Source organism: Halichoerus grypus, chromosome 7 (assembly GCF_964656455.1).
Source record: "Halichoerus grypus chromosome 7, mHalGry1.hap1.1, whole genome shotgun sequence".
Lineage (NCBI taxonomy): Eukaryota > Metazoa > Chordata > Mammalia > Carnivora > Phocidae > Halichoerus > Halichoerus grypus.
Genome location: NC_135718.1, coordinates 132,181,384 through 132,303,279, shown reverse-complemented (window position 1 = coordinate 132,303,279; position 121,896 = coordinate 132,181,384). Strand labels below are relative to the sequence as shown.

The 121,896-nt window shown below is 37.5% G+C and overlaps 2 protein-coding genes and 1 long non-coding RNA gene across 8 annotated transcripts; 2 read left to right on the top strand and 1 right to left on the bottom strand.

Annotated features, from left to right (window-relative positions):
* Positions 1–5,403: 5,403 nt before the first annotated feature.
* Positions 5,404–85,689, top strand: LOC118530846 (complement factor H-like). 4 transcript variants are annotated; one of them, XM_078078332.1, is made up of 16 exons: positions 5,415–5,586; positions 25,039–25,233; positions 25,664–25,840; positions 39,983–40,165; positions 41,801–41,974; positions 51,907–52,083; positions 52,837–53,019; positions 53,127–53,309; positions 55,990–56,163; positions 60,951–61,133; positions 61,608–61,817; positions 70,776–70,952; positions 71,652–71,828; positions 73,053–73,226; positions 77,183–77,365; positions 85,269–85,689. In XM_078078332.1, exons 1-16 carry the CDS (start codon positions 5,529–5,531, stop codon positions 85,466–85,468), a joined length of 2,808 nt encoding a protein of 935 aa, XP_077934458.1. In that variant the 5' UTR covers positions 5,415–5,528; the 3' UTR covers positions 85,469–85,689. The 4 variants fall into 4 exon arrangements, with proteins under 4 accessions (XP_077934459.1, XP_077934461.1, XP_077934462.1 ...); XM_078078333.1 differs by lacking the exon at positions 73,053–73,226 and having other exon boundaries at positions 5,404–5,586; XM_078078335.1 differs by lacking the exons at positions 71,652–71,828; positions 73,053–73,226 and having other exon boundaries at positions 5,404–5,586.
* Positions 85,690–88,959: 3,270 nt separating this feature from the next.
* On the bottom strand, positions 88,960–89,659 carry LOC144382625 (uncharacterized). The gene is made up of 3 exons (XR_013449948.1): positions 89,638–89,659; positions 89,298–89,374; positions 88,960–89,150 (listed from the first exon to the last, which is right to left on the bottom strand). It is a non-coding gene; the product is annotated as an uncharacterized LOC144382625 (long non-coding RNA).
* A 132-nt stretch (positions 89,660–89,791) lies between these two features.
* LOC144382624 (eukaryotic translation initiation factor 2D-like) lies at positions 89,792–106,036 on the top strand. 3 transcript variants are annotated; one of them, XR_013449947.1, is made up of 6 exons: positions 89,792–90,036; positions 91,028–91,166; positions 92,260–92,343; positions 92,858–92,948; positions 101,216–101,363; positions 105,527–106,036. XR_013449947.1 is itself a non-coding variant. In XM_078078340.1 (5 exons), the coding sequence occupies exons 2-5, from the start codon at positions 91,082–91,084 to the stop codon at positions 93,882–93,884; spliced, it is 270 nt and encodes an 89-aa protein (XP_077934466.1). In that variant the 5' UTR covers positions 89,801–90,036; positions 90,978–91,081; the 3' UTR covers positions 93,885–99,755. The 3 variants fall into 3 exon arrangements, 1 of the variants encoding a protein (XP_077934466.1); XR_013449946.1 differs by having other exon boundaries at positions 89,795–90,036; positions 90,978–91,166; XM_078078340.1 differs by lacking the exons at positions 101,216–101,363; positions 105,527–106,036 and adding an exon at positions 93,875–99,755 and having other exon boundaries at positions 89,801–90,036; positions 90,978–91,166.
* The last annotated feature ends 15,860 nt before the right edge of the window (positions 106,037–121,896 follow it).

The window sequence follows — 121,896 nt, the reverse complement described above, 5'->3', positions numbered from 1 at the left end:
TTGGTACTTTTCTTATGTTCTTCTAAATCTCTTTTAAATAAACATTTGTTTTTTTAGAGTATTGATGAAGAATAAAAAGGCAATAATAGCATTCATCAAATGCCTTATCTTTTTTTAAAAGACTTATTTATTTTAGAGAAAGAGTGCAGGATATGGGGTGGGGGGCGGCAGAAGGAGAGGGAGAGAATCTTAAGCAAGACTCCACTCTGAGCTCGGAGCCTGACGCTGGGCTCCATCCCACACCCTGAGATCACAACCTGAACCGAAACCAAGTCAGACATTTAGCCAACTGCACCCGCCCAGACACCCCAATTAATGCCTTATCTATTGATCTTTGAAATCACATCAAAGAGAAAAAAACAGTAAAAATAATGCTTCTGAAAGATATTGTTGAAATTAATTCAATTATTTTCACTTCAATAATGGATTGGCACCTGACATTCAACAGTTGGAGGTAAAATAAAAATTGTATAGTAAAATCACCCCTAAGCATACTTTAAATTCTTCATAAATGTGTGTGTACATTAAAAATCTTTACAGTAATATGCATGTATAATTATAAAATACATAGGTAACTAGGAAGCATACACTAGAATACATATGTAAATATTTTATAGTATTTTTAATTATATAAAGTAGTTATTTACTGACAGCTAAATATATGTAAACTGGGTAGCATCAGAAGCAAATCATTTGAGAGGCAGATCTGCATAAGTTAAAAAGTAAAATTCAGGAGATCATCTCTGGGTTTGATACCTGGTCCTATTGATGTCTTGTGACTTTTACCAAGTTGCTTTAATGTTCTGCAACTCAGTTCACTCATCTATACATTGGAGATAGTAATAGTCTCCTATTTAATTGTATTGTTATAAGTACAGTGTTGCCAAATGTGCTTAGATCTGTGTTTGGTATACAGTTGGAATTCACTAGTGTTAATCATGATAACATTCTAGAGTACTCCCTGAGTGTTAAGTTAGTATTGTTATTAGACAAGAAATACTATTAGAAATTTAAATAAGGCAAGATATTTGGATTCACAGTCAGAGAGATAAAACAAAGGAAAAAATAAAGAAGAAGTTTATGCTGTCAATTTGTGTGCCACCAGTTAAATGAAATTCAACTTCAGAATGATAGCTGAAAATTCATATTTGCTTGATTTTTCACATATACTCCTTTATTCCTTATTTTTCTCAAAACAAAAGACAAGTTTGGTTCTGTGTATCAAATATATTGAATACACAAACAAAAAGAAAAGAAATAAAACAGATATAAAACCATACTGGAAGCAAAATTAAAGGTAAGGAAGGACATTTTATGACAAAATGATCAATACAAAACAAGGATATCACAATTCTAAATACATATGCAAACATCAACATAACTTTAAAATATATAAAAAAAGATTGATAAAACAGAAAAATAGACAAGTCCACAATCACAATAGAATATTTAAAACATCTTTCTAATATCTAATAGAATAAACAGATTAAGACATAGTAAAAATATAAAAGATTTGAACAATAGAATAATAAATTTGACCTACTAATATCATAGAATATTGACCATATAATGGGCCATAAAGAAAATCTCATCACATTTTTTTCATGATTTTTGTAAATTTTTATTTACATACCAGTTAGTTAACATACAGTCTAGTATTAGTTTCAGGTGTAGAATATAGTGATTTAACACTTCCATACAATACCCGGTGCTCATCACAAGTGCACTTCTTAATCCCCATCACCTATTTAACCCATCCCCCTACTCACCTCCTCCTTGGTAACCATCAGTTTGTTCTCTGTATTTAAGAGTCTGTTTCTTGGTTTGCTTCTCTCCCTCTTTTTTTTCCCCTTGGCTTATTTGTTTTGTTTCTTAAATTCCACATTTGAGTGAAATTATACAGTATTTGTCTTTCTCTGACTAACTTATTTCACTTAACGTTATACTCTAGCTCCATCCATATCATTGCAAATGGCAAGATTTCATTCTCAGCCACCTCAGTCAATAGCTGAGTAATATTCTATTGTATATATACCCCACCTTTTCTTTATCTATTCATCAATCAACGGACATTTGGGCTGTTTCCATAATTTGGCTATTGTTGATAATGCTGCTATAAATATTGGGGCGTATGTAACCCTTTGAATTAGCATTTTTACATTCTTCAGGTAAATACCTAGTACAGTTGCTGGATCATAGGGTAGTTCTATTTTTAATTTTTTGAGGAACCTCCATACTGCTTTCCACAGTGGCTGCACCAGTTTGCATTCCCACCAACAGTGTAAGTGGGTTCCTCTTTCTCTACATCCTCACCAACACTTGTTTTTTCTTGTGTTGTTGATTTTAGCCATTCTGACAGATATGAGGTGATATCTCATTGTAGTTTTGATTTGTATTTCCCTGATGATGAGTGATGTTGAGCATCTTTTTAGGTGTCTGGTAGCTATCTGTACATCTTCTTTGGAAAAATGTCTATTCATGTCTTCTGCCCATTTTTTAATTGGATTATTTGTTTTGGGGTGTTGAGTTTGATAAGGTCTTCATATATTTTGGATACTAAACTCATCAAATTTTCAAAGGTTAGATTTATTGAGAGTACATCTTTAGATCACAACAAAATTAAACAAGAAAACAACTTTTTTGAAATTTTTTTTCTTCCAAGTTTTTATTTAAATGCCAGTTAGATAACATACAGTGTAATATTAGTTTCAGGTGTAGGATTTAGTGGTTCATCACTTACATACAACACCCAGTGCTCATCACAACAAGTGCCCTCCTTCATACCCGTCACCCATTTAACCCATCCACCTGCCCACTGCTCCTCCAGCCACTCTCAGTTTGTTCTCTATAGTTACGAGTCTGTTTTATGGTTTTCCTATCTCTTTTCTCCCCCTATGTTCATCTGTTACATTTCTTAAATTCCTCATATAAGTGAAATCATATGGTATTTTTCTTTGTAAGAAATCAATTTAAAAGATAACTAGAAAAACCCCAAGTTCCCAGAAATCGACACTTCCTCAGATTATTTTATTTTAAAAATTAAAGTGGGACTTAAGCTATTTCAGTGTGAATTCACTAAGCTTAGTAGAAGAGATTAAGAGATGGACTCACACATATCCAGTTGCCTGATTTATGACGAAAGTCAGAGTAAAGCAGTACGGTAGGGAAGAGATGGTATTTTCAGTAAACAGTGCCAGAACAGTTGGATTGCGATATTTTAAAAATGTATCTGTTGCCCTTTATTATACCATACACAAAAGTCAAATGCAGTCTTAAATGTGAAAGAGAAAATAATGCTTTTAGAGGAAAGTATCATTGTATCCTAGGAGTAGGCAAGGAATCCTTAAATAGGACACAAAATGCACTAAACCAAGTAGAAAAAAAATTGAAAATTTGTTCCATTTTAAAATTTAAAAAATGTCTTTTCTTTTTTTTTAAGATTTTATTTATTTGACAGAAAGAGACACAGTGAGAGAGAGAACACAAGCAGGGGGAGTGGGAGAGGGGGAAGCAGGCTTCCCGCTGAGCAGGGAGCCCAAAGCGGGGCTCATCCCAGGACCCTGGGATCATGACCTGAGCCAAAGGCAGACGTTTAACAACTGAGCCACCCAGGCGCCCCAAAATGTCTTTTCTTCTTAAGCTCCAAACATTTTCTTTTTTTCCATTGCAATTGTTATATCCTGTGACATTTACAAGGACAGGTTCTGCTTTAGTTAGAGCAATAAACATGCAAGGGGACTTAGTGACCCAGAATTCTTTTCTGCTTAAACATGTCAATGAATTCAGCATGAATTTGTGATTTGAACCCTCTGGAAAAGTGTCCAGCTTCAAAAGCAGGCTACCTTTGTCAGTCAAGAATGTGTTTGAAAAAATGAGAGTCAAGCATAATTATGTAAACAAAACATTTAATTGTTCAATTTAAAATGCAGAAATTCTGCCCATTAAAAAACACTAAGCAAAATAACAACCCACGGACTGAGAGAAGATATTTATAATAAATATGTCCAAGAATGTCTAAAGAATATAAAAAGAATTCCTACAATGAGATAAGTAGAAAACAGATAGCTCAATAGAAAATATATATACACAAAAAGACTTGAATGAAAAATTCACCAAAGAGGGTATCTAAATGACCGATCACTACGTGAAAGTCACTCAACTTCATTTGTCCTCAGGAAAATGCATATTAAAACCCCAGAGAATTACTGCTCTGTGTTCAATAGAATGGCTAAAATTACACAGATTGAAAACATCAAGTGTGTTGAGGATTTGGAGCCATTTATACACTGCTGATGGGAACACCAATTAGCATAATCCTTGCAGAAAACTCTCTGATGCTACCTGTTACACCTAAACATGTTCATCCATTCTGTCCTACCGTTCCACCCCTAGGTATGTACTCCTCAGAAGTGAGGACATGTCTTTGTCAAAAACCTCATAACAGCAGCCCTATTTCTATTGCCTCCTAACTAGAATCTACTCAGATGCCCACTAACAAGCACACAAATAAAATGTGGTATATTCAAATAATTGAATATTACACAGCAATAAGAAATAGTAATCTGTAATTAAACCCAACAGTGCGGTTGAGTAACAAACATAATTTTTAGTGAAAAGCTCTACACACTAAAAAGTAAATATGTTTCAATTTATGTAAAGTACAAAACAGACAAATGGATTCCATGTTCTTAGAGATCAGGACAGTGGTCCCCCTCTGTGTGGTGAGGGAGAGGTTGGGAGGGGCTGACCGAACGGGACAACTGGGGCTTCCGGGAGAACTAGTGCTGTTCAACGTCCTCAGCTTGGCGCAGGATGCATATGTCTCCACCTTCTCAATATTCACCAACCCATTTGCTTATATGCTCTTTATGCATATTATAAATCAATATAAAGTTTAAAAACTCAGGGTTCAAATTTCTTGATTTTTGAATTACTAAACGCATTTATGACCAAGGAGAGTGATCCTGTTGCTTCACACACGTATGTAACAATCCCTTAAAGGAATAATTTCCTGGACTGTGGGAAACGCAGGCCAGCACTACATTCTTGGCAAGGTTTACTCACATTGTCTGGGTCTTGTTTGTGAAAGCACTGACTCACTTCAGGTTCTGTAAATGATTTTTAAAAGAGCTTCTATTATTTTCTCTTTTGAGGGTTTATGAAATCCAGAGGATATCACCAGTTACTGCTTTGCACATTCCGAGAACCTGAACGTGCTCCAGCGGAGGACATGCCTGAGTTTATAAAAACAAATCAAAAGCAGGTCACAGCATTAACATTCAGTGGAAACGCAGGGACAATCAGATCCAAACTTTGGCAATGCTGGGGCTTGAGGTTGATTTTTCTCTTTTACCTTGCAAAAGTTTCTGATGGGCGGAGCATCTAGTAATCCCTTTAATTCCCGAGCTGTGTTTCAATTTCCTTTTGAGCAAGTGCTGTCCTGCACTAATCACATTTTTTAGAGGACGAGAATTTGACATAGTGTGAGCACCGTCAGCTATTAAATGTACTCCTAAAAGATCCTCAAAATGAGATTTCCAGGGGAGATCGTTTGGCTTATATTGTGGCCTGTTTGTGTGGCTGAAGGTAAGAGTAAAAAAAGGAAGCCTTTTTTCTATATTATAAAACATTTGCTAATATGCTTTTCACAGGAATTTGGTCTAGAAAATGTGATTTAATTACTGTTCTGTAGCTTCGTGTGTGAGTGGCTTTAGACATTGTTAAGTTTAAAAAATGTAAGTAGCTTATTTAAATCGTGATTATTTATCATGATTTTATTTAATGAAAAAATTCAAAAACTGTTTTTTTTAAAGATTTTATTTATTCATTTGAGATAGAGAGAAACAGAGAGACAGAGAGAGGACAAGCAGCAGAAGAGGGAGAGGGAGAAGCAGACTCCCTGCTGAGCTGGAGCACCCCCCCCACCTCACCTCCTGGGGCTCCATCCCAGGACCTGGATCTCATGACCTAAACCAAAGGCAGACACTTAACCATCTGAACCACCCAGGTGCCCCTCAAAAAATGTTTTAATAAACATTTTGAAGACTGTAATATATCATAATAATTTCCCTTGAAATTATCATCATTTATATTTTTTTGCTTAGAATTTTCACCAAAATGTTTTGTGTGAAAGTATTAAGAAGCATATGAACATATATGGAACCAGAACAGAAATTACAGAATAAAAGCCTTCAAATCATCTAATGATTGAATTTATTTTAGATATAGATGTTAACTCTCTCTAAAGAAAATTCCATTTATCGTTTACAAATGATATTGCCACAGCCTTAGAAGTCTTGTAGAGAAGCAAACATTACTTGTATCATTAGAATGAAAATATCACATAAATTTGAAAAAATTGAACATGCAATGTTTGTAACATCTAAGTTATTCTAGAAGAGCAGTCTTTAGGAGTAGCAAATATGCATGTATAAGTTTTCTTTCTGGTATCAGTAAGACAATGACTAGATTTATATTAAATTTAATTCTAACCCTACTTCTCAATAAATTAAAAAGTTTCTTTGGAGGAAATGTGGTTTCTAATTCATGATAGGTAACTAGTTATGTGATAATATCTGACTGACATTTTTAAACCAAATCAGTTAGTTACCTATCATTCTTAAATTTCCAAATCTTTTCACTAAGTCAGCAAGTTTTGATTGAATGCTTACTTCATGTCAGCCTCTAAGCACTGAGAAATGTTAGCAAATAACATAAAATCTCTCTCCTTGAGCGTCTCTCAAGCTACAAAATAAAGGTAGATATCTCTTTAACTATATCCTTTAAGGTTTATTCAAATGCATTTAATTTTTTTCTGGGACAGAGCCTTTTTTCAGTTTTGCTTCTAATATGCTACTGCTTGTATTTTAGCTTGGAAACTTCATATCCAGCCACCTTTTAAACTAGGTATTCCGTCATTTCCTTGCACACATAAATATTACAGTTCATATTCAAAAGTAAAATATTATTGTATTGGCAAAGAGTTCCAGAACCCTGTTAATGTTACCAATCATAGCAAACATCTTTTTCTTTCTTTCTTTCTTTCTTTTTTTAGATTTTATTTATTTATTTGACAAACAGAGAGAGAGAGAGAGCACAAGCAGGGGGACCGGCAGAGGGAGAGGGAGAAGCAGACTCCCTGCTAAGCAGGGAGCCCAATGTGGGACTCAGTCCCAGGACCTTGGGATCATGACCTGAGCCAAAGGCAGACGCTTAACCAACTGAGCCTCCCAGGTGCCCTGCAAACATCTTTTTCTTTACATAAGTGTTTTTTGTCTTTTCTTTAAGAGAAATACTTCCAGTGTCTCAAAATTTACATATTGTTTGCTGAGGCTTTATGTAGATATCATTTGTCATGTAAGGAAGATTTGTTTTATTTCTAGATCATGTTTAAAACTCAAGAATTGAGGCTAAGTTTAATTAAACTGTTTAAGTGATTACGAAGTGGAATTTGAATTAAAATTGGGTGCTACAAAGTATGTAATAAAAATTAAATCATAGCGATTTAAACTCCTTATGTAATTGATTCCAGCTGACTCATTTCATCTGTATTTTATATTTCATCAAAATGTGTTTAAACGTAATATCAGTTTCTGCTGGTTGAATACTGGTTTGTATATTTTCACAATCCGCTTTATTCAACCAGGCTTGACGTTGTAGCATTTCATAAATGGTCTCTGCTCTGTTTAAAGTGAACATTCCTCAAAAAATGTTACTCACCACTAAAGAGGAATAACAGCCGATAGGAAGAATTTATTGGCCCAAGTTTCTCGGAGACTAACTAGTACCTTTTTAATGCGATAGGTTCTCTGCATTCCCATTCCATTTGTATAGAAACATGAGTTGCTTCCTTATAAAACATGGTGTTTGCAGGAGTCCCCATAGGCTACTAAGAATCTGGTCAGATTTAGAGGAAAAAGTTGAAAGTAACAGTCCCTCAAACATACCACATGCTCTTTGAAATTAGCGACAGCCCAGAAATTCCTGGCTAAATGTGAATAAATTAAAACCTACTGAAACATGTCCAAGTACACACTAACTATTTTGTGTGGAGAGATATATATGTTATCTAATTCTGGATGTTTAAAGGGCAAAAAAGTTCTTTCAGGACTTAAAATATATATCAAAGCTAGAGAGATTCTCTTCTATCAGAAAGTGGAGGAAAAAAAATTTATATATTGTTTCAAGTACAAGATGGTTCCAGATTTGAGTTAACCCTAAAATGGAAACAATAATTGATATTATAAATCATAAGAATTAATTATAAAATATATTCTTTTATGAGGATATATGTGAATGTAATACATAGTTACCTAATCCAGAAAACTTGAGGTAGTGGTTTTTAATCCAAAATTCTATGTTTCAATTCCAATATCATAAATAAGAATTCTCCTTCTCCCTTCACCCAAACCCCACATTTTCAGAGATAGTTCTGTGGTATTTGCCTATACGTTGCGATTTAAAGTTGTGCAATGACCCAACCGCCTTCAATATCTTCTCTTCTTCAAAAATGTTTTACATGTCGATATCACCAGATTCAACAAACCTGAGGTTAATGTGGAATGACAAATACTCTGAATAAATACTTTAGAAGAGTTAAAGCGAGTATTGTTCACTGCAATTCGCTGTGAATTATTTTAAGTTGATAGCTTCTCTGTAGCCATTTTAGTCAGGAAAGATAGAATGGGATGATGAGGGTGAAGAACTGGACTAAGCAAGTCTGGGACGTGGGGTATTCCTGGGGAGGGGAGGTCCAATGGGGAAGGACGCCGGTGAGCCCCATGAGAAGGGTCAGAGCAGATGCCCCCGGGATGTCATGAGAGGGAGAGGTCTGCCAAAGCAAGCCTTGTTTATTTTAAGTGTAGGCGTATCCGGAGAATGAACATGCTACTCTCTGCCTGCATGTAATGTTCGCCTAGAACTGAATTATTAAGTATTGCTGAAATTATTCTTAGCTAGAAGTAAGTTCCCAATGACCCACAAATTAGTAGAGTCTTCATTTTTGGCCTTTGATTGCTAGGGCTTGAGCCAAAGTCTAAATCGGTCCACTTTTCTTTGTTCAACCCCTGATTGTTCGACAGCCTTTGCACTTTTCCTTCTTCCCAGCAATGCCTCCCCCCTCCTCACCCCACACACCATCCCCCATCTGCCCAAGCCTGTGAGATTCTTGCCAACCAATCTCTCCTGTGCTTACTTTACCCATTTAACTTTAACTAGTTTCAGAATATGGTGCATAAAAAGGACATGAAGTAATTGGGAGGGGGGGAGTGTTAACATTTCAGCTACATTTCAGCTTAAAATTATAAGGAAACATTAGAAAAATGACTCAGAGAAATTAAAGTAATAGGACAGAAAAAATCACAAAAATAACAGAAGGAAAGGGGTAAAAAGATTTGACAGAGCACTCTTCTTTTGACATTTTAACTGAGAGCACCAAGTTTCTCAAACCTTGTTGACCAAAAATGTAATAGACAGAATAGTGGTTACTGAAACATTCACTTCATAGACTTCCAAAAGTTTTTATATTTTGAACTAAACTAAAATGATTCCTGACTTCAAAATTATAATATAAATTCAAACTTCAGATACGTGGACTAGATGTACAATGGAATTACAGATACCAGAGTTTCTTGGGTTCGTGCAATAGAGCTTTAAGATCACGAAACATACTAGATGTACAATGGAATTACAGATATCAGTTTCTTGGGTTCATGCAATAGAGCTTTAAGATCATGGAACATTTGTTCCCAAGTCTTATCTTTTATATTTGCTACCATCCACTATGCTCTTTCCAGAGGTTGCCTATAATCTCCAGATATAATGGAAAGACTCCAGGAGAGTTCCCTAGTCATCCATTCATTTTTTTCATTCATTTCTTTGTTCATCCAATGATAATTTTTTGAGTGATGTTAAGTGCCAGGCCCTATGACTAGCATTTTCCAAAAGGCCATTTAGTGGGGAAAAAAAAGGAATGATTACTATATTTTATGAACATATTGAATTTTATCATATAAAGTACTGTGATGAAGATAAGCAAAAGAGAGACTATAGGATCATTTAGAGGAGGCAAGAAACCCAAATAGGAAGGAGAGGATGGAGTGGGATAGGGTTGAGGAGTTGATTTGTAAGAGCTGGAATGAAGACAGAGAAATAGGTCGGGGTCACGATGGCATCTTGGATAGGCTTTGAAGGTTGAATAGAAGTTAACCAGATAAGGATGACAGGGAGGAGGACATTTAAGACTGAGGAAACATCAATTGGTATACAAAAGACTCTCAGTAGATCGATAAAAATGGAGGTTTGAAATCGGCCCCCACATTTCTCAATCTTCCATCAATGGCATTTCCACAAGTGCTAGAGGTGAAATTGGGTACAGTGTGTGTTGTTTTTCTTCTTTTTCTTGTTTAATTCTTATCCTCAAGATTGTCATGAGAATTATTCAGATGCTAAATCATTCCTGCTACAGAGTTTTTGAAGGTCCTCAATTAAAGTCATCCTCTGACTCAGCTCCTTTTTATAGCAACCAGTCAGTCTATCCTAACAATTTAGGGAGAAGAGGGCAAGATGGCAGAGGAGTGGGGGACTCTGTTTCAACCGGTCCCCTGAATTTAGCTGGATATCTACCAAGCCAGTCTGAACACCCACGAAATCAGCCTGACATGTAAGAGTATAGGTCCTGGATCTCTAGGGAGCAGAGGATCTTCAGTGGAGAAGTACAAAGGATGGAGTTGTGATTGCGGGGACAGATTATCAGAGGATAAACAGAAGGGGGAGGGGGCCATCAGAAGTTAGCCCCTGGAAAGTAATACCCCAGTGCAAAAACATCCTGCACCTAGGGACCAGCCATAGCTTGCAGAGCGGTGGTGATGGGACGGGAAGAGCCTGATAACAGCGCCTGAACAGAATCCAGGAGCTTAAAGGGCAAACCCTGAGACCAGGGCAGCCCCTTGTGCGGACCTGTGCCTGCGGACCTGGGGGGCTGGCCCTCACGCAGCTGTGGCTGCCACAGTAGCCGCCACCCGCACCCGCCCAGACCGGATCGCTTGTGGTTTTGGAGGCACAGAGGGCAGAGTCAAGCAGGGCCTGGGTCAACCGCTGAGAGGATCCCTGGGGACGTGCACCTCCTGTGGGAGGCTGCAGTGAAAGCAGGGCTTACGGAGGGGGAGACTGTGTGTTCTGTAGGGTTCAGAGAGGAGCAGACTGTGGCTTCTCTCCTCCGGGGCAGAGGTCTGGGTGCGGACATTTTCCTTTGCCCTGACCCTCCAAGAAGGTTTGAAAAGGAGCCAGAGAACAAAACCTCCAGAGAACAAAAGCTCAAAAAAACTGGTTTCCATGGAACCCAGCCCCTTCATAGGGGGCAGGGCAACTCCACCCAAGCAGGACTGACTGAAAAACAACACTGCAGGCCCCTCGCCCAGAAGACAAGCTGGAGGAACAAGAGGACAACAACCCTAGGGTCCCCATAAAACTGTGAAACCCCAACACCAGGGGAAAGTTAGTATATTAAGCTCCTGGTGTTGCCTCACGGCTTGTGTATTTCTTAGATACAACTTTTTTATTCTTTCTCATGTTTTTTCTGTTTCTTCCTTTTCCTACTTATCATTTCAACTAGATGTTTAATACAACATATTCCATAACTTTTTAACTCCTGTTTCACACCTATACTTTTTTCTCTTTTTCTTTTTTCTATATATATAGATATAAGCTTCAATGTAGTCCTTTTTTCCCTATTCAATACTACCTGTATATATATATATATATATATATATATATATATATATATATATACCAGTTTCAATTTCCCTGTAATTCTGGGAAGTAGTGTTCTCTAACAAAGAGAACAAAATACACCCAGGAAGAACTGAAATACCCTACCCTGCCCACATTAAGAGATTATAACTCCCCCCTCCTCCCCCCCAGTTTTTTTAATTTAACTTTATAAATCTTATTCATGGGTTTTGGCTGTGTTTTCTTGGTGGTGACTTCCAATCACTCCGAATTTTCCCAGGGTGCATTTTGCCTGGATTGTGGTTGATATTTTCAACTGTACATTCCCTTAACCACTCCTCAACAGAATGTCTAGGAGGAGGAACTCCCAACAAAGAAAAGAACCAGAGACAATGGCCTCTACCGCAGACCTAATGGATATGGATATAAGCAAGATGTCGGAAATAGACTTCAGGGTAACAGTTATGAAGACAATAGCTAGGCTGGAGAAAACTATTAATGGCAGCATAGATTCTCTAAGGGCAGAAATGAGAGCTCATCAGGCCAAACTTAAAAATGCTATCAATGAGATGCAATCTAAACTAGATACTCTAACAGCTAGGGTAAACGAGGCAGAACGAATTAGTGATCTAGAAGACAAATTGATAGAAAGGAAGGAACAGGAGGAGCCTGGAACAAACAGCTTAAAATCCATAAAAACAGAATTAAAGAAATAAGTGATGCCATGAAACTTTCCAATGTCAGAATTGTTGGATCCCTGTGGGGGTGGAGATAGAGAGAGAGGACTAGAAGATATATTTGAACAAATTGTAGCTGAGAACTTCCTTAACGTGGGGAATGAAACAAGCATTCATGTCCTAGAGGCAGAAAGGATCCCTCCCAAGATCAAGGAGAACAGACCAATGCCCCAGCACATAACAGTAAAACTCGAAAATCTTAGAACTAAGGAAACCATCTTAAGGGCAGTTAGGGGGAAGAGATTCCTTACGTACAGAGGGAGGAACATCAGAATAACGTCAGACCTATCCACAGAGACCTGGCAAGCCAGAAAGGCCTGGCAAGACATATTCAGGGTACTAAATGAGAAGAACATGCAGCCAAGAATACTTTATCCGGCAAGGCTTTCATTTAGAACGGATGGAGAGATGCAGAACTTCCACGACCGGCAGAAACTGAAAGAATATGTGACCACCAAGCCGGCCCTGCAAGAAATATTAAGGGGGTTACTATAAAAGGAGAAAGACCCCAAGAGTGATCTACAACAGAAATTTACAGGGACAATATATAAAGACAACGTCTTCACAGGCAACATGATGACAATTAATTCATATCTTTCAATAATCACTCTCAACGTGAAGGGCCTAAATGCTCCCGTAAAACGACACAGGGTTGCAGTTTGGATTAAAAGACAGGACCCATCCATATGCTGCCTACAAGGGACTCATTTTGAACCTAAAGATACATATACTAACAATTTATTTTCAGAAGCTACCATTTTGACTTGAACAATAATTGGCATTAGGTATTAGCGATCCAAACACTACACATTCCAAGAAACTTGATTTCAGTGATGTATTCAAGCTGTATCCTGAGAGTAACTTGTTTCAACCCTAATTATGACATACTTGTATTCTGCCTGGTTTCTTACATCTATTTCCTGTTCTCTCATTTGCTTTTTATAATCCTGGAATTATCTTCATTGTCTTTACACTGTTAAAATTTCAAGAAAAAATTGCATAATCATACTTTAAAATTTTTTAAATATAATTTTATTTCTTGAAATGCTTTAGTAATGCAATATAATCTCTATCTGTTTTTTCTAGAGTTATTTTCTTAAAACTTCATTTCAGGGCACCTGGATGGCTCAGTCAGTTAAGCAACCACCTCTTGATTTCAGCTGAAGTCATGATCTCATGGTCATGGGATCAAGCCTGCATAGGACTCCTCAATTAGCACAGAGTCTGCTTGAGATTCTCTCCACCCTCTGCCCCTTCCCCTACTTGTGTGTGTGCTCACACGCTGGCTTGCTCTCTCTCTCTCTCTTTCAAAATAAATAAATAGGGTGCCTGGGTGGCTCAGTCAGTTAAGCATCTGCCTTTGGCTCGGGCCATGATCCCGGAGACCTGGGATCGAGTCCCGCATCAGGCTCTCTGCCCCCAGGGAGTCTGCTTCTCCCTCTGCCGTTCCCCCTGCTTGTGATCTCTCTCTCTCTCTCTCTCTCAAGCCCTCTCTCTCTCTTTCAAAAAAATAAATAAAATCTTTAAAAATAAATAAATAAATAATAAATAAAATCTTAAAAAATTAAAATAAAAAATAAAATAAAAACTTCATTGCAAGACATATTCAGAGTACTAAATGAGAAGAACACGCATCTAAGAATACTTTATCCAGAATGGATGGAGAGATAAAGAGCTTCCAGGACCAGCAGAAACTGAAAGAATATGTGACCACTAAGCTGACCCTGCAAGAAATATTAAGGGGTAAAAGGAGAAAGACCCCAAGAGTGATATAGAACAGAAATTTACAGAGACAATCTGTAGAAACAAGAACTTCTTTTCTGAGAATGTGGTTTAACTGAACTTGAACACTTTTTTGTCAATTCAGACAAAAGTCATGTTGTAAGATTCGCCTAAATCCTGTTAGAACACAAGATAGTGAATCATTTAAATATTTTGTTATGACATGAGCTGATAATGCTCAGCATATTGAAGATTAGAACCAAAGTAGACAGGAGGTGAATTTGAGGTTAGAGGATCTGAGTATTAGTGAAAATCGGTCCATTCTGTAAAACAGGACGGAGATGGTCGTTATTCTCAGGGAGTTTACATTCTGATGGCAGGATAGATGAAATCTTAGTAAACATAAAAATAATCATGAATCATGAATTGTGTTGGGAAGGAAGTAAAGTAGGGCCTGAGGGAAAATAACAGAGATGGGGTAGTGGGGTACAGAGCCTTTAGCTGGGCTGGTCTTAAGTGGTCACTTTGAGGAAATAATATTTGAGCAGAGCCTGAAAGATGAGACAAAGGCAACCACGAAAAGTCTCTGGTGCAAGTGTTCCAGGAGAGAAAACAACCAAAAGACCTAAAGGAAAAAAATACATTTGAGATGCTCAACAAAACATGAACAAACCAGGGTGGCTTTGGTGCAATGAGTACATGGTAGAGGAGACAAGATGATATCAGAGAGAATGGCAAGAGCCAGATAGGGGTTCCAAGGGCAAGGTAAGGAGTTTGCAATGTCTTACAAGTGAAAGGGAAAGTCATCGAAGAATTTTAAACACAGGAGTGGCATGACCAATTTTACAAAAACTCCTGTGTAGCCCTGTGGAGGATGGAGTCTTGGAGACTAGTTAACAGGCTGTTTCATAGTCAAGGTGGCAAATGGTAACAACAGAACTAAGATTTCGGAGATGGCAGTAGAAAGATGCACAAATGAAGTAGGGGGTGGTGATACCGTTTTCTTATCGTCAACAGATGCTGTTTAAAGTTCATGGAAAAAGTACCAGAATCTTAAGAATTACTTGATGTAAAAAGGGTAATCGATATGAGAACTCATTCTATAGTAAACATATATACACAGTAAATATTGTGAGAAGGTGGTAGGAAGATGATGTCAAAAAGATAGATCCTTGTCTTTTGTATCTGGTTGTTAAAAGCAATTAACTAAATTTGAAAAATCAAGAATTAATGGTATAAATGTATTATCTTGAAATATAACCTAAAAGAAATGCATTTGCCTCAGGCTAGCTAATGGACTGAACGTGTGTGTATGTGTGTGTGTATTGATTACTTTAATGTTTTGTGGATGGATTACTCCTTTGGTAGATTCATTACTTTTTAAAAAATAATTTAGGGGCATCTGGGAGGCCCAGCTGGTTAAGCACCTTAGTCTTGGTTTTGGCTCAGATCATGATCCCAGGGTCCTGAGATCAAGCCCTGTGTGGGGTTCAGAGCTCAGCACAGAGTCAGCTTAAAACTCTCTCTTCCTCTGCCCCCCCATCTCTCCCCTCCTCCCCCATGCAAGGTTGCGCTCCTGTGCTCTTTCTCTCAAATAAATAAATTCTTTAAAAAATATAATAATTTAAATTGAGTAAATTAATTGATAAAAAATACTTTATTACTCTTCCCTTGCATTAACTTAATAGGATAAGAACTAATTCTATCAAAATGTTAATACACTAGTGAAAAACAGTTCTGTATTCACAATATGGCATCTATGTTTGAAATTTTTTTCTTTTCTTTTTTTTTATTATGTTATGTTAATCACCATACATTACATCATTAGTTTTTGATGTAGTGTTCCATGATTCATTGTTTGCATATAACACCCAGTGCTCCATGCAGTACGTGCCCTCTTTAATACCCATCACCAGGCTAACCCATCCTCCCACCCCCCTCCCCTCTGGAACTCTCAGTTTGTTTCTCAGAGTCCATAGTCTCTCATGGTTGAAATTTAACTAATTTATTTTTCCAGGAATCTGAATGCCATGAAGTGGATCTGAATTTCTAAACTGAAAAACACACATATTAGCCTGTAATTAAGCATAAATTTTTCATATGAAAACACGAACACTAAATTTAAAAACTAACAACTACAAAAAAAATCTGGCTTTTGGAGGGGGAGCAGAAATGTGGGGAGATGGGCTTTGTGTTGTTTTATGATAGGGCATCAGCCCCATCTAGTGGAGAAAAAGTATCTTTACTTAAACTCTAAAAATCAAAACTCTACAGTGGAATCATTTATTAAAAGTTCCCTAACATAGGGGCGCCTGGGTGGCTCAGTTGGTTAAGCGACTGCCTTCAGTTCAGGTCATGATCCTGGAGTCCCAGGACCGAGTCCCGCATCGGACTCCCTGCTCAGCGGGGAGTGTGCTTCTCCCTCTGATCCTCCCCCTCTCATGCTCTCTGTCTCCCATTCTCTCTCTCAGATAAATAAATAAAAAATCTTTAAAAAAAAAAAAAAAAAGTTCCCTAACATAGATGTGCTAAAAATTTGCTAAAACTTCAAAGAAAAATTACTGCATATGAAATCCCACACAGGTATTATATACCACACAAAAATATAGTGTTATATGGAGCTTCTAAGAAATGTAAAACATTTTCATGATGGGTATATTCCATGATGGGATTCAGCTCAGGTGATTATTCGCCCCTTGCCTTTTAAAAAGAAATTCTAGAATGGAATGTTAAACCATTGTCATAAAACCAAGTAAAGAAAAGAGTTTAGCAATGAAAGTAAAACTAATAAATATGTATAGTGATAAGTATCTTTGAACTTGTCATTTTTATTTTTTTATTTAAATTCAGTTAGCCAACATATAGTACATCATTAGTTTCAGATGTAGTGTTCAGTGATTCATCAGTTGTGTATAACACCCAGTGCTCATCACATCACATGCCCTCCTTAATGCACATCACCCTGTTGCCCCATCCCCCCACCGACGTCCCCTTCCGCAACCTTCAGTTTGTTTCCCAGAGTCTCTCATGGTTTGTCTCCCTCTCTGATTCCTTCCCATTCAGTTTTCCAGCCTTCCCCTATGATCCTCTGCACTATTTCTTATATTCCACATATGAGTGAAACCATATGATAATTGTCTTTCTCTGATTGACGTTTCACTTAGTGTAATACCCTCCAGTTCCATCCAGGTCTATGTAAATGTTAGGTATTCATCCTTTCTGATGGTTGGGTAATATTCCATTGTTTATGTGAACCACATCTTCTTTATCCATTCATCCAGGACATGTTGGCTCTTGGCTCCTTCCACAGTTTGGCCATTGTGGACATTGTTGCTATGAACATTGGGGTGCATGTGCCCCTTCATTTCACTACATCTGTATTTTGGGGGTAAATGCCCAGTAGTGCAATTGCTGGGTCGTAGGGTAGCTCTATTTTTAACTATATACACACACATATATGCCACTTTTCTTTATGCATTCATCTGTCCATGGATATTTGGGCTTTTTCCATAATTTGACTACTGTTGATAATGCTGCTATAAGTATTGGGGTGCATGTGTCCCTTCAAATCAGTATTTTTATATCCTTTGGGTAAATACCTAGTAGTGCAATGCCGGATTGTAGGGTAGTTCTATTTTTAATTTTTTGAGGAAACTCAATACTGTTTTCCACAGTGGCTGCACCAGTTTGCATTCCCACCAACAGTGCAAAAGGGTTCCCCTTTCTCCACATCTTCACCAACACCTATTGTTTCCCATGTTGTTAATTTTAGCCATTCTGACAGGTTTGAGGTGATATCTCATTGTAGTTTTGATTTGTATTTCCCTGATGATGAGTGATGTTGAGCATCTTTTTCGGTGTCTGGTAGCCATCTGTACATCTTCTAAGGAATAATGTCTATTCATGTCTTCTGCCCATTTCTTAACTAGATTATTCATTTTTTGGGTATTGAATTTGGTAAGTTCTTTATATTTTTTGGATGTTAACTCTTTATCAGATACGTTATTTGCAAATATCTTTTCCCATTCTGAAGGTTGCCTTTTAGTTCTGTTGATCGTTTCCTTCAATGAGCAGAAGCTTTTTATCTTGATGAAGTCCCAATGGTTCATTTTTTCTTTTGTTTCCCTTGTCTCCAGAGATGTGTCTAGTAAGAAGTTCCTAGGTCAAAGAGGTCAAAGAGGTTGCTGCCTGTGTTCTCCTCTAGGATTTTGGTGGTTTCCTGTCTCACATTTAGGTCTTCCATCCATTTTGAATTTATTTTTGTGTATGGTGTAATAAAGTGGTCCAGTTTTATTCTTTTGCTTGTGGCTGTCCAGTTTTCCAAACATCATTTGTTGAAGAGACATTTTTCCATTGGATATTCTTTCCTGCTTTGTCAAAGATTAGTTGGCCATATAGTTGTGGGTCCATTTCTGGGTTTTCTATTTTGTTCCATTGATTGATCTATGTATCTGTTTTTGTACCAGTACTAAACTGTATGGATGACTACAGGTTTGTAATATAGCTTGAAGTCCAGAATCATGATGCCTCTAGCTTTGCTTTTCTTTTTCAACATTCCTTTGGCTTTTTGGGGTCTTTTGTGGTTTTATACAAATTTTAGAATAGTTTGTTCTAGCTCTGTGAAAAATGCTGGTGATATTTTGATAGGGATTGCATTAAGTGTGTAGATTGCTTTGGGTAGTATAGACATCTTAACAATATTTGTTTTTCCAATCCATGAGCATGGAATGTTTTCTCATTTCTTTGTGTCATCTTCAGTTTCTTTCATCAGCATTCTATAGTTTTCAGAGTACAGATCTTTTACCTCTTTGGTTAGGTTTATTCTTAGGTATCAGATGGGTTTTGGTGCAGTTATAGATGGAATTGATTCTTTGATTTCTCTTTCTGCTACTTCATTATTGGTGTATAGAAATGCAACAGATTTCTGTATGTTGATTTTGTATCCTGCAACTTTGCTGAATTGTGTATCAGTTCTAGCAATTTTTTAGTGGAGTTTTAAGGGTTTTCTACATAGAGTATCATGTCATCAGCAAATAGTGAAAGTTGACTTCTTCCTTCCCAATTTGGATGCCTTTTATTACTTTTTGTTGTCTGATTGCTGAGGCTAGGACTTCTAGTACTATGTTGAATAACAATGGTGAGAGTGGACATCTCTGTCTTGTTCCTGATGGTAGAGGAAAAGCTCTCCGTTTTTCCCCATTGAGAATTATAATAGCTGTTGGTGTTTTGTATATGGCCTTTATGATGTTGAGATACTTTCCCTCTGTCCCTACTTTGTTGAGGGTTTTTATCAAGAATGGCTACTGTACTTTGTCAAATGCTTATTCTGCATCAGTTGAGAGAATAATACGGTTCTTATTCTTTCTTTTATCAATGTGGTGTATCATGTTGATTGGTTTGTGAATATTGAACCATCCTTGTAGCCCAGGAATAAATCCCACTTGGTTGCCATTCACATGAAATATCTTTTTCCATTCCTTCACTTTTAGCCTATTGTGTCTTTAAACCTAAAGTGAGTTCTTGTTTTTTACTTATTCAGGTACTGTATTCTTTTTAATAATAAGTTTAATCCATTTACATTTCAAAGAATTATTGATAAGTGAACACTCACTATTCACATTTGCCTAATTGTCTTCTGTTTTGCAATTGTTTTTTCATTCTCTTCCACTTTTGATGACTTCCTTTGCTATTTGATTATGTTTTACAGTTATTTACTTTGATTTTTATCTCCTTATCTTTTGTATGTCTATTATAGGTTTTCCTTCCTACTTTATTGAAGTATAATTGATAAAATTGTATATATAAAGTGTACAATGGGATGACTTGGTACACATATACATTTGGAAATGAAAAAAAAAATCGCATTAATCACCTCACATACTTTTTTTTTTTTTTTTGTAGCTGGAATGCTTAAGATTTACTCTCTTAGCACACTTGAGCTATACAATACATTATTACTAACTACATAATATTACTAACTACATGTACATTAGACCTTCAGAATTATTCATCTTGTAACTGAAGGCTTACAGTCTTGGACCAGCATCTCCTCATTCCCCCCACCTCTGTCTGCAAGCCCCTGATAATTACCATTCTACTCTCTGCTTCTATGAATTTGATCTTTTCTTTTTTTCTCTTTTCATTTTATATACAAGATTAATCATGAAGTGTTTGTCTAACTCTGGCTTATTACATTTAACATAATGTCCTCTAGGTTCAGCAATGTTGTTGTAAATAGCAAGATTTCCTTTTTTCTCATGGTTGAATAATATTCCATTATATATATATATCTCACATCTTCCTTATCCATCAATGGACACTTAGGTTGTTTCTGTATGAATAAAGCTATAATGAACATGAGGGTGCAGATATTTCTTCAAGATACTGATTTCATTTCCTTCAGATATATACCCAGAAATGGGATTGCTGTATCATATAGTTCTATTAACATTTTGAGGAACTTGCATACTGTTTTCCGTATGCCTATAACAAATTACATTCCCACCCAAAGTATACAAGAGTTTCCTTTTTCCACATTCTCACCAACACTTATCTCTTGTCTTTTTGATAAAAGCCATTTTAACAGGTATGAGGTGATAGTTCATTATGGTTTTGATTTGCATATACCTGATGATTAGTGATTTTGAGTACCAATTGGCCATTTGCATGTATTCTTCAGAAAAATGTCTATTCAGATCTTTGCCCATTTTTATTTTTTTTTTTTGATTGGATTTTTTTTTGCTATTGAGTTGTGTGTGTGTGTGTGTGTGTGTGTGTGTGTGTGTGTGTGTGTATACTCAGATCTATGGTTTGCAAATTTTTTCTCCCATTCCATAGGTTGCCTTTTCATTTTGTTGATTTAATGAGTAGAAGCTTTTTCATTTGATATAGTTTTATTTATTTCAGCTTTTACTGTCTGTGCTTTGATGTCATATCCAAAAAATATCATCGCCAAGACCAATGTCAAGAAGATACTTTCCTATGTATCTTCTAGGGCTTCTAGAGTTTAAAGTCATATTTAAGTCATCTAGAGTTAATTTTCATCAGTGGTTTAATATTGTGGTTTCACTTTTTTTTTGCTTGTGCTGAAGACGCTACTGTCCTCATGTGTATACTTGGCACCATTATCTAATTTTAATTAAGGATATATGTGTGACTTTATTTCTGGCTCCCAATTTTATTCCATTGATCTGCCAATATGATATTATTTTCATTTTAATCACTTTATAATATAGTTTGAAATCAGAAAGCATGATGCCTTCAGCTTTGCTCTTCTTTCTCAAGATTGCTTTGGCTCTTTGGGAGTCTTTGTGGTTCCATGTAAATTTTAGGATTGTTTATTCTACTTCTGTGAAAAATGCCAGTGCTATCTTGACAGGAATTGTATCTATTGATCGCTTTGGGTAGTATGCACATTTTAACAATATTAATTCTTCCAATCCATGTATATACATTATCTTTCCATTTATTTATATCTTCTTCAATTTATTTTATCATTGTCTTACTGTTTTTAGGATACAAGCCTTTCATCTCCTTAGATAGATTTATTCCTAGGTATCTTATTATTTTTGATGCTATTGTAAATGGTATTGTTTTTTAAATTTCTCTTTCTGATAGTTCATTATTCATTACACAACAGATTTTTGTGTATTGATATTGTATCCTGCAACTTTACTGACTTCATTTATTAATTCTAACAGTTTTTTTGTTTTGTTTTGTTTTGTTTTTTGTGGAGTCTTAGGGTTTTTTCTATATATGTCATCTACAAACAGAGATAATTTTACTTCTTTATTTTTTATTTGGGTACCTTTTATTTCCCTTTGTTCAACAGTGGTGAAATTGTGTATCCTTGTCTTTTTCCTGACCTTGAGGAAAAGCTGAAAGCTTTTTTATATGATGCTAGTTATAGGCTTCTTATTTATGGCCTTTATTATGTTGAGGTATATTTCTTCAACACCTAACTGTTGAGAGTTTTTATCATAAATGCATAGTGAATTGTGTCAAATGCTTTTTCTCTGTCTATTGGGATGATTATATTATTTTTAACCTTTGTATTGCTAATGGGGTTTATCACATTACTGATTTGCACCTGTTGAAACATCCTTGAGGCCCATGGATAAACCCAACTTCATTATGGTGTATGAATCTTTTAATATGTTGTTGAATTCAGTTTGCTAATATTTTTTTAAAGATTTTATTTATTTATTTGACAGAGAGAGACACAGCGAGAGAACACAAGCAGGGGGAGTGGGAGAGGGAGAAGCAGGCTTCCCGCCGAGCAGGGAGCCCAATGTGGGGCTCGATCCCAAGACCCTGGGATCATGACCTGAGCCGAAGGCAGACGCTTAACGACTGAGCCACCCAGGCGCCCCAATATTTTGCTAAGCATTTCTGATCTATGTTTATCAGTGATACTGGCCTATAAATTTTTTTTTCTTATATTGTCCTTGTCTACCTTTGATCTAATCATGCTGATTTTGTAAAGTGGTATTGGAAGTGTCCCCTGCCCTCAAATTTTTGGAATGGTTTGAGAAGAATTGGTATTAATTCTTCTTTAAATTACAATGAAAACTTCTGGTCCCAGACTTTTCTCTGTAGAGATATTTTAAATTAATGATTCAGTCTTGTTGCTTGTTATTGATTTGTTCAGATTTTCTATTTCTTAATGATTTTGTTTTGGCAAGTTTTGTATTTCCAGGAATTTATCCATTGCTTCTAGGTTATCCAATTTGTTGGTGTGTAATTGTTTATGCTTGTCTCTTATGAACATTTGTATTTCTGTGGCATCAGTCGAATGTCTCCACTTTCATTTCTCATTTTGTTTATTTTATCTTCTCTCTTTTTTCTTAGTTTATCAGTGTTAGGTCTGTCAATTTTGTTTATCTTTTCAAAAAGGTAGGTATTGGGGCGCCTGGGTGGCTCAGTCGTTAAGCGTCTGCCTTCGGCTCAGGTCATGATCCCAGAGTCCTGGGATCGAGCCCCGCATCTGGCTCCCTGCTCGGCGGGAAGCCTGCTTCTCCCTCTCCCACTCCCCCTGCTTGTGTTCCCTCTCTCGCTGTCTCTCTGTCAAATAAATAAACAAGATAAAATTTAAAAAAAAAAAAAGGTAGGTATTAATTTTGTTGATTTTTTTGGTCTTTATTTCACATATTTCTTCTCTGATTTCTGTTATTTCCTTGCTTCTGCTAGTTTTAGGCTTCGTTCTTCCTTATCTAGTTTTTTTGATGTATAAAGTTGATTGTATATTTGAAATCATTTCTTTTTCTTAGTGTAGGCATTTATCACTATAAACACCTCTCATAGAACTGCCTTTGTATGTGAGGCATTTTTTCCTCTCTTGTTGCTTTGAAAATTCTCTTTGTCTTTGGTTTTAGCTAGTTTTATTGTAAGGTGTCTTAGAGATGATTTCTCTGGGTTGAATCTGTTTGGGGACTTATGAGCCTCTTGATTTTGATAGTCCAAAAGTCTTCCTAGATTGATAAATTCTCAGCCATTATTTCTTTAAGTAACTTTCTGCCCCTTTCTCCATCTCTTCTCCTTTTGGGACTCACGCAATGCCTAAAATAGTTCCTCTGATAGTCTTCTGTAATTCATATGGGCTCTCCCTACTCTAAGTCTTCCTTTGTTCTCCTCTGACTAGAAAATTAAATATGACCTCTCTTCTACTTCACAGATTCTTTCTTCTGCTTCATAAAGTCTGCTGTTGATGCTCTTTATTTTTCATTTCATCCATTGTATTCTTCAGTTCCAGAATTTCTGTTTGGTTCCTTTTATGATTTCTATCTCATTGTTTTCCTGATTTCTTTGAATTCTCTTTCTGTGATTTCTTATAGCTCACAGAGCTTCCCTAAAACTACTATTTTGAATTCTTTATCAGGAAAATCATAGATCACAATTTGGGGTAAGTTACTGGAATATTATTGTGTTCCTTCAGTGGTGTCATGTTTCCTTGATTTCTCATGTCCCTTAAAGTCTTGCATTGCTGTCTTCACCTTTGAAGAAGGTCTCACTTTCTCTAGTCTTTTCTGACTAACTTTGGGAGAGAAATACTTTCTGTCACACCTGTTAGGGATTCTGAGGCTTTTTAAAAAACTTTTTAATGGATATATCTGCTCCTTTTGTTTTGCTACCACTTGGGAAGGAATTCTTAGCTTGTATGCCTTCTTTCAACCCTGCAAAGATAGTCAGGGTCCTGATAGCTTCTTGTTTGCTGGGTACAATGTTGAATGCTCAGGTATGTGCTTTCTATCACTGCTATGGAGTCAGTTTGGCTCTCTAGGTATGCTCACTACCCATCTAAAAATTTTTGTGTTTCTCTATATTTCTTACACTATTTACAATAAGTAGAAAAATAAATTAATGAATGTTAATCTACAAAAAAAATCCCACTATCTCCCTACATTGAGTTGGTTTGGGAAGAAAAGGCAGGGCTCTGATTTCTGTTGAGAACAGTAAAGAAAGGAAAAGAAGACAGATGATCTGAGCAATAAAATCCGTACTTTCATCTCTCAACCAAGATGCTCATTTAATCAGCCAGGGCTAAGATATACATACTCAAGGAGAAGTCATTAAATAGGTCTGTACAGTCTTATTCCACAAGAGTTTTCATACATATATATCATATATATCATATGACCCACAAGATATAATTTTAACTTCATTAGCAATAACTTCATCACACTTCATCTGAATTTTATAACTTTTCTTGTCCTAGAAACCCTGTTGCAATGAGCGAAATTATGATAATAAAAGGATGTAATTCACCAATGAAACAATTCATTTCTAATTTGATTTTTTTATTAAGGTAAAACATTATTTATACTGTTTTTGTTTCTTTTGTTTGTATTGCAAGTGAAGCCCTGTGATTTTCCAGAAATAAAACATGGAAGTTTATACCGTGAAAATAGATATAGATCACAATTTCCAGCAGCTATAGGAAAATCTTTTTACTATTCCTGTGATTCCAATTTTGTGACTCCTTCACAAAATGCGTGGGAATACATTACTTGCACACACAAAGGATGGGAACCAGCAGTACCATGCCGCAGTAAGTAAACCTTTTTATAATTGTATATGTGTACATATTTCAAATAGTAGAGGGGGAAAAACACATAAGTGAGTACAATTAAGCCTTGTATGACAAAAATGAGGCCAAGGGATAAGTTTTATGAGCAAAGACCAATATAGGTTTTTCCTTTAATGAGGAGCTTTTCATAAAAATCACATAACAGATAAAGATAGAAGCTTCTCAAAAACACCTATATCATTCATACATATTTTAATTATAAAAACTGAAGATAAATAATATTGAATATTGATTTTTTTCTTCCTACACATTTGGTAGTAGCTTTAGTTTTTCTTAAGTTTTTGGATACTTATGCATTATAGTTTTAATAGTGTACAAACAGTTTTTAACTTACTATTTTGACTGAATTTATGGGTTTTTAAAAATTTTTGTTCATTTTTATGATTTTTAGGACGATGTATTTTCAATTATTTGAAAAATGGAGATTATCCAACGTACGGACAAGCATTTCTCCAAGATGAATCTGTGAGAGTTAAATGTAATTCTGGTTACAGTCTTCCAAATGAGCAGACTATAATGACATGTACAGAGAGTGACTGGTTCCCTCCTCCAGAATGCATTCCTCTCAGTAAGTAAATGGTCTGAGATCCCAGTATATTTATGGTTTTCTAACCCACATCTTTATTAACTGTAGCAAAATTTTATATCAACTTTCTTATTTCTGCCAATGGATATACTTAGCTTTATTTTTTCCAAGTATGTATGAGTGGATATACACATTTCTTGATACATATGCAGCAAAATAAATGTCTACTGATAGGTATTAGTCAAGAAACAGTAAAAGAAACACAAAGAAGAAACCTGTAATAATAGAGTGATACCAGCAGTGGAGGGAAGAAGATGGCAGTGGAGTAGGAGGAACCTAGGCTTGCCTTGCCCCATGAATACACCTACATAACCATCAAATCATCCTAAATACCCCAGAAATCAACCTGAAGACCGGCAGAACAAATTCCACAACTAAAGGTCAGGAAGAGGCCACATTGAAGAAGTAAGATGTACACAGTTTGAGAGAAACGGACTGTGGCCACTGAGGTGGGGAGAGAGCCATGGTCACAGAGAAAGGCAAGGGACAGATTAACACACAAGGGAGCACATGGGAAAAATGAATTACCATAACAATTGTCTTAGAAAGTGAGAGAGGCCAAATTTCATAATTCTTCATAATTCTTATAACCAGTGGTGTTTAAAGCCTGGGGTTTTCAAGTGTCAGTGTGCTTGGCTCTGGGACAGCTCAAACGACATTGGGGCTTGGAGAAAAGGCAACCAAGCAGCCTGTCAACATACAGCCGGAAGAGCAATCTGAAGAGCACACAGGGCACACAGTGAGGAGCGTGTTGTAGAAAGGCAGTTTTGGAAACAAAGGAACTGGCAGGTGCCATTTCCCTCCCCCACCCTTCAGCATAAACACAGAGCCACCTGTGAGAACCAGCACAGGGCCAACACTCACCACCTAACTTGCTTGCACCAAGTCCCACCTCCCTGTGCTCCAGTGGAACCACCCTTCCTGGTCATGCTTGCCTCAGTCCCTGAACAGCCAGCCTCCTCCCCCAGAAGACCAAGCCAAACCCCTGCCCCCACCACATCTCCCAACCTGGGAGTTTTGGGAAGCCTTGATTCCAGCAGTGGTGAGAAGAGGTCTCATTTCACAAGCGGACCATAGCACACCTAAAGTTAAAACTCAACACAGTCAGGCCAGGGACCAAATACTGACCACAACAGTCAAAGAGGGCCTCTGCAGATGACTGGCCTGAAGGATAAAGCAGTCAGGACACAACAGCAGTGTGCATACAGCACACATTGGAGACACTCCTTGAAGTGTCAGGCCCTGGGGGACAGTGGTCACAACACTGCAGAGCACTATAGAACCTCTTCTTCATAAGGCCATTACCCTCAAGAACAGGAGAAGTAGCTGACTTTCTGAACAAAGATGCAGGCATAGAAATTTAGATAAAATGAGAAAACAGAAGAATTTGTCCCAAATGAAAGAATACAGGGCCACAGCCAGAGATGTAAGTAAAATATATATTAGCAATATGCCTGATAGATAATATTACAAAGATACTCACTGGACTTGAGAAAAAAAGTCAAAGACATGAGTGAGACCTTTAACACAGAGATAAAGAATAACATAGCAGAGATCAAGGGCTCAATAAACAAAATGAGAAACACACCTGATGGAGTGAACAGCAGGCTGGAAGAAGCAGAGGAATGGGAATTAATGACCTAGAAGACAAAGTAACAGTAATCATGCTGAACAAAAGAGAGAAAAAAGAATTATGCAAAATGAGAATAGACATAGGGAACTCAGTGACTCCATCAAACATAACAACATTCCTATTATAGGAGTCCCAGAAGAAAAAGAAAAAAAGAGGGGGCAGAAAATTTATTTGAAGAAATAATAGCAGAAAACTTCCCTAATCTGGGGGAGGAAACAGATATCCAGATCCAGGAAGCATAGAGAACCCCCCAAAATCAACAAAAGCAGACCCAAACCAAGACATATTATAATTAAATTGGCAAAACATAGTGATATAGAAAAAAATTTTTAAAGAAGCAAGACAAAAACAAAATAAAGCAAACAAAAAGACAGTAAAATATAAGGGAAAACCCATAAGGCTACCAGGGAATTTTCAGCAGAAATTATCCAAGTCAGAAGAAAGTGGCATGATAACTTCAAAGTGCTGAATGGGAAAAATCTGCAGCCAAGAATATTCTATCCAGAAAGCCTATTATTCAAAATAGAAGAAATGATAAAGAGTTCCCCAGACAAACAAAAATTAATGGAGTTCATGACCACTAAACCAGCCCTGCAAGAAATATTAAAGGGGACTCTGAGTGAAAAGAAGAGACCAAAAGTGACAGTATGAATGTAGGAAACACAAAACAGTAAAAATGAATATTTCTGTAAAAAAATTCAGTCAAGGAATTCACAAAATAAAAGGATGTAAAATTTGACACCATATACCTGGGGAAGAGAGGAATAAGAATGGGTTCAAACTTAATTGACCATCAACTTAATATAGAGTGATATATGCAGAAGATGTTATATAAAAACCTAATGGTAACCACAAGTCAAAACCACTAATAAATATGCAAAGAATAAAGGGAAAGAAAGCCAATATGTCACTAAAGAAAACCAGCAAACCATAAACGAGAGAACGACAAGAAAAGATGAGAAAATCTTCAGAAACAACCACAAAACAGGTAATAAGGTGGCAATAAATACATATCTACCAATAATTCCTTTGAGTGGAAATGGACTAAACTCTCCAATCAAAAGACATAAGTTGACAGAATGGGTAAAACAAACCCATCTATATGCTTCCTACAAAACTCATTTTGGAACAAAAGTCACCTGCAGATGGAAAGTGAGGAGACGGAGAACATTTATCATGCAAATGGGTGTCAAAAGAAAGCTGGGGTAGCAATGCTTATATTGGACAAAATAGACATTAAAACAAAGACTATAACAGAAGACAAAGAAGGACAACATATAATAATAAAGGGGATAATCCAAGAAGAAGATATAACAATGGTAAATATGTAGGCAACCAACATGGGAGCTCCCAAATACATAAAACTGTTAATAACAAACATAAAGGAACTAATCAATAATAACACAATAATAGGGGACTTTAAAACCCCATTTACATCAATGGATGGATCATCTAAACAGAAAATCAACAAGGATACAATGGCTTTGAATGACACACTGAACCAGATGGATTTAGCAGATACATTCAGAACATTCTATCATAAAACAGCAGAATACACACTCTTTTCAAGGGCACATAGAATAGAACACATATTAAGCCACAAAATGAGCCTCAACAGACTCAAAAAGATCAAAGTCATACTATGCATCTTTTCTGACCACAACGCTATAAAACTAGAAGTCAACCACAAGAAAAAAGTCTGAAAGATCACAAATACATGGAGATTAAGTAACATGTTACTAAACAATGAATGGGTCAAGAGGAAATAAAAGAAGAGATTAAAAAGTACATGGAAACAAATGAAAATGAAAACACAGTTCAAAACCTTCGGGATGCAGCAAAAATGGTTCCAAGAGGAAAGTTTATACTATACAGGCCTAGCTCAAGAAGCAAGAAAAATGTCAAATAAACAACCTAACCTTACACGGAAAAGAGCTAGAAAAACAACAAGAAAAAAAAAACTAAAACCAGCAGAAGGAAGGAAATAATAAAGATTAGAGCAGAAGTAAATGATAAACTAGAAAAACAATAGAACAGATAAATGAAACCAGGAGCTGGTTCTTGGAAAAAAATGATAAATTTGATAAACCCCTAGTCAGATTTATCAAAAAGAAAAGGGAACCAAATAAATTAAATCACAAATAAGGGAGGAGAAGTAACAACCAACACCACAAAAACACAAACAATTATAAGAGAATATTCTGAAAAACTGCATGCCCACAAATTGGACAACCAGAAGAAAGGTTAAATTCCTAGAAACATAAACCTACCAAAACCGAAACAGGAAAAAACAGAAAATTTGAACAGACCAATTACAAGCAAAAAAAAAAAAGAATCAGTAATCAAAAAAACCAAATAATCAAAGTCCAAGATCAGATGGCTTCATAGAGGAACTCTACCAAACATTTTTTTAAGATTTATTTATTTATTTTGAGAGAGGGTGGGGATGGAGGGGCAGAGGGAGGGACAGAGGGAGAATCCAAGCAGACTCCCTGCTGAGCGCAGAGCCTGACATAGGGCTGGATCTCATGACCCTGAGATCACAACCTGAGCTGAAATCAAGAGTCGGATTCTTAACTGACCTAGCCACCCAGGCACCCCTCTACCAAACACTTAAGGAAGATTTAATACCTATTCTCAAACTATTCCAAAAAATAGAAAAGGAAGGAAAGCTTCCAAATGCATTTCATGAGGCCCGGCACTACCCTGATACCAAAACCAAATAAAGACACCACAAAAAAGAGAACTACAGGTCAATATTTCTGATGACACAAAAATCCATAATAAAATACTAACAAACTGAATTCAACAATACGTTTAAAAAAAATATTCACCACAATCAAGTGGAATTTATTCCTGGGTTTCAAGAGTGGTTCAATATTCACAGATCAATCAACATGATACATCACATCAGTAAAAGAAAGGATAAGAACTATATGATCATTTCAACAGATGCCAAAAAAGCATTTGACAAAGTACAACAATCATTCATGATAAAAGCCCTCAACAAAGTAGGTTTAGAGGGAACATACCTCAACATAATAAAGGCCACATATGAAAAAGCCACAACTGACATCATCCATTATGGGGAAAAACAGTGCTTTTCCCCTAAGGTCAGGAACAAGACAAGGATGTCTCACCACTTTTATTCAACATAGTACTGGAAGTCCTAGCCACAGCATATAGACAACAAAAAGGAATAAAATGCATTCAAATCAGTAAGGAAGAAGTAAAATTGTTACTATTTGAGATGACATTATATTCTATATAGAAAATCCAAAAGACTCCATCAAAACCTGCTAGAACTGATCAACGAATTCAGTAAAGTTGTAGGTTACAAAATCACAGTACAGAAATCTATTGCCTTTCTATACAGCAATAATGAAGCAGCAGAAAGAAAAATTAAGAAAACTGTCCCGTTTACAATTGCACCAAAAATAATAAAATACCTAAGAATAAACCTAACCAAAGAAGTAAAGGATCTGTACTCTGAAAACTATAAAACACTGATGAAAGAAATTAAAGATGACACAAAGAAATGGAAGACATTCCATGCTCATGGATTGGAAGAACAAATATTGTTAAAATGTCTACACCACTCAAAGCAATCTACACATTCAATGAAATCCCTATCAAAATACCAAGAGCATTTTTCACAGAACTACAATAAGCAATCCTAAAATTTATATGGATCCACAAAAAGACCCTGAATAGCCAAAGCAAGCTTGAAAAAGAAAAACAAAGCTGGAGGCATCACAATTCCAGACTTCAACTTATATTACAAAGCTATAGTGATCAAGGCAATATGATACTGGCACAAAAATAGACACATAGATTGATAGAACAGAATAGAAAACCCAGAAATAAACCCACAATTATATGGTCAAATAATCTTTGGCAAAGCAGGAAAGAAAATCCATTAGGAAAAAGACAGTCTCTTCAACAAATGGTGTTGGGGAAACTGGACAGCAACATGCAAAAGAATGACACTGGACCACGTTCTTATACCATATACAAAAAATATTCAAAATGGATGAAAGACCTAAATGTGAGACCTGAAACCATAAAAATCCTAGAAGAGAGCACAAGCAGTAACTTCTCTGACATCAGCCACAGCAACTTTCTAGATAGATCCCTGAGACAAAGGAAACAAAAGCAAAAACAAAACAAAACAAAAACTATTGGGACTACTTCAAAATAAAACGCTTCTGGGCAGCAAAGGAAACAATCAACAAAACTAAAAGGCAACTTTTGGAATGGGAGAAGACATTTGCAAATGACATGCCTGGTAAGGGGTTAGTATCCAAAATATATAAAGAACTTATAAAACTCAACACTCAAAAACCAAAGTATCCAGTTTAAAAATGGGCAGAAGACATGAACAGACATTTCTCCAAAGAAGACAGACAGATGGCCCACAGACATAAGAAAAGATACTCATTATCACTTATCATCAGGGAAATGCAAATCAAAACTACAGTGCGATATCACCTCACACCTGTCAGAATGGCTAAAATCAACAACACAGGAAACAACAGGCGTTGACAAGGATGTGGAGAAAGGAGAACCCTCTTGCACTGTTGGTGGGAATGCAAACTGGTGCAACCACTCTGGAGAATAGTATGGAGGTTCCTCAAAAAGTCAAAAATAGAATTTCTGTATGACCCATCAATCACACTACTGGGTATTTACTCAAAGAACAAAAACACTAATTCAAAGGGATCCATGCACCCCTATGTTTATAGAAGCATTATATAGAATAGCCAAGATACGGAAGCAGTCTGTCTATTGATTGACAAATGGATAAAGAAGAGGTGGTATATGTATAAAATGGAATATTACTCAGCCATAAAAAAGAATGAAATCTTACCATTTGTAACAACATGGGTGAAGCTAGAGAGTATAATGTTAAGTGAAATAAGTCAGAGAAAGACAAATACCATATGATCTCACTCATATGTGGAATTTAAGAAACAAAACAAATGAGTAAAGGGGGGAAAGTGAGAGAGAGAGATACAAACCAAAAACAAAAAACAAGAAGCAAAAAATGACTCTAACTGTAAAGAACAATGTGATAGTTATCAGAGGGGAGAAAGGTGGCAGGGGGCAAAGGGGTTGGGTGAAATAGGTGATGGGGATTAAGGATTGCACTTGTCATGATGAGTATGTTAACCAACTGGTATTAAAATAAAAACTTAAATGCACACATACATACATACATTCAATCTAAGAAAAAAATAGTGACACCAGCAAGATGGCAGAATACAAGTTTCTATTCTTCCTGTCAAAGAACACCAATTTTGACAATCACCCACAGACAAGAGCATCTTTCTGGGAGTCTGGGAATCTAGCAGAAGTTTCAGCACACCATTAGAGCAAAAAGATCCAACAGTGGGTGCATTGAAGTGGGTGAGAGGAACAGTTTCAATTATCTGAGTCACTCCTTCCACAAAGTGGCACAGTTCAGTGCCAAGAGAGACCCATTCAGCCTGCAACTTCTCCACTGGGGGAAAGAGTGTGTGAGTTAGCATCTGGCTTCCTCAGCTGTGTGGGTCTCTGACCAAAAGGCCCATTTCTTTCTCACCACATCCAGAATTCTGAGGTGATCTTCGTGACTGAAGGGATTGAGGAAAGCTTGGAGCACAGCAATCAGGGCTCAATTCATCAAGGGACAAAGATCCTATTAACCACTTTGCAGACTACATCAGGGAGTACCCTGATGTACCCACTAACCACTGGGGATGACTTGCCTGCAGATCCTCCTCACCTAATGGCACCCCCAACATTCCGCACACCTGCTATCCATTGGCCAGCTCCTTGTGTATGCCCCAAAGGTGGTGAATGCAGCAATTTCTAGATGGCTAGTGAGCATACCTAGAAAGCCAAACTGACTCCATAGGAATGGTAGAAAGCACATACCTGAGCATTCAGCATTGTGTCCAGCAAACAGGAAGCTGTCAGGACCCTGACTATCTTTGCAGGATTGAAAGAAGGCACACAATCTAAGAATTCCATCCCAAGTGGTAGCAAAACATAGGGAGCAGATATATCCATTAAAAAGTTCTTTTAAAAAGCCTCAAAATCCCTAACAGGTGTGACAGAAAGTATTTCTCTCCCAAAGCAGTCAGAAAAGACTAGAGGAAGTGAGAGCTTCTTCAAAGGCGAAGGCAGCAATGCAAGACTTTAAGGGACATGAGAAATCAAGGAAACATGACACCACCGAAAGAACACAATATTATTCCAGTAACTTACCCCCAAATAATGAAGAACTATGATTTTCCTGATAAAGAATTCAAACAGTAGTTTTAAGGAAGCTCCGTGAGCTATAAGAAAACACAGAAAGAGAATTCAAAGAAATCAGGAAAACAATGAGATAGAAATCATAAAAGGAACCAAACAGAAATTCTGGAACTGAAGAATACAATGGATGAAACGAAAAATACAACAAAGAGCATCAACAGCAGATTTATGAAACAGAAGAAAGAATCTGTGAAGTAGAGAGGTCATTTGAAATTTTCTAGTCAGAGGAGAACAAAGGATAAGACTTAAGGAGTAGAGAGAGCCCATATGAATTATAGGCTATCAGAGGAAACATTTTAGGCATTGTGTAAGTCCCAAAAGGAGAAGAGATGGAGAAAGGGGCAGAAAGTAACTTAAAGAAATAATGGCTGAGAATTTATCAAACTAGGAAGAAATATGGACTATCAAAATCAAGAAGCTCATAAGTCCCCAAACAGATTCAACCCAAAGAAATCTTCTCTAAGACATCTTACAATAAAACTAGCTAAAACCAAAGACAAAGAGAGAATTTTGAAAACAGCAAGAGAGAAAAAAAATGCCTCACATACAAAAGCAGTTCTATGAGAGATGTTTATAGTGATAAATGCCTACACTAAGAAAAAGAAATGATTTCAAATATACAACCAACTTTATACATCAAAAAAACTAGAAAAAGAAGAATAAACTAAGCCTAAAATTAGCAGAAGCAAGGAAATAACAGAAATCAGAGAAGAAATATGTGAAATAAAGACCCAAAAAAAATCAACAAAATTAATACCTACCTTTTTGGAAAGATAAACAAAATTGACAAACCTAATGCTTACAAACTAAGAAAAAAGAGAAGATAAAATAAACAAAATGAGAAATGAAAGTGGAGACTTTCGACTGATGCCACAGAAATACAAATGTTCATAAGAGACAAGCATAAACAATTACACACCAACAAATTGGATAACCTAGAAGAAATGGATAAATTCCTAGAAATACAAAACTTGCCAAAACAAAATCATTAAGAAATAGAAAATCTGAACAAATCAATAACAAGCAACAGGACTGAATCATTAATTTAAAATATCTCTACAAAGAAAAGCCTGGGACCAGAAGTTTTCATTGTAATTTAAAGAAGAATTAATACCAATTCTTCTCAAACCATTCCAAAAATTTGAGGGCAGGGGACACTTCCAATACCACTTTACAAGATCAGCATGATTAGATCAAAGCTAGACAAGGACACTACAAGAAAAAAAAATTTATAGGCCAGTATCACTGATAAATGATAGATCAGAAATGCTTAACAAAATATTAGCAAACTGAATTCAACAGCATATTAAAAGATTCATACACCATAATGAAGTTGGGTTTATCCATGGGCCTCAAGGATGGTTCAACAGATGCAAATCAGTAATGTGATAAACTCCATTAGCAATACAAAGGTTAAAAATCATATAATCATCCCAATAGATAGAGAAAAAGCATTTGACACAATTCACAATCCATTTATGATAAAAACTCTCAACAGTTAGGTGTTGAAGAAATATACCTCAACATAATAAAGGCCATAAATAAGAAGCCTATAACTAACATCATATATAATTGTGAAAAGCTGAAAGCTTTTCCTCAAGGTCAGGAAAAAGACAAGGATACACACTTTCACCACTGTTGAACAAAAGGAAATAAAAGGTACCCAAATGAAGAAGTAAAATTATCTCTGTTTGTAGATGACATATATAGAGAAAACCCTAAGACTCCACACACACACACACACACACACACACACACACAAACCTGTTAGAATTAATAAATGAAGTCAGTAAAGTTGCAGGATACAATATCAATACACAAAAATCTGTTGTGTAATGAATAATGAACTATCAGAAAGAGAAATTTAAAAAACAATACCATTTACAATAGCATCAAAAATAATAAGATACCTAGGAATAAATCTATCTAAGGAGATGAAAGGCTTGTATCCTAAAAACAGTAAGACAATGATAAAATAAATTGAAGAAGATATAAATAAATGGAAAGATAATGTATATACATGGATTGGAAGAATTAATATTGTTAAAATGTGCATACTACCCAAAGCGATCAATAGATACAATTCCTGTCAAGATAGCACTGGTATTTTTCACAGAAGTAGAATAAACAATGCTAAAATTTACATGGAACCACAAAGACTCCCAAAGAGCCAAAGCAATCTTGAGAAAGAAGAGCAAAGCTGAAGGCATCATGCTTTCTGATTTCAGCTATATTATAAAGTGATTAAAATGAAAATAATATCATATTGGCAGATCAATGGAATAAAATTGGGAGCCAGAAATAAAGTCACACATATATCCTTAATTAAAATTAGATAATGGTGCCAAGTATACACATGAAGAAAGTAGCGTCTTCAGCACAAGCAAAAAAAATGAAACCACAATATTAAACCACTGATGAAAATTAACTCTAGATGACTTAAATATGACTTTAAACTCTAGAAGTCCTAGAAGATACATAGGAAAATATCTTCTTGACATTGGTCTTGGCGATGATATTTTTTGGATATGACATCAAAACACAGACAGCAAAAGCTGAAGTAAACAAAACTATATCAAATGAAAAAGCTTCTACTCAACAAATCAACAAAATGAAAAGGCAACCTATGGAATGGGAGAAAATATTTGCAAACCATAGATCTGATGCACTATAAGTTGTGATATATATCACAACTTATACAACTCAATAGCAAAAAAAATCCAATCCAATTAAAAATGGGCAAAGATCTGAATAGACATTTTTCTGAAGAATACATGCAAATGGCCAATTGGTACTCAAAATCACTAATCATCAGGCATATGCAAATCAAAACCACAATGAACTATCACCTCATACCTGTTAAAATGGCCTTTATCAAAAAGACAAGAGATAACAAGTGTTGGTGAGAATGTGGAAAAAGGAAACTCTTGTATGCTTAGGGTGGGAATGTAATTTGTTATAGGCCTATGGAAAACAATATGCAAGTTCCTCAAAAATTTAATAGAACTACCATATTATACAGCAATCCCATTTCTGGGTATATATCTGAAGGAAATGAAATCAGTATCTTGAAGAAATATCTGCACCCTCCTGTTCATTGTAGCTTTATTCCCAATAACCAACATATAGAAACAACCTAAGTGTCCATTAATGGATAAGGAAGATGTGAGATTATATCTATATATAATGGAATATTATCCAACCATGAGAAAAAAGAAAATCTTGCTATTTACAACATTGTCGAACCTAGAGGACATTATGTTAAACATAATAAGCCAGAGTTAGACAAACGCTTCATGATTAAACTTGTATATAAAGTCAAAAAAGAAAAAAAGAAAAGGTCAAATTCATAGAAGCAGAGAGTAGAATGGTAATTATCAGGGGCTTGCAGACAGAGGTGGGGGGAATGAGGAGATGCTGGTCCAAGGCTATAAGATGAATAATTCTGAAGATCTAATGTACAGCATGATGACTGCAGTTAGTAATAATGTATTGTATAGCTCAAGTTTGCGGAGAGAGTAGATCGTAAGCATTCCAGCTACAAAAAAAAAGTATGTGAGGTGATTAATGCGATTTTGAAAATCATTTCCAAATGTGTATGTGTACCAAGTCATCTCATTGTACACTTTATATATACAATTTTATCAATTATACTTCAATAAAGTAGGAAGGAAAACCTATAATAGACATACAAAAGATGAGATAAAAATCAAAATAAGTAACTGTAAAACATAATCAAATAGCAAAGAAAGTCATCAAAAGTGGAAGAGATTGAAAAACAATTGCAAAACAGAAGACAATTAGCCAAATGTGAATAGTGAGTGTTCACCTATCAATAATCCCTTTAAATGTAGATGGATTAAGCCTATTAAAAGGAATACAGTACCTGAATAGGTAAAAAACAAGAACTCACTTTAGGTTTAAAGACACAATAGGCTAAAAGTGAAGGAATGGAAAAAGATATTCCATGTGAATGGCAACCAAAGAATGTTGGAGTGGCTATACTTCTATCAGAAAAAGAAATGGACTTTATGTCTAAAACTGTCTCTGGAGACAAAGAAGGTCATTATATAATAATAAAAGAGTCAATTCAACAGGAAGATGTAGCAATTTTCAACATACGTGGATCCAACATTGGAACTCCTAAATATATAAAGCAAATATTGACAGATCTAAAGAGGAGAAATTGACAGCAATACAATAATATTAGGAGACTTCATTACCCCACTTTGAATAATGGATAGAACACCCAGACAGAAATTCAGGAAAGAAGCTCTAGATTTGAACAACAATATAAACAAAATGGACCTAATAGATATATACAGAATTTTCCACCCAACAGTGTACATTCTCCTCGACTGCACATGAAAGATTCTATACAGTATCTTTCTCAACCACAATGGAGTAAAACTAGAAATCAGTAACAGCAAAAAGAATGGGAAAATTCACAAATACATGGAAAGAAAACAGCACACTCTCAAACAATTGGGTCAAAGAAGAAAGCGCAAGAGAATTTTTAAAAATATCTTGAGACAAATGAAAACAAAAACACAATGTAACAAAATTTATAGAAGCTGCAAAAGCAGTGGGAAGAGGGAAGTTTTCAGTGACAAATGCCTACATTAAAATAGAAGATCTTATATAAACAACCTAACTTTTTACCTCAAGGAACTAGAAAAACAGACCAAGCCCGAAGTTAGAAGGGAGGAAATAATAAAGATTAGAACAGAAATAAATCAAATAGAGAATAATAAAACATCCTATTCCACCATCTCACTAACAACAGTCTATTTTTCAAGTTTATGCCCATGTTGGGTTTTCTTTTTCTAATTTCTTAAAGCAAAACAGTGAGGTGATATATAGTCTATTCTTTCTTTTTTTTTTTTAAGGTTTTATTTATTTATTTGACAGAGAGAGACACGGCGAGAGCAGGAACACAAGCAGGGAGAATGGGAGAGGGAGAAGCAGGCTTCCCATGGAGCAGGGAGCCCGATGCAGGGCTCGATCCCAGGACCCCGGGATCATGACCTGAGCTAAAGGCAGACACTTAACGACTGAGCCACCCAGGCGCCCGTATTCTTTTCTATTATATCTATATAATGGTAAAATTTCCCTCTCAGCACTACTTTAGTATCATCTCACAAAATTTTATTTAAAATGTTTTTTATCATTAATTCAAAAGACTTAATATCTTTTTATTTATTTATTTTTTTATTTTTTAAGTAAGCTCCATACCCAGTGTGGAGCCCAACACCAGGCTTGAACTCGCAGCCCTGAGATCGAGACCTGAGCTGAGAACAAAAGTCAGATGCTCAACCGACTGAGCCACCCAGGCGCTGCTTTAATGTCTTTTTTTTCTTTTAAAGATTATATACTTTAATTCCATATCCTGAGTGTTTAATATTCCAAGTATCCCATGTGCAGTCTACTAGGTGCCCCAAGTGAAGGAATAAAATTACCAATTATGAAAAAATATATATTTCATGTTTTCTCCTTTGATTTCTTCTTTATCCATGGGCTAGTCAATAAATAAAGCTGAATTTTGTGAAGAGACCTGGTAACTGACAGAGTCTTCTTTATTGTTTCAAGTTAAGTTATACATAATTTGAGGATCATCATTTTGGTCTTAGAAGATAAATGAATGTAATGTGTTGATCTGTGTCAGATCCATCGAACTCCATGTATCCATATGGTTTTAAACACCCAGTTATGATGACAGACATGTCAAATTCTCAGAGCTGTGGTAGCTATGGTAGCAAACTCTCTGAGATCATCGCCTGATCTGAGATAACCCAATTAGTTAACTGAATGCTGGGGTTGCTAAAGAGATCCTGAGTACACAATATTTAAAACAAGTGCCTGGAAAGGATCCATTGCCAGTATCGTTCTGGCATGCTGTAGGATTCCAGATCCATTAGACAAACAAATTTCTAATAATTTCCAAGAAGGGATTCTGAGCATTCTAAATTTTGCTTCTTCATTCCAAAAAAAAAATTTTAATGAACTATCCTGACTTAATATCTTTGGAAACTCATAGCTTATTTTCTCTGTCACAAGAATTTGGGTGACTTGGATTTTCTGGGTTTTCATTTATAAATGACTCCTTATTTTTTATATTGTTATATTATTTGAGTCTTTATAAAAATGCTTATTTACACGCTTATCTTTTCCTTATACTGTCTCCCTTTCAGAAAGATGTTTAAAATCAGATATAACAATCGAAAATGGATTTTTTTCTGAATCTGAATTTGCATATCCCTTGAATAAAGAAACACAATATCAGTGTAAACCAGGATATGTAACACCAGATGGTAAAACTTCAGGATCAATTACATGTCTGCAAAGTGGATGGTCACCTCAACCCTCATGTATTAGTGAGTAATTTTATGTTCATATTCATTTTCCTCATGATCGTTGTGCAAAAGTTTATTTTAACTTAAATCTTTTCTGGGGGGAGGGGCTGAGGTGGTTCCCATTTGAAAAGATAAATGAAAAAATATATAATTTTTTTTACTATTAAGATTAATCACTTGTAGGGTGGAATATCAGTCTATCTTTCAGTTCAAGTTTTCTTCCACTTTAAAACATCCTGTGATTTAATTAATTAATTAAATAAAATAAAACATTTTGTGATTTGGAAACTAGATAGGGAGACTTATGTGTATTCTCCTATAAACTCATTTATTTTTGGCTGACATCTTTGTGCCTATGTACCTGTTTTTTAGGTGATTAAACTTTTATGTCAGTCTTTTTTCCTAGACATAAAAGTTATGTTTTTAAGTCAAGATCTGGGTCCATAGCGCATAATTTTAATTTAACCTGTAGAATTTACATGTTTGATAATCCAGGGTAGGTCCACTTCTAACAAATCCTCTGCCTTAGGAAATCTTCATAAACATCTAATTAATGGAGACAGAAATGCTTCTAGGCGGTACCAAATGCAGCTGTGTTGAAAGATTTCCCTGTCCCTAGGTATTTATGAAGATTTTCTAAGAACAGTTTGTTCAGTTTATCTTATACTCCAAAGCTACACACTGATATTTTGAACTGATATTTAGCATCACTTTAAGTAAAGTGAATATTTGAATATCCATTTCTACCGTTTTCACTTCCTTATTTTTTTCAATTTCCATGCTTACTATGGGCACCAGCCACAGGAAAAAAATGATAAAAGTTGTTCCCATATCGAACTCATTTTATACTAAATTGTAATCAGTTATCCATTAAAACACTCTTATTATAGAAGAGAACATGTCTGTCTCTTTTTTCACTAGTTAGTTTTGTTTTCTTTTTTAAAGCTTTAAGGTAGCTGGCTACATAACACAGTATAACATTTGAGATGAATTATTTAAACCTTTATTAACATCATTCTAGTATAGTGTTAGCAAAAATTGAGACTTTTAACACTTTACTTCCTTATAACAAATTATAAACAATAGAGTTATCTCTGTGTTCAATCTTGGTAAGTTGAAAAGAATACACAGCCATTAGGAATATATTTGGGTAAAAAAATCAGGATATGAGCTTTAGAAATTATTATGTTGTAGATTTTTATAGAATGTTTAAAACTTTACTTGCATTGTTGGAAACTAATCTTATTCAACTAATCTGGCCCATTTGTCACACTGCTAATGAGTATGTCATCTTAATTCACAAAATGCTATCCAGCTTTGCTAAAAAAAGTATGATACATCTGTAATGGCCTATTTGATTACAAGCACGGGATAAACACATAAGTATAATTGATTGAAAAAAGTGTTCTTAGAATAAATTTTTCACAGTATTTAAGTGATAAGAGAAACACTGTGTAGAAACATATTTTTTCATTTTGAGTAACTTTTTCTAGACAATGATTTATCATTGGTATTCTTAGATTCTTTTAATATGATACATAATTTATTAGTACATACTAATTGATAAAGCTTTTTTTACCTCCTTGGGATGAGACTTAATTACATTGTCCATTAAATAATATTAGAAGTGAAACCTTCGATTGTATTATGCGTTAGAATCTTGTGACGTGCCAGTATTGGAGAATGCCAGAATCAAAAGCCATGGCACATGGTTTAAACTCAATGACAAGTTGGACTATGAATGCCATGATGGATTTGAAAGCAGAGATGGGCGCACAGGTTCCATAGTGTGTGATAACGATGGTTGGTCTCCTGAACCAATATGTTATGGTAAGTGCCGTTTTATCAGGTATTCTTTTTTTCAGGATTGACAAAATTAATAAAATGTGTTTAAAATATTCCATTTTGAACAAATTTGCATTATTTAAAGTCATTTTTAAGAAATAATGACTAAAATCAGGTGTCTCTTGATTTAATGTAAACTGGGAGAACAGGGTGTTTTAAAGCCCAAAGACAATACTCTATCTATCTAATGTACACAGTACATTAATGTTTCCTATGGGCCATATACATGATAGATTTGTAAATAAAGTGTAATTGTGCTTGTTACTCTAAATGCAGGCTTTCATATTATTTAAAACGGGGTTCTTTTAGTGTATGGTGTAAGAAAACCAAAATTAACGTTTCTTACAATTTCCTCAGCTATTTTGCTCCTGAGTTTCTGCTTTTACACCTTCTACCTTGAGTGTTAATTTCTTCAGATCCCAAAAGCTCTTTCTTTTCTGACTCTGACAAGTTCTGTGGACTATTATTACATGAATCTCTTTCACGTTTGGGAATCCACTATTTTCCAGGAAGAGGAGTAGGACTTGAATCTGTGGGAAACTTGAGTGGATTTAGCGTTCCACGCCAAGGGAACAGTATGTGCAAAACTTTGACAACAAAACAATATTTGAGAAATATCAGGGTGAGCGGATTCTACTCAAGGTGTGGGAGAATTTGGGGCGCCTGGGTGGCTCAGTTGGTTAAGCAACTGCCTTCGGCTCAGGTCATGATTCTGGAGTCCGGGGATCGAGTCCCACATCGGGCTCCCCACTCAGCGGGGGGTCTTTCTCCCTCTGACCCTCCCCCCCTCATGCTCTCTGTCTCCCATTCTCTCTCAGATAAATAAATAAATAAAATCTTTAAAAAAAAAAAAGATGTGGGAGAATTTTATGAACTGATGCTGGATAAGAGGCAAAGAAAGGATTATTCAGGTTTTTTCAAGGCGTGTCAGCATTTAGATTAATTTTATGATTGATAAAAAGACATAAAGAAGTCTTAAGGAAAGAAAGAATATAACTGTATCTAGATTTTTTGAAAAGTTTTTTTTTCATATGTTGTGCTTGTGGTGGAGAAGAGAAGATTCAGGAGCTTATGCACGGTGAGTAAGTGTGGGGATTGGGATAGGGTGATGGCTGACGAGATGCAAAGCAGAACAGATTAGAGATCTAGTTTGTTGGTAGAAAACATAGCTGATGTTTACTAAATATTGGATGCAAGAGAGAGTAATAATCAAGGGATTCACATGCTTGTTTTAAATTTTTTTTCATAAGCAAGCAGGTAAATGGCAATGCCTTTTTGTAAGGTGGTGCTGACAGAAGAAAGAGCACTTTGGGAGGAACATCACAACTTTTGACTTGAGCACATTATGGTTGAGTTGCCCATGGACAATCAAAATTGGATATGTAAACTACAGAGTTAAATATATATATCAGAGATATATATTTGGAATTATCACCCAATAAATGATGATATCAAATTGGTTAAGAATACAGAATAGAAAGAGAAGGGAGCTCAAGATTGAGCCCTGAAACATTCCAATGTTTAGGTGTCGGGCAGAAGAGAAATAGGTGGCAAAGTAGATAGAAAAAAGGAGGACCCAGACAACAGGAAGAAGAAAACATTTTGGAATGACTTCTCATAGTGTGGAGAGAAGAAAATGATTAAAGAATAAGGAAGTATAAGTGAATCCTGTGGAGTCAGCCTGGTCAATTCTATCATTTATAAAATTCCAGTTCCATCATTGATTAAACATGTATCTTAGGGCAACAACCAAGCTTATTTGAAGCTTTGTTCACTCTTCTTCATCTGCAAAATGTTTTAATAATTACAAATGCTCTAATATGTCAAAGGATTTGTTTTTTGTTTTAGTATGATTCTAATATTTAAATTCCAGTTTTTAATTTTATAAATTTATTAGCAAGATAGGAGGGTTCCAAATAAGAAAAATGCATTTTTTATAATATTTAGGAATGTCACAAATATCACAAACTTGGCAAATTTGAAGGGATAATTTTACATATTCCTAATTTGAATCAGAATAATCAATAATTTATTAATAGAAGGTATAAATTATAGGTTCAATAAGAATAGATAGTTGTATATTATATAAATATTCAGGACGACTAGAATAAGCCTAGTTATGTGGCCTTGAACATATTTCTTTATTTTGTTTCATGTTTCAGTTTATGATTCAGTTTGATTTCTTTACTAATATAATTAATATGATATACTATGAATTAAGCAATTTTAATAGTTACTTTAAACATTAGAAATGCCTTGTGTGTGTTCTGGTTCTCCAATTATATTTACATTAAACAAAAATACCAATTCTTATTTGAGTGCAATTTTAAAATTGTAGCATCACTTTTTTATTGTTATGTTAATCACCATACATTACATCATTAGTTTTTGATGTAGTGTTCCATGATTCATTTTTTGTGCATAACACCCAGTGCTCCATGCAGAACGTGCCCTCTTTAATACCATCACCGGGCTAACCCATCCTCCCACCCCCCTCCCCTCTAGAACCCTCAGTTTGTTTTTCAGAGTCCATCGTCTCTCATGGTTCTTCTCACCCTCCGATTCCCCCCCTTCATTCTTGCCCTCCTGGTATCTTCTTTTTTGTTTTTTTCTTAATATATATTGCATTATTTGTTTCAGAGGTACAGATCTGTGATCCAACAGTCTTGCACAATTCACAGCGCTCACCATAGCACATACCCTCCCCAGTGTCTATCACCCAGCCACCCCATCCCTCCCACCCCACTGCCAACTCCAGCAACCCTCAGTTTGTTTCCTGAGATTAAGAATTCCTCATATCAGTGAGGTCATATGATACATGTCTTTCCCTGATTGACTTATTTCACTCAGCAGAACACCCTCCAGTTCCATCCATGTTGTTGCAAATGGCAAGATCTCATTCCTTTTGATGGCTGCATAATATTCCATTGTATATATATACCACATCTTTATCCATTCATCTGTCGATGGACATCTTGGCTCTTTCCATAGTTTGGCTATTGTGGACATTGCTGCTATAAACATCGGAGTGCATGTACCCCTTCAGATCCCTACATTTGTATCTTTGGGGTAAATACCCAGTAGTGCAATTGCTGGATCGTGTGGTAGCTCTATTTTCAACTTTTTGAGGAACCCACATACTGTTTTCCAGAGTGGCTGCACCAGCTTGCATTCCCACCAAAAGTGTAGGACGGTTCCCCTTTCTCCGCAACCCGTCAACATCTGTCGTTTCCTGACTTGTTAATTTTAGCCATTCTGACTGGTGTGAGGTGGTATCTCATTGAAGTTTTGATTTGGATTTCCCTGATGCCAAGCGATCTTTCTTTGGAAAAATGTCTGTTCATGTCTTCTGCCCATTTCTTGATTGGATTCTTTGTTCTTTGGGTGTTGAGTTTGATAAGTTCTTTAGAGATTTTGGATACTAGCCCTTTATCTGATATGTCATTTGCAAATATCTTCTCCCATTCTGTCGGTTGTCTTTTGGTTTTGTTGACTGTTTCTTTTGCTGTGCAAAAGCTTTTTATCTTGATGAAGTCCCAATAGTTCATTTTTGCCCTTGCTTCCCTTGCCTTTGGCGATGTTTCTAGGAAGAAGTTGCTGTGGCTGAGGTCGAAGAGGTTGCTGCCTGTGTTCTCCGTTAGGATTTTGATGGACTCCTGTCTCATATTTAGGTCTTTCAACCATTTGGAGTCTATTTTTGTGTGTGGTGTAAGGAAATGGTCCAGTTTCATTCTTCTGCATGTGGCTGTCAATTTTCCCAACACCATTTGTTGAAGAGACTGTCTTTTTTCCAGTGGACATTCTTTCCTGCTTTGTCAAAGATTAGTTGACCATAGAGTTGAGGGTCCATTTCTGGGCTCTCTATTCTGTTCCATTGATCTATGTGTCTGTTTTTGTGCCAGTACCATACAGTCTTGATGATGACAGCTTTGTAATAGAGCTGGAAGTCCGGAATTGTAATGCCGCCAGCTTTGCTTTTCTTTTTCAACATTCCTCTGGCTATTTGGGGTCTTTCCTGGTTCCATACAAATTTTAGGATTATTTGTTCCATTTCTTTGAAAAAAGTGAATGGTATTTTGATGGGGATTGCATTGAATGTGTAGATTGCTCTAGGTAGCATTGACATCTTCACAATATTTGTTCTTCCAATCCATGAGCATGGAATGTTTTTCCATTTCTTTGTGTCTTCCTCAATTTCTTTCATGAGTATTTTATAGTTTTCTGAGTACAGATTCTTTGCCTCTTTGGTTAGATTTGTTCCTAGGTATCTTATGGTTTTGGGTGCAATTGTAAATGGGATTGAATCCTTAATTTCTCTTTCTTCTGTCTTGCTGTTGGTATATAGGAATGCCACTGATTTCTGTGCATTGATTTTATATCCTGCCACTTTACTGAATTCCTGGATGAGTTCTAGGAATTTGGGGTGGAGTCTTTTGGGTTTTCCACATAAAGTACCATATCATCTGCAAAGAGTGAGAGTTTGACTTCTTCTTTGCCAATTTGGTTGCTTTTTATTTCTTTTTGTTTTCTGATTGCTGTGGCTAGGATTTCTAATACTATGTTGAATAGCAGTGGTGATAGTGGACATCCCTGCTGTGTTCCTGACCTTAGGGGGAAAGTTCTCAGTTTTTCCCCATTGAGAATGATATTCGCTGTAGGTTTTTCATAGATGGCTTTTATGATATTGAGGTATGTACCCTCTATGCCTATACTCTGAAGAGTTTTGATCAAGAAAGGATGCTGTACTTTGTCAAATGCTTTTTCTGCATCTATTAAGAGGATCATATGATTCTTGTTCTTTCTTTTGTTAATGTATTGTATCACGTTGATTGATTTGTGGATGTTGAACCAACCTTGCACCCCAGGGATCAATCCCACTTGGTCATGGTGAATAATCCTTTTAATGTACTGTTGGATCCTATTGGCTAGTATTTTGGTGAGAATTTTTGCATCCATGGTCATCAAAGATATTGGTCTGTAATTCTCCTTTTGGATGGGGTCTTTGTCTGGTTTGGGGATCAAGGTAATGGTGGCCTCATAAAATGAGTTTGGAAGTTTTCCTTCCATTTCTATTTTTTGGAACAGTTTCAGAAGAATAGATATTAATTCTTCTTTAAATGTTTGGTAGAATTCCCGTGGGAAGCCATCGGAACCTGTGCTTTGTTTGTTGGGAGATTTTTCATGACTGCTTCAATTTCCTTAGTGGTTATAGGTCTGTTCAGGTTTTCTATTTCTTCCTGGTTCAGTTTTGGTAGTTGATACATCTCTAGGAATGCATCCATTTCTTCCAGATTATCTAATTTGCTGGCATAGAATTGCGCATAATATGTTCTTATAATTGTCTGTATTTCTTTGGTGTTGGTTGTGATCTCTCCTCTTTCATTCATGATTTTGTTGATTTGGGTCATTTCTCTTTTCTTTTTGATAAGTTTGGACAGGGGTTTATCAATCTTGTTAATTGTTTCAAAGAACCAGCTCCTAGTTTCATTGATCTCTTCTACTGTTCTTGTGGTTTCTATTTCATTGATTTCTGCTCTGATCTTAAATATTTCTCTTCTCCTGCTGGGTTTAGGCTTTATTTGCTGTTCTTTCTCTAGCTCCTTTAGGTGTAGGTTTAGGTTGTGTACTTGAGACCTTTCTTGTTTCTTGAGAAAGGCTTGTATTGCTATATACTTTCCTCTTAGGACTGCCTTTGCTGCATCCCAAAGATTTTGAACAGTTGTGTTTTCATTTTCATTGGTTTCCATGAATTTTTTAAATTCTTCTTTAATTTCCTAGTTGACCCATTCATTCTTTAGTAGGATGCTCTTTAGCCTCCATGTATTTGAGTTCTTTCCAACTTTCCTCTTGTGATTGACTTCTAGTTTCAAAGCACTGTGGTCTGAAAATAGGCAGGGAATGATCTCAATCTTTTGGTACCAGCTGAGACCTGATTTGTGACCTAGGATGTGATCTGTTCTGGAGAATGTTCCATGGGCACTAGAGAAGAGTGTGTATTCTGTTGCTTTGGGATGGAATGTTCTGACTATATCTGTGAAGTCCATTTGGTCCAGTGTGTCATATAAAGTCTTCATTTCCTTGTTGATCTTTTGCTTAGATGATCTGTCCATTTCAGTGAGAGGGGTGTTAAAGTCCCCCACTATTATTGTATTGTTGTCAATGTGTTTCTTTGCTTTTGTTATTAATTGGCTTATATAATTGGCTGCTCCCATGTTAGGGGCATAGATACTTACAATTGTTAGATCTTCTTGTTGGATAGACCCTTTAAGTAGGATATAGTGTCCTTCCTCATCTCTTATTACAGTCTTTGGTTTAAAATCTAATTTGTCTGATCTAAGGATTGCCACGCCAGCTTTCTTTGGGTGTCCATTAGCATGGTAAATGGTTTTCCACCCACTCACTTTCAATCTGGGGGTGTCTTTGGGTCTAAAATGAGTCTCTGGCAGACAGCAAATCGATGGGTCTTGTTTTTTAATCCAATCTGATAGCCTGTGTCTTTTGATTGGGGCATTTAGCCCATTTACATTCAGGGTAACTATTGAAAGATATGAATTTAGTGCCATTGTATTGCCTGCAAGGTGACTGTTACTGTATATTGTCTGTGTTCCTTTCTGGTCTATGTTGCTTTTAGGCTCTCTCTTTGCTTAGAGGACCCCTTTCAAGATTTCTTGTAGGGCTGGTTTCGTGTTTGCAAATTCCTTTAGTTTTTGTTTGTCCTGGAAGCTTTTTATCTCTCCTTCTATTTTCAATGACAGCCTAGCTGGATATAGTATTCTTGGCTGCATGTTTTTCTCATTTAGTGCTCTGAATATATCATGCCAGTCCTTTCTGGCCTGCCAGGTCTCTGTGGATAGGTCTGTTGCCAATCTAATGTTTCTACCATTGTAGGTTACAGATCTCTTCTCCCGAGCTGCTTTCAGGATTTTCTCTTTGTCTCTGAGACTCGTAAGTTTTACTATTAGATGTCAGGGTGTTGACCTATTTTTACTGATTTTGAGAGGGGTTCTCTGTGCCTCCTGGATTTTGATGCCTGTTTCCTTCCCCAAATTAGGGAAGTTCTCTGCTATAATTTGCTCCAATATACCTTCCGCCCCTCTCTCTCTTTCTTCTTCTTCTGGGATCCCAATTATTCTAATGCTGTTTCATCTTATGGTATCGTTTATCTCTCGAATTCTGCACTCGTGATCCAGTAGTTGTTTATCTCTCTTTTTCTCAGCTTCTTGATTTTCCATCATTTGGTCTTCTATATCACTGATTCTGTCTTCTGCCTCATTTATCCTAGCAGTTAGCACCCCCATTTTTATTGCACCTCATTAATAGCCTTTTTGATTTCAACTTGGTTAGATTTTAGTTCTATTATTTCTCCAGGAAGGGTTTCTCTAATAACCTCTGTGCTTTTTTCAAGCCCAGCTAGAATCTTTAAAATGATGATTCTGAGCTCTAGATCCGACATCGTACTAATGTCCGTATTGAGTAGGTCCCTGGTAGTCGGTACTACCTCTTGTTCTTTTTTTGAGGTGATATTTTCTGTCTTGTCATTTTGTCCAGAGGAGAATAGAAATGAGAGAACAAAATGCTAACAGGGTAACAACATCCCCAGAAAATACACTCTAAACAAATCAGAAAAGACCTGAAGCTGGGGGAAAAGAAAGGGAAAGAAAGAGAAAAGAAAAGAAAAAAAAGAAAAAGAAAAAGATAAGAACAAACAAAAACAGAACAAAACAAAAAAAACAGAATATGATCAAATATGATCAGGCTGGTGCATAGATCAGTGCCACACACTAGATTTGGGGTGTATTTTGGTCTCTTAGAAGAAAGTGCCTCCCAAAATTTTAAAGAAAGAAAAACTTATATATGTACAAAAATAAGGGTTGATATGATGAAGGGATGGAATATGACTGTAAAGATGAAAATTATAAAAAATTTTATAAAAGGAATTGATAAGAAGTTGTTTGAAAAAAGAAAGAAGAGGATTTTTTAAAAAAGAGAAAAATAAAGGGAGAGAATGTGATCAGGCAGGAGACTAGAACAAAACCATACACTAGAGATTTAAGATATATTTTGGTCTGTTAGAAGAAACTATATCAAAATTTTCAAGAGAACAACTTATATATATATGCCAAAAATAAGGGTAACTACTATGAGGGGATAGAATATGACTCTAAAAATGAAAAATAAAAATGTTTTTTAAAAAAGGGATTGATAAGGGGCCTGGGTGGCTCAGTTGGTTAAGCGACTGCCTTCGGCTCAGGTCATGATCCTAGAGTCCCAGGATCAAGTCCCGCATCAGGCTCCCTGCTCAGCAGGGGGTCTGCTTCTCCCTCTGACCCTCTTCCCTCTTGTGCTCTCTGTCTCTCATTCTCTCTCTCTCAAATAAATAAATAAAATCTTAAAAAAAGGGGGGGGGGATTGGTAAGATGTTGGTTGAAAAAGGGAAAAAGAAAAATTCAAAAAAAAAAAGTTAAAAAAAATGAACTTTGAAAGACTAAAGCATCATGGGAAAAAAGCCATGGACTCTATGTGCAGTATTCCCCTAGCGCTGGAGTTCTACCATTCTCATTGATCAGTAAACTTGGTCTTGGCTGGCTGTTCTTGCTGATCTTCTGGGGGAGGGGCCTGTTGCTGTGGTTCCCAAATGTCTTTGCCGGAGGTGGAATTGCCCCGCCCTTGCCTGCTCCAGGCTAAGTAATCTGCTTGGGTTTGTGCTTAGGAGCTTTTGTTCCCTGCAAGCTTTCCGTACAGCTTTGGAAGATGAGAGTGAAAATGGCGGCCTCCCAATCTCCGCCCCAGAGGAGCCGAGAACTCAGCCCCGCTCCTCAGTGAGCCCCTCAGAGAAAAGCAGTCAGTCACTCCCATCTCCCCTGTCTCCGGCCGCACTCCGTGCTCACCCGGCCTGTGACCGAGCGTTTCTATCTCTGGCACCTGACTCGGTGTGGAGTCTCCAAACCTAGCAGATCCCTGCGGTGCGCTCCCGTGCAGCTCTTCCCAGGGGAGGAAGGGGGGTCTCCCCGGATCTGCCGCTTGTTGGGTCCCTGCTAGAGGAGCAGTGGCCCGACTGTGCCGCGGATCACGGTTTATGGCAACCCCGAGCTGAGAGCCCGCGCCTCGGCTCCGTCTCTGCAGCCTGCTCCGATACCTGGGAGCTCTGCCACACTCAGGCACCCCTGGTCTTTCTGTGACCCCGAGGGTCCTGAGACCACACTGTCCCATGAGGGTTCCACCCCCCGCTTAGCCACTGGAGCGACGTCCCTCAGCGGAGCAGACTTCTAAAAGTTCTGATTTTGTGCTCCGCGGGTCTATCACTTGCCAGAAGCGGCCGACGGAGGCCCCCTCCCCCGCCGTCTATCTTCCCGAATATCGCCTCGGATTCACTTCTCCGCACGTCCTACCTTCCAGAAAGTGGTCACTTTTCTGTTCAGAGAGTTGCTGCTATTCTTTTCTTCAATCTCCTGTTGAGTTTGTAGGTGTTCAGAATGGTTTGTCCCTATCCAGCTGAATTCCTGAGACCAGAGGAAATCCAGGTCTCCTACTCCTCTGCCATCTTGCTCTGCCGCTCTCATAGCATCACTTTTTTTAAGCGAGAGAATACTTTTATGTTTTGAGAGTGCAAAACAATATCACATTGTATTTTATCAATAAATGTCAGTTATAAAATCAGATCCAGTATAAGCAAGTTGACCTTACAAATACATTTTCAGGATACATATATTGCTATTTAATGCCTTAATATTTCTGAGTCCCTATGAATTTAGAAGGTGTGTAATACCTAATATGTAATATTTTTCAAGGAGGATTTATCTGATGCCCCTCTGTATGTGCAGTACCCAGCACCTCATTTTTATAAGACACGTATGAAATTTACTTTAGTGATGATTATATTATATATTCTCACTAAATTATTTGACTCTTTTTTATAGAAATAGAATGCAAGGTTCCAGTAGTAGAAGAATACTTAGTTCCTGAGCCCAGAAAACACAAATATAGAGTTGGAGACCTCTTGAAATTCTCCTGCAGACAAAGACTTAAAAGAGTTGGACCAGACTCAGTTCAGTGTTATCACTTTGGATGGTCCCCTAATCTTCCAACATGTAAAGGTGAATATCTGTCTTACAATTGGTAAAACAAGAATTAGGATTCGGGTATCAACCTTTTTCCCCCCCCTCTTAAATTTCTGTTGGCTTTGAGTGTGTCTATAATCTAGTGCATTAAGCCAGGACATGTGTTGGGGGGTAGATACCTCAGACTTCCTTATTTAAGCAATTAATCTCCAATTGTTTCTTGAAATATGTAGTGGAAGTATGCATAGATACATATATGATGTCTCACACTCTTTTGTTATTATTCCTTTTGCCTGCAGTTCCACCAATAATATTGGACACTTTGTATAGCATGGGCCTTTCCTCAAGTTTTATTGAGTGTCTAAACAATATTCAAGCAACTTATAGTCAGTTCAATCACATGCATGGCTTAATCAAAGTTAAAACATCTTGATCTAATGCTTGCCTCAAACGATGGCATTTTTTCAAACAGTTTTGATAAAATGTTTCCATGGAATATGAATATTGCTATAATTTACACAACCACATTTATTAATTGCTTTGCATACATCTTAGAATACCTAGATTATTAAACATATTTCCTGGGCTTAAATATTTCCAATACACTAGTTCAGTGTAAGTAATAGAACTGGGAAACATGTTTCTGGTGTAAACACCATTGTTTAAGAAGGCTATAATAAATTATATTATAAATTATACAAAGTAATTTTTAAAAACTCTCTACTTTATGGATTTTTAAGTTGTAAAATAGATAATTTAACGATTATTCACACAGTATTTCTCTTGTAGAGCAAACAAAACAGTGTGGGCCACCTCCTCAACTCCCCAATGGGAAAGTTAAAGAAACAGACAAAGAAATCTACGAACACAATGATTTGGTGGAATATGTTTGCAATACTAGATTTCTGATGAAGGGTTTTAATAAAATTCAATGTGTTGATGGACAATGGACAGACTTGCCTATGTGTATTGGTAATGTATAAAAATATTCATATTTAAACATAAGTCAACACTCTTTGTATTCATAAACACATAAATTGCATTTTGTAAATAAACATATTTTTGTGAAATTTTCACAGAGGTGGAGAGTACATGTGGAGATATACCTGAACTTCATTATGGCTCTGTTGTTGAGTCTTCTGTCCCTCCCTATCGCCATGGAGATTCAGTAGAGTTCAATTGCAAAGAAGAATTTACAATGATTGGACACAAGTCAATTACATGTATTAGTGGAATGTGGACCCCACTTCCTCAGTGCATCGGTGAGAAGAAACTTCTCAAATTGACAGTCAATGAGATTTAATATTTTTATGGCAAAAAGTGTATTTGCAAACATATATTTGAAATTTAGGTATATTCTTGAAAATGTCAGGTCTTAGGGGTACCTGGGTGGCTCAGTCGGTAAGCATCCACCTTCTGCTCAGATCATGATCTCAGGGTCCTGGGATTGAGCCCCCACATCAGGCTCCCTGGTCAGCAGGGAGTCTGCTGCTCCCTCTCTCTCTGACCCTCCCCCTGCTCATGCTCTCTCTCACTCTCTCTCTCAAATAAGTAAATAAAATCTTATTTTAAAATGTCAGTTCTTAAATTACAATGAAGGTAGACATTGCTTATAGCTCATTATATGTCTACAAATTAGCAATAGAATTTTATCAGTCTTTCTGTCCCTGATATTAACACTGTTTATAAGTGTGAAGCTAAATTTTATTTATGGTTATTCATATGATTTAAATATGAGTACTAATGACCAAGAAAATAGAACTATATTTGCAAAAAAGACCACTTTTGTTTTTATGTGGCACTCTTGATTTCAGGTCCTGGAAAACAAAGTTACTACCCACTTGTTACGTTCCTATAGGAATCTTGCCTCTCTCAAAGTTTCTAACAATTTCCCAATCTGTTTCAAATGCAACAACAAGTTAATGCGCTGAAGGGTGGGTGGGCTGCAGGCCCTCTCAGTCAGTAGGAGAACTCAGTCAAAGGAGACAGTCAGGGTTAGGCTAGGAAACAAATCTGATGGATGGACTTCCCTCTGACTGATGTATGTAAATCATCCTGACCCTTTGGATAACCAAGTCTTTTATGACTAACATGGAAAACATTGGGGGCCCTTTTCATTTTACCCTCAGAATGAGTTCTTTCCTAGAGTTTTCCTAGGTCTTACATTCAAAGAGAGCCCTGGATGTCCAGTCTTACTTATTCATCAGATTTCTAGGCATTAATTGTTCCAAGGAGAAGGTAGGGCTTGGGCTCACACTCCATGAGAGCAGAGATTTACTCCTATTTTGTTCATGATGTATTCCCAATACACAAAATCTGGCAGACCCACAGCAGACATTAAACAGGAGTTTGTTGAATGAATCATAAGTTTTGTTGCTTATTAATCCTTACATTTTTGCTAAACACATTCCCATTAGAAGTATTGTCAGTCCTTCAAGACCAAAGTTCAATCTTTGTCCTCTTCTATCTCCACAGATGATCTCCCCTTATTTCATATGGGAGGAAAAACCCAAAGTTATAACGGCCATGAAAATTCTCAACTTTTCACTCTTATTCTAAAATATATGCTTCCATTATTACTCTTTTCTGATCTCAGAGTTTGCTTTCCAAAGGTTAATCTTCTACCTATATTCAGCTTAACATAATCCCCTTACAGGTATAATAGACCTTACTCCAATTTTCTCCTCTCAGTGTTTATTTTGTACCTCCAGCTAGTCTAGCTGTTCACTCTTCTCTGAATGTTTATTTTCCCCTCATAAACAAAGAACTTCTTTCAGAAACCAATCAGTCATAGGACAATGACAACCACCACCACCACTCCTTTTGACTATAGATCGTCCTTTAGTTACCACCACCTGAACACCTTGTTTTGTCTCCCTCAACACTGTGGACAAGCCCTAAAAATAGGATAAATTCTTGCCTCTAGTGTCTTTTGAATTAGTCTCCTTTGTTTTATTTTTCAATGTATTACAAAATCATTACTTCTTTGGTTAATCATTAACAAATCATTAACAAAGACCTACATCAACTCATATTTTATTAAATCCAAAAAGTGCTTTAATCTGTATTGAATTTTTGAAATACATAGCTATATAAAAAGTTATATTTAACTCAGAGTCAGCAAAAATTTACTATTATAGCGTTAAAATATTATTGAATTATAGGGTGATCTGATATATAAAATAGCTCTTCAAAGATTGTAAAAGTATAAACAGGAGGGTGCCTGGGTGGCCCAGCTGGTTAAGCGACTGCCTTCGGCTCGGGTCATGATCCCGGAGTCCCAGAATCGAGTCCCGCATCGGGCTCCCTGCTCAGCGGGGAGTCTGCTTCTCCCTCTGACCCTACCCCCTCTTGTGCTCTCTCTTTCTCACTCTCTCTCTCAAATAAATAAAAAAATTTAAAAATAAAAAAAAAGAGTATAAACAGGAAACAGGTTGTGGCTTTAAGCACCCAACTTCTAATTCCAAGAATCTGTTCCTATTTTTTAGTGATCATGCAAAAGATCTACTTAAGGATTTACATTCTGTATACTACATCTTAGATGTACTTTTCTTATTATATTACATTACCTTTATTGAAAAAAATATATTTAAACTAGCAACTTCATATATTCTATTTCCACAGATAAATATGGGACCAAATGTAGTCAGGTGATGACTGCTCAGTATGTAGATCATCCAAAAAAGTGAGCCTCTTACACTTTTCTAATCCCCAGAATGTATTTATGATGGACATTTTCTCTGAAATTTCAAAGACTGGACACAGGACTTATGTTCATACATAAGAGCCCATCTCATGCAATATGGTCAGGAATAAATTGGTTGGTGGGGTTTATGGGCTCAAATTCTAATTTCATTATACTATTGACTCTAAGCTATTTTTTGTAGTAGTTGCTTTGATTCTTATAATTAGTCTTTTCAAGGGAATATTTTCATTTTATAGCAACTGACAAACTTGAGAAGTGTAAATACAGCTTGACTAGACAAGAAGCAAATCTATTAAGTAAGATTGTATTTGATCATAACGAGAAAATAAGTTATAAATGCAGAGGAACAATAAAGCAGAAACATTCAACATGCATAAATGGGCGATGGGATCCCGAACTAAACTGCACAGGTAAGCTCTTGTTTACAATATTTTCAAAAACTTACTCTATTTCTTCCTAATTTATAAAAGTAGTATCTTTGTGGCTTCTAAAAAATTTTACCTATGTATTACTACACAGAAACTAACCAAAACCCTATTTCTAAATACTAATTGCATCAGTGCATTAGTCCGCTATAAAACAAAACACCCAGAAACTTGGTGGTCTTGAATTAACATCCGGCCAGGTATCTTGAAGAATTAGTGTTTGGGTTTTCTTTGAGGCTGAAGAGAGCACAAAGCTGGCATCCCCCCGGTTTCCGTGCCCTGAGAAGCACCTCTGTAGCCTCCAGATGTGTGGCAAATCTGAAGTCTGCCCCTCAAGCGAAAGTTCCAGGACAAGTACATTGGCCTTTTTCACAACAAGACTGAGGGTGTGTTTCAGTCGGCTGTCTGTGTAGTGCCCTGGAGGCGGTGGCCTGCCAAGAAGTGCCTGTCCCACTGATACAGTCCTGCGGGAGCCAGAAAGGCAAGCCCCTGTGGCCACCAGCGCCAGGAGATCGAGGAGCGTCCCCTATGTGGACTGAGCATGTTGCCAGCTTTGGTGAGGCAGCAGGAGAAGGCAGGGCTGGGCCACACCCGCTGGCTTTTATGGGGCCATAGGAGAGCACTGGGCTGGAGTGCACCTGCCGGGGTTCTCAAGGTGGAGGGCGAGTGTAAAAATGGCACCTGCCACACCTCCGTCGTGGAAAGAGTCCCAACAGACCCCTGCTCCTCAGGAGATGCTTTAAGATTAGCAAATGGCTCTCCTTCTCATACGTCTAGGTGTTTCTCAAACTGTTCCGGTCACTTTGGTCCCCTGGGGGTAGTGGGTCTGGGTGCCAGCTCTTTAAGAAAAGTATCTCAGGGGGTGCCTGGGTGGCTCGGTTAGGTGTCCACCTTCCAATCGGGTCATGATCTCAGGGTCCTGGGATCGAGCCCCACATCAGGCTTTCTGCTGAACAGGAAGTCTGCTTCTCCCTCTCCCTCTGCCTGTGCTCTCTCTCTCTCTCTGTCAAATAAATAAATAAAATCTTTAAAAAAAAAAAAAAAAAGTATCTCCGTTCTCTACAGCCCATTGAGTCTCCTGGATATGAGACCCGTTGGTTTTCTTTTTTTTTTTTTTTTTTAAAGATTTTATTTATTTATTCATTAGAGACAGAGAGAGGCAGAGGGAGAAGCAGGCTCCCAAGGAGCAGGGAGCCCGATGCGGGGCTCGATCCCAGGACCCCGAGATCATGACCCGAGCCGAAGGCAGACGCTTAACCATCTGAGCCACCCAGGCACCCCATTGGTTTTCAAAGCCAGGTGTTGGGGGGGCTCATCTTTCTTTTGCAGGTCCCAGAGTTTGGGGTGCTGATGTGGGACACAAACCTCTCTCTCCTCAGGGAGAAGCTCTGGATTTGTGAGATCCCACCTGATTGTGTGTAGCCCTGCCAGGGGTGGGAGTTTTGTCCCTACTGGGTCTCTGACTCTCCTACCCATCTCGATGTGGCCCTTTTACTGTTTGTTGTGAAGGAGCTATTCAGCTAGTTTTCAGGTCTTTTTTAGAGGAAATTGTTCCATATGCACCTGTGTGTCTCTGGGAGGAGATGAGGTCAGTTTCTTCCTATACATTTGTCCTCACACTCGATTTGTGCACATTGATTTTATACTCTGACACTATACTAAGTTGCATTATTCATTTTAGGTATTATGTTGTAGATCTGTGGTAATTTTCTGTAAGCAATTATGTCACTGAAAATACAAGACTTTATTTTTGCCGGTCTTTTTTATTTTTATTTTTTTATCTTATCACACTGACTTGGACCTCCAGTAAACTGTTGAAAGGAAATGATGAGAACATACAACTTTGTCCTATTCCTGATCACTGGGAGAGGATATTCAACATTTTACCACAAGTATAATGTCAATTTAGGATTTTTGTAGATGCCCCTTATCAGTTTAAGGAAATTTCCTTCTATTCTTACTTAACTGAGTGAGAAATTTTATGATCAACCAATGTTGAATGTTTTTAAATGCTTTTTATGTATCTCTCGATATGATAATATGACTTCCTTAATTCTGTTAATACAGTGAATTATATATATAAATTTTTGGATGTTGAACAGATCTCTCCTCCCTAGAGTTAACTCTACTAGGTAGTGACAGGTTATTCTTTCTATATTTTCATGTACTTGATTTGCTGATATATTTTTAAGGGGTTTTACATCTATATTCATGGGGAATATTAATCTATAGTTACTTTTTCTTTTAATTCCTCTCCCAAGTTTTGTTGTTAGGATTATCGTGGCCTCATAAAACGAATTGAGGACTGCTCTCTGCTTCTCTGTTTTCTGAAAGTATAAATGTAATATTATTATTACACATATTATTATTTTATTATTTGTATCTTAAATGATTGATAGACTTCACCTGTAAAGTCATCTGATATATAATTTGCTTTTTTGGAAGTTTTTCTTGATGAAGAATTCAATTTCTTTAATAAGTAGTGAAATATTCAGATTTTCTTACTGTCTTTTGTCAATGCAAGGAAGTTGTATTTTTTTTAAAAGGTTTTAATTATTTATTTGAGAGAGAGAATGAGAGAGAGAGAGCACATGAGAGTGGGGAGGGTCAGAGGGAGAAGCAGGCTCCCTCCTGAGCAGGGAGCCCGATGCGGGACTCGATCCTGGGACTCCAGGATCATGACCTGAGCCGAAGGCAGTCGCTTAACCAACTGAGCCACCCAGGCGCCCGGAAGTTGTATTTTTGAAGAAATATCTATTTTATCTAATTTATGAAATTGATTGGTATACATTTGTTTCTAATAGTCACTTAATATTCTATTTTCATTTTAATTATATAGTTTCTTTGTTGTTATCACTTCTTTCATTCTTGACATTGACAGTTATTTTTCTCTTTCATCTTTATTATTCTTCCTAGGTTTTCTTTTTTTCTTCAGTTTTCTTAATATTTCCAGATAGCCAATTTTAACACTTAATTTTCTCCATTTACTCTCTCTTTTATTTTTTAACCTTATTAACATTCACTATTTTTTTGTTTTCTTTTTTCTATTTGTCTTTCTCAATTTTCTCTCCTCTGTGGACAAACTGTTTTTTTCATTCTAGTTACTTTGCTTTTAATTTTATTTTTTCATTTATTAAGGTAGAAAATTAAAACATGGATTTAAACCATCCTGCTTTTCAAAGATAAACTCCATTTTTCCTTCTAAGTACAGCGGTAGCGGTCTCAAAATTTTTATATCTCAAAATTTTTATATACATTTCATTTTCATTTAATTCTATGTGAAATGTTTTCTAATATTCCTTGTGATTTCTTCTTTGACCTATCAGTTATTTTGAATTTTGTTTCTTAATTTCCAAATATTTATTTTTTCCTAAATAAAGTTATTCTCTTTTAACAGCTTTTTTTGTGGTATGATTGCTATACAAAGAACTGCAAAAAAAAAAAAAAAATACAGAATAATTTTTAAAACAAAAATAAAATAAAATACAAGTAATTAAAATACAAAAACACAAAGAAACTTTTTTAAAAAGTATAAACAGGTGATTTGCAGAATAGTAATTCTGCCTTTAGGGAAATTTAGTTGTTAGACCAACCTTTAGCAAAAATGTATCAGAGGAAGTACAAATTAAGATTATTAGGGTGAAAATGGTTAAAGATCAGATACAGAAGAAACTCAATCTTTGACAATGCATTGAAAAAAAATGCCGAGATATTTAAAACAAATAAGAAGAAAAGGTTTTGATTAAATATAAAATACTTCTACACTTAGATAGAAATAGAAAATATGAGAAATAGAAAATATTAGTAAGCATGAATGAAATGTATTCAGTCAAATATTTCTCTGAATTGCATACAAAATCTTAAGTAACTGAAAGGACTTACAAGACTTCCCAGTGTACACTCACATAAGACCTTTAATGAAATAAATGCACAACAGGAGAAAGCAAAATCAAGGAATCATAGAGAGATCCAAAAGCCTCCAGGTACAGCCATCCAAAGTCTTCCCTCAGTTGAACAAGACATGCTTTGTCTTCAGATTATGAGCTGCCACGATACATGTGCGGTATCTCAGGTCTCTGGGAGCTCAGACACGAGTTTACAGAGGAATCTTGTGTCCCTTGCTGGTCATGCAACTGAAGCCAGGCTGTCTGATCTGTTCAACAGGGTGCATTTTGTTAACCTATCTATCTCTTAACAGTGTAGGCAAGCTAGTAAACAGTACCTCCAGAGAGTTTTGAACTTTAAACAACACACTGTAAACATTAGTGACCATATCTAATTCTTATGTTAGCCAAGAATCTGTATCAGATAATTGATCATTAACTACATGTAATTCTTCCCCTGACTAATTAGCTTCCATTCCACACCTAGTGAGGGTTTAAATCCAATCACAATACATTTGATTATGGATATCTGTAAACAAGATAACAAGATCCTGGTATCAGTATTTATTTAGTGCCTCTTACTGAGTGAACAACTCAGAACATCCTAATGGTTAGAAACCATTAAAATAAGTTTTACATAAATTAAGCAAGATTTGTCACAGAAAGAATAAAAGGAAGATACTACGAGTAACATGGTGAGAATATAAACCACATGTGATATATTAAAGTGCTCTACAAGCCGAAGAGTGTAACATGTTTAAATATAGAACATAATGTCATTATTTGATCATTAATGATACATTATTATTGAGTTTTCTGTTTAATTATCTTTTTAATATGTTTAATTTATGATTTTTAATCAAGAAATCTAAATTTTAATATTTTTAGAAGTTAGAACGCAGTCATGCCCCCCTCCACCTCAGATTCCCAATGCTCAAAATATGGCAACGACGGTGAATTATCAGGATGGAGAAAAAGTATCTGTTGTCTGTCAAGACAATTATATACTTCAGGATGCAGAAGAAATTGTGTGCAAAGATGGAAGATGGCAGTCAATACCACGCTGTGTTGGTCAGTACTGCATAACTCGCTTCATAACATTCTTTCAAATGAGCTTAATAAGCCCCTGTGCTTTGTGAAAAGGAACAAGATGAAGACCTTTCTCTATACCTATTTCACTTTACCTTGAAACAGTAAATTACAAACTAAGTATACAAATCAATCAGCATTCTTTCACTTCTACTGTGCAATGAACAGACAAAAACTTCGGGTTATTGTGCAAATACCAGAGAAAATTTCCATTTATGTCTATTTTACTCCTCATGATGAACAGGACAAGAATGAAGGGGCGTAGTGAACAAGTAGATAATAGCATAGATTTTATGGAGACATATATGCTTGCAAGTTTCAAATGTCTTTCAGTTTTTCATTAATTTAATTTGTTCAAATTATCCTTATTTTAAAATCCCAAATGGCATTTGATTGCATTTTTGAATTTAAACATTGTATCTATACTTGACCCTTTGATCTCTGTTCTTCATATAGAAAAACTTGCGTGTCCTCAACCACCTCGTATAGAACATGGAACCATTAAATCATGTGAATTTTCAGAAGAAATAGAAGAATCATTGAAACCTAAGCTTTACCCACATGGCAGCAAGTTAAATTACACTTGTGAGGATGGTTTCAGGATATCTGAAAAAGATGAGATAACATGCCAGATGGGAAAATGGAGTTCTCTACCCCGGTGTGTAGGTGAGGACAGTATGCAAACTAAAATTCTAGTTTCAATTTTCAAAACAATCCATTAAACATAATTGTCATCAAAGTCATGAGAAAGAATCCTTTAGGTTTCTAAATATATAAAATTTAAAATATATAAAATTTATATCTAAATATCTAAAATCATTTATATATTTATGTATTTTACCAAACAATTTTTGCATAATCAAATCTATCCCATTTTTGTTAATTTTTTTGATTCATTATAGAATCACTTTTAATTCTGGCAGTTGTTTAATTAAAACTAGATATGTAGTGCAGTTAAACCTACCTATTTATATAGGTATGACTATTCATATTCCTACCTATTTATATAAGTTGTACTGTTAGCTTTGCCATCAGTTTTGTGTTGTTTTTCTTATCATTTTCTTCCTGATTTCTTACAATATATGGTACTTATCTTAAGATGATTAATTCTCAATGCCCTTCTTTCTATTATTCACTATATTGGTTTAAGAAGCACTGATAGTCTCTTTCATAAATACATTGACATTTTTATTTTTTATTTTTTTATTATTATTTTTAAGTTTTCACTTAAATTCCAATTAGTCAACATACAGTGTAAGATTAGTTTCAGGTGTACAATATAGTGATTCAGCAATTCCATCCAACACCCAGTGCTCATCACAAGTGCCCTCCTTAATCCTCATCTCCTATTTCACCCATCCCCCCACCCACTTCCCCTCTGGTAACCATCAGTTTGTTCTCTATACTTAAGAGTCTAATTCTTGGTCTGCCTCTCTCTCTCTTTTTTCCCCTCCACTCATTTGTTTTGTTTCTTAAATTCCACCTATGAGTGAAATCATATGGTATTTGTCTTTCTCTGATTTATTTTACTTAACATTATACTCTCTAGCTCCATCCACGTCATTGCAATTGGCAAGATTACATTCTTTTTTATGGCTGAGTAATATACATACTACCTTTTCTTTATCCATTCATCTATCAAGGGACATTTGGGCTGCTTCCATATCTTGGCTATTGTAAATAAGGCTGCTATAAATATCAGGGTACATGTATCCCTTTGAATTAGTATTTTTGTATACTTTGGGTAAATACCTAGTGGTGCAATTGCTGGTTCATAGGGTAGCTCTATTTTTAACTTTTTGAGGAATCTCCATACTGTTCTCCAGAGTGGCTGCATCAGTTTGCATTCCCACCAACGGTGCAAGAGGGTTCCCCTTTCTCCACATCCTCACCAGCACCTGTTATTTCTTGTGGGTTTTTGTATTTTATTTTAGCCATTTTGACAGGTGTGAGGTGGTATCTCATTGTGGCTTTGATTTGTATTTCCCTAATGATGAGTGATGTTGGGCATCTTTCCATACATGTTGGCCATCTGTAGTCTTCTTTGGAAAAATGTATATTCATGTCTTCTGCCCATTTTTAATTGGATTATTCACTTTCCAGGTGCTCAGTTTTATAAGTTCTTTCTATATTTTGGATACTAGCCCTTTATCAGATATGTCATTTGCAAATATCTTCGCCTTTTAGTTTTGCTAATTGCTTCCTTCATTGTTCAGGTTTTTTTTTAATTTTTTTTGTAATGTTAATCACCATACATTATATTATTAGTTTTTGATGTAGTGTTCCATGATTATTGTTTGTGCATAACACCCAGTGCTCCATGCAGAACGTGCCCTCTTTAATACCCATCACCAGGCTAATGCATCCTCCCACCTCCTTCCCCTCTAGAACCCTCAATTTGTTTTTCAGAGTCCATCATCTCTCATGGTTCAACTCCCCCTCCGATTTCCCCCCATTCATTCTTCTCCTCCTGCTATCTTCTTCTTTTTTTTTCTTAACATATATTGAATTACTTGTTTCAGAGGTACAGATCTGTGATTCCATAGTCTTGCACAATTCACAGCGCTCACCATAGCAAATACCCTCCCCAATGTCTATCACCCAGCCACCCCATCCCTCCCACCCCACCCCCACTCCAGCAACCCTCAGTTTGTTTCCTGAGATTAAGAATTCCTCATATCAGTGAGGTCATATGATACATGTCTTTCTCTGATTGACTTATTTCGCTCAGCATAACACCCTCCAGTTCCATCCATGTTGTTGCAAATGGCAAGATCACGTTCTTTTTTATGGCTGCATAATATTCCATTGTATATATATACCACCTCTTCTTTATCCATTCATCTGTCGATGGACATCTTGGCTCTTCCCACAGTTTGGCTATTGTGGACATTGCTGCTATAAACATTGGAGTACACGTACCCCATCGAATCCCTACATTTGTATCTTTGGGGTAAATACCCAGTAGTGCAATTGCTGGATCACATGGTAGCTCTATTTTCAACTTTTTGAGGAACCCACATACTGTTTTCCAGAGTGGTTGCACCAGCTTGCATTCCCGCCAAAAGTGTAGGAGGGTTCCCCTATCTCCGCATCCCCGCCAACATCTGTCGTTTCCTGACTTGTTAATTTTAGCCATTCTGACTAGTGTGAAGTGGTATCTCAGTGAGGTTTTGATGTGGATTTCCCTGATGCCAAGAGTTGCTGGGCACTTTTTCATGTGTCTGTTGGCCATTTGGATGTCTTCTTTGGAAAAATGTCTGTTCATGTCTTTGGCCCATTTCTTGATTGGATCATTTGTTCTTTGGGTGTTGAGTTTGATAAGTTCTTTATAGATTTTGGATATTAGCCCTTTATCTGATATGTCATTTGCAAATGTCTTCTCCCATTCTGTCGGTTGTCTTTTGGTTTTGTTGACTGTTTCTTTTGCTGTGCAAAAGCTTTTTATCTTGATGAAGTCCCAATAGTTCATTTTTGCCCTTGCTTCCCTTGCCCTTGGCCATGTTTCTAGGAAGAAGTTGCTGTGGCTGAGGTCAAAGAGGTTGCTGCCTGTGTTCTCCTTTAGGATTTTGATGGACTCCTGTCTCACATTTAGGTCTTTCAACCATTTGGAGTCTATTTTTGTGTGTGGTGTAAGGAAATGGTCCAGTTTCATTCTTCTGCATGTGGCTGTCAATTTTCCCAACACCATTTGTTGAAGAGACTGTCTTTTTTCCAGTGGACATTCTTTCCTGCTTTGTCAAAGATTCGTTGACCATAGAGTTGAGGGTCCATTTCTGGGCTCTCTATTCTGTTCCATTGATCTATGTGTCTGTTTTTTGTGCCAGTACCATACTGTCTTGATGATGACAGCTTTGTAATAGAGCTGGAAGTCCAGAATTGTGATGCCGCCAGCTTTGCTTTTCTTTTTCAACATTCCTCTGGCTATTTGGGGTCTTTCCTGGTTCCATACAAATTTTAGGATTATTTGTTCCATTTCTTTGAAAAAAGTGAATGGTATTTTGATAGGGATTGCATTGAATGTGTAGATTGCTCTAGGTAGCATTGACATCTTCACAATATTTGTTCTTCCAATCCACGAGCATGGAACGTTTTTCCATTTCTTTGTGTCTTCCTCAATTTCTTTCATGAGTATTTTATAGTTCTGTGAGTACAGATCCTTTGCCAATTTGGTTAGATTTATGCCTCGGTATCTTATGGTTTTGGGTGCAATTGTAAATGGGATCGACTCCTTAATTTCTCTTTCTTCTGTCTTGTTGGTGTATAGGAATGCCACTGATTTCTGTGCATTGATTTTATATCCTGCCACTTTACTGAATTCCTGGATGAGTTCTAGCAGTTTTGGGGTGGAGTCTTTTGGGTTTTCCACATAAAGTATCATATCATCTGCAAGGAGTGAGAGTTTGGCTTCTTTGCCGATCTGGATGCCTTTTATTTCTTTTTGTTTTCTGATTGCTGTGGCTAGGACTTCTAATACTATGTTGAATAGCAGTGGTGATAGTGGACATCCCTGCCACATTCCTGACCTTAGGGGGAAAGCTCTGTTTTTCCCCATTGAGAATGACATTGGCTGTGGGTTTTTCATAGATGGCTTTTATGATATTGAGGTATGTACCCTCTATGCCTATACTCTGAAGAGTTTTGATCAAGAAAGGATGCTGTACTTTGTCAAATGCTTTTTCTGCATCTATTAAGAGGATCATATGATTCTTGTTCTTTCTTTCGTTAATGTATTGTATCACGTTGATTGATTTGTGGATGTTGAACCAACCTTGAAGCCAAGGGATCAATCCCACTTGGTCGTGGTGAATAATCCTTTTAATGTACTGTTGGATCCTACTGGCTAGTATTTTGGTGAGAATTTTTGCATCCATGTTCATCAAGGATATTGGTCTGTAATTCTCCTTTTTGATGGGGTCTTTGTCTGGTTTGGGGATCAAGGTAATGGTGGCCTCATAAAACGAGTTTGGAAGTTTTCCTTCCATTTCTATTTTTTGGAACAGTTTCAGAAGAATAGGTATTAATTCTTCTTTAAATGTTTGGTAGAATTCCCCTGGGAAGCCATCTGGCCCTGGGCTTTTGTTTGTTGGAAGATTTTTGGTTACTGCTTCAATTTCCTTAGTGGTTATAGGTCTGTTCAGGTTTTCTATTTCTTCCTGGTTTAGTTTTGGTAGTTGATACATCTCTAGGAATGCATCCATTTCTTCCAGGTTACCTAATTTGCTGGCATAGAGTTGCTCACAATATGTTCTTATAATTGTTTGTATTTCTTTGGTGTTGGTTGTGATATCTCCTCTCATTCATGATTTTGTTGATTGGGTCATTTCTATATTCTTTTTGATGATTGGGTCATTTCTATATTCTTTTTGATAAGTCTGGCCAGGGTTTTATCAATCTTGTTAATTCTTTCAAAGAACTAGCTCCTAGTTTCGTTGATCTGTTCTACTGTTCTTTTGGTTTCTATTTCATTGATTTCTCCTCTGACCTTTATTATTTCTCTTCTCCTGCTGGGTTTAGGCTTTATTTGCTGTTTTTTCTCTAGCTCCTTTAGGTGTAGGGTTACCTTGTGTATTTGAGACCTTTCTTGTTTCTTGAGAAAGGCTTGTATGCTATATATTTTCCTCTTAGGACTGCCTTTGCTGCATCCCAAAGATTTTGAACAATTGTGTTTTCATTTTCATTGGTTTCCATGAATTTTTTTAATTCTTCTTTAATTTCCTGGTTGACCCATTCATTCTTCAGTAGGATGCTCTTTAGTCTCCATGTATTTGAGTTCTTTCTGACTTTCCTCTTGTGATTGAGTTCTAGTTTCAAAGCATTGTGGTCCAAAAATAGGCAGGGAATGATCCCAATCTTTTGGTACCGGTTGAGACCTGATTTGTGACCTAGGATGTGATCTGTTCTGGAGAATGTTCCATGGGCACTAGAGAAGAATGTGTATTCCGTTGCTTTGGGATGGAATGTTTTGAATATGTCTGTGAAGTCCATTTGGTCCAGTGTGTCACTTAAAGTCTTTATTTCCTTGTTGATCTTTTGCGTAGATGATCTGTCCATTTCAGTGACGGGGGTGTTAAAGTCCCCCACTATTATTGTACTGTTGTCAGTGTGTTTCTTTTTGTTATTAATTGGCTTATATAATTGGCTGCTCCCATGTTAGGAGCATAGATATTTACCATTGTTAGATCTTCTTGTTGGATAGACCCTTTAAGTAGGATATAGTGTCCTTCCTCATCTCTTATTACAGTCTTTGGTTTAAAATCTAATTTGTCTGATCTAAGGATTGCCACCCCAGCTTTCTTTGGGTGTCCATTAGCATGGTAAATGGTTTTCCACCCACTCACTTTCAATCTGGGGGTGTCTTTGGGTCTAAAATGAGTCTCTGGCAGACAGCAAATCGATGGGTCTTGTTTTTTAATCCAATCTGATAGCCTGTGTCTTTTGATTGGGGCATTTAGCCCATTTACATTCAGGGTAACTATTGAAAGATATGAATTTAGTGCCATTGTATTGCCTGCAAGGTGACTGTTACTGTATATTGTCTGTGTTCCTTTCTGGTCTATGTTGCTTTTAGGCTCTCTCTTTGCTTAGAGGACCCCTTTCAAGATTTCTTGTAGGGCTGGTTTCGTGTTTGCAAATTCCTTTAGTTTATGTTTGTCCTGGAAGCTTTTTATCTCTCCTTCTATTTTCAATGACAGCCTAGCTGGATATAGTATTCTTGGCTGCATGTTTTTCTCATTTAGTGCTCTGAATATATCATGCCAGTCCTTTCTGGCCTGCCAGGTCTCTGTGGATAGGTCTGTTGCCAGTCTAATGTTTCTACCATTGTAGGTTACAGATCTCTTCTCCCGAGCTGCTTTCAGGATTTTCTCTTTGTCTCTGAGACTTGTAAGTTTTACTATTAGATGTCAGGGTGTTGACCTATTTTTACTGATTTTGAGAGGGGTTCTCTGTGCCTCCTGGATTTTGATGCCTGTTTCCTTCCCCAAATTAGGGAAGTTCTCTGCTATAATTTGCTCCAATATACCTTCTGCCCCTCTCTCTCTTTCTTCTTCTGGGATCCCAATTATTCTAATGCTGTTTCATCTTATGGTATCACTTATCTCTCGAATTCTGCCCTCGTGATCCAGTAGTTGTTTATCTCTCTTTTTCTCAGCTTCTTGATTTTCCATCATTTGGTCTTCTATATCACTGATTCTGTCTTCTGCCTCATTTATCCTAGCCGTTAGTGCCCCCATTTTTATTGCACCTCATTAATAGCCTTTTTGATTTCAACTTGGTTAGATTTTAGTTCTTTTATTTCTCCAGAAAGGGTTTCTCTAATAACTTCCATGCTTTTTTCAAGCCCAGCTAGAATCTTTAAAATCATGATTCTGAACTCTAGGTCCGACATCGTACTAATGTCCGTATTGAGTAGGTCCCTGGCAGTCGGTACTACCTCTTGTTCTTTTTTTGAGGTGATTTTTTTCCATCTTGTCATTTTGTCCAGAGGAGAATAGACGAGTGAGAGAACAAAATGCTAACAGGTAACAATGTCCCCAGAAAATATACTCTAAACAAATCAGAAAAGACCTGAAACCAGGGGAAAAGAAAGGGAAAGAAAGAGAAAAGAAAAGGAAAAAAAAAGAAAAAGAAGAAGATAAAAACAAACAAAAACAGAACAAAACAAAAAAACAATATGATAAAATATGATCAGCCTGGTGCATAGATCAGCGCCACACACTAGATTTTGGGTGTATTTTTGTCTGTTAGATGAAAGTGCCTCCCAAAATTTTAAAGAAAGAAAAACTTATATATGTACAAAAATAAGGGTTGATATGATGAAGGGATGGAATATGACTGTAAAGATGAAAGTTATAAAAAATTTTATAGAAGGAATTTAAGATAAGAAGTTCTTTGAAAAAAGAAAGAAGAGCATTTTAAAAAAAGGGGGGGGAGAGAATGTGATCAGGCAGGAGACTAGAACAAAGCCATACACTAAAGATTTAGGGTATATTTTGATCTGTTAGAAGAAACTATATCTCAAAAGTTTAAAAGAGAGAGCAACATATATATATGCCAAAAATAAGGGTAACTACTATGAAGGGATAGAATATGACTCTAAAAATAAAAAATAAAAATGTTTTTTAAAAAAGGGATTGATAAGATGTTGGTTGAAAAAGGGAAAAAGAAAAATTAAAAAAAAAAAGACAGTTAAAAAAAATTAACTTTGAAAGACTGAAGAATCATGGTAAAAAAGCCATGGATTCTATGTGCAGTATTCCCCTAGCTCTCGAGTTCTGCTGTTTTCATTGATTGGTAAACTTGGTCTTGGCTGGCTGTCCTTGCTGATCTTCTGGGGGAGGGGCCTGTTGCCATGGTTCCCAAATGTCTTTGCTGGAGGTGGAATTGCCCCGCCCTTGCCCAGTCTGGCTAAGTAATCTGCTCGGGTTTGCTCTCGGGAGCTTTTCTTCCCTGCAAGCTTTCCGTACAGCTTTGGAGGCCGAGAGTGAAAATGGCAGCCTCCCAATCTCCACCCCAGAGGAGCCGAGAACTCGGGGCCCCGCTCCTCAGTGACCCGTCAGAGAAAAGCAGTCAGTCACTCCCGTCTCCCCGGTATCCGGCTGCACTCCGTGCTCACCTGGCCTGTGACCGAGCATTTCTATCTCTGGCACCTGACCCCGTGTGGAGTCTCCAAACCCAGCAGATCACTGTAGTGTGCTCTTGCACCACTCCTCCTGGGGGAGGAAGGGGAGTCTCCCCAGATCTGCCACTTGTTGGGTCTCTGCTGGAGGAGCAGTGGCCTGATTATACCCCAGATCATGGTTTATGGCAACCCCGAGGTGAGAGCCCGCTCCTCAGCTCCGTCTCTGCAGCCAGCTTCCCCGCTCCGATACCTGGGAGCTCTGCCACACTCAGGGACCCCTGGTCTTTCTGTGACCCCAAGGGTCCTGAGACCACACTGTCCCGTGAGGGTTCCACCCCCCCAGTTAGCCACTGGAGCGACGTCCCTCAGCGGAGCAGACTTCTAAAAGTTCCGATTTTGTGCTCCGCTGCTCTATCACTTGCCAGAAACGGCCGACGGAGGCCCCCTCCCCCGCCGTCTATCCTCCTGAATATTGCCTCGGATTCACTTCTCTGCACGTCCTACCTTCCAGAAGGTGGTCGCTTTTCTGTTCAGAGAGTTGTTGCTATTCTTTTCTTCGATCTCCTATTGAGTTCATAGGTGTTCAGAATGGTTTGATCCCTATCCAGCCGAATTCCTGAGACCAGAGGAAATCCAGGTCTCCTACTCCTCTGCCATCTTGCTCCTGTTCAGAAGCTTTTTATTTTGATGTAGTCCCAGTAGTTTATTTTTGCTTTTATTTCCCTTGCCTCCGGAGACGTATCTATAGAGAATTTGCTACAGCTGATAATATATTGACATTTTTAGTTTCAAGCTCTTGCTCTGGTTGCCAGCTGGACACATAAGAATGGTGCTATTAGGAAGCATTTGTGCACCTTCTTTGTGTTATGACTGTAGCTCCTGTGTTATCATTCCTTTTCAAATAATATTGCCAAATATGGCAACCAGTACATAAAAATAAATTTCAGAGCTAATAAAACATGGAGTCATTCTTTCTTTCTTTCTTTCTTTCTTTTTTTTAGGGCTTCCTTGTGCACCACCAGAATATGTGGTTCTACATAGTATTCCACCTCATAAATCAGACACTTACCAGTATGGAGAAGAAATAGTGTATGAATGTGTCGAAGGTTTTGGAACTAATGGATCTGCATCTATAAAATGTTTAGGAGGAAAATGGTCCCATCCACCAAAATGCATAAGTATAGTGCATTTAATTTTACTCTAAGGTTGATCAATATTCTTAATTCAGAACATAAATGGTACAAATATGAAACCAGGCAGTAGTTCTAGAATTTAACAAGGTATCTCTGGAAAGTTGTGGAGTCTGGTAGAGAACTAATAACCCTAGGAATAATAAAAGTGTGACAGCATGAGCCCAAATTATTTCACTTTCACGTTGCTTTGTGTGCACATTCAACATCCTCTGATAAACGTCCTCAGACTCCTCATCTCCGTTCCTGGACCACAGCTGGTCCCTGCTCAGTGATCTCATCATTATTCAATTTACTGTTAGTTTATCAGTTATCTCTTTATAAGTATATAATTTTCTCAGATTTGACATAATTAAAAGTAACAGATTTTGAAGAAGCAAAAAATACAAATACATACATAATGTAGGTGGCTTGTATGGGCAAAAAAGAATTTGAATGGAAGAAGTGTGATATCAAGCATTACATGTATCCCTATCTTTTCAGGCTTCCAACATCATCATCCCCATGTTTTACTTTTGATAAACATAGGACTACTCAATATAATTAAATCAGAAGACTTCTAACACATTTTTTCAACTTATAACAGTGCTCATTGGTTTGATGTGTACCTATTACTCTACATTATAGTTATTGGTCATTATGTATTTTAAAAGATTTACTGAACAAGTACATATTCTTTTCTTTCAGAAACAGACTGTGTTGGCTTACCTGATTTTGGTAATGCCATACCCAAAGGCCTAATGAAGGAATCATATAAGTCAGAAGAAAAAGTGACTTATGAATGTCCAAAATATTACCAATTGGATGGACCCAATTTTGTACAGTGTATTAAGAGCCAATGGATAGGAAAGCCAACATGCAAAGGTACTCCAATAAAATTTTAGAATCTATTTATCAAAATGCCTTAAGTAATATAATATAGAATTCCCTCTAACATCATTTAAACAATGGACATAGATTATTTTTTAGGCCAGGTCAAAGAAGGTTTATGCTTTAACATAAAGGGATGAAATTGTGTACTCAGTCGTTAATCTTAAAGCCCAACGGTTCTCAAACTATGGTCTCTGGAATAGCAGCATCAGCATCTTCTGGGAAATTGTTAGAAATGCAAATGTAAATTCACTGGCTCACTCAGACCTGTTGAGTCAAAAACTCTGAGGCTGCGACCCTGGAAGTGTCTTAACAATTTCCAAGGGATTCGATGTATACTCCAGTTTAGGAACCATAGCCAGAGGCTATTACCTTTACATCCACCTGAATCTCACTGGTGAATTATACATTACTCATTGAAATGTCTTTAAGATTTTGCAAAAAAAGGGGCACCTGGGTGGCTCAGTTGGTTAAGCGACTGCCTTCGGCTCAGGTCATGATCCCAGGGTCCTGGGATCGAGCCCCACATCGGGCTCCCTGCTCAGTGGGAAGCCTGCTTCTCCATCTCCCACTCCCCCTGCTTGTGTTCCCTCTCTCGCTGTCTCTCTCTCTCTCTCTCTCTGTCAATTAAATAAATAAATAAAATCTTTAAAAAAAAAAGAATTTGCAAAAAAAAAATTATTAAAGAGTGTTCTTATAAATTATACATTTATTTTTCTGTTATTTTTCCACATCTCCTGTTTGGATCCTCAGTTAATCATCTTTCCTTCAACTATAGTATTCTTTAAAGTATGTTAATTCTTCATTTATTCTCTAAGAAAGTGCCTACTGTGTTTATTTTTCTAAGGTCCTAAAATTACGTTCATAAACAGGATGATTGTAAGCCAAAATCTGACATCAAATAATCTTTTTATTATTATTGTCTTGTGGTTTATAAGTTTATATTGAATTTATGTAATTTGTAATATTGATTTTACTAAAAATGGGAAATGTCCAGAAAAACTCTCATTTTCATAGAAGCTTAAATCTTATCAAAAGATACTGCTTTATCTCTTTTTCTTCAATCTTATATGTAAATTTCTTAAAATTGGCTCTCTTTCATGACAGATAAACTGTTGATTTTAAATCCTCCTTCAGATATATTTGGAATCCTGTTCATTGATTTGCTACTCAAAATGATCATTACGTTAGAGATGCTACTTTTTTCTTTCTATTCAGATATTTCCTGTGCGAATCCACCCAAAGTGAAAAATGCTATTATACTAAATGAGAAGCCTAGTTATAGACCTGGTCAGAGCGCCCGTTATGAATGCATTAAACCTTTTGACCTGTTTGGGGATGTAGAAGTGATATGTTTAAATGGGACCTGGACACAACCCCCTCAGTGTGCAGGTAAAGTATCTTATTTCCCCTCAAATTTTAGAGAATATATTAAGGACTGGATATGTCAATATAAATATATAATGACATAGTTCTTATGGAATCTTTTTTTTATCTCAAATAAAATGATGGTGCTTAAAATCCAATTTTTTCTTTTTGTGGACTGCATAGTGATATTATCTATTTATTTTATGAAAGATTTGGCCAGATTAAGACAGTTGGAATCATGGAAAATTCTCTTTTTTTTTTAATTTTTATTTTTAGAGACAGAGAGTGTGAGCATGAGTGCGAGCAGTGGGGGGAGGGGCAGAGGGGAAGGAGAGAGAGAATCTTTAGCAGACACCACACTGAGCACGGAGCCGGATGTGGGGCTCGATCTCACAACCCTGAGATCATGACCTGAGCAGAAATCAAGAGTCAGACATTTAATCGACTGAGCCACCAGGCACCCAGAAAATTCCCTATCTTAAGCATTAAGATACTTAGTTATTTCCTGAGGAATAAATGTATTAAAGATATGGGGGGGGGCACTGAGTGGCTCAGTCAGAGCAGAACCTGCTTCCCTCTCTGTCTGCTGCTCCCCCTGCTTGTGCTCTCTCTCTTTCTCTCTGACAAATAAATAAAATCTTTTTTAAAAAATGATATGCTGAGGACATTTGACAGCTCTATGAAATTTCACTTTGAGACACACAATCAACAACTGGGGCATGTTCATAGAATCTGATATAAATTTGGGCTTCTTCAGCATGTGGATTATATAAAGGTAGGTTACTAGCTGAGCTCAACCAGAGAATTAGTGTATATAGAAAAAAAGTCTGAGAACTTGGTCATAGGACACTCCAGTAATTAGAGTTTAGGAAATAAGAGGACCCAACAAAGGAGATATTATAGCTGCTTGTTTTTCAAATCAGCTTTTGCCTGGCATATATATTTTCCAATCTTTTACTTTGAGCCCACCTATGTTTTCATGTTGAAGTTAGTTTCTTTCAGTTGCCATATAGTCGGCTCTTGTTTATGTATCCATTCTGCCATTTTCAGTCTTTTAACTGAAATATTTAAGCCATTTACACTTAAAATAATTATTGATAGATTAGGGGCTGTGTCAGCCATTTTATTATTTGTCTTCCGTTTCTTTCCTCTGTTTCTCACTCCCATTCCTTTTTTGGCTGTGCCTGCGGACTTTTGGAACATTTTAAAATAATTTTATTTTGATATGTCTTTGTTGTTTTGGAGCATATCTCTTTGTATAGCTTTATCCGTGGTTGCTCAAGGTATTAAGATGCACATAATGCTTGTCACCTTCCCCCTACCCCCGTTTTGACATTTTACCACTTCAAGTGAAATGAGGAAACCTTACTTCCACTTAGGTCCATTCACCCTTCCACATTTTATTTTATTTTATTTATTATTTATTTATTGATAGAGAGAAAGAGAGAGAGAGAGTGAGTGGAGTGGCAGAAGGAGAGGGAGAGAGAAAATCTTAAGCAGACTCCACACCCAGTTTGGAGCCTGACACAGGGCTCAATCTCACAACTCTGAGATCATGACCTGAGCTAAATTCAAGAGTGGACACTTAACCAACTGACTGAGCCTCCCAGGCGCCCCTACCTTCCCCACATTTCAAACATATGTTTCTTAAGTATTTCTTCTACATATACTGAACACCATATCAAATGATATAATGTTTCACAAACATCAAACATAACAAACTCCTTAGGAAAAAAGAGTCCATTATATTTACCCTTATTTTTTCAGTCCATTGTTTTGTTTTTTTTTTTTTTCCTTCATGAAGTCTCAATCCTCTCTCTGTTATCTTTTCCCTGATATTTGAAGAATTCCTTTAGCAATCCTTTAAAGATAGATCTGCTGGAGATAAATGTTCTGTTTTCCTTTGTCTCAGAATATCTTCTTTTCTCCCTTAAACCCTAGAGGATAGAATCACTATATATAGCATTCAGGGCTGACGGTTCTTTTCTTCCAGCACTTGAAAAATGTTGTCACTTCTTTCTGGCTTGATGGTCACAGATGAGAACCCCACTAACATTTGAATCCTTTTTCCCTTAGAGGTTTGCATAATTTCTATGTAGCTGCTTTTGAGATTTCTTTCTTTCTCTTTAGCTTTCCTCAGTTGAATGTGGCTTATCTTGGCATGAATTTCTTTGGGTTCGTCCTGTTTGGCTTTTTCAATATGAATGTTTATGCCTTGTGCCCAATTTGGGAAATTTTCAGTCAGTATTTTTAGAAGTTTTTTTGGTTTTGTTTTCAGTCTATTTTCAAAGTGAGTAATTTGTATTCTGTATGCAAGTTTATTTATCCTTCTGTCATCTGTAATCCATGGTTGAGCCCATCCAGTGAGCTTTTTGTTTTAAATTCCATTATTATATTTTTTAGTTCTATAATTCCCATGGAATTTTAAAAACCATCGTCTTATAATTCCAGTATTGTGTCAAAGAAGTGTTGTGATCTGTTGATTATCTTTTCTCTTTTGAGATTTGCCTGGTTCTTGGTATGATGAGTGATTTCCAATTGTGTTCTAGACATTTCGGGTGTTGTGTTAAGATTCTGGATTTTATTGAAATCTCTTATTTACCAGGCCTCCACTACTGCAGAGTGCAAGTCCAGGCTTCCCACTTGGCCTCCACTGACACCATGGAAAGGGGAGAGGTGTCTTGTTTCCTGACTGTGGATAGAAGTCTAGGTTCCACCCTTGACCTCTGTTGATCACTGTTGGTCTCTGATCAACATGAGGAGAGAGTTGATCAAGGTTTCTTCTACGTTTTTCAGGAGTAATTCAAGTATTGTAAAAAAAAATATTTCTACCTTGCTAGAATATTCCTTTCCTGAGCCTTTGGCTAAAGAGAGCAGACAATTCTTGGAACTTTTTTTTTTCCCTGAACTTGATATCATTTCTGGGTTCCAGTCTTCTTCAGTGCCCAGTCCAGGATCCATAGGAGGCAACATGAAAACCCAAACAACTCACTGCAGTATAATTCCTTGAATACCAAGGCCTCTGATCAGATCAACGTCTTCTCTACATCCTTCACCATCTCTTTTGTTGGTTTTTATATTTTTAGTGATACTGAGCAGAAGGAATAAGCTGAAAGGTCTCTACCTCATCATGTCCAGAACAGGAAGCCAGCAATTGTCTTTCCCATTATACAAATGTGTAATTCTTTGACTTTAATTAAAGAAGTTGATGTTCCCTTTATAAAGTAAATGAAAATCAATAAGCAATAACTAGAGATCCAATAGACACTGCAGTATGTTGTATGTAACAAGAAAGTTTCTTTGTTTCCATTAGCTATCCATCTGTCCAGTATTTATTCAGTAAGAAAAACATTTTTTAACACCAGAATACGTAAAGCAGATATATTTGTTAATGCTTCATGTGTGCTTTCATGTGGGATAAAAGGAAAGCCTTAGAATTGTAATTCTCAGTTTAAGTGATTAAAATTTCTTCAATGGGGGCACGTGGGTGGCTCAGTTGGTTAAGCGTCTGCCTTTGGCTCAGGTCATGATCCCAGGGCTCTCTGCTCAGCGGGGAATCTGCTTCTCCCTTTGCCTCTCCCTCTGGGCTTGTGCTCTCTCTCTCTCTCACTGACTCTCTCTCAAATAAATAAATATTTATTTATTTGTCAGAGAGAGAGAGGGAGAGCACAAGCAGGGGAAGCATCAGGCAGAGGGAGAAGCAGGCTCCCTGCTGAGCAAGGAGCACAATGTGGGACTCGATCCCAGGACCCCGGGATCATGACCCAAGCTGAAAGCAGATGCTTAACCGACTAAGCCACCCAGGCGTCCCAAATAAAATCTTTAAAAAATAAAATAAAATAAAATTTCTTCAGTGAATCCTTTCTGTCAACAGAAATCACAAGTCTTGATATTGAATATTGTGCTATATTTTTATTTGATTTATTTTAACCTGTTTTTCTTTGGTTTTTCAATAAATCAAATAAATATTTTTTTTTTAGATTCTAAAGGAAAATGTGGGCCTCCTCCACCTATTGACAATGGAGACATTACCTCATTCCCATCATCAACATATGCTCCAGGATCATCAGTAGAGTACAGATGCCAGGCCTTCTATGTACTTCAGGGACACAGGACCATAAGATGTAGAAATGGACAGTGGTCACCACCACCAAAATGCTTAGGTAAATATTTCAATATTCTCATGGGTCCTGGGAAAATCAGTATAATAGATGTTTTGCTGTTATTAATATAATGTTCATGGATTAACAAACATTTGTTGAATGCTGACTACCAAATACTAATGTGTGAAGAAGAAAAAGTTGGAAAAAAAAACTCTTGTTCTAGCAAAATATCCTTAAGTGAAAGGACTCGATTTCTTCATGTTAAAATTGACATTGTGAATCTTTGATTATAACATTTAATTATCACACCTTAAACATAGTACCTCATTTTACATCATTAATCATTTAAAGTGATTTAAATCAACATGATGGGTTTTCAGTGAATTGGTTTGGAAAAGGTTTTGAAAATGAAGCCCTGGGCCAGTGTAGAAGATTCTACTTGAAAGTCTGAAATTCTGGGGCGCCTGGGTGGTTAAGCGTGTGCTTTCAGCTCAGTTCATGATCCCAGGGTCCTGGGATGGAGCAGCACAGCAGGCTCCCTGCTCAGCAGAGAGTCTGCTTCTCTCCCTCTGCTTCTCCCCGTGCTTGTGTGCTCACTCTCTCTCTCTGTAAGTGTCAAATAAATAAATAAAATCTTTTAAAAAGTTTCGGGGGGAGGAGCAAGATGACGGAGGAGTAGGAGACCTAAATTTGGTCTGGTCCCAGGAGTTCAGCTAGATAGGGATCAAACCATTCTGAACTCCTATGAACTCAACAGGAGATCAAAGAAAAGAATAGCAGCAACTCTCTGAACAGAAAAGTGACCACTTTCTGGAAGGTAGGACGTGCAGAGAAGTGAATCCGAGGCGATATTCAGGAGGATAGATGGTGGGGGAGAGGGCCTCCATCAGCCACTTCTGGCAAGTGATAGCACAGCGGAGCACAAAATCAGAACTTGTAGAAGTCTGCTCCGCTGAGGGATGTTGCTCCAGTGGCTAAGCGGGGGGTGGAACCCTCACTGGGACAGTGTGGTCTCAGGACCCTCGGGGTCACAGAAAGACCAGGGGTGCCTGAGTGCGGCAGAGCTCCCAGGTATTGGAGCAGGGAAGCTGGCTGCAGAAACAGAGCAGAGGCACGGGCTCTCAGCTCGGGGTTGCCATAAACTGTGTTCCAAGGCACAGCCGGGCCACTGCTCCTCCAGCAGGGACCCAACAAGTGGCAGATCTGGGGAGACTCCCCTTCCTCCCCCAGAAGAAGCGGCACAGGAGTGCACCGCAGGGATCTGCTGGGTTTGGAGACTCCACACGGGGTCAGGTACCAGAGATAGAAACACCTGGTCAAGGCCGGATCAGCACAGAGTGCGGCTCTGGGAGCTCACTGAGGAGAGGGGCCCTGAGTTCTCGGCTCCTCTGGGGTGGAGATTTGGAGGCCGCCATTTTCACTCTTGGCCTCCAAAGCTGTATGGAAAGCTTGCAGGGAACAAAAGCTCCCGAGAGCAAACCCGAGCTGATTACTTAGCCCGGACCCGGCAAGGGCAGGGAAATTCCACCTCCGGCAAAGACATTTGGGAACCACGGCAACAGGCCCCTCCCCCAGAAGATCAGCAAGAACAGCCAGCCAAGACCAAGTTTACCGATCAATGAGAACGGCAGAACTCCAGCGCTAGGGGAATACTGCGCATAGAATTAATGGCTTTTTTCCCATGATTCTTTAGTCTTTCAAATTTTTTTAATTTTCTTTTTCTTTTTTTTTTTTAATTTTTCTTTTTCCCTTTTTCAACCAACATCTTATCAGTCCCTTTTTTAAGAATCTTTTTTATTTTTCATTTTTAGAGTCATATTTTATCCCTTCATAGTAGTTAACCTTATTTTTGCTATACATATAAGTTGTTTTCTCTTTAAAATTTTGGGATACAGGGGATGCCTGGGTGGCTCAGTTGGTTAAACATCTGCCTTCAGCTCAGGTCATGATCCCAGCATCCTGGGATCGAGTCCCGTATCAGGCTCCTTGCTCAGCAGGGAGCCTGCTTCTCCCTCTGCTGCTCTTCCTGCTTGTGCTCTCGCTCTCACTATGTCAAATAAATAAATAAAATCTTTTTAAAAAATAAAATAAAATAAAATTTTGGGATACAGTTTCCTCTAACAGACCAAAATATACCCTAAATCTCTACTGTATGCCTTTGTTCTAGTCTCCTGCCCGATCACATTCTCTCCCCCCCCTTTTTTTTTTAAATTTCCTTCTTTCTTTTTTCAACCAACTTCTTACCTTATCAATTCCTTTTATAAAATCTTTTATAATTTTCATCTTTACAGTCATATTCCATCCCTTCATCGTATTTACCCTTATTTTTGTACATATATAAGCTTTTCTTTCTTTAAAATTTTGGGAGGCAGTTTCTTCTAAGAGACCAAAATATGCCCAAAATCTAGTGTTTGGCACTGATCTATTCACCAGCCTGATCATGTTTGATCATATTCTTTTTTTTTTTATCTTTTTCTTTTCCTTTTTTTTTTTCCTTTTTTCTTTCTTTCCCTTCCTTTTCCGCCTGTTTCAGGTCTCTTTTGTTTAGTGTATATTTTTCTGGTGTCGTTCTTACCCTGTTAGCATGTTGTCCTCTCATTCATCTGTTCGCCTCTGGACAAAATGACAAGATGGGAAAAATCACCTCACCAAAAAAAAAAAAAAAACAAGAGTCAGTACCGACTGCCAGGGACCTAATCGATTCGGACATTAGTAAGATGTTGGAACTAGAGTTCAGAATGACAATTATAAAGATACTAGCTGGGCTTGGAAAAAGTATGGAAGATATTAGAGAAACCCTTTCTGGAGAAATAAAAGAACTAAAATCTAACCAAGTTGAAATCAAAAAGGCTATTAATGAGGTGCAATAAAAAATGGAGGCTCTAATTGCTAGCATAAAAGAGGCAGAAGAGAGAATTAGTGATATAGAAGACCAAATGATGGAAAATCAAGAAGCTGAGAAAAAGAGAGATAAACAACTACTGGATCACGAGGGCAGAATTCCAGAGATAAGTGATACCATAAGACGAAACAATATTAGAATAATTGGGATCCCAGAAGAAGAAGGAAGAGAGAGAGGGGCAGAAGGTATATTGGAGCAAATTATAGCAGAGAACTTCCCTAATTTGGGGAAGGAAACAGGCATCAAAATCCAGGAGGCACAGAGAACCCCCCTCAAAATCAATAAGAATAGGTCAACAGCCCAACATCTAATAGTAAAACTTACGAGTCTCAGACACAAAGAGAAAATCCTGAAAGCAGCTCAGGACAAGAGACCTGTAAGATACAATGGTAGAAACATTAGATTGGCAACAGACCTATCCACAGAGACTGGCAGGCCAGAAAGGACTGGCATGATATATTCAGAGCACTAAATGAGAAAAACATGCAGCCAAGAATACTATATCCAGCTAGGCTGTCATTGAAAATAGAAGGAGAGATAAAAAGCTTCCAGGACAAACAAAAACTAAAGGAATTTGCAAACATGAAACCAGCCCTACAAGAAATATTGAAAGGGGTCCTCTAAGCAAAGAGAGAGCCTAAAAGCAACATAGACCAGAAAGGAACACAGACAATATACAGTAACAGTCACCTTACAGGCAATACAATGGCACTAAATTCATATCTTTCAATAGTTACCCTGAATGTAAATGGGCTAAATGCCCCAATCAAAAGACACAGGCTATCAGATTGGATTAAAAAACAAGACCCATCGATATGCTGTCTGCCAGAGACTCATTTTAGACCCAAAGACACCCCCAGATTGAAAGTGAGGGGGTGGATAACCATTTACGATGCTAATGGACACCCAAAGAAAGCTGGCGTGGCAATCCTTAGATCAGACAAATTAGATTTTAAAGCAAAGACTGTAATAAGAGATGAGGAAGGACACTATATCCTACTTAAAGGGTCTATCCAACAAGAAGATCTAACAATGGTAAATATCTATGCCCCTAACATGGGAGCAGCCAATTATGTAAGCCAATTAATAACAAAAGTAAAGAAACACATTGAGAACAATACAATAAGAGTGGGGGACTTTAACACCCCCCCTCACTGAAATGGACAGATCATCTAAGCAAAAGATCAACAAGGAAATGAAGACTTTATATGACACACTGGACCAAATGGACTTCACAGATATAGTCAGAACATTCCATCCCAAAGCAACAGAATACACATTCTTCTCTAGTGCCCATGGAACATTCTCCAGAATAGATCACATCCTAGGTCACAAATCAGGTCTTAACCAGTACCAAAAGATTGGGATCATTCCCTGCGTATTTTCGGACCACAATGCTTTGAAACTAGAACTGAATCACAAGAGGAAAGTTGGAAAGAACTCAAATACATGGAGGCTAAAGAGCATTCTAATAAAGAATGGATGGGTCAACCAGGATATTAAAGAATTTTTTTTTAAATCATGGAAACAAATGAAAATGAAAATACAACTGTTCAGAATCTCTGGGATGCAGCAAAGGTGGTCCTACGAGGAAAGTATATAGCAATACAAGCCTTTCTCAAGAAACAAGAAAAGTCTCAAACACACAACCCCACCCTACACCTAAAGGAGCTGGAGAAAGAACAGCAAATAAAGTCTAAACCCAGCAGGAGAAGAGAAATAATAAAGATCAGAGCAGAAATCAATGAAATAGAAACCACAAGAACAGTAGAATAGATCAATGAAACTAGGAGCTGGTTCTTTGAAAGAATAACATTGATAAACTCCTGGCCAGACTTATCAAAAAGAAAAGAGAAATGACCCAAATCAACAAAATCTTGAATGAAAGAGGAGATATCACAACCAACACCAAAGAAATACAAACAATTATAAGAACATATTATGAGCAACTCTATGCCAGCAAATTAGATAATCTGGAAGAAATGGATGCATTCCTAGAGATGTATCAACTACCAAAACTGAACCAGGAAGAAATAGAAAACCTGAACAGACCTATAACCACTAAGGAAATTGAAGCAGTCATCAAAAATCTCCCAACAAACAAAAGCCCAGGGCCAGATGGCTTCCCAGTGGAATTCTACCAAACATTTAAAGAAGAATTAATACCTATTCTTCTGAAACTGTGCCAAAAAATAGAAATGGAAGGAAAACTTCCAAACTCATTTTAGGAGGCCACCATGACCTTGACCCCCAAACCAGACAAAGACCCCATCAAAAAGGAGAATTACAGACCAATATCCCTGAGGAACATGGATGCAAAAATTCTCACCAAAATACTAGCCAATAGGATCCAACAGTACATTAAAAGGATTACTCACCACAACCAAGTGGGATTGATCCCTGGGCTGCAAGGTTGGTTCAACATCTGCAAATCAATCAATGTGATACAATACATTAATAAAAGAAAGAACAAGAATCATATGATCCTCTCAATAGATGCAGAAAAAGCATTTGACAAAGTACAGCATCCTTTCTTGATCAAAACTCTTCAGAGTATAGGCATAGAGGGTACATACCTCAATATCATAAAAGCCACCTATGAAAAACCTACAGTGAATATCATTCTCAATGTGGAAAAACTGAGAGCTTTCCCCCTAAGGTCAGGAACGCGGCAGGGATGTCCACTATCACCACTGCTATTCAACATAGTACTAGAAGTCCTAGCCACAGCAATCAGAAAACAAAAAGAAATCAAAGGCATCCAAATCGGCAAAGAAGAAGTCAAACTCTCACTCTTTGCAGATGATATGATACTTTATGTGGAAAACCCAAAAGACTCCACCCCAAAACCGCTAGAACTCATACAGGAATTCAGTCAAGTGGCAGGATATAAAATCAATGCACAGAAATCAGTGGCATTCCTATACACCAACAACAAGACAGAAGAAAGAGAAATTAAGGAGTCGATCCCATTTACAATTGCACCCAAAACCATAAGATACCTAGGCATAAATCTAACCAAATTGGCAAAGGATCTGTACTCAGAGAACTATAAAATACTCATGAAAGAAATTGAGGAAGACACAAAGAAATGGAAAAACGTTCCAAGCGCATGGATTGGAAGAACAAATATTGTGAAGATGTCAATGCTACCTAGAGCAATCTACACATTCAATGCAATCCCTATCAAAATACCATTCACTTTTTTCAAAGAAATGGAACAAATAATCCTAAAATTTGTATGGAACCAGAAAAGACCTCAAATAGCCAGAGGAATGTTGAAAAAGAAAAGCAAAGCTGGCGGCCTCACAATTCCGGACTTCAAACTCTATTACAAAGCTGTCATCATCAAGACAGTATGGTTCTGGCACAAAAACAGACACATAGATCAATGGAACAGAATAGAGAGCCCAGAAATGGACCCTCAACTCTATGGTCAACTAATCTTTTACAAAGCACGGAAGAATGTCCAATGGCAAAAAGACAGTCTCTTCAACAAATGGTGTTGGGAAAATTGGACAGCCACATGCAGAAGAATGAAACTGGACCATTTCCTTACACACACACAAAAATAGACTCCAAATGGTTGAAAGACCTCAATGTGAGACAGGAGTCCATCAAAATCCTAAAGGAGAACACAGGCAGCAATCTCTTCGACTTCAGCCTCAGCAACTTCTTCCTAGAAACATGGCCAAGGGCAAGGGAAGCAAGGGCAAAAATGAACTATTGGGACCTCATCAGGATAAAAAGCTTTTGCACAGCAAAAGAAACAGTCAACAAAACCAAAAGACAACCGACAGAATGGGAGAAGACATTTGCAAATGACATATCAGATAAAGGGCTAGTATCCAAAATCTATAAAGAACTTATCAAACTCAACACCCAAAGAACAAATGATCCAATCAAGAAATGGGCAGAAGACACGAACAGACATTTTTCCAAAGAAGACATCCAAATGGCCAACAGACACATGAAAAAGTGCTCAACATTGCTCGGCATCAGGGAAATCCAAATCAAAACCTCACTGAGATACCACCTCACACCAGTCAGAATGGCTAAAATTAACAAGTCAGGAAACGACAGATGTTGGCAAGGATGCAGAGAAAGGGGAACCCTCCTACACTGTTGGTGGGAATGCAAGCTGGTTCAGCCACTCTGGAAAACAGTAGGTGGGTTCCTCAAAAAGTTGAAAATAGAGCTACCATGTGATCCAGCAATTGCACTACTGGGTATTTACCCCAAAGATACAAATGTAGGGATCCGAAGGGGTACGTGTACTCCAATGTTTATAGCAGCAATGTCCACAATAGCCAAACTATGGAAAGAGCCAAGATGTCCATCGACAGATGAATGGATAAAGAAGAGGTGGTATATATATATACAATGGAATATTATGCAGCCATAAAAAGGAATGAAATCTTGCCATTTGCAACGACGTGGATGGAACTGGAGGGTATTATGCTGAGCAAAATAAGTCAATCAGAGAAAGACATGTATCATATGATCTCACTGATCTGAGGAATTCTTAATCTCAGGAAACCAACTGAGGGTTGCTGGAGTGGTGGGGGGTGGGAAGGATGGGATGGCTGGTTGATAGACATTGCAGAGGGTATGTGCTATGGTGAGTACTGTGAATTGTGTAAGACTGTTGAATCACAGACCCGTACCTCTGAAACAAATAATACATTATATGTTAAAAAAAAAAAGAAGAAGATAGTAGGAAGGGAAAAATGAAGGGGGGGAATCAGAGGGGGAGATGAACCATGAGAGACTATGGACTCTGAGAAACAAACTGAGGGTTCTAGAGGGGAGGAGGGTGGGGAGATGGATTAGCCTGGTGATGGGTATTAAAGAGGGCACATATTGAATGGAGCACTGGGTGTTATATGCAAACAATGAATCATGGAACACTACATCAAAAACTAATGATGTAATGTATGGTGATTAACATAACATAATAAAATTTAAAAAATTTTTTTCAATAAAAAAATTCAAAAAAAATCTTTAAAAAAACGTCTGAAATTCTGTTTTCAATGTTTTATCTTTTTTTTTTATCTTCAGAGGCCTGTGCAGCATCAGAAGACATAATGAGAACACATAATATACAATTTCGATGGTCTTCTAAGAAAAAAATTTATTCTAAAACGAGCGATATTATTGAATTTGAATGTATCCCTGGATATCGTATGAAGACCCCGCTGCATACATTCCGAGCCACCTGTCGGGAAGGGAAACTGACGTATCCTGAATGTTCGGTATAGTACAGTGATGAAGATGCAGTCCTAAAATTAAAATATGTACATTTACTCAGAATTTTTCATTATCAATCCAATTCTCAGTTTATTTTGTCAAGTATTGTGTAACTCATTTATATTCATAAATCAGAAGTTGTATTAAATATTATGTGGATGATGTAATTATAATCAGAGAGATGAATAAATCACTTCTTAAAAGCGCCTCATTAAAACTTGGCAAACCAAAATTCTTTGTGTCCTACTCATAAAATATCTATGGCAAGAAATTAGATTCAATCACTCCAGTGCCTACTTCCATCCATCTTTCCCTCTTTCTCATACCTTCTTCCATAACTTCTGGGGCTGCCTGAGACTCTCCATTTCAGAGGAAATGGTTGAAAATGCTTTTCTCCATCTTTAATATAATTTTACTTCAAAAATACATAAAAACATAACTATGTCATACCTATGTGAGTAATAAGATGTAAGTAATTATTAGCTTTTGCTTATCTACCAGATATAAGCAGTTATTATCTACTTTTGCTTATCTACCAAATGATGAAATGCAAGATCTTCTACAAGATGGCTATCTAGCACACATAAAAATTCAAACAAATCATAAAGAGAAATTAGAATCTAATTGGGTACATACCTAACTGTCATAATATAACATGAAAAGTGACCAAAAAATCTGATATCAAGTATAAACACACACATGCACACACACACACACACAAATACATAGTATGCTTTGAACACACATAAATGTGTATAGAACAAAGATTGTCAGGAAGTACAATAAAATATTTATAATAACTACAGTTGAATTTAGAGATGCTAGGGGTAAGAGTTGGTGGTTAAGTCCTTAAGGCTCACCTGTATTTTCCATGTTTTCTATCTTTAATATGTACCAGCTTTGAACCACAGTAAAGGTGGTTATTTTAATGGGGTGCCTGGCAGGCTTATCCAGTGGAGTGTGCTCATGATCTCAGGGTCGTGAGTACGAGCCCCACGTTGGGTGGAGAGATTACTTAAATATGTAAATAAATCTTTTTAAAAATAAAATAAAATAAAGATATATTAAAAGTAAGGCAATATATGTTGAGAATTATGGGGACCTCTTTGGTAATGATCTTCAAATCTAATGACATCTTCATGATTTGGTTTTGGAAACATTCAACCACAAGAGTCTGAAATATGATTTTTATGTTCATACATTTCAAACAACATAATTAGTTAAAATCACTTGACTGTAAACATTTTTAACTTCTCAAAAACATGAAAACTTTAAGATGAAAATAAAGATATAATTAAGGTAAATATATTTTAAGGTGATATCTTGTTACTTCATTTTGCATCAAATCAAGTGGCATTCTTAGAATGAGTAACCTGGCTGTCTATAATGGAGCCAGTTTATCTAAATCTGAATCACAAGTGACAGCCAGGTTTCTCATGTTTAAAGGACATTGTTACAATTGGCAAGTTATCTTTGCTGTTAATATTGGTGTATATACTATTTCTCCAAAACCTTTCACCTAATACTTGTGGAATCTATTTAGGACACTTAACCTGTAATCAGTATAGCCTATAACTAATCATTTTCATTGTTGGCTGCAAAATAGTGATTTTTAAGACAAATTCTATTCTTTTTCTGCACTTATTAATTGTCTTATGTAAAGGTGAGTGTTAATTTGCCAACTCCTTAAACTTTTACCTAAAAAGATTTAGTAAATCTTTATTTTTGCTCTTTAATTTCCATTTTTGGAATAAGGACTTGATGATAGTGACCTGTGATGGCTTTAAAGATTTTTTCTTTTTTTTTTTTTTTAACGTTCAATCAGCATGGATTCATGAATTTTTATTTATTCAATTTGTCACAAACAATTATAGTCATTATTCTTTGAAGCTCAAATTATCCCAAATTTGGCTAGTGAGTGCCTCTTGAAACTGGCTCCTGATTGCTTTGTTATACCCACTAGTCTTTGAGTGTTTTCATTTCTTTTTAGCACAACACAATGTTCCAGGCTCGCTGTATACTTCCCTGACCAACACCCATAATCATACAGCTTTCCAAAGAGGTCTGATTCTTTTTATTGGGAAATAGTGTTTAGAATACAAGAACTGTGTTATTGGTACTAGATGGGAATGTCATTAAGTGTCTTTTTGCTTGTCAGAAATCTGAAATAGAAATGAAATTTAAAATTCATTGGCTCCTTTTGGATCTTACAATTCAGAGTTATAAACAATACAGGGCTAAGAAACTTTTAAATACACTTTCTGTCTTTTCTCTTTATTCATATATTCTTATATTTCTTATATTTCAGAATTTTTAAAAATAATATTAAGAGTATAATGCAAACATTACTATTAGCAGTTAAACTGCTGAATGAAGGTTAAAATGTCTTTGCATTTATTTTGTCCCAGGATGTTTGACTGTGAGTGTAATTACTCTCTTCAAAAATGACTTGAAATAATTCTTAACTCTGATTAATAGAGCTTTACACTTGTTTGCATTAGTATTTTTTTTCAATTTTAGATTTTGCTTTTCTCTTTTAAGCTAAACTTAAAAATATGAAAAGCACCTACATTTTTAAAAAGATTTTATTTATTTATTTATTTCAGGGAGAGAGAGAAAGGGGGGATGAGCAGAGGGAGAGAAAGAAAAACTCAAGCAGACTCCCCAGCGGAGCATGATCCCAGTGTGGGACTCAATCTCACCACCCTGAGATCATCACCTGAGCCGAAAACCAAGAGCCAGACACTTAACCAACTGAGGCACCCAGGTGGTTCAAACACCTACAGGCTTCAAAAGTCAAAGTAATATGAGAAGTATGCCGAGTAGTCTTACTTCCATCAAATCTGTTCCCTCATTTAATAAAGTTATATTTTTATTAGTTTCTGACATCCTTCCAGTGTTCATTAATCTCCTTTTTTTATAGAGAAGGGAGATTATTTTACACATTTATCTATAATGTGTTTTTGTATTTATTTATTTAATTTTAGTATCTATTTCCAATATTCCCGTGAATAACCTTCCTCAGCAACCTCAGTAGCTGTGCTGCAATCGACCTAGTCAACAACACAGTCTGGCATCACCCCACCCCCAACACACACACACACACACCCGCGAAGTGTTGCTGGGGCTGGGGCCCAAAGAGAGAAGGTTCTGTGGCATTGTCCTCCTCTGGGCTCCTCTGACTTTGGCCTTGTGGCTGGGATGCTTCAGAATAAAAGTCTAGTGGGTCAGAAGTGTAGGAGGAACCCAAACTGGGGGCAGGGGGTGGGAGGCTAGGTGGGATTAGGACCCCCTCCAAGAATAGTGGTGGTGGGCAGACACTGTGGAAGGCCTCATCTTTGGACAGTCAGTGTGGAATTTTTCTTTGTGTAACTGTGTCATCCAATCAAACAATTAGGATTTTTTTTCTTGGTGGATGGACACTCTGCCCTTAACTTTTCATATGCAAAATTTAATTTAGTAGGTGCCCGAACCCCAGGTGCGCACAGCAGCCCCTCTCAGGGAAACCCATCTCTCACCCCTGTCGGAGACTTTTTAAATATATTACTGGAAATCTGCAAAGCACTGTGTAACGTTATCACATACATTACCTCAATCCTTTCTAATGGAAACCCTATGAGGTAGGTGTTACATCCGTATCTTTCAGAGAATGCAGGAGTTTCAGAAATAAGCCGTTGGCCCATGATCACATTGCTAGGGAAAAGCCAAACCATAATTTGAACCTAATCTGCCTCACAGATATTTTTTTATAAGCAAGGTTATTCCTTTCGTTTTGGAAACAACCTCCCCTCTTCAAATAAAGCCTGAACTCAAAAATCAATAACGCTTTGAAAAATTTACCTAAAAGTGGCCAAAAATATTCGTAAGTAGCTTTGACGATCATTTGTAGTTTTCTCCTCATAACATGCGGGGCAAACCTGGGACAAGGGTGGATTCTCTGTTATTGTTATTATCATTTCACGTAAATTTAAAAACAAGGAGAAAATCCTGAGACCTCTAGCGTACAATAAAATGTAAAGACTTTCATAAACAAAAGCCCTTCAAATAATTCGAGAGGCCTGCAAAACTAATAAAACACAAGAGTTCAATTAATTTTGTGGAGCTGAACTAAACTGAATGGCACAGAGGCTGACACAGTACCGACCGAACACAACCTAACACCGACCGAGTGGAAACTAACCGAGTCAAGGTTGCCACTACGGCAACACCTGCAACGCCAGCAGCTCGCGCAGGCGCAGAGCCGGGCCGAGGGAGGGCGACCGAGAGGGAATCCGCCCCGCCTTCCCCAGGCCCCGCCCGCCCTGCTTCAGTTCCCGGCATTGCCACTAGGGGGCGGCCGCGGTCCCCGCAGCGCCTGTAGCCGCGAAGCCGAGCGGACCAGGTTTCCAGCCGGGCCCCTTTTCCAGCGGGGCCCCAGCATGGCTGCCCCCAGGGCTGCGGGTCGGGAAGCCTCCGCGTTCTCGTTTCCCTGACGGTCCCGGCTCCTGTGCTCTCCTTCCCCTCCCCAGGCCACTCGAGCAGACATGTTTGCCAAGGCCTTTCGGGTCAAGTCCAACACGGCCATCAAGGGGTCGGACAGGTGAGGGAGAGAAGGGGCCGGACAGGTGAGGGAGAGGAGGGGCCTGCTCCGCCCGCCGGGGCACCCAGACATTTCTCAGTGCAGAGGCTGGCCCACTGCCTCTCTGAGCTAGCTCAGCCGACCTGGGGTGGAGGCCGAGGGAATGTCCAGCCGGGGAGCGGGGGTGGGTTCGACTCATTTTGAGGGCGGAGATGGAGAGCAGGCCTGGTTTGTCTCCCCCGCTATCTTTTGGATATTCTAGTTAGTTTAAAGGAAACCGTAATTCAGCCAGCGCTTACTGACTGCGGTCTACATCAGGTGTTGAGGGTTCAAACACGAAGGATTACAGGTTCCCCGCCCTCCAAAGAGCCTCGAGTCCCTTAGGAAAAATCAGAGGGGCACCGAGAACTACAACTACGGGAGAAAAAGGATGTAGTGGTTACTTCTGGCAGGAGAGACAGATGGAGGGTGAAGTGGGAGAGAATTAAGGGCCATGTTTTAAGAACTGGGTCTGTTACACAGTGTTGCAGATGCTGATACCACGTTGCGAATTTTGGAACCAGTGTTCTCTAGTCACTCTTGGTGCCCTCGTAGAGCTTTTTAACCATAAACTGACAGATTCGCCAGGCAGATGTGAGGAAAGGGGTGGGTCCAAGGACTAGGCATGGAGTCTGGAAGGTAGGGCTGGGTTTCTAGTCAGGCTAACCTGGTTACTCACTGGTTCTCAGTTTTCCTCTTTCTTTGTAAAACGGAAAGACTTGGCCCCAGGAATATGTGAAAATAGATGAGACATTGGATGAGAAAGAGAATAGGATGTTTTGGAAGAGTGTATGAGAATAGGGCATCATAAACCAGCTTTTCCTTGGCCCTTGTGATTTTATAGGAAGTCCTTCGGAGTCCTTCCTATTTATTAAAATCCGTCCAGGCAGGACTCACGCCAGGTATTGGTTTGCTTTCTGCAGGAGAAAGCTTCGGGCTGATGTGACCACTGCTTTCCCCACTCTTGGAACAGATCAGGTCTCTGCCTTAGTACCTGGAAAGGAAGAGCTCAACGTTGTGAAGTTGTATGCTCACAGGGGATGCAGTGACTGTGTACGTGTGTGGTGGTAACCCCATCCTATTTGAACTGGAGAAAAACCTGTATCCAACAGGTATGTCAATAGGATGGAGATGGCCATTACTATTATCCTTGCCTAACATCTGTTTCTCCTTCTTTCTTTCACTAAACTGCCTTACTTAAAACGTGAAGTGCAAAATCTCCCAATATCATCCCTAAGGATCTTTTTGGACCCAGTGTCCCTAGAATTGGGTCTTTCAAGATCAAAAACTGCTACAGGAGGGAGAATAACAGGGCTAACACAAGAAGAGGATAAGTTGGCAAGGGACGTTCTGAGATGAAGGAATAATAATTCATAGTGGGTTAAGTAGGGATGGAGCAGAGGTCTTGAAAAGGGTGGGATTTCAGGACATGTAAAAAATATTCTTAAAACTTCATTAGCAGGATTTTCTTAAGAAACTGAAGAGATACGGTGATAGGAAGGAAGCTAGGTTAATTAAACTACATACCCAGCTGTCTTACTGATGTACTTCAATCGAGATACCTCACAGGATTCTTTCTGAGGCTCTGCCCGGCTCTCAGGATCCTTTGCTTTCTCTCTTTGTCACAGATCTCAGACATTCAGTGTCCTTTTCTCTTTTCCGTAGCTGCTGACGCCTACTTTGTCACTTGGGGCTCTTCTCCCCCAAGCTTGGCTGCAGCGGCGCAACGCGGTCGCCTTTGGGTCCCTGTGCCCCCACTCCACTTGGCGGCTCTACGAACATAGGCCCTTTTTGATCTAAGGTTTTACTGCTAATCACTGTGAACACAGAGGGAATAAAAATAATAAACATGGGGAAGTTTCAACATTTCCTACAGGCTGGCGCCCTGTTCTTCGCTTACTTGCTTCTGAGGTCACAGATGGAATCCTCGTTGGGTCTCTGTCCCCGCTTTTATCTACCGTGCCCATTGCTGCTGCCGCATCCAGGTGGAACCATAGGGGCCTCCCAGTCTCGAGTGACATCCAGTTTTTTAAGTATCTGCCTGCTTTAAGAAGGAAACCTCTTTGGGCCTCACAGCCTCCCCTCTAGCTTTGAGTTGAGTTTCTTTTCTATTTCTTAATTTAAGTGACCTTAGTGTTTGGCTTGCCAGTTCCCTAGGGGATTGACCTTTTGGCAATAAGTCTTTCTGTGTCTCTTTTTGGGCAGTATACACCTTGTGGTCCTATCCTGACCTTCTCCCAACGTTCACAACATGGCCTCTGGTGCTCGAAAAACTGGTCGGGGGAGCAGGTAAGAGGATTTTCCTATATTCTGGCTATTGGCCAAAACCTACTTAGTAAGGGCCAACTACTTTAATAAATGCACCCATTTCCTGTATTCATACAATTGGAAAATGAATTTTTCCCCCATGTGTGTTTCCTCCCTCACTTGGCTGCTTCCATAAGGTCCCTGGGCCGCTAGGACCCTGTTGAAAGGCCTCAATAAGCTTCGTACTTTGCACTTAAATCGGAAAATGCTTTGTGAACCATATGCTATACTTTAAATCAATAAGCTAAATTTTGGAAAGCAGAATAAGAGATCATGAAACCTGACTGTCAGCTTGGTGCTTCAGTTTGACCACTAGCCCCCCCCAAAGGGAAAAGGTCTGATGCTTAGGTTGCATTTCTTAATTTTCATTATAAATAACCTAGTTGATACTTCATAAGTGTTTGTTGGTTGAGTGAATGCATAAATGATGAAGTAAAACTTGGAATTGCTTAGAGGCAGAATGTGCGTTGTGATGCTTTTGTCTTGTCTGCCGCAGATCTGATGCTGCCGGGCCTGGTGGTGCCCCCTGCTGGTCTGCCGCGGGTACAGAACGGGGACCTCTGTGCCATCGCCTTGGTGGGGAACAGGTATGTGCCTGTCCGCTGGGCCTTTGGGGGAAGACTTAGGTGACACTGGGGAAGGGGGTGGGAAAGGACAACTTCCAAAGCTTATGGGTAAAGATTAAAAGAGAAAAACAGGGGGCGCCTGGGTGGCTCAGTTGGTTAAGCAACTGCCTTCAGCTCAGGTCGTGATCCTGGAGTCCCAGGATCGAGTCCCACATCGGGCTCCCCGCTCAGTGGGGAGTCTGTTTCTCCCTCTGACCCTCTCCCCTCTCATGCTCTCTCTCTCACTCTCTCTCTCAAATAAATAAATAAAATCTTTAAAAAAATAAAAGAGAAAAACAGATTCTTCTTCCAGAAGCACAGAGTGGGCCATGGGTAAATGGCAGGGAGCCTGTGTGGGTGATTGCCAGGAGCTGGGGGATGAGAGAAATAGGGAGAGTTTGGTCAGAGGATACAAACTTTCAGTTATAGGATAAATACAGTTGGAAAATCTAATGGATAACAAGGTGATTATAATGGGTAACACTATATTGTGTAACTGAAATTTGCCAAGAAAGTAGAATTTACCTGTTCTCACCACTGACCCCCAGCCAAAGAAGAGCACAAAAAACAAAAAGAATAAGCTTTGGAGGAGACGGTATATGTCTTTCTCACTCACTATTTTAAAGTTACTTCCTGACACAATATGATAGTGAATAGTGAATATTCAACAAATGTTTGTTAAATAGATAAATGAACATTTATGCCTGATAGTTCTGTTTTGATCTCAAAATAAAGCGATATGCTATTCCTTGTTTGTTCTGTTTATAAAAATTACTATTGTCTACTAAATACAAACATGCACACTTATATAATCCTAAACACACACACACACACACACACACACACACCCTGAACTTTGGGAAAAAATAAGTCACATACAATCACTTATTTTTTTGTTCTTGTTGCAGGTCCTGCTGAGATAATTTACGAAATTATTCTTCATGCCAAAAGATAGCTGTTTAGGGAAATCCAGGGGGCCCACAGCAAGAAAATAACTAGCCCCTTTACTTAGGAAAAGGAAAAATATACAGGCAATATAATCCATAACTAAATGATTGACAATTTCAGGACTGGAATGGTTCATTCTGACTAACTGAACTGTTTTTCTGGCTACTTCTGACTTAGAGCTGCAGGCTTTAAAGAATTGTTCACCTGCAGATGCTCATAGAGGTCTATCAGAATACATTTAGGTTCTGTATAAACTATATAGAGTAAGGAAAACATTCAAAGAATTTTGAAAAGCAGTACATTTAGCCCATTTAATAAACTGGAACAATATTATAAGCACACCAGGTAAAGAAATGTTTTAAAATGAGAAAAGTGCTGCCTGTCCTTAGAAGGAGCACAGGAAATAGTTTAATTCCTTCCATTTCCAAAGGTGGATTTATTTTTATAATTACATTGATAGTTTTAATTTTGCTTCAAAATGTATGTAACATACTTGACACTTAGTATTACACACTAATATAAGACAGTATGTGTATCTTTGTGTTACTAAGAATATTTTCACATTTTATATCTCTCCCACTTTGTTTCAGACAACTCAGTCAAAGCAATAAACATTTTTCAGTGTTTACTGTCTGTCAACAATCTGGTTCCAGGGACATAATGATGAATAAAACACAGTCCTTTTCCTCAAGGAGCATACAGTATATGTGAAGGGTCAGGGAATTAGATAGGAAAACAAATAATATAAGAAAAATATATTATTTCTTTAAATTGATTTTGTACTTAATATTCCAGCATGATTATTATCTGATGCTATTATTTTCTATAATATCATTTCAGTGAATACATTATTTACGGTTGTTAACATATAATTAGCATGACCAGTCCCCTATATAGAACATTTATGTCTTTCTATTTTGGATTTAGGCTATAATGTTGCAATTAAAAGAAGGACATTTATCTCAGTATTTTTATATCTCTCTGGACCTCAGGAACCATATCAGGTTAAGGAATATTGAATTTATTTTTGTATACTAATTAGTTAATGGAGTGGTATAGTCAAAGCTGGAAGTTGAGGAATTAAATTATTTAGAAGGTATAAAGCAATATTAGAGCATAAGAAGTGGTAACTAATTTGATAATAGAGGTCATCAAGACAAAGGACATCAAATATGATGAGTTTGGCCCTACAAGACTAGTTCACTTAAAAATATTATTGAAAGGCTATTAGGCATTTGTATTACAAAAGGGAAGAAGTCACCATCCCTACCTGTTATCGACTGGATGTTTGTGTCCCCCAAAGTCATATATTGAAGCCCTAACCTCTAATGTGACTGTATTTGGGGACAGGTCCTTTACAAAGGTAATTAGGGTTAGATGAGATTAGATGAGATCATGAAGGTCGGTGTCCTCATGATGGGATCAGTGCCCTTGTTCAGAAGAGGCACCAAGAGCTCTCTCTCTCTCTCTCCCTCTCCCTCTCCGCGCCCCCCCCCCCCCCCGCCCGCCGCTCACACAGAAGAGGTCATGCGCACACAACAGGATGGAGGTAACCTAGACCAGCCAGGAAGAGACCTCTTTTCAGAAACTGACCATGCTGACATCCTGACCTAAACTTCCGGTTTCTAGAATACTGAAACATAAGTGCCTGTTGTTGAAGCCACTGTCTATGATGGTGGCATCAGTGACTTATAATCTACCCTTGGGAAACAAACCAGTAAACACAGTCTTAAGTGAATAGGACTCATGCTAGGAGACATACACAACTAGCTTACTATCACAGCATATCAGAGGAAAACTTAGCTGATGTCGTGAATTCAGAGAAAGTACATGTTCTGTAGAATATTATACCTAAGCAAAATCTCAAATGGTGAATAAGAATCAACCAGGAGCAAAAGTTAGGAAGGAATATTTCACCAGAAGAAATAGCATAAGCAGGAATACTCACAGCAAATCCACACTGGTTGGTACTTGTGATGGGCAGAATTCTAAGATGACCTCTCTAAGATTTTTACTTTATTCTCTTGGTTCCAGAAAGAAATGTAAATATGATGAGATATCACTGCTATGATTAGGTTATTACTCAATTGACTTTGAGTTCATCTGGGCATATCTGACTAACCAGAGAAGCCCTTAGCAGGATCCAGGCCTTCCTGAAGAAAGAGAGATTGAAGTGTGAGAGGGCCTGGGGAGGAGGTCCCAGGGAAGGGAGCTGAGAAGAGCCTGAAAGAGCTTAGAGCCGTCCCTGGCCCAAGAGCCAGCAAGAGAATGGAGACCTCAGTCCTACCACTGCAAGAAACCGAATATTGGCAGCAACTCTGTGAGCTTGAAAGAGGACACTGACCTGCAGAAAAAATGCGTAGCCCAACCAACACCTCGATTTCCGGTCTTGTGACAAGTTGAGCAGAGCACCCAGATTCCTGACGCATAGAAAGTCAGTCTCCGCTGTTTTAAAGAACTGACTTTGGTAACTTGTTAGGTAGCAATAGAAGCTACTACATTCCTAGAAACCATAAAATATGAAACTAAAAGAAGCTAGATATAGGAGAGGTAGATAGGATTTCGTGAATCTTCTGAAGCTCTTTAAGGAGACTTGGACTTCCTTATGTGGATAGTGGAGATATCTCTGAGTGATTACAAGCAAGGGTGTGGGGGGCCAGATTTCATTCGTGCGAGGTTGCTCTGACTGCAGTTTAGAGGATAGATATGTGGGAGTTACCACTCCCATGTACAAGGCAGCTCTCACCTGGCAAATATGTGAGGAGAGCCTGGGGAGAGCCAGAGTGGTCAGAGTGAAGTGAATGCATTAAACAAAATTAACAGGTGAAATGACAGGCATGGGAATTATACGGATGTCGAAGATAAAGGAACAAAAAAATGTCTAGAATGATTCTGAGATGTCTACTATGTGTGTCCAGGTGAATGGTGAGCTACAACCTTTAATGGAAACACAGGGGGAGGTGTAGATTTGACTTGGTGAATGGGACAAAAGGATGAATTAAATTTTAAAATACTGTATTTGGGGTGTCTACAGAAGAAAATGTGAAGAATAAGTGATGTCCCAAATCTGTTGTTCCTTTTTGCTTGAAATGTAATTCATAACCTTCTTGGAAGAAATTAGCATTTCTGATAAAATGTTCAAGCAATTTCAAGATAAACTTTTAATGGTATTCAGACTGATTCTGGGAAATGAATCCCCCTCCCACTCAGTTGTCAATCAAAGAGTCTAATGATCCAAGTGTTTTTTTCCTGTTTTAATTTTGTATGGATATTCTATGACTCTCCCCCTTCCACCCCCCAACCCACCCAGCCTCCCCTTTAGATGTCTCTCACAAGCATAAATCTTAACTTGCCTGTTTCAGGAATCAGCCCTTGTATCAAGATTAAAATAATACTTGCATATATGGTCCTATCCCAATATTTTGAAAATTTTATTTTAGACAATGATCTGGCTGGTAAGAAGTTAGTTCTATCAGTCTCCATACTGTGGAGAAGATCAGATGATGAGATAGAGCTAGTGGGGCCCAGGAAGGAGACAGAAATGGGACAGTCAAAAAGCTGAGAACCAGAAAAACATGAGAACCTTGCTGTGTGAAAACACAGATCAAAATGTAACTATTGTATTTTGTAACAGTTAAATGGTAAATTATAACATATATTAAATATACCATATTTAGGGGCGCCTGCGTGGCTCAGTCAGTTAAGCATCTGCCTTCAGCTCAGGTCATGATCCCAGGGTCCTGGGGTTGAGTCCCACATCAGGCTCCCTCTCTCTCTCTCTCTCTCACTCTATTTCTCTCAAATAAATAAATAAAATCTTTAAAAATACATATATAATATTTATACAAAAATTATCATTTGAATAATGCTTGAAAAACTGCCTTTGCAAATATCCTTTATAGTAAACTTTTAAAAGCTAGAATTGGGCTCCCGATCCAGCCAAGTTAAAAAAAGAATTGAAAGAAGAGAGAAATGAAGGAATGACTATCTAGAAAATTAATTTGCCGGTGAATAGAATCCCCCAAAAAGAACTGGCTGAAGGCACTATGGGCTGATAACACTCGAATATGACCTGGAATCAGTTTGGCCACAAGCACTTTCACTTCAGTTAAAATCAGGTGACATGGGAGAATGGGTTGTTTACTTCACCAAAATCAAAGCTGCCCAATGAGACATTAAATCACCAGGAGATTCTAATCACAAAATCCAATCATTTCTGATTTGGCTGATTATCAACTTAGGTGAATATTAATTTTTAACAAAGTCTCAAACCAGAGTCCTGCCTGACTCCTGAGGACGAAGTAGCTCCACAACAGAACCTGAGGCTGCCCCATCCCATAAAATCAGACACGACCACTCTGAATGAAGTGTGAGTAATTGTGTGAAAAAGGCTTTGTGCTCATCCATCCACCTATTCGTTTACATGTCCATTCATGTATGCATTAATTGCTTGCCTTCTATGCCTTTACTTTGCTCGGTGCTGAGGATACATGGTGAACTAACCAGACAGAATCCCTGCCCTCGTGAAACTTACATTTTATCAGGGGATATGGATATTAAACAAATACTATAAAATTAACATTTCTAGTAAAAATATCATACATGCCACAAAGAGGACTATGAAAGAGAAAGAAATGGGAAGAAATTCAAAACTTGAGAGATGAAGGAAAGTTTCTTTGAAGAAATTTGGTTTGACCTATGAAGAACAGAAGGAAAACAACTAGGAAAAAAAAAGGATAAAATGTTATCCAATGAAAGACACATGAAGGCTCATGGCCAGTGTATCTTGCAAACTCTACGCACTAAAATAGCTTGTCATAGAATCTGTGGGTATGATGAGAAAAGACAAGATAAAATAATTCGACACTTTTTGTTACTTGGTACTTTGTCCCAAGTCAACTTTCTCATTTACAGAAATATTCATATTATTGATAAATAAGAAATACACATTTTTTAAGATTTTATTTTTAAGTAATCTCTACACCCGATGTGGAGCTTGAACCTACAACCCAGAGATCGAGTCGCACACTTCACTGACAGAGCCAGCCAGGCAGCCCAAGAAATATGCATTTAAATGTTGAATATACTGAGATTGAAATATATTTTGTTGTTATGTTACTGCACTGGGAACTCTAAGGTAATAGTTCAGTATCACAGGGTAATCTCTAAAGATTTGTGAAAGAATAGTTTTTATCAACTATAAAACAGCACATCCTTTTTTTTTAAAGATTTTATTTATTTATTTGACACACACAAAGACAGCACAAGCAAGGGGAGCAGCAGGGAGAGGGAGAAGCAGGCTTCCCCATGGAGCAGGGAGCCCGATGCAGGACTCGATCCCAGGATCCTGAGATCATTACCTGAGCCAAAGGCAGACACTTAACCGACTGAGCCACCCAGGTGCCCTTCAACAGCACATCATTTAAAGTAAGTCTAATTAATGCTCAAATTTTCATTTTTGAAAACCAGAATTAATATCAAGCTTTAAAGATGATCACAGAAAGTATTTTGTAAGACAATGTTAAAATTTTTTAGATTATCTAAGTTTTCCAAATTAATGTTAAATATACATTCTCTGACTGCCTGACAAAAACACCCCAATAAAAAGACAACTTGTTTTCTAAAATGCTTTTAAATCAGCCACATTAGCTTGCATAGATTTTTTGTGAAGTATGTGCTTGTGATTTTGAAAGGCATTTAACACCTTCTGTAACTAGCCTCCTTGAAAGTTTAGTCCAAGACAAGTTTTACATGAATTATGAACTTACCTGAATATTTGAAAAATTTTCTGATCTAATTTTCACTGTAATGCTTCACATTATTAAATTTGTTATGCTTTTATGACAGTGTTTGAATTCATAATTGACTCACTAATTGTCACTAAAAAGGAACCTGAGTAAATAGACATTTGGAACTTTGTGAATAATCTGATTCATTAAATATTTTTAACTCTCTCCAGAGTTTAAGGCCAAAGATTCCTTGGCTTACTTAATTTCTACTGTTATCCTCCTCACCCTGCCAATATGCATGGCATGCCTTTGACCATCTTGGTTAATAGATTGGAACAGAGTAAGTCGTAAAGAAAGGGAGATACTGCAAGAATGATTCCAAGCTGTTCCCATCCCTTCAGCATTTTCACAATAGTGTAACTAACATACACACACACACACACACACACACACGCACACACACACACACACACACTTGGCTAAGGTGATTCTTTGAAAATAAACCATCAATCTAATCAAGAAACAGAAAGCATAAGCAAGAAGGAAATAATCATAAATGCAGATTTTTTTCTAATTATAAGAGACCCCTTTAAACAACTCTGTACAAATAAATTTAAAAACCTAAATAAAATGGATAATTTTCTAGAAAAATCTAATTTACCAAAACTGACTCTAGAGAGAGATACAATTCTAAACAAACCAAAAAGAAAGCAGAGCATTTGGGAGTGAAGGAGAATAACTCTGAAACACATGACAGTGGATTCAGAGGAAAATATTAAATACAGATCTTTTCTACATTTGTGCTTTTATAAAGCTCTCACAAAGCAAATTTGTGTTTAAAAATACCTGGGCTTATGGGGAAATAGGTTAGAGGATGCGGGGGGCAGTGAGAAAGCTGGCGTGGCAGAGCCAGGGCGGGGCTCTAGTGGGTGAGGCCTCTGTCTCTGGCACCGAGCAGGACCAGCCACTGACCTGCCCAGCTGCACTGACCTTGAGAGCAGCAATCAAGCACAGGGTGGGGGTGGGGGGATGGGGGGGTTGGGGGATTGGACGTCAGGGCCCAGGTCCTCAAGGCTTCCAGAGGTTATGTGCCACTCAAGCATCACCACCTTGGAATAATGGCCATGTGCGCCTGTTCCCCACATCAGGGATCTGCAGCAACTTAAACTTCAGCCCCTTACTTTCCTCAAGTCCCCATCCAGAGGGGTGAAGTGTCACAGACCGGAGATGTGGCCACTGTTCCCGTCACTGCTGGTTCTTCCCAGGTCTGTGACCAGGAATGTAGTTAAGAACAGCCTGGAGTGACAGAAGCACTTGTCTGAGGCACAGAGGGGAGAGATGAATGACTTCAGTCCTGGGGGGCTGAGACAGGACACCCCAGGAGTCCAGACCCAGAGGACATTCAGAAATCCCTGAACGTGAGAGGATGAAGAGAGTCGGACACCATTTCAGCCAGGTGTCTCGCACTCCGCCCACATTCCCTCTGTTCAGGGGAGGGCCTTTTCGCTGTGGGAAAGGCCACTGCATTCTGCAAGAGCCTCTCTGACAGAAAGCCCTGCCTTACTCTCCCAGGCTGCTCCCTGACTGGAATAGCGCACACCAGCGGGCTGGTTAGAAACAGAGGGGGCAGCGTTGTGATGTTCAAGCCACAGACCCACAGAGTTCAGGAATGGTCTGGTCGTCACAGGATCAAGATCTGCAGCAGCTGGAAGGCGAACAAGTAAGTGTCTCTGGAACAAGAGGTGAATGAGAGCATCTGCGTTAATGTAATTTCCCTTCAGCTGTTGTTATTTAGTGTTGTATACTCTAGATCCACAAAAAAGATTGTGCGGGAACTAACGTGACTACTGCATTTTACTGTCATAATCCCCCTATTTACTCATTGCTTATGAGGTAATTTCAGTTTCTAAAACATGAATTACCCTCAAACAAACTGTTGTAAAGAGCAGATAATTCTACATGCCATTTAAACTACTCCAGAGAATATAATTCCATTCAAATATTTTTATATGAAGCAAGTATTACTCAATAGAAAAAAACCCCAAAAAAATGTATTGCACAAAAACCATACAAAGATTTCACAGACCAATCTCTGTTTTAATATCAATTAAAAATCTAAATAAAAAACTAGAAAATAAGTTTTAGGACCTCACTTAAAGAATATTTTATTATGAGCAAGAGGAGTATTCTAAGAAGTCAGAGAGATACATAAAATATTAAGAAGTTTATTAAAATAACTCACGATATCAATATATCTGAGAAGAAAATTCAAATGATCTCCTTCTTGGTCACTGAAAAGAAATTTGTCAAAACTCAACACTAATTACTGGTTAAAAAAACATTGAACAAAATAGAAATTGATGAGGAATTCCCTAACATAACTTATAAATGCTTACACCCATGATCCTTATTATTTGCCAATTCTGTATCTGCAATTTCACCTACTGGCTAAAATCTATTTGTAACCCAAAACTAATACTAATTAACTAATTAGTTAATTAGTATATAAGAGAAATATACTTAGTATATAAGTACTAATATAATACTTAATTATATTAAGTATTAGTTAATACTAATACCTGGGGCTTTTTCACCATCATTCCAGGACATGTACACACACAGAGCAGTGAAAAATCGGAGTTGTCCAAATGTGCACATTCCCTGCTGAGGTCCAACAAGGTGCTGCTCTGTCTTGTCCTTTCAGCAGTTCTACAGAGACGACCATGGGATGGAGACAGCAGGGGGCAGCACAGTGCAGTACAAGACGTTGGCTCTATGGCCGGTTCCTGTAGGGTTTGAAGGTCAAGTCTAGTACTGGTAGTGGGAATGGTCACCTAACACTTCTAAACCTGGTTTTTTCTTTTGTAAAGTAAAGCAAATATAATCTACCAGGATGAATTGCTTTAGGAATTAAGAATATATGTGAGATATGTCTCTACACACAAAAAACATACATGTACACATGTTACCCCTAGGAGCAATGGTTCAGTATTTGTTAATTTAGGGTTTGTGGTGACTTTCTAGACATTATTAGCAAGAAGAAAGAGAATTGAGTGTGTGTGTGTGTATGGGTGTGCATTACAAACACATATGTAAAATACATATAGAAATATGAAATACATATGTACATATATATATGTACACCTAGATATATTTTATATATCTGTGTGTATCATATATATGTGAAAAGTAAGCATCGTATATATGGGCTAATACTGAAAGCTTTATTGCTAAGTCAAGAAGATGAAAGTACTATAATCAGCTTTACTGTCTAACACAGCACTAGATATTCTCACTGATGTAACTGGTCAAAAAAGAGAAATTAGAAGTATAAACACGGAAAAGAGAGCACTAAAAATATCAATATTTGCAGTTGATATGATTTAAACCCAGCAATTCCACTAGACTTAAGTGAAAAGATTCTGCAGACAACAAAATAATTCAGTTAGGTGGTGGGTGTGAAATTAAAATACATAAATCAATAGCCTTCATCAATACACACAATGACCAATTGAAGATATAAGGTAAAAAAAAAGACCTTATTTATATTTTAAACAAAAATAAAATTAAAAGCTTAGAAAAAAACACAAAAGTTGAGAAAAATCTACCTGAGAAAAAATTTTCAGCATTCTTAATCACAAACATAAAATGAAATACATGGAAATATATACCATAGAAAGGCTCAACTTCATAAAGGTGTCATGGACAGGCTATATGGAAAAACAAATAGGCATAAATATCCAAGAAAACTTTGGAAAGAAGAGTGACAAGGATGACATGAGTGATAAGATTAGGCCTATTACAAAACAAAACTAAAATTAAAAATTAAGTTAGTGACTTCGGGATAAACAGACCAACAAAATAAAGTTTCAGAAATAGACCCACATATGTACAGAAATTTACTATACCCTAGGGGCTCCTGGGTGACACAGTTGGTTAAGTGTCCAATGCTTGGTTTTGGCTGGGGTGGCGATCTCTGGGTCCCGAGATTGAGCCCAGCTTCAGGGTCTGTGCTTAGTGTGGGATCTGCTTGAAATTCTCTCTCTTCCTCTCCCTCTGCCCCACCTGTTCATGTTCTCTCTCTCTCTCTCTCTTAAATAAATATTTTTTTTTTAAGAAATTTACCATATCCTAGAGGTAGCATTTCAAATAAATCAGGGAGTCTTGGAATTTTAAAATCAACAGTGTTGTGACAAACTGGGTAGTTATTTGAAAACTAATGGGGTTCAGTTGATACTTCATTACACACTAAAATAAATCCAAATCAGTTAAAGATATATACATTCACACATATGATTTATATATATATCTCCAACAAAAGTGTAGAAGAAAAGACTGTTTTTACTTCAAAATCAAAAAGTCAAAAAATAAAATATTTATTTTTACTTGCTATAAATAAGAATGTGTGCTTAACCACCCCCCTCCCCAATCGTGGTAACCAAAGGCAAAAGGCATAACAAACTGCACAAAATTAGAATTCACAGTACATATGAAAAAGCTAACATACCTAATTTATAAAAAGCTCTATATATCAATAAGGAAAAGTTCAATTCAATAGAAAATGTGCAAAACATATGTATAGGCAATTATATATATTGAGCAATAAGTTCATTACTTATATAGCTGGATTCTGAAGAAACAAACCTTTTTGCTAACCTATTTATTTTTGTTCATATACATGTATGAAAAACTCACTTTAAACATCCTCTCAACTTTCATTTCCACAATGATCACAGAATGATTCTGAAGTGTTTGATATCTGAAAATATTGCCATTTTGAGGACATAGAAGTAAATAAGTATGTTAGTGATTTTTTTTTTCATTTTATCTAATGAGAAATTTTAATTCCCCTTCATGGGCTTCTTAGTTTTAAGTAAAATGTGCTCTTCATTATAATAAAAACAAGAGTTTCTTCAGGCAGGATGTCTTTTATAGATTTTTTTGATGACAAAAATATCTTTGTAATTTAACCAAAAACACACCCTTCTGATGACTGTGGGCATCTTTAAATATTAAGGAAGTCAAAACTTTCCAAGCCATAAAGTATAACCACACAATTTTTTTATTCATATTTCATAACAATCCAAATACTAAAAAAAATCATAACCCCATTGTACCTGTGAAGAAATAGAGGATTACAAATCTTATCCCTGCAGTGTTTAATATGTGTAATACTTGATGAACATGACTTCTTTTCATATACTAGCAGCTCCCTGAGAAACAAGACCTACACTGGCTAAGTAACTGCTTACCTTTGGGTGTTCCACAGCTTTTTCATTCAGTAGTTGTTTTGATTAAATGAAATGTAGAAATAGCATCAAATATAGAATGTTCAGAATATTCAAAGAAATGCACCTTTAATAAATTCCTATTAAATCTGAATACTACTCAGAATTTGAAGCAGGCATAACGAAATTAGAGCTGTATAATGAAATCATGTTATCATCTATCTGCTCATCTACTTATAACCTGGGGTCATAAATATCTCTCTGATTCAGTAAGCATTTTAGATGTGCTAGAAATTGTGTTATAAGCTTTATTTCCTTATTCTCATAACTACAAGTAGCTAAAAATATCATATCCCTATAATATCTATGAAGAAACAGATGATTACAAATAATCCTTAATCTACTTTGAGGTAGAGTACAAATAAGAAGTCTGACATGATAGCATAATTTCTTAAACATTAGACCATAATGTCTGCCCCAAAATACTGTCATGAATATTCATTTATAACAAATGTATTTTGTTGAACTTCTGACGTAAACAAATGCATCTAATTTGCATCAATGCTAATTGATTTAAGTATGTTACATTAGAAAAATACTTTTCTCTCTCTAAATGCTAATGTTTCTATTTCCTTTTCTATTTTCTCTTTCTTAGCCATGAAAAAGGAAGAAAGGCAGAGACCAACACACAGGCAGGATTTAGGGGAGTGCTGCCAGTAGAATTTTCTGCAATTATAGATTTGTTCTGTCTCCAATCTCTGATATGATAGCCACTAGCCACATGGAAGAATGGGTGAGAATGGTCAAAGGGTGTAAACCTCCAGTTATAAGATGAATAAGTTCTGGGGATATAATTTACAGCCTGGTGACTGTTAACTATGCTGTACTATATACTTGAAAGTTGCTAAGACAATAGATCTTAAATATTCTCACCACACACACACACACATACACACACAAAAAGAAAGAAAAAGAAAAAAAAACTATGTGAGGTGGTGCATGTGTTAATTAACCTTATTGTGGTAATTACTTATAATATATATGTACATCAAATCATGGAGCTGCAAACCTTAAACATATACAATGTTATTTATCAATCATATCTCAGTAAAGCTGGAAAAAAGTGTTAAATTTTTGGTATAAATGAAAACAGTGATTAATACAAGTAGATAACTAGATTTTCATTTAATTTTAATTAATTATAATTTTCAGTAGCTACGTGTGACTAATGATATATTGGACAGTGCACGTCTAATGTCTTTGCCACACCACCACCCTGTAATGATATAAGTCCTGTCATCCTGCATCCAAACATATCCCTAATCGGCCCACTTTTTTTCATCAGTTAAGCCACCATAGCAACAAACATTGCAATTTCTTTCTAATTAGTACACCTGCTTCTATTCCCAGCAGTCCGTTTTCCAGATAGCAATAAAAGTAAGTATTTAAAAAACTCAACATAATACTCAATGGTGAAAGATTGAAAGCTTTTCCCTAAGTTTGGGAACAAGACAAGGACTCCTGCATTCACCACTTCTATTTCAAATAGTACTGGAAGTTCTAGCCAGAGCACTTAGGCCTGAAAAAGAAATAAATGGCATTCTAACTGGAAAAGAAGAAGTAAAACTATGTCTATTTGTAGGTGAAATGATCTTACATGGAAAAAAAGCCTAATGAATACAGAGACACACACAAACTGTTAAAGCTAATAAAGAAATACAGCAAAGTACAAGACTGAAAATCAACACATAAAAATCAGTTGTATTTCTATACACTGACAATGAACAACCCAAAAATAATATTAAGAAAACAATTCCATTTACAATAAAATCAAAGAGTATAAAATACTTAGAAATTACTTTAACTGAGGTGGCATAAGACTTGTACGCTGAAAAGTATAAAAATTGCTGAAAGAAATTAAAGAAGACCTAAAGAAATGGAAAGACACCTCGTGTTTCTGGATTAGAAGATTTAATATTGTTAAAATGACAATACTACCCACAGCAATACACAGATTCAATGTATACCTACCAAATTCCCAACAGCATGTTCTCAGAAATGTAAAAACTAATCCTAAAACTCATATGCAATCTCCAGGGAGTTGAACAGCTGAAACAATCTTAAAAAGGAATAACAAAGTTGGAAGTCTCTCACTTCCTGATTTAAAAATGAATTATAAAGCTACAATAATTAAAAGAGTATGGTACTGGCATGGCAGAGTCAAGTAGACCAATGGAATAAAATTGAGAGCCTAGAAATAAACTCTGACAACTATGGTCAATTGATTTTCCACAGAGGTTCCAGGACCATTAAATGGAGAAAGAACATTATTTTCAACAAATAATCTTGGAAAATTGTATATCCATATGCAAAAGAGTGAGATTGCACCCTTACCTTACATTAACTCAAAATGTATCCAAGGTCTAAATTTTAGAACACTATAAAATCTTAGAAGAAAACTTAGGGGCAAATCTGCATGACCTGGGATATAGCAATAGTTTCTTAAATATGACTCTAAAGTACAGGGAAAACAACAACAACAAATAGGTAATTGGACTTCATTAAAATTAAAAACATTTGTACCTCAAAGGACACAAGAGTGAAAAAACAAACCACAAAATGGGAAAATGTTATTTACAAATTGTATTACTGAAAAGGTTTTAATATTCAAAAATATTAAAATTCCTACAACTCAACAACAACAACACAATTTTAAAAATGAGCCAAGGACATGAATAGACACTTCTCCAAAGAAGATGCACAAATGGCCAATAAGCATATGAAAGATACTCAACAAAAACAGCATTGCTCATTCGGAAAATGCAAATCAAAACCACAATTCAATACTACTTCGTGCTTGCTAGAATGGTTAGAATTTTTATTTATTTTTATTTTTTATTTTAATTCAATTAGCCAACGTATATCAAAAACTAATGATGGCTAGAATAGTTAGAATTTTTTAAAAGGAAGGGAGAAAAGGGAGTGAGAAAGAGAGAAAGAAACAAGTGTTGGCAAACGTGGAAAAATTGAAACTCTTTTTTTAAATTTTATTTGAGGGGAAGTGGGGAGGAGCAGAGGGAGAGGGACAAGCAGACTCCTCCTTAAGTGCACCTGGCACTGGGCTGGATCCCAAGACCCCAAGATCATGACCTGAACCAAAATCAAGGGTCGAGCGCTCAACTGACTGAGCCACCCAGGTGCCTCAGAAAAATTGGAACTCTTGTTCATTGCTGATGGGTATGTAAAATGATGCAGGTCCTGTGGAAAGAAGTTTGACAGTTCCTCAAAACTGGATACATAGTATTACCAAATGACTCAGCAATTCAACTCCTAGGTCTATACCTAAAAGAATTGGAAGCAGGGACTCAAGCAGATGATTATATACCAGTATTTATTGTAGCATCATTCACTCTAGTCAAAAGGTGGCAACAATCCAAGTGTCCATCAATAGATGAACTGATAAACAAAATATATATACAGATAGTGAATATTATCCTGTCATAAAAAGGAATGAAGTTCTGATACATGCTACAACATGGATGAATTTAAAAACATTATGTTAAGTGAACTAAGCCAGACACAAAAAGACAAAAAGTGTGATTCATATAAGAAAATATATATATATGAAATATCTAAAAACAAAAAGCAAATTCATAGAGATAGGAAGTATATTAGAGGTTACCAGATTCTGGGAGGAGGGTGGAACTGAGAGTTATTACTTAACGGGTGCAGAGTTTCTGTTTGGGTTCATAAAAATTTGCAAGACCTATAGTAGTAGTAATGCTTGCACAGCATTGTGAATCTAATTAATGCCACTGAATTTTATACTTAAACATTGTTAAAATGACAATTTTTGTTATGCACATGTGTTTTTTATCATAATTATAAAAAGAGAAAACTGACAACAAAACCTCAAAGTATATTTTTAAAAAACATATCATTCTAGGGGGCGTGGAGCAAGATGGCGGAGGAATAGGAGACCTGGGTTTCGTCTGGTCCCAGGAATTCGGCTGGATAGGGATCAAACCATTCTGAACACCTACGAACTCAACAGGAGATCGAAGAAAAGAATAGCAACAACTCTCTGAACAGAAAAGCGACCACTTTCTGGAAGGTAGGACGTGCGGAGAAGTGAATCCGAGGCGATATTCGGGAGGATAGACGGCGGGGGAGGGGCCTCCGTCAGCCGCTTCTGGTAAGTGATAGAGCCGCGGAGCACAAAATCGGAACTTTTAGAAGTCTGCTCCGCTGAGGGACGTCACTCTGGTGGCGAAGTGGGGGCTGGAACCCTCGTGGGACAATGTGGTCTCAAGACCCTCGGGGTCACAGAAAGACCAGGGGTGCCTGAGTGCAGCAGAGCTCCCAGGTATCGGAGCGGGGAAGCCGGCTGCAGAGAAGGAGCCGAGGCATGGGCTCTCAGCTCGGGGTTGCCATAAACCGTGATCCGCGGCACAGTCGGGCCACTGCTCCTCCAGCAGGGACCCAACAAGCGGCAGATCCGGGGAGACTCCCCTTCCTCCCCTGGGAGGAGAGGTGCGGGAGCGCACCGCAGGGATCTGCTGGGTTTGGAGACTCCACACCGAGTCGGGTGCCAGAGATAGAAACACTCGGTCACAGGCCGGGTGAGCACGGAGTGCGGCCGGAGACCGGGGAGACGGGAATGACTGACTGCTTTTCTCTGGGGGCGCACTGAGGAGCGGGGCCCTGAGTTCTCGGATCCTCCGAGGCGGAGACTGGGAGGCCGCCATTTTCACTCTCGGCCTCCAAAGCTGTACAGAAAGCTTGCAGGGAACAAAAGCTCCCGAGAGCAAACCCGAGCAGATTACTTAGCCCGGACAGGCAAGGGCGGGGCAATTCCACCTCCGGCAAAGACATTTGGGAACCACGGCAACAGGCCCCTCCCCCAGAAGATCAGCGAGAACAGCCAGCCAAGACCAAGCTTACCAATCAATGAGAACGACAGAACTCCAGTGCGACGGGAATACTCCACATAGAATTCATGGCTTTTTTACCATGCTTCTTTAGTTTTTCAAAGTTAATTTTTTTTTTAACTTTTTTTTTTGAATTTTTCTTTTTCCATTTTTCAACCAACATCTTATGAATCCCTTTTTTAAAAAACATTTTTATTTTTCACTTTTAGAGTCATATTCTATCCCTTCATAGTAGTTATCCTTTATTTTTGGCATATATATATATATATATATATATATAAAAATATATATATATATATATATATATATAAGTTGTTCTCTCTTTAAAATTTTGAGATACATTTTCTTCTAACAGATCAAAATATAACCTAAATCTCTAGTGTATGGCTTCGTTCTAGTCTCCTGCCTGATCACATTCTCTCCCTTTTTTCTCTCTTTTTTTTTTAAAATCCTTTTCTTTCTTTTTTCAAACAACTTCTTATCTTATAAATTCCTTTTATAAAATTTGTTATAATTTTCATCTTTACAGTCATATGCCATCCCTTCATTGTATCAACCCTTATTTTTGTACATATATAAGTTTTTCTTTCTTTAAAATTTTGGATGGCGCTTTCCTCTAACAGAACAAAATACACCCAAAATCTAGTGTGTGGCACTGATCTATGCACCAGCCTGATCATATTTAATCATAATCTGTTTTGTTTTGTTCTGTTTTTGTTTGTTTTTATCTTTTTCTTTTTTTTCTTTTTCTCTTTTCTTTCTTACCCTTTCTTTTCCCCCGGCTTCAGGCCTTTTCGATTTGTTTAGAGTATATTTTCTGGGGACATTGTTACCCAGTTAGCGTTTTGTTCTCTCATTCATCTATTCTCCTCTGGACAAAATGACAAGACGGAAAAAATCACCTCAACAAAAAGAACAGGAGGTAGTACCGACTGCCAGGGACCTACTCAATATGGACATTAGTATGATGTCGAAACTAGACTTCAGAATCATGATTTTAAAGATACTAGCTGGGCTTGAAAAAAGCATGGAAGTTATTAGAGAAACCCTTTCTGGAGAAATAAAAGAACTAAAATCTAACCAAGTTGAAATCAAAAAGGCTATTAATGAGGTGCAATCAAAAATGGGGGTGCTAACTGCTAGGATAAAAGAGGCAGAAGAGAGAATCAGTGATATAGAAGACCAAATGATGGAAAATAAAGAAGCTGAGAAAAAGATAAACAACTACTGGATCGCAAGGGCAGAATTCGAGAGATAAGCGATACCGTAAGACGAAACAACATTAGAATAATTGGGATCCCAGAAGAAGAAGAAAGAGAGAGAGGGGCAGAAAGTATATTGGAACAAATTATAGCAGACAACTTCCCTAATTTGGGGAAGGAAACAGGCATCAAAATCCAGGAGGCACAGAGAACCCCTCTCAAAATCAATAAAAATAGGTCAACACCCCAACATCTAATAGTAAAACTTAAGAATCTCAGAGACAAAGAGAAAGTCCTGAAAGCAGCTCGGGAGAAGAGATCTGTAACCTACAATGGTAGAGACATGAGATCGGCAACAGACCTATAAACAGAGACCTGGCAGGCCAGAAAGGACTGGCATGATATATTCAGAGCACTAAATGAGAAAAATATGCAGCCAAGAATACTATATCCAGCTACGCTGTCACTGAAAATGAAGGAGAGATAAAAAGCTTCCAGGACAAACAAACTAAAGGAATTTGTAAACACAAAACCAGCCCTACCAGAAATATTGAAAGGGGTCCTCTAAGCAAAGAGAGAACCTAAAAGCAACATAGACCAGAAAGGAATACAGACAATATACAGTAACAGTCACCTTACAGGCAATACAATGGCACTAAATTCATATCTTTCAGCAGTTACCCTGAATGTAAATGGGCTAAATGCCCCAATCAAAAGACACAGGGTATCAGATTGGATAAAAAACAAGACCCATCGATAAGCTGTCTGCAGGAGACTCATTTTAGACCCAAAGACACCCCAGATTGAAAGTGAGTGGGTGGAAAACCATTTACCATGCTAACGGACACCCAAAGAAAGCTGGGGTGGCAATCCTTAGATCAGACAAAATAGATTTTAAACCAAAGACTGTAATAAGAGATGAGGAAGGACACTATATCCTACTTAAAGGGTCTATCCAACAAGAAGATCTAACAATTATAAATATCTATGCCCCTCACATGGGAGCAGCCAATTATATAAGCCAATTAATAATGAAAGCAAAGAAACACATTGAAGACAATACAATAATAGTGGGGGACTTTAACACCCCCCTCACTGAAATGGGCAGATCATCGAAGCAAAAGATCAACAAGGAAATAAAGACTTTAAATGACACACTGGACCAAATGGACTTCACAGACATATTTAGAACATTCCATCCCAAAGCAACGGAATACACAATCTTCTCTAGTGCCCATGGAACATTCTCCAGAATAGATCACATCCTAGGTCACAAATCAGGTCTCAACCTGTACCAAAAGATTGGGGTCATTCCCTGCCTATTTTCAGACCACAATGCTTTGAAACTAGAACTCAATCACAAGAGGAAAGTCGGAGAGAACTCAAATACATGGAGGCTAAAGAGCATCCTACTAAAGAATGAATGGGTCAACTAGGAAATTAAAGAAGAATTAAAAAAATTCATGGAGACCAATGAAAATGAAAACACAACTGTTCAAAATCTTTGGGATACAGCAAAGGCAGTCCTAAGAGGAAAGTATATAGCATTACAAGCCTTTCTCAAGAAACAAGAAAGGTCTCAAGTACACAACCTAACCCTACACCTAAAGGAGCTGGAGAAAGAACAGCAAATAAAGCCTAAACCCAGCAAGAGAAGAGATATAATAAAGATCAGAGCAGAAATCAATGAAACAGAAACCAAAAACCAGTAGAACAGATCAATGAAACTAGGAGCTGGTTCTTTGAAACAATTAACAAGATTGATAAACCCCTGGCCAGACTTATCAAAAAGGAAAGAGAAATGACCCAAATCAACAAAATCATGAATGAAAGAGGAGAGATCACGACTAACACCAAAGAAATACCAGCAATTATGAGAACATATTATGAGCAACTCTATGCCAGCAAATTAGATAATCTGGAAGAAATGGATGCATTCCTAGAGATGTATCAACTACCAAAACTGAACCAGGAAGAAATAGAAAACCTGAACAGACCTATAGCCACTAAGGAAATTGAAGCAGTCATCAAAAATCTCCCAAAAACAAAAGCCCAGGGCCAGATGGCTTCCCAGGGGAATTCTACCAAATATTTAAAGAAGAATTAATACCTATTCTTCTGAAAGTGTTCAAAAAATAGAAATGGAAGGAAAACTTCCAAACTCGTTTTATGAGGCCACCATTACCTTGACCCCCAAACCAGACAAAGACCCCATCCAAAAGGAGAATTACAAACCAATATCCTTGATGAACATGGATGCAAAAATTCTCACCAAAATACTAGCCAATAGGATCCAACAGTACATTAAAAGGATTATTCACCATGACCAAGTGGGATTGATCCTCGGCTGCAAGGTTGGTTCAACATCCACAAATCAATCAATGTGGTACAATACATTAACAAAAGAAAGAACAAGAACCATATGATCCTCTCAATAGATGCAGAAAAAGCATTCGACAAAGTACAGCATCCTTTCTTGATCAAAACTCTTCAGAGTATAGGCATAGAGGGTACATACCTCAATATCATAAAAGCCATCTATGAAAAACCTACAGCGAATATCATTCTCAATGTGGAAAAACTGAGAGCTTTCCCCCTAAGGTCAGGAACGCAGCAGGGATGTCCAGTATCACCACTGCTATTCAACATAGTATTAGAAGTCCTAGCCACAGCAATCAACAAAAAGGAATAAAAGGCATCTGAATCAGCAAAGAAGAAGTCAAACTCTCACTGTTTGCAGATGATATGATACTTTATGTGGAAAATCCAAAAGACTCCACCCCAAATTGCTAGAACTCATCCAGGAATTCAGTCAAGTGACAGGATATAAAATCAATGCACAGAAATCAGTGGCATTCCTATACACCAACAACAAGACAGAAGAAAGAGAAATTAAGGAATCGATCCCATTTACAATTGCACCCAAAACCATAAGATACCTAGGAATAAATCTAACCAAAGAGGCAAAGGATCTGTACTCAGAAAACTATAAAATACTCATGAAAGAAATTGAGGAAGACACAAAGAAATGGAGAAATGTTCCATGCTCATGGATTGGAAGAACAAATATTGTGAAAATGTCAATGCTACCTAGAGCAATCTACACATTCAGTGCAATCCCCATCAAAATACCATCCACTTTTTTCAAAGAAATGGAACAAATAATCCTCAAATTTGTATGGAACCAGAAAAGACCCCAAATAGCCAGAGGAATGTTGGAAAAGAAAAGCAAAGCTGGCGGCATCACAATTCCGGACTTCCAGCTCTATTACAAAGCTGTCATCATCAAGACAGTATGGTACTGGTACAAAAACAGACACATAGATCAATGGAACAGAATAGAGAGCCCAGAAATGGACCCTCAACCCTATGGTCAATCCATCTTTGACAAAGCATGAAGAATGTCCAATGGCAAAAAGACAGTCTCTTCAACAAATGGTGTTGGGAAAATTGAACAGCCACATGCAGAAGAATGAAACTGGGCCATTTCCTTACACCACACACAAAAATAGACTCCAAATGGTTGAAAGACCTAAATGGGAGACACGAGTCCATCAAAATCCTAAAGGAGAACACGGGCAGCAACCTCTTCGACCTCAACCGCAGCAACTTCTTCCTAGAAACATCGCCAAAGGCAAGGGAAGCAAGGGCAAAAATGAACTATTGGGACTTCATCAAGATAAAAAGCTTTTGCACAGCAAAAGAAACAGTCAACAAAACCAAAAGACAACCGACAGAATGGGAGAAGATATTTGCAAATGACATATCAGATAAAGGGCTAGTATCCAAAATCTATAAAGAACTTATCAAAAGCAACACCCAAAGAACAAATGATCCAATCAAGAAATGGGCAGAAAACATGAACAGACATTTTTCCAAAGAAGACATCCAAATGGCCAACAGACACATGAAAAAGTGCTCAACATCGCTCGGCATCAGGGAAATCCAAATCAAAACCTCACTGAGATACCACCTCACACCAGTCAGAATGGCTAAAATTAACAACTCAGGAAACAACAGATGTTGGCGGGGATGCGGAGAAAGGGGAACCCTCCTACGCTGTTGGTGGGAATGCAAGCTGGTGCAGCCACTCTGGAAAACAGTATGGAGATTCCTCAAAAGTTGAAAATAGAGCTACCATACGATCCAGCAATTGCACTACTGGGTATTTACCCCGAAGATACAAATGTAGGGATCCGAAGGGGTACGTGCACCCCGATGTTTATAGCAGCAATGTCCACAATAGCCAAACTGCGGAAAGAGGCAAAATGTCCATCAATAGATGAATGGATAAAGAAGAGGTGGTATATATACACAATGGAATATTATGCAGCCATCAAAAGGAATGAGATCTTTCCATTTGCAATGACGTGGATGGAACTGGAGGGTGTTATGCTGAGCAAAATAAGTCAATCAGAGAAAGACATGTATCATATGACCTCACTGATATGAGGAATTCTTAATCTCAGGAAACAAACTGAGGGTTGCTGGAGTTGGCAGTGGGGTGGGAGGGATGGGGTGGCTGGGTGATAGACATTGGGGAGGGTATGTGCTATGGTGAGTGCTGTGAATTGTGCAAGACTGTTGAATCAGAGATCTGTACCTCTGAAACAAATAATGCAATATATGTTAAGAAAAAAAAAAAAGAAGAAGAAGAAGATAGCAGGAGGGGAAGAATGAAGGGAGGGGAATCGGAGGGGGAGAAGAACCATGAGAGACGATGGACTCTGAAAAACAAACTGAGGGTTCTAGAGGGGAGAGGGGTGGGAGGATGGGTTAGCCTGGTGATGGGTATTAAAGAGGCACGTTCTGCATGGAGCACTGGGTGTTATGCACAAACAATGAATCATGGAACACTACATCAAAAACTAATGATGTAATGTATGGTGATTAACATAACAATAAAAAATTAAAATAAAGTACCAAAAAAATAAATAAAATAAATAAATAAAAATCATATCATTCTATCATCAAAAAAGTTCCCCAAATAGATGCTCATCTTCAAAATAGTAAACCTAAATTTCCTTATCTAGGCTTTCAAGCCCTAGTGTATTTTGGCTCCTGTCTAGTTCTCCAACCTCATGCCATTAACTGCTTCTATATCCATTTCTGAAATGTGTTATGCTGATTTCCACTTTAGGATTTTTACCAGCTTTTTTGACTATCTACAAAACTAGTGTATATTTATGCAATGTACAGATGTTGGCTTTCTCTATAAATTTAATTTTATTGCAGTTGAGAAGATAATTGCATAGTGTCATATTTAAAACCATGGATTCTGGAGCCAGATTACTAAGGTTTAAATCCAAGCCTCACCACTTACTACCTGCATGACTTTGTAAGTTACTATGTCTCAATTTCCTCACATGTAGAATGAGAATAAAAATAAAACCTACCTTATGAGACTGTTATGGGTATAACATAACATATGCTATGGGTATAACATTATTTACAGTAATGTAAGTCCTCAGACTGATGTCTGGCTCATGGTAAATGTAACTGTGTTCCATTTATTATTATCATTGCCTAAGAGGTATCTTCCCTTCTTCCTCCTTCTTCCTGCTCCTTCCTTACCAAAAGAAAACAGTTGATGTACTTAGCAGCAGCAACCTTCTCAATGGAAGAAGACCTTATACCCAGTTTTAAAGGTTACATCTCAATTGAGCTAAATCCAACATAGGAATCCCCTTCCTACTTGACAGTTTTTGGTCTAGAAGTAAATATGTGATCCAGTTCTGGCCAAGGAGCCTTAATAAAAAGTCCCCTGCCATCTCTCCAGGAAAGACTTGCATCACTAATAGGAAAAAAAAAAAAAGTTACAGGAGAAAAGTCTCTTTTTACATTGCTCCATCCTTTCTGTCTTGAACAGAACTGTGTGAAGACAAGGATTTGGGAGCTACGGTAGCCCCTTGCAACACCAGACCAATAGGAGGCACTTCTCCATGGTGTTTCTATTCCTACTGTGACAGCTTTTGTTCTGGATTATTTTTTCAAGAATGTTTGCGTGGCAAACAGTTTTGAAACTTAGAAACAATATTTCCCTTGGACAAGAGGGCATATTTGTTTTCTGACTAGGATAATAAAGCCAAGGCCCTCCTCCAGTACAAAGGTTGGGCATGTTTGCTAGCAGTCTACTTATAAGATTTGGGATTTCCTACCTTGGGGTTATTCGGCTGTGACGCAGCCTGAATGTGTGCGGAGCATCCATCAGAGCTGCTCCAGAGAGGCCCTGAGGGTTTGCAGGACAAAGAGAACTGGTGGGAGCATGAAGTTCACGCCACCTCCTATGCTAAGACTAATAAAGTCCTCTGTCTGTAACCCAGGAGTTCAATGTCTTCTGCCAGCACTGTGAGGCTGAGGCAGAGTAACTACATTAACCCTTGAACAATGCAGGGGGTTGGGGCGCTGACTCCCACGCAGTCAGAAATCCACATATAACTTAGACTCTACCCCAAAACTGTACTACAAAGAGCCTGCTGTTGACCAAAAGCCTTACTGATAACATAAACAGAATTAACCCATATTTTGTATGTGATATGTATTATATATTCTATTCTCACAATCAAGCTAGAGAAAAGAAGGTTATTAAAAAATCATAAGGAACAGAAAATACATGTACAGTACTGTATTGTATTAACTGAAAAAAATCCATATGTAAGTGGACCCACCCAGTTTAAATGTTCAAAGGCCAACTGTACTTATTTTGCAAGTGGGTAAAGTATCAGACCCTTCACAGTTCCTGACAAACACAAGTTTAAGTACAAGAGCCAGCTTGCTGAGAACAGTAGAGCAAAAGATCGGAACTTCTTACTGAGCCACAGTACCCACCCTGGAATATCTACCTCCGGATTTATTACATGATTAAAGCACACCCACCCAAGGGGTGCCTGGGTGGCTCAGTCAGTTAAGTGTCCTCCACTTGGTTTTGGCTCAGGTCATGATTTCAGGGTGGTGATTTTGAGCCCTGTGTTGGGCTCTGTGCTCAGTGCAGAGTCTGCTTAAGACTCTCCCTCTCCCTTTGCACTTCCCCCCCAAAAAAAAAACAAAAACAAACACACACACACAAAATGTATTCAGCTGATGAACACATTTTATCTAAAATTATGAAAAGTTTTTGTGAGTTTCACTCATTTACATGATGAAAGCAAAGTCATCATTTGCTGATTTGAGTACCAAGAAAAAAAGTTTTAAATACCTATTTGAAGAGATGCTCTTTTACTTACCCTTCTCATGCTTCCTATAAAATCTATTATAGCTCAAGTTCAACTCTTAGGCAATCAGGAAATTTTTTTAAAATCCTGGTCAAATATGTTTAGATACATCAAAAGAGACTATTATTATACTTGAGAATATTTTTAGTTCTTGAGAAGCAACTTCCTCATCTTGTCACCATGTCCTGTGATGCTAGCCACTTTGGACTTCCCACAACCCACCAGATGCTTGCCCACCTTTACAAATAATGAAAACTCTATTTTCTATTACTCTGATATTCTTACTCCACCTTGCTATCCTGGAGAAGTTCTCTCTATTCTTTTAAGTCTCAGGTAAACTTATCCTCTTTGTCAAATCATTCCCAGCCCAAATTATCTGCTCCTTCTGCTCTTTTTCCATGTTATTTCACACACACCAGTGTTTTCATCCCACGTGTGTCACACTCTAACTTGTACATACACCTCTCTCCTCAGTCACATTTTGCCTTGTTTTAGAATTTTGCCTGTGTCATAGATAGTTGTCTACTCCTTCTCATCTCTTCATTAAACAAATAGTTATTGAGGAGCTACTATGTGCTAGCCTCTGTTCTTGGCAATGGGAATACGGCTGCACAAAAGTCACATTGAGACATTTCCTTTGTGGAAATTACCTTCTAGTGAGAGAGGCAGAGTAAAAACAATAAATCGGTGGAGAAATACAATAGCAAAATAAGCAGCTGGAGATTAGTGCTATGAAGAAAAAATGCAAAATAATTTTGAAATAAAAAGTAATGAAAAAAATCCAACTTGGATAGAGCAGCCAAGAAATGCTTTTTCTGAGAGAGTGGCATTGCAGCTCTGACTGGAAAGGTGAGAATGAGGTGGCCATGAGAAAGGCCAAGAAATACACTCCAAAGGAGATTAACAGTGGAAAGGCTTGGGAAGGGTGCTTGGGGACAAGGTAGCTAGATGATAGCGAGAAGGTGAAGAATTCTAGAAGAAAAGATCAGAGAGATGGAGAGAGCAGGTTCATGAGTCATGGGAAGGGATTTAGAATTTGTTCCAAAAACAATGGGAAAAAAGCACTGAATATTTTTATTCAAAGGATTGATGTAATCTAATTTACATTGCTGAGAAATCTGGCTGGCTACTGTGAGTGAATTGACTGAGCCCTGCTGGATGCTTGGAACAATGGTTCAGATCAAATATTATGGTATCTTTGACTAAAGCTGAAGTATGGCATGCAAGCAAGTGGATGGATTGGAAATTAAAAATATTAATGGATTGAATGTGGTTAATAAGGGAAAAGGGGATATTGGGAATAATCAATCCATAGGTCTTAAAATCGAGCAAGTAGCTAAGTAATGGTGAGGAAATGGGTTGGAGGCTGAATTTTTGGAGGAATATCAAGAGCTCCATTTTCAACATATTGATTTTGAGATAGCCATTTAATATCCAAAATAAGATGTCAAAAAAAGTAGATGTATATTAGAAACAGGATGGATTTCTGAAGAGAGATCTGGACTGAAGAAACCAATGTTATATATCTGTATCCATAAATACTTGTATTTAATACTATGGATGGGACTGAATAAAATTCCTCAGAAAGATATTTCAGTTTAAGAAGGAAAGATGTACCAGGACAGAAATTTGAGGCAAGGAAAGTTTTAGATGAGGAGTATTAGATCATTTATGATCAATTAAAACATCTCCAATTCAAACCAAATCAAGAAGGAAACATACCAAGTAACATATACTTAAATCATGATGTAGGGTGCGCTTCTGAGTTTGTGGATTCACTGCTTCAAAGATGTTGACAATCCTTAACGATAGTTGTTATAGTTTACCTACTTTACAGATAACAAAGCTGATCATCATAGTGAAAAAACAACTTGTGCATGGTTGCATAATTAATAAAATAGAGAAGCCGGGCATTAAAGTCTAAGTTCATTTCTATCACACCACTCTGTCACAAAAAAATATATTTAATCTTCCTCATTATGATATTATAAACCCATGAAGTTAGGTTGATAAATCCAGTTATCCCCATTTTCTTATCAATGAAAAATAGGAGCCTCAAAAATATTTGATAATTTGTTCGAGGTCACACTGGTAATTAGCAGAGTCGTGACTAGCTTTCAAGTCTCAACTCTTACCCAAATACTCTCTTCCCCAGACCCCGTGATGTCACGTTTCCTATCTAGTCTTGGTCCCATTACAAAAAGAATCTTTAATTTCTTCCTTTACCTGTATTTTTTTCCTTAAATATTTATTTATTTATTTGAGAGAGAGTGAGCGGGGGCAGGGGCTGGGGGAGAGGGAGAGAGAAACTCAAGCCGACTCCACACTGAGCACAGAGCCCTGCATGGAGCTTGACCTCACGACTCTGAGATCATGTCCTGAGCCGAAATCAAGAGTCAAGACACTTAACCGACTGAGCCACCCAGGCGCCCCTATATTTATTATTTTAAAAACTCTACGTTAGTTCGAGTTCCTCACTTTGGCTATACTTTGCTTCCTTGACATCTTCCTCCACCATAAGCACATTGGCAATACGGATAAAGTTCTCAGTATCTGCGGCAGCACAAGCGTTCATGGAGCCCAAACCACTGTCATGGCCACTCACCATTATGTGCTGAGCCAGCCTTGAGCTTCAGGAGCAATACTCATATTATTCTTACTATGAGATATGACTACTTTACTTTTTTAAAGGGAAATACAGTTGAAGGAAATATAAGCATGTATTTGTGTTTCTTATCTCTATTTTTAGACTCTGATATCTCTAACTTTATGGAATCTTTAAAATTTTAATTGGCAACACATATATCCCAATGACCTTGAGTTTTCCATTTAGCCTAAATCATACAAAAATATTCATAAACTTCTACCAGAGATCCATTAATTATCAAATAATAATAATGTAAATGAATGGTAGTGAATAGAACATTTTTCATTAAATCTATAAGCTAAGTCTCATTCATGTTCCAACCCAATTTCATTCACCACACACTGATATCTTGTTGGTTCTTAGGCATATGGATCAGTACTTATTTCCAAGACTACTTCAGTATTCTTTTCCTTTTCATAAAGATAATTTGTGGAATTAACTTCTTCAGATTTTATATAGTAATTTCCTTGTTAAAAAGTTTTATGTTAAGGGCGCCTGGGTGGCTCAGTCGTTAAGCGTCTGCCTTCGGCCAGGTCGTGATCCCAGAGTCCTGGGATCGAGTCCCACATCGGGCTCCCTGCTCAGTGGGGAGCCTGCTTCTCCCTCTCCCACTCCCCCTGCTTGTGTTCCTGCTCTCGCTATTCTCTCTCTCTGTCAAATAAATAAATAAAACCTTTAAAAAAAAAAAAAGTTTTATATTAAGCTTAACTCCTCTGGATAAAGCTTATGATGTGTAAATTTGAAAGTAAAAAGGCACAAATAATGAATAGTGACAGAAAATTATATGTGCACATACAAAACATAGATGCCCATATTGCATAAGGCCATTATACCTTTCAGAGAACATGTGACAATTCTTTTTCTCTTTTAATATTAGCTCCTTTGTTTTAAAATGTAATATTTATGTGTACTTCAGGAAATCTAAAAATTTTCATTACCATGAACCTTTCAGTTCTATTTCACCTTTTAATTGACATGAAATATAAAACTGAAAAACAAAAACAAAAATATCCCAAGATGCATGTACATACTTC

What these genes read in the sequence shown, in the direction of transcription:
- LOC118530846 (XM_078078332.1), top strand. Translation starts at nt 5,529, where the DNA reads ATGAGATTTCCAGGGGAGATCGTTTGGCTTATATTGTGGCCTGTTTGT. An exon ending in AGACTTGCCTATGTGTATTG is followed by an intron (nt 53,020 to 53,126) that starts GTAATGTATAAA and finishes AAATTTTCACAG; the next exon opens with AGGTGGAGAGTACATGTGGA. An exon ending in GTCAATACCACGCTGTGTTG is followed by an intron (nt 61,134 to 61,607) that starts GTCAGTACTGCA and finishes TTCTTCATATAG; the next exon opens with AAAAACTTGCGTGTCCTCAA.
- LOC144382624 (XM_078078340.1), top strand. Translation starts at nt 91,082, where the DNA reads ATGCTCACAGGGGATGCAGTGACTGTGTACGTGTGTGGTGGTAACCCC. An exon ending in GAAAAACCTGTATCCAACAG is followed by an intron (nt 91,167 to 92,259) that starts GTATGTCAATAG and finishes CTTTTTGGGCAG; the next exon opens with TATACACCTTGTGGTCCTAT. An exon ending in AAAACTGGTCGGGGGAGCAG is followed by an intron (nt 92,344 to 92,857) that starts GTAAGAGGATTT and finishes TGTCTGCCGCAG; the next exon opens with ATCTGATGCTGCCGGGCCTG.